This window comes from Rhinichthys klamathensis, unplaced genomic scaffold (genome assembly GCF_029890125.1).
Source record: "Rhinichthys klamathensis goyatoka isolate OS25496 unplaced genomic scaffold, OSU_Roscu_1.1 h1tg000781l_1, whole genome shotgun sequence".
Lineage (NCBI taxonomy): Eukaryota > Metazoa > Chordata > Actinopteri > Cypriniformes > Leuciscidae > Rhinichthys > Rhinichthys klamathensis.
In genome coordinates, this window is record NW_026607178.1 from 301,411 (window position 1) to 423,306 (window position 121,896).

General features: G+C 38.2%; 3 protein-coding genes across 4 annotated transcripts; 1 reads left to right on the forward strand and 2 right to left on the reverse strand.

The window, feature by feature from the left end:
• Positions 1-57,820: 57,820 nt before the first annotated feature.
• Positions 57,821-81,992, reverse strand: snx19b (sorting nexin 19b). Its single transcript, XM_056243133.1, has 12 exons — positions 81,846-81,992; positions 79,398-80,997; positions 78,647-78,785; positions 78,462-78,562; positions 78,223-78,342; positions 78,027-78,148; positions 77,850-77,943; positions 77,500-77,686; positions 76,490-76,619; positions 65,254-65,438; positions 59,486-59,573; positions 57,821-58,701 (listed from the first exon to the last, which is right to left on the reverse strand). The coding sequence occupies exons 2-12, from the start codon at positions 80,976-80,978 to the stop codon at positions 58,578-58,580; spliced, it is 2,871 nt and encodes a 956-aa protein (XP_056099108.1). The 5' UTR covers positions 80,979-80,997; positions 81,846-81,992; the 3' UTR covers positions 57,821-58,577.
• A 5,479-nt stretch (positions 81,993-87,471) lies between these two features.
• rps6kb1b (ribosomal protein S6 kinase b, polypeptide 1b) lies at positions 87,472-104,527 on the reverse strand. Its single transcript, XM_056243137.1, has 15 exons — positions 104,336-104,527; positions 103,590-103,636; positions 103,300-103,420; positions 101,271-101,339; positions 101,044-101,191; positions 100,662-100,719; positions 100,407-100,507; positions 100,220-100,310; positions 99,980-100,070; positions 94,673-94,780; positions 94,527-94,589; positions 89,153-89,230; positions 88,953-89,060; positions 88,419-88,531; positions 87,472-88,339 (listed from the first exon to the last, which is right to left on the reverse strand). Exons 1-15 carry the CDS (start codon positions 104,402-104,404, stop codon positions 88,093-88,095), a joined length of 1,512 nt encoding a protein of 503 aa, XP_056099112.1. The 5' UTR covers positions 104,405-104,527; the 3' UTR covers positions 87,472-88,092.
• Positions 104,528-106,459: 1,932 nt separating this feature from the next.
• Positions 106,460-120,717, forward strand: tubd1 (tubulin, delta 1). Of its 2 annotated transcripts, none has more exons than XM_056243196.1 (8): positions 106,460-106,697; positions 106,781-106,928; positions 107,019-107,145; positions 109,342-109,573; positions 109,663-109,827; positions 109,954-110,082; positions 120,129-120,312; positions 120,409-120,717. In XM_056243196.1, exons 1-8 carry the CDS (start codon positions 106,547-106,549, stop codon positions 120,512-120,514), a joined length of 1,242 nt encoding a protein of 413 aa, XP_056099171.1. In that variant the 5' UTR covers positions 106,460-106,546; the 3' UTR covers positions 120,515-120,717. The 2 variants fall into 2 exon arrangements, with proteins under 2 accessions (XP_056099171.1, XP_056099169.1); XM_056243194.1 differs by having other exon boundaries at positions 106,463-106,697; positions 107,019-107,235.
• Positions 120,718-121,896: the final 1,179 nt, after the last annotated feature.

Genomic DNA, 121,896 nt, shown 5'->3' on the forward strand with positions numbered 1-121,896 from the left:
ACTTATGCTGGGAAACTAGCCTGGTCCAGGGCAGGCTAACTGTCAGGCTAAGCCTCAGTTGTTACACAGATCCTCAACACTGACCGACAAGAACACAATGATATTACCACTGACAGTCTCTAATACCATTATTGGACTTTATAAATACACAGTATACAGAAAATCAACTTAAATAAGGCTACAATATAGACAATATAGACACATATATAAGGCGTTTTAAAGTTTAGGACATGTCATTTTTGTAATAAAGACATTTTAATTAAGGAGTGCCTCGGTTATCAGAGAATTCTTTCTCTACGCTGTCTAGATATAAAATGTATATATATAAAATGTACTTTATTATGTCTTTCAATTCAAACACATTTAACAAAATTATACAAATGGACAGTTCCTTTAAAGACATCATATTTTCCCCCAATAAATATTCCTTATTTTTCCTTCTACTTTTTTTTTCTTTTGTGATAATACCAACATATATACATATATATATATATATATATATATATATATATATATATATATATATATATATATATATATATATATATAAATAAAACAATAAATAAATATTAATAAAAATATAACATTCACATATATCAAACTCTTATAATGAATGACACATAATTCCCAATAGTTATTCAAGTAATATTATTTAAATATCAAATATTCAATATTAAATAAGTAAAGAAATAACAAATAACTAGAAATAAAAGGGAAGGTTACATAAAAATGTAGTTAATGTAGGCCAATATATAGGCTATTCCTTTATTTTATGGAATATTCTTTGATTTTAGAGTTGCACATATCTTTTCAAAATGTATACATTTGTTCTTAATTTAATGTTATCCTCTCCATAATGTACTTTAGAAACTAAATCTAAACCACTAAACTTAAAACTGGGGATTCTTGCTTTCTCAAAAAAATTATTGCATAAAAAGCTGTAATTCTCAGCATTCTAAATAAGTAGGCTATATATATCATCTTTATAAAGTAGCATAGGTCCTATACCCAAAACTATATTTTGTATCTTTATATATTTAGTTTCTTTAAAAAAATCTTCCCTGAATTAGGCTACTTCTGTTCAATTTCTTTTTTTTTTATTAGAAGTATAAAATATATGAGTGTAATGAGCTAGAAGTTCACTGCAACTTATCCAACATCCTAAAGAGAAATTATTATAATTAGAAGATATTTCTAGTGTTATAAAGTATCGCATATTAATTTTCCAAGCAAAATGTATATTTTAGTCAGAATTATTGCGCTCCTATTTGGCGCGCATGCGCGCAGCAGCGCTCGTTCAATATGAAGATTAGCAGCAAAATGGATACATTTGCACTACTTTCTAACATTTACAGATGGAGAATATAACTGTAAAATGTCATTTTTGCACTGAGGAAAAAAAAAACATGTCACAAACGCATAAAACAGCACAAAATATACGCTGTTTGGTGGTGGATCGATTTGATCCACGATCGACCTCTAGGGCTGCTTCAGAAACGCGTGCACACGCAATTATCTAGACTAGATAAACCTGGATCAAATTACTGAGATTGCGTGAACTTCAATTACCTTTTATGGAACCACTTTAGCCCCAACTTATTTGTTAGGCTCATTCAAGTCCGGTTTTGGAGTTTAATCCCCGCTTTTCTAAGCTTCATTTATGGAACAGCCCCCTGGTCTTCGCTTCTGGGTTTCCTACAACGCGTCAACGCCCTTGAAGCTAAACAGATGTTTATGCCTGGTTGCAAGCCATTAAACCAGGTAGGCTCCGCCCACAAAACATGTCATCTGTTTGCAAACACCCAAATGGTCTATAAATAACTTCTTTGCCTGCATGCTTTTAAGTTTTTGAGAATATTTCCTTCTACCACTGATAAAGTTGAAAGCTAAAGTGATTGTAACTTTCATTATCTAAACTTTCAGGTTAAATCCTATGTTTTCCTTCAGTTCTAAGAACGACTTTTACTTTTAAAGAATAAGAGGTTAAAGAAAACAACAACTTTATTGGTGTCTGAATTATAAATAACTGAATTATGCACGTCATCCTTCAGCTTTTTTTTGTTCCGATTATTAGTTCAAAATAGCAGCATAGTCTTCCAGCCTTACAATGAAATGATATTCTTTATATTATAATAATATATATATATATATATATATATATATATATATATATATATATATATATATATATATATATATATATATATATATATTAGTGCTGGGCCGTTATCGGCGTTAACGTGCTGCGTTAACGTGAGACTCTTATCGGGCGATAAAAAAAATATCGCCGTTAATCAAAGTTGGGTTGGGATCATAAATAGCTTTTTCGAAATTTAGTTATATTTTCGCGCAATTCTAATGTGTAGTATGACGCCGCGCCTACTGTCACAGATCGCGCAGTAGGGTATTTTCCTGTCAGGGACACAAGGTGTACTTTTACTTTGTTACGTTGGGCGACGTTCCTCTCGTTAGGCTACTTTATTTTAATGCAATACGTTGTTAAATGAGTTTATTCCAAGCGCGCTGTGTCCTTTATGGGGATGAGCGATGCTCATTTACAAATGAATCACTCTTTTGAGTCGATTCTGTTCAAAGACTTCATCAAACAAGTTGTTTCTCAAAACCAAGAATGCAAAGAACGGACTTGTGTTCTTGGGGAGAACGCTCTTGCTAGTTGTTCTTGGAAGAATGAACTCACAAGGTGACGAGCACACAGAACGCTGCTGACAGTTTGAGACGATGTGTTCTTGCTGGTATTGCGCAATAATTCCCCCGCACAGACACCGTCTGCAGTGCCCAAACATAACGAGAATTGTTGACGATAACAGCCAGGCTGCAATGGTCTCTTGACTGTGGGGAAAAACGAGTCTGTGAGCAAACTGGCCGGTTGGCTCGATAGCTAACGTTACACCCGCAGGCGCTTATGGAGATTCTCACTTCCGAAAACGTTTGAGCACATTTTCGATTAGCCATACATTTTCGTAAAATGCCAATATTTGAAATCTACACAGTTGATTTCTCGCATCAAATGTTCTCAGAAGTGAATTTAGTGATGAAATAGTGTACGTAATTGTAGAAAAACGAAATACTGTATTGACCTGCCTCTCCTTCCTCGAATGCCGAATTGAATGCTGGGATATTTCTGCCGTCAAGTTCACACAAGTTACCAGCATACCAGCCGATGCATCCTCGGTAAAATGGGCGTGTCAAGAACACATCCGGGATTTTTAACTGTTCTTGCCAAAATGCAAACTTGTGTATTGGGACAGTACTTGGGCCACAAAAGATGACGTTTCACAAGAACACAAGGACACAAGTACAGACAAGAACACAGATTAAGAAAGGCCCGATCTGTCTAAATAGGTTCGCGAATCAGTTGATCTGTTCAGTTCCTCGCGCACTGAATCGTCTGAAGCGCTTTCAATTCACACTCGGAGTCGAAACAGGAAGATTTAAGAGCATCAAGACCGTTGGATGAAGTGGCCGATCTACAGTCTAGTCTAGTGAATGCAAATCTGCAAATGCATCATATTTTTGCCAGCGATGAAGATCTTTATTAGTTGAACATGTGAATGAATGATTCCACAGGACGATACATTAGATTTCATTTCATTCAGGTAAATACATTGTGTGTGTATTGCGCAGTGGCATAATCACACGAATAGTTTACATTGATTGAAACTAATTTGTTTAAAAATGAGGCTATTGCAGTAACAAGGCAGGTTCACATAAAATTCTTATGACATATGATGACATTATTTTTTGATCTACCATCTACGAGCATTGGCGATGCAAAAACGGACTGTCGTGCGTATTGTTTTTTTTCTTCTTCCAATTAGCCTACTTACTATGTTAAAAAAAGGACGAAAACATGTTACTTGTTCAATTAATAAACAGTTTGTTTGATGACAAATCGCTAAAGATGAAATTGGCCTCCCTTTCTGTCATTGCGTTTTTTTTTTTTTTTTTTTTTTTACGATATTCGACTTTTGCTCCTCGATTGTCGAATGGCATTTTTGGCAGAAATGCACATCCCTACGCGAGGCAAACTATTCTCAAAGACTTACTTTTAGTCATTATTTGGGTAGCACACATATTCTGAATGCCTTCGGGAGAATTCAAATGAGCCATTTTAATCTAGATTAATCTAGATTAATTTCAATATTAATCTAGATTAATCTAGATTAAAAAAATTAATCTATGCCCACCTCTAATATATATATATATATATATATATATATATAATTTACATTATACATTAAAATATAATCTTGTTCATTTACTTGTTTATAATCAAAACAAGTAAATGTATGCTTTAAAATAAAAATATTCTAAAACTTTTTCAAAAGTGATTATTTCAGCCTGAATAAATTTGGAAATGATGGGAATCTGGTGTCATTAGTGAAAACAAAGTATATTTCCACTGACGAAAAAAGCAGCATTTTTACAGCTGAAGAAAGCAACATTTTTACAGCTGAAGATATTGGCTGCAAGGGAGCAAATGGTTTTCCATGTGGTCATATGAACTACTAATAAATATTATTCTTACTTCATGATGCACACACACACACACACACACACACACACACACACACACACACACACACACACAACACACACACACACACACACACACACACACACACACACACACACACACACACACACACACACCATAGCTGCAATAAAAAGAGTATATGGCTATGAAACTAACAGCTTCACATTTCAGGTCTAATGTATAATGAGGATTACGTTCAACACCTGGAGAAAGAAAATAGTCAATGTTTTTCAGCAGTACAGACAATCCATTTAATAATCATGTGCATGATGTCAGAAGATTTAAAGCATTTATTTAGTATTTAATTCAGAAAGCACTTTTTTTTTTTGGAAAAAATTAATGCATTAAAATAAACTTCAAGAATTTTATCCATGTTTGACTGACTTGGCTAAAAATGGTCACTCTCCTATCCAAACAGTGCACACAGTTTGTCCAACTCCACGATATTAAAACTTTCAGCTGCTTTGGATCTATTGTTCCACGGGATTGACCTCGACTGCTCTTGAACCTTGAGAACACCCATGAAAATCTATATGATCAGCGTTGCTGAAGTTAATGCTTCAAGATGGCACAGGGAAATTTGGACCCATTTTAAAGTCAAATAAGTGATGATGTGGCAAATAAATGAATGGCTTTTTGTCAAACGAGTCTGTATCTGTTGTGCATTCAATCTATCCTTGAATTGAAAATGTATTAGTGATTTTAAAATGAACTCACTATCACACATTCAGTGAATGTTGGTGGATGACATATCCTTATTGTAAGCTTTTAACCTATTGTTACCCATTAATTCTTTGTTCGGACCACCATACAAATCAAAAGCCAAGCGTGAAGGCGGCCAGCAATAGTTAAGCAGGAGAAAAAATGCTCTGTGAACCAAGAGGCCATTTCTTTCTTTGGCTTCACTTGCCTGTTTCAGAGAGCTGCTTTAAGTCCACGTCATTCGAGACACGGCTTTTGCGAGGTCATTTGAGAGTTCAAGCTCAGAAAATGAACAGGACCTTCTGTTACGGGGGTCTCACAAAATGAGCTGTTGGACTGTAAAAAATTGCAAAGAAACCTCTAAGCGTTTAAAATGATCCAAAGCTCAAATGCTAATTCTAGAGAAGACTATGATACTGCCAATGAAGCTGTGTGAGGGAAGCCACAAAATTTGTTTCATATAAGCTAATTTATTTGAAGTCTCTTTTTTCTTTTGTCTTTTAAGTTTACCTTAAAATTTTCATATATGTAAATAAATGAATCTTAAAGGGACAGTACCCCAAAAAATATTCTGTCTTCATTTACTCAGTATAAAGTTGCTCTAAACCTGTATGAATTATTTTCCTCTGTGGAACATAAAAGAAGATATTTTGAAGAGAAAAAAAAAAAAAAACCAGGTTTAAATTTTGACATTATAATTTTTTTTGGTGTAAGCTGTCTCTTTAAGCATTTTACTTTCAGGTCAGATAATCACTATAAAAAATACCTAGCAAAATCTGAATTTCAAAATGCCTGTCATAATGTGCAAATAGGGTATTCTACAAAATTCCATCACAAGGAATTGCAAATACTTATTTGGAAAGTGATAAATTGCAAAAACACCACATCGACCTCACCCTCTGCATTGGTTAGTGGGCATAATTAGGGGTTTTCCAGGGTTACTGCAGATTTAAGTTGCTATGGTGAAAAGGTATAACGCACATCAAAATAAGGGTTGTGCCTAATGTGTGTGAAACCTTAGAGACACCAGAGCAAGGTACAGAGAACAGCAACTGGTGAGATCACAGGCACTCCCTGATCAACAACACAGAAATACCCTCAAATTGTGACGTTGTGCAGCAATCATCATTTGCCCAGGCTGAATTTGAAGCAAATGGCACTTGTTGTTGACAACTAAATTTACTGTTGCGATGGAGAAGGAAGTAATAGTTGATATATTGAATGTGTAAGTGGAAATAGTGAGGCAGTCTATAGCTGGAAATCTAAACTAAAAGAATAAAAAAATGACTGTTTCTCCATGTTTTATGGGCTCCTATGTGAAAAAAAAGTGTGCTTAATTGTTTTCAATATGCACTTGAAGTACTTCAAATAAAAACAAATAAAATAAAAAATAGCCTATATTTTAAAAAAAACTACTTGCAGAGAATATATTGTAATATTAAAGAAATAAAAGGCCACTTAAGGGTATTTTTCATACTATTTCTTTACACACTTTTAAAAAGTGCACTTCGTTATAATGTCAAATTAAAAGTTTTAATTATCTTTTGTCATACTTTAAATTAGCACACTTATTTTTCAAACTATAATCCTTCTTCATTTAATTATAATTAACATGCAATAAAGTTAAGTAAGTTTTAAAACACAACACTCTTTTAAAGGGGACATGTATTATGCTCCTTTTTACAAGATGTAATATATGTCTCAGGTGTCCCCAGAATGTGTCTGTAAAGTTGAAGCTCAAAATACCCCACAGATTTATTACACCATGTTGTAAATGCCCATTTTTGAGTGGAAGGAAAAATGCTGCTTTCGTGCACGTATCTTTAAATGCAAATGAGCGGCTGCTCTCCACCAGAAGAGGGCGGAGCCTTTACAACTCATGCCTCCTATACTCTGCCAAAAACTGAAACATCTGTTTGGTTTTGATTATTATCTCTCTATATATCGCTCACGTGACATTGCATTTTTTCATAATCATGAAAGTTTATTATCTGCATTCGTTTTAAAGCCATATCTATGGAAGCTTGTTTCCGCCACTGAATAAAAAAAAAAAAAAAAATTATTGCGACTTTTTATCTTACAATTGCGAGATATGAAGTCAGAATTGTGAGAAATAAAGTCGCAATTGCGAGATATAAAGTCGCAATTCTGAGAAATAAAGTAGCAATTGCGAGATATAAAGTCGCAATTCTGAGAAATAAAGTCACAATTGCGAGAAAAAAAGAGAATTTAGACATTATCTCACAATTCTGACTTTTTTTCTCACAATTGCGAGTTTACATCTCGCAATTCTGACTTTATATCACATAATTGTGAGTTTATATCTCGAAATTCTGACATCTTTTCTCAGAATTGTGAGATATAAACTCACAATTGTGAGTTATCAGGCCAATTCTAAGAAAAAAAAGACTATTTTTCCCCTCAGAATAGTTTATATCTCACAATTCTGACTTTACAACACGCAATTTCAACTTTATATCAATCAATTCTGACTTGATATCTCGCAATTCTGACTTTATAACACGCAATTGCAACTTTATTTCACGCAATTCTGACTTTACAACACGCAATTGCGACTTTATATCACGCAATTCTGACTTTATAACCTGCAATTGCGACTTTATATCAATCAATTCTGACTTTGTACCTCGCAATTCTGACTTTATAACATGCAATTGCGACTTTATATCACGCAATTCTGACTTTATATCTCGCAATTCTGCGAAATAAAGTCAGAATTGCGAGATGTAAACTCGCAATTGTGAGAAAAAAATTCAGAATTGTGAGATAAAAAGTCGCAAGTATCTTTTTTATTTTTCATTCTGTGGCGGAAACAAGCTTATCAGTAAACTTCTGATATATGGTTTTCTGAGCGCACACATCAAAACGAAGAGCTGGATGTCAGACAGCGGGTAAAACTAAGTTCTCTTTCAAGTCTTAATGCGCTTAAACTGTCAAATACACACAAGGTTATGTCAAAAACACACAGCTCACATAAACAAAGTTGGTTGTCTGTGAATGTAAACAGCAAGTAAAGAAATCACATTAGATCTGTGTATTAGCCAGCGTAATATACTACTGCTAAATAATGAATCAAACAACAAAAGAAAAACAGAAAATCACTCACTGCTCTTGATTGAATAACTTTAGTAGTTTTAATAAGAGTCCATTTCTAACTTGAATGCTGCTGTTAAATGCTGTGGCGAGGAGATAAACATGGTGGACTGTGTACAGCTCAATGAGGGCGGGGTCTATGCTAATAAGGCAGAGTAATAAGGCGGGGCGTTGAAGTATAATATTTCCTTAGTAAGTACTCTTTTTAAAGAATGCTAAAGTGTACAAGGGCTGCTCCAAAAACTAAAATATTTAGAAGCTTTAGACTAAGAGGTTGGACATTGCAAGACATCATAAAAATTCTCGAAAACCTCTGTACAGTATAACAGACTTTTACTTTTCTTTTTTATTTCAAAATGTTTAGTGAGCAAGAAATACAATATTTTGATTAGGCTGAACTGAGGGAGCTTTCAGATATATTTTGAAATGTCAGGAGGGATCATCCGCAGTAGATCCTGTGCTTCTCTTCCAGCAATGAGCTGAAGATGTGAACCATGGCTGCTTCTCTGGCCAGCCGCTCTTCCTTGCCCTTACACAACAAAACTGCCTTTTGTTATCTTAAGAAGATGGAACCAGTGGATGCCAGGAATCCACAATCAATGCCAAAGCTTTGATCCCTTGGACTGTCTCCACTGATGCTTGGCCTTTTTCAAGCTGACAGCAGTAGTTCTTCATCAAAATAAGATATTAACTCACATGTGCATTAAATTATACACAAAATTACACAATGAATGGCCAGTAGTAGCTAATCAGGGGAACAATTGCATCGAAAAAAAGGCACAGCTCCTTAATGGACAGGCCTGCTTGTTTCTGTGAGCTTGAATTAATCACACAGGAGAGAACAGCAAGGGTTAAATCTTAATTTGTTGTGTGTGCATGGCAAGATGACAAGTGGCCGATTACCCTCTCTCCTCACACGCTGTGCAGACACAGGGTCTAATAAGAGTGCAGTGTAAGGAGAGGTAGTGAACCAAGATCTGTGTTGGCGGAAGAGGCAATTTAGCAGACACTTGCTCTGCCATGACTGGATGGGAGTAATGAAATCATGTGGCTTTCACCCTTCAGCTGATTTTAACAATATGGTTGAGAGACGCCTTATTAAGAAGGAATCCAGAGAACTGATCTCTCCTGCTGTTTGATAACACTCCCTTCCCATAGTGCCCTTGTTCTGTGAATGAAGCCAGATGGCTCCGCAGAGTATGGGAAAATATACTAATTAGAGATGTGTTGAATCATAAATCTTACAAATAATGAGTGCGTTATCTTTTTTTCTGTTCTTGTTTGCTTTTTTATTATTAATAATAACAATATACAACATACCATTCATTAGATTTATAAAATGATGCTATTCCTTCTTGCATATCTGTCTGGTGTAATGTTTCCCAAAGCAGATAAGAAAAGTAAAGTCTCATATTCCAAAAAACGACTATAACGCCAATGCGACAAAGAAATTGCACAATGGATTTCAAATCAAATTGTGTCCATATGGGGTTCTGCATATCAGGTATTAATACATAACATTAATTAATACATAACATTTACAGGTATTAATATGTAACATTTACAGGTACTTACTTGAGGCGGCATTTTTTATATTTTTAACAAATGCAGGATTTTATGTTTACGGTCGCTGCTGAGAATGGAGATTGCTGAATAAAGGCTTGAATTTGGGTCTGTTCCTTACAATCAAATGGATTCTAAAGATGTGGATTACAGCACACAAATAAAATGTATTACTTTTATGAATTAACGTTGCGTTTTGGTGTATTTTTATGATTCTATAGTCAGTCACAAGACTATAAATGCTGGAATAACAATTGAATACAATAGAATTCAAATATTTATGCAACGATTTTAATATTTAAAAATAAGGATTCATACACATTGGTAAGGTTGGTGAAGTCTGTAAGGCTGTTCCTACGTAAATATTTTACGCTTTAGTCCAATTTCAGTGTCTATGGATATGTAAGTAAATGAACCACACTTCACTAATAGCGATTAATCGCATATAACATAAAGGTGTTTGTTTATATAATATATGTGTATATAAATTATATATATATATATAAATACACACACACCCATTTATGTATGCATATATATGTGTGTGTATATGTATATTTATTCCTTCACAGACACGTGCACACACATACGTGTATATATATAATATATACACTCACCGGCCACTTTATTAGGTACACCTGTCCAACTGCTCGTTAACACTTAATTTCTAAGCAGCCAATCACATGGTGGCAACTCAGTGCATTTAGGCATGTAGACATGGTCAAGACAATCTCCTGCAGTTCAAACCGAGCATCAGTATGGGGAAGAAAGGTGATTTGAGTGACTTTGAACGTGGCATGATTGTTGGTGCCAGAAGGGCTGGTCTGAGTATTTCAGAAACTGCTAATCTACTGGGATTTTCACGCACAACCATCTCTAGGGTTTACAGAGAATGGTCCGAAAAAGAAAAAACATCCAGTGAGCGGCAGTTCTGTGGGCGGAAATGCCTTGTTGATGCCAGAGGTCAGAGGAGAATGGCCAGACTGGTTCGAGCTGATAGAAGGGCAACAGTGACTGAAATAACCACTCGTTACAACCGAGGTATGCAGCAAAGCATTTGTGAAGCCACAACACGCACAACCTTGAGGTGGATGGGCTACAACAGCAGAAGACTCCACCGGGTACCACTCATCTCCACTACAAATAGGAAAAAGAGGCTACAATTTGCAAGAGCTCACCAAAATTGAACAGTTCAAGACTGGAAAAATGTTGCCTGGTCTGATGAGTCTCGATTTCTGTTGAGACATTCAGATGTTAGAGTCAGAATTTGGCGTAAACAGAATGAGAACATGGAACCATCATGCCTTGTTACCACTGTGCAGGCTGGTGGTGGTGGTGTAATGGTGTGGGGGATGTTTTCCTGGCACACTTTAGGCCCCTTAGTGCCAATTGGGCATCGTTTAAATGCCACGGCCTACCTGAGCATGGTTTCTGACCATGTCCATCCCTTTATGGCCACCATGTACCCATCCTCTGATGGCTACTTCCACCATGTCACAAAGCTCTAATCATTTCAAATTGGTTTCTTGAACATGACAATGAGTTCACTGTACTAAAATGGCCTCCACAGTCACCAGATCTCAACCCAATAGAGCATCTTTGGGATGTGGTGGAACGGGAGATTCATGGATGTGCAGCCGACAAATCTGCGGCAACTGTGTGATGCCATCATGTCAATATGGACCAAACTCCCTGAGGAATGCTTCCAGCACCTTGTTGAATCTATGCCACGAAGAATTGAGGCAGTTCTGAAGGCAAAAGGGGGTCCAACCCGTTACTAGCATGGGGTACCTAATAAAGTGGCCGGTGAGTGTATGTGAATATAATTTATAAACAAAAACATTTATGTTAGATGGAATAAATCGCGATTAATCGATTTGACAGCACTAAAAATAATACAAATACTAATGAGATCATGTTGATTAATTACATATTTAAAATGCATGGCTAAGTTTTCTGCATGCAACAATGAACACAGCACAATATGTAATGTTTGTTTCGCAAACAAATGACTCTTATGAACCGGTTCTTTTTAATGAGTCAATCACAAAGATTTATAAAACAGTCTCGATCTTGCTCGTGATTTAGTGGTTCGAAACACTCAGTTAGTGAACTATTCAGAATCGTTACTGAGTTTGCAACAGACTCCCTCACCGATCCGCAAATCAATATTTGGTTATTTAGGAATGGTTACTTATAATTAAAGATATATATTCACAACAGAGTTTTATTATTGTATCCTGAAATAAATATTTAACAAAAAAATATATATATATACATATATATAAACTTATCTGCAGTTGAAGGTTACAAATCATGCACCTGGGTCAGGTACGCCTTGTCAAAGCTCTCAGTGTTTTGTCAGTGTTCTCAATCAATGGTCTGTCACTGCATGAGGTAATGCTAGTCCTGAGGCCTTGAGACGGTTTCCTGCTCAAATCATAGCTCTTGCACAACAGCTTTACTTCATAAGCTCCACAGACTTGTATTTGTCTTTGCTGCAGCAGGTTTCTCTGATGGAGGCGACCTGTATTATTCAGTACCCTGCGGGAGTAGTAAAATTTAAGAGGCCATCCACACCAAAGAAACCAATATTGCATGTGTTTAAGTAGTGTGTGTGGTTTCAGGGAAGACTTCATCAAGGCAATGTTTTGAGCTATACATCAATGACAACAAGTCTTCATATAGCTTTTCAAAGCATTCTTAATCAAAAAAACTTAAGCAATATCTAATATACATTAAGATTTAGTTCTAACTTCAACGCTTTTAGTTTGGTAGAAATGAACATTTGTTTCAAATTTCTTTCATTGACATAAGAGTGTACTCCCACCACATTCCCAGCACATTTATGGTACAGTTCATGTACGCCCAAGTACATTACTACAATCCCTGTGAGTTGAGTCCCGGCATGAATCCAGTACGCACCTATAACATTCCCACAACACTTCCCAGCAATCTTTTGTAATGCTGACCTTCAAAACTTGAAAACGATGTGGTTTCCATTTACAAACAACAATGAAGTTAATTTAGTTTGAATTAATCCCTTGTCTTTGCATGACTCATTGACATTAAAGACATCACCTGTTTTTTTGTTTGTTTGTTTTTTTGCTTTGGCAAAATGGTACCCAAACCAGTCAAGTAATGTTTACTAGGTTTTTCTGAGTAACGAAGGCATAGCATGCAAACAGTACAGATTACTAAGAAATTTTAAGTAGGTTCAACAAATTATTAGACATTAAAGCTCCAGTCCGTAGTTTTTCCTCTTTGTCGCCATCTGTCTGTTCGAAATCTGTAACTGCAGTGATTCGCGGAATTATCATCTTTACGTGGGTTGTAAATCGGCATGAAACAGCGCGGATGAACACAGTGTTTTGAGGCGAGTGCTGCTGTCAGTCACCGCGCTGTGTGGATAGCCTACTGTCATACAGAATCACAGATTCATTTTTTGAAAGTTTGACCAACATAAGAATTTTCATAAGAAAATGTCTTCTGAACAAGTAAGTAACATCCATTTTTGTTCTGACCAACTAAGGGGGGAAAAGCATTCGACATGATAAGCTTCGTTAGATTTAATCAACGCGATTTACAGCAACCGTGCAAATTATAGCCTACTTTTGTTCTCAAATTGTTCATGTTAACAACATCACATCAGCATTGCGTGACTAATGTTAAATTTAATGTGTTTTATGGTTACCTGTGTAGTTCAGAATTCATATTCTCCATAATAGCAAAACGAGAAAGGCACAACAAAGGAAACTCCATAACTGTGTGAATTAAGAAAACATACTGTTACACGATTGAACTATTGAAATGTCTTACTTGTTCAGCAGAAAAAAGCCGTCTTCCGTTTTGAACCCCTTCAAACCACGGAGTTCACGCACTTTTCAAAAGCCCCGCCGATGTTTAAATCCTTGTGTTCGCATGAGACGGTTTCTTTCTCTTTCTCTAGCCACCTTAAATCCGAAGTACGAAGTCTTTTGGGTTTTATAACTGCTGAATCTCCAGTTGACACTGATGATTGTTGTTTGGATCTTTCTGGATGCCATAAGTTTAATTATGTAAAGTGCTGCGAGAAAAGCCTATACATCTAAACATCTCGTCACGCGCAGTATAGCCGAAGGAGCCGAAACTCCTTCTTTATGTGTACGGGTGTGACGTCATGACGCAAAGACATGCTCGAATTTCCCGCGGAAACCCACCAGTACCACTGGAATTAAAATCATTATTACAAGCTAACCGTTTTGAATCTAGCTATGGCAAGCAGATAGTTTTGACCACTGGCAGAATAAGTTTTTTTTAATATAATTATTTTGGATTATTTTTAACTAAAAAAAGTTACGGACTGGAGCTTTAAGTAAAGTTAACTTAAAAATTCTTAGTAAGAACAATGTTAGATTTTGCAGTGTACAGGCTTTCATTGACAACCTATAGGAAGTCGGGGAAGGTCTCGTTTTTTCAAAAAATTTGTTACAAGCTGTAAACACGTTGGCATTAAAATAAGCGAATAATCCATGAAAATTCGAATATATAGCCCCTTTTTACAATATTTTATTATCTGCAAGTACAGTTTTTTTAAATATACTTTTAAAATTTGTACTTTTAAAAGTACACTACAATACAATTAAACACACTCAATTTTTCACGAGGGCTGACATTCTCAGATAAGTCACAACTTCTCCCACAGATCAGCTAATATAACGTAAACACTTTATATTTTGTCATTATAATGGCAGTTAAAGGATTATGCAGTGCTAAACAAAACAAAAAAAGGCATTTAGATCAAACCATGCTACAGTTCAGAGAAGTCACTCCATCAGTTCTTTAATTTCCTGCATGTATTGGTAATACAGAAGTAAAGAACACTCTTGAGACCTGGATTGTTGTGCTTCGTAATAGGATAATTAGTCACCAGTGGTCCATATCATTCATTCATGAGCCCCTTTAACACTAAACATGAAAGCCACAGCTATACCCTTTATTTTCAGCTGTATGGATGTGTTTTCAACACCACCAGGTCGAGCCAATAACTTCTCGTCTCTTTTGAAGCCAAGAGGATTTTTAATGTCTAAATGATGGATTCTTGTTTTCCAGCATTTGCACTGTCTAAAATCCCATATTCTCCATTTACGGATTACAGCCAAGGGAAATCAGCATCTAACATCACACTCATCTCAGCTGTCTCAACTCATCAGTCCGAAGCACTCATGGGCCAAGTATTTGAGGGAACATTTAGCAAACACTGTCTGTTTTAATAGACAAACACGGTATAAACTTCTATTGTCATGTTTGTGGAAAACAGATGGAGAAAATTTCTATTTTGATGGCCTTCTAATATAATAAAATATATAAAATAATATAGATATAAAATAAAGACTTCATTTCAGCCTTTTCAACTATTTTGATACTTCAGAAGACCAGTGGCCAGATTTCCAGCGCAAACCCTCTTTTGGCATAGCCTAGGCCTACATGTTTAAATTAATCATGCGACGTGATTTACTTAGGTTTGCGGTAGTCCATTTGCACCATTATTTACCGCCCAAAAAAATGATTAATGTCTTAACCAATTTTGCGCCTGACATGACATGGAATTTGTGCATTGTCAATAGATCACTCACAGAACTTTCCACTCCCATTGGTGCTTTCATTAGATTGTGGCTGTTTAGTAAATCCGGCCCTAAATGGACGACTTTTATGATCATTTTATAGTGCTTTTGAGTCCTTTTTGAAGCTTGACAGCTTCAAGACCGGACTCATGAAACATTTTTAAGAATAAAATTCTTCTATTTTCTTCTTATTTTCTTACTTATAAGAGTAAAAGTTACGAATATTTTGTATTCCCAAAAATACTTCTTAAAAAGAATACAAATTCTTAAAAAGAATCTTCTTAAACAATCATCGTAAATACTAGGGCTGGGTAAAAAATATCGATTTCTTGATATTAATCGATTCTCATTTTTACGAACATTTACATTTTTAAATCGAATCGATTAGTCAACCTGTTTTCATTTGATGAATGAATGGAACATTGTAGCGCTCATCCCATTCAATAAATCGCAATAATCTTTGTGCTTTGTTACTATTGATACTAAATAAAGTCTCAAATTTCAAAATTTCAAGCTCAGCTGAAAGAGAAGCAGCAGCGCGGAGCGCACATGATCTCCTCTTCTGCCTTAATAATACCAGTTACAGCGCGAAATAAACATGAATGAACGTCTGAAAGTGTGTTAAAAGATAGAGTACAACTTATCGAAATCCGTATCATGTCACGGAATCGCTCAATCAGTGTTTCAACCGTGGAAAGACGTCAGTAAAACAACTTGTAAACAATGTCATGTAACGTCACATTTACCTCAGAAAAACCATATGTGACCATAAACTCGTTAGTCAGCTAGAAAAATTAACTCTAAAGAGGAACATTTTGCTAAATATATGCACCATATTACATATTCATTATAATTTTTAATGTTCTTCGATATTTAATGCATGTTTGAATAAATCTGGCAAGTTTTTATGACAGCCACCATTTAAATGTTTATATTTCATATAACTTTATTATTATAAAAATAAATAAGTGTAATTTAAGTGTTGTAGCTACAAATCAGTTAATTTTTACCTTCAATATTATAGTAGGCTAATGAAGCCTAGTAGGCTACAACTGACTCGCATAGTTTACAGCATTAGTTAAGAGATTTGTTTTCCTTGAGAAAATTTGCCATGTATTGTAGGCCTACCTGATATTCAAAATAATCAATATTGAATCGAATCGAAATCGGAATCGAATCGAATTGCAAGCTTGTGAATCGAAATCGAATCGAATTGTGAAATTTGTGTCAATACCCAGCCCTAGTAAATATAGGGTTGCGGTACATATCGATTACCCTGCCCAAAAGGGGGGGGGGGGGGAACGGGGGGGGGGGGTGGGTTGGGCAAAGACCAAAAATGAACGGTTGAACACCAAAATTTGAATTTGAACTGTAGGCCTATACACCAAATGCTGCGCAAAAATATAGCCTATATTCGCGTATTTTCAGATTTTAGTTTGACTTTTTGCCCCTTTATTAAACATTTAAAATATTCACAAATTATATGGACAAAATGGTTTTCTAAGGCCAAACACTATATTTCTAAGGCTATAGATGATTTATAGGCTATTATAAATGTTTCTGAAAGAGTAACGAGGCATTTTAATTGTTTATTAATAAACTAGCATTTTCTAAATCGGCTGGAAATATCTCCATCTCCGCTGTAAAGCGGATGCGCCTTTAGATAAGAAATTACATAATCATCAGACTGTATTTTCTTTCGATTCGAATTTGTTCGTTTAAAAGTGGACATTTCAAGCTTTAGCCAATGGGCGAGCGCGACTGATTGTTTTATTTTATTTTACAAAAGCACAATGTTTTCTTGTTATTGTGAGTTTACAAAAATAAAAGTAGTTGCGAATGATGTATTGTTGCGAATGATGTTTATTTTCTATGACCAGAAATGATAGAGTAGGCCTATTTTAAGTTGTTTCCACTGTTGATAGAAAAACGGAAGTGCTCGCGCCCACGCCTCGTGCAGCAAGCGCGCTCCACACTTCGATTACATGCGCTTCTTTATGCGCTTCTTGAGGCACAGGCTCGAGGCACACTAGCCTCTAGACACATGCAAGGTCTCTCGCTCTCTCCCTCTCTGCCGTTGCGCGCGCTACACAGTTTGAACATACATATTCACGTAGCCTTTAGAAAACCGGGACATTCAGTGTCCCGGGAGAGTGCATAAATTTCCCGGGACAGGTTATTAAAAAGAAGGACAATCCCGGTAAAACCGGGACAGGTGGCAACCCTAAGTAAATACCCTCTTTAAGTTAGGATAACCTCCAACTTGCCTTAAATCCCCAAAGGTGAGATGTATTGGGTTGTTTCAAATTAATTGTTGTAATTAATCATTACAACATACCACTAAGCTTCATATAATACATTTAATACTCTTAATAGGGGACATAACTAAACTATCAGCACATGAGTGTGGCCATACACAGGTCGCATTCGCTCTTGAGAGCGCAAATCTGAATGTATTAAACAGCTACATCTTGAGACAGGTCTATTTAAAAATAACTATTTAAGTCAATCCGGCCCGAGTTCACATTGATTATAAATGCATGGAGAAGTGCAGCCAACACGTTCTTCAAAGCTTCTCTTTTTTAAAGTCATACAGATTTGGAAGGGCATGAGTTTGAATTTTTCTTTTTGGGTGAACTGTCCCTTTATGGTTTTGTAATGTCCTTCTGACCCTCCATTTAATATTTCTTTTCATACCGCAGTATCTATGACAAGACAAACAACTTCACATATAGTTAATTCTAAATGTATGTGTTTCACTGTAAGCACTGAAATAACAGTTACACAACCTCAGTATAAACACTTTTTGAGACAGATTGAGGTAAATGGCTCAGTGTACATCTCACTGTGTCAATTTGACTGCAGCCTGCAAACCTTCAGCTTACATTACCATTATGAAACTACAGAGTTCAGCTGCTCCTAATGCATCAACAGGGATAAAAGGCTAATCGCTTCAAGAGAAACACAATTCTGTCTGTGGGATATCCATCTGTGCTCCTTACCGCACTTTTCATTTTCAGTCAGGTGCTCGGAGGAAACACACGGACCAGGATGGCATTCTGCTGACATTCCTCTGGATTTGGCCTGATGTATGTTTTGGAGGAAAGAGTTTAATGTAAACACAGCCAACACCATGAACAAACTGTAAAGGAGTCCAATACAAAAGACAAACTAATGCAAGCAAGTGCATTTTTATACAATTATGAGTCAATAAAAGTTCAAATATGATCCCATAAAGGTCTCAATTTGGCATTTGGCATTATTAAAACTTTATTGTTTGAACTAAGATACCCGAGTTGTCACATGGACTTTATGTGGAAACTTGGCTCAGTTTTTTGAGATTGTAAGATAATTTGAGAATCAGATTTTCCGAGAACACTAATTTCTGCAGAAAAGGCAAGAAAGACTTTTTGGAAACCAGAGAAACAATTAGGTAAAAGCTGCATATCAAAGTATATTTTGTTACTGATACTGTACATTTGTGTACTTTCAAAACTGGCTAAATACTTGTTTAGATGTACGCACTTTAATAAAAATAGCATCTCAGTACTACCTAATGCCGAGTTCAGACTGCACGATTTTAGCCCCGATTTTGGCTCGCCGACAGGTTTTGAGAAATCGCCGACAAATGCCCGAAATTACAGGCAAATCGGTGCTCGTTCACGCGAGTGACAATCACGCAGTGTGAATGAGCAAAGACGCGATCTGAGAGAATCGCCGACGAGTCGCCGACGCCCGTGAGATATTTGGCATGCTAAATATCTGGACCTGTCGGCGATTCACAATCCTGCTGTGTGAATGTGTTCTGACTGAAAACTACATCGGCGATGACCGACAGCCAACGAGAGAGCAAGATACAGGGAGGAGGAGGAGGAGTTATAGACCAGAATATCAGTATTTTAATAGATAGCCCTATATTTACAATTATATCAAACAGAAACAAAGCACAAACATTTGCGTGACCAGCAGCAACAGCAGGACGTCATTTGCAAAATTATTTATTTACCCCCAACTCTCTTTGCAAAACACTCCTTGCTCCCCTCGTCTTCCCAACCATTTCCTGCATAAACTGTTTATTTTATGTTTTTTCATTTTTGCTACAAATCAGTGCATAGACAATTTGGATCACAATCTTCTTGTAGGCTATCATTTTTAATAACAAATTCAGTGTCGCGCGAGAACTCCGGTCTCACGCACGCGTGATCTTATCCGTTATCACTTGCGTTTGTTTGGTTGTGAAACGAATCGGTTACCTAACGTAACCTCGGTTCTCTCTAGAAGAGGGAACGAGTATTGCGTAAGCTAGCTTACGCTGCGGGAAAGATTCATCTTTGCTGAGAGTTTGAAGCCAAAAAATGATTTCATAATTTGTATCCATTGACAACGCAGTTCCTCTGCGGCAGACCTAGAGCAGGCTAGCTAGCAGCTCATTGGTTCGCTCAGAGAGAACTGCTTAAGCCTATGGGAGAGCGGGGCTGAACCCGCTGCCAATGAGAAGCGCCCGCACGCTCATTGCATCATGGCCCGCCAGAATGGGCGTGGCTATGGTGTATATAACAGTCTCTCCCAGGCTTATATGTTGATTTATTTCAGCGTGAAGCGAAACGCTAGTAGCGCAAGCACGGCCGGGAACGCAATACTCGTTCCCTCTTCTAGAGAGAACCGAGGTTACGTTAGGTAACCGATTCGTTCTCTTACGAGAGGTTCTCTCGTATTGCGTAAGCTAGCTTACGCTGCGGGAACACCTGGTCAACGCCGTGCGCGCTATGAATCCACTCATGAATCCCAGGGTGATACCGGGGGATTTTTAACGTGGAGTGAATGTAATATGAGGCCGGCAGAGCGGGCACATGAAGTATATACATAAGCATCTAAGGAGAGCACAAGGGGCGAACCGGTTGTGTGAGGGACTCCCAGTAATGCAGCTTCTTAGGGAGCTGGTCGTTAGACAGCTAGTAATTTTGCCTGCAAGGCGGGAACTTCCAAGTTGTAAAATCTGACAAAAGTGGACGGGGAGGCCCATCCCGCGGCCACACAAATATCATGAATGGAAATTCCACAGGACCATGCCCACGATGAGGCCATGCCTCTAGTGGAGTGCGCCCTGATGCCCAGAGGGCAGGGCAGGCATTTAGATGCGTAAGCAGAGGCGATAGCGTCTACTATCCATCTAGACAGTGTCTGTTTAGAGGCGGCCAGACCTTTGGTGCGCCCCCCAAACGACACGAAAAGCTGCTCAGCGCGTCTGAACGCGGCAGCGCGCGTAGTGTACAATCTCAGAGCCCGCACCGGGCAGAGGAGATTGGCGTCGCGCTCACTATCGGATGAAGGCAGAGCCGATAGGGAAATAATCTGAGCCCTGAACGGGGTACCAATCGCCTTCGGGACATAGCCATGCCTAGGTTTGAGAATGACAACAGAATCATTCGGTCCAAACTCAAGACACGCGGCGCTGGATGAGAGCGCGTGAAGATCCCCCACGCGTTTTACTGAGGACAGAGCCGTCAGAAAAACGGTTTTGAGCGAGAGGTATTTTAGGTTCACAGACTCGAGCGGTTCGAACAGGGGTGCTTTCATAGCTTCGAGAACTATAGAAAGATCCCAGATAGGAACCGAAGGGGGGCGCGGAGGGTTCATCCTCTTAGCTCCCCTGAGGAAGCGGATGACTAACTCGTCTTTGCCCAGGGACTGAGCGCGTCGGGGTTCAGAGAACGCCGCGACGGCTGCCACGTAAACCTTGAGAGTGGAGGGGGACCTGCCCTTGTCCAGCATCTCTTGAAGGAAAACAAGCAAAGACGGCACCTCGCATGACCGTGGGTCCAGATGTTTGTCGGTGCACCATTTTGAGAACACAGACCATTTAGACGCATAGAGCCTTCTCGTGGAAGGTGCTCTAGCCTGTATGATAGTGTTTCTTACTCCCTCTGGCAAATCGACGAATAGTCGTTGATCACCCATGCATGTAGCGCCCAGCGCCGTGGATGGGGGTGCCAGATCGTGCCGCGAGCTTGAGAGAGGAGATCTGCTCTGACTGGGATGGGCCACGGGGCTGTCTGTGACAGCTGAGTGAGCTCCGGAACCCAATTCTGACTCTCCCAACGCGGGGCTATGAGGAGCACCGAGTGGCGTGTGTCCCTGATCCTCTGAATTACCTGTGGTAGCAGAGCGATCGGAGGGAATGCATAGAGCGGGCGGCGAGGCCATTCCTGGGCTAGCGCGTCCTCGCTCCTTGAAAAAAATATTGGGCAGTGAGCGTTCTCTTCTGACGCGAAGAGGTCCACTTCTGCTCTGCCGAATAGCCGCCACAGTATTTGGACCGTTTGTGTGTTCAGGGACCATTCTCCTGAGGAGATGAGGTTCCTGGACAGTATGTCTGGACCGTCGTTCAGATGGCCCGGCACATGCGTCGCTCTGAGCGAGAGCAGGCGGCTCTGAGACCAAACTAAAATGCGGTGTGTCAGTAGGAAGAGATTCCTGGATCTGACACCGCCCTGACGGTTGAGATAGGAGACCACAGCCATGTTGTCCGAACGGATCAGGACGTGGTGTCCCCGAATGAGCGGGAGGAAGCGCGAGAGCGCGTTCTCGACCGCAAGCATTTCCAGACAGTTTATGTGTAAGGGGCTTTCCTGTGTCGACCAATGGCCGAAGGCCGGTGAGCCCTCGCAGACTGCACCCCAACCCGTGTTGGATGCATCTGTCGAGATGACTTTTCGGCGGGAAAAGGTCCCCATCGTGACGCCCTGCCGAAACCATTCTGCTACTGTCCATGGCTGCAGCGCCGTGAGACATGTCTGCGTAACTCTGATCAGCTGGCGGCCCGTGTTCCACGTGCGGTGGGGTACACGGCTGTTTAACCAAAGCTGAAGCGGGCGCATGTGCAGAAGGCCCAGCTGAAGCACAGCGGAGGCTGAGGCCATGTAACCCAGCATCCTCTGAAAAGTTTTCAGAGGTGTGCGGGTGCCCATCTGAAACGAGGCGGCCAGTCGCTGAACACTGCGCGCGCGCTGTGTGGACAGGCGAGCCGTCATCGTGACCGAGTTCAAATCTATTCCTAGAAAGGAAATCGATTGACTGGGTTGAAGGGAGCTCTTTGTCCAGTTGACAGAGAGGCCCAGCGTTTTCAGATGGTCGAGGAGAACTGCGCGGTGCGACAGAAGCTCCGTCTGTGATTGGGCCAAAATCAGCCAGTCGTCCAGATAATTCAATATGCGCAGCCCCTGTTTCCGCAGGGGGGCGAGCGCCGTATCCATGCACTTCGTGAATGTACGGGGCGCCAGGGATAAGCCGAACGGGAGAACGGCGTATTGATAAACATGACCCTCGAAGGCGAAACGTAAGAATGGCCTGTGACGGGGATTTATCTGGATCTGAAAATAGGCGTCTTTCAGGTCTAGAGAGACGAACCAGTCCCCCTGGCGCACCTGCGCGAGGAGTTTCCTGGTAGTGAGCATCTTGATGTTCAAAACATCAAGAAAGAGCATGAGCACTTTGTTCAAAAACCTGAGATCTAAAATCGGTCTGAGGCCGCCGTCTTTCTTGGGAACCAGAAAATAACGGCCGTAAAACCCCGACTCGGTCATAGATGGTGGGACTCTCTCTATGGCGCCCTTTTGCAACAGCGTTGCAATTTCTGAGCGGAGCGTGCCGGCGGCCAGCGGGCTGACAGTAGATTCGAGCCGAGCGGGCGCACGAGGCGGGCGGCGGCGAAACTGTAGCAGATAGCCGTTCTTTATAATGCTTAGCACCCACGGGGAAATGCCTGGAATGGCTTCCCACGCTTTGGAGCATGCGGCTAGTGGCCGAATGGCTATATCGCCCTGATTGCTGCACATAGCGGGCTGGACACAGTGTGTGGGCGCGCTTTGAATGTGTGTGGCAACGGGATTTGCACTCAGAGAGGAGTCTATGGGCCGTGAAACAGAGCGAGCAGAGAGGGGACACGCGCATGAGCTCGTGGGCGTGTTTATGTTCTCTGATATTAGAGCGGGCTGTGCCCGTTTCATGTGATGGGGCTCTGAGAGAGACACGGGATATGTTATGCTTGTGTGTATGGGTGAACACATGATTGTGGGCACATTTTCTACACAACTGGCATATTTTCTCTTTTTGAGATTTCTCTGGGTAGCCGTGAAAACGGCTTTTTGTCGCTCGCAAGCGGGCTGGGACACCGGCTTGTTTGTGGCGGTCAACACTACAGCAGCTTCAGCGTGATCTTGGGTCGCGGGCCCCGTGGGGGCGGCGGTCTGCGGCGGCTGTCAGAGCGAGAGCGAGGGCGGCCGCCCTGTCTGCGCTGGGCTGTTTGAGTCTGCGGAGGAGGGCGCTGTGGTGGAGCTCTGGCAGGAGGCTCGCGAGAGCGGCCTGCGGAAGAGCTAGCGCGGCGGGGCAGAAACAAATTCATGGCCTGAGTGGCTTTCTGGACCTCGGAAAAGCGATCGACGATTCCCGTGACAGCAGATCCAAAAAGGCCCGTCGGGGAGAGGGGCGCGTTAAGAAACGCGGCGCGCTCAGAATCTCCCATGTCGGCGAGCGTGAGCCATAAGTGTCTGTCGGATACACAAAGGCTGGCCATGCATCTCCCCAGAGCTTGTGCGGCGGCTTTAGTGGCGCGAAGGGCGAGGTCCGTAGCACTTCTCAGATCCGTGACAGCGGGGGAGGGGTTTCTACCGCTCTCGGCCCACTCACGGAGAATATCGCTCTGTAACACTTGGAGGACAGACATAGAATGCAGCGCTGCGGCGGCCTGACCGGCGGCGGCGTAGGCGCGAGCATGAAAGCTCGAGGTCGCTCTGCAAGCTTTCGAAGGAAGCGTGGGGGAAGAGCGCCATCTAGCAGAGGGCGGGCAGAGGTGTGCGGCGACCAAGTCCTCAACGGGCGGCATGGCTGAATAACCTTTTTCGGCGGCTCCGTTCACCGAGCGCAGCGAGGCGGATATATCGGAGCGGTTTCTAGCCGAGAGCGGGGCATTCCAGGACTTCGTCAGCTCTGTGTGAAGTTCAGGCAGGAATGGGGCGGCCCGGTTGCACGTGGGGGTCGAGCGCCGATGAAAAAAGCTGCCGTCCATCCGGTTCGGGGCCTGCTCGGGTGGAGGAGACCACTCGAGACCGAGGCGTTCGACGGCCTGTGAGAGGAGGCGCATTAGTTCCTCCTCTATCCCGGCGCGGATCCCCGCCGACTCTCTCGTGGATCCGAGAGATGACCATTCCTCACTGTCTGACGCGAGCAGTGAACAGGAATCCTTCTCCTCCGCGGCGTCATCGGAAGCGACAGAGCGGCCACTCGGCGGCAACTGTATGTCCGGCTGGGGCGGGGAGGGAGAGCGGGAAGCGGGAAGCGGCGGCGGCCCGCATGGTTCCTCAGGGGGCTCCGGCGGCCTCTGGGAGCGGCGTTTCTTTTTACGCGGCGAAGAGAGAGGCGGCGCGGGAGCGGATTTTGCCGCCAGAAGTCGTGCCCGCAGGGACGACAACGGCAGGCTCTCACAGAAGTCGCATCCTCCATCCGCGAGGGCGAGTTCTGCGTGCTCGAGTCCCAGGCAGAGAGCGCAAATGACATGGCGGTCTCCGTCCTCGAGAGGAGCGCGGCAAGAGCCGCAGGAAAAACGAGACATCTTTAAAAAGACGCTCGGCTCTTTTAGATATAGAGAAAAGAAGGATACAGTCGTCGGATGGCGCTAGCTTGCAGGGCGGCTGAAGGTGGCGAAGACGGCCGGCTTCTTCAGGGTCCGGGAGCTCGCTAGAGTGATGCCTTCTCGACGGCGACGGCTTTTCTCAGGACAGCAGAAGCGTGTAGCTTGCTGAAGATGAAATGAATCAACATATAAGCCTGGGAGAGACTGTTATATACACCATAGCCACGCCCATTCTGGCGGGCCATGATGCAATGAGCGCGCGGGCGCTTCTCATTGGCAGCGGGTTCAGCCCCGCTCTCCCATAGGCTTAAGCAGTTCTCTCTGAGCGAACCAATGAGCTGCTAGCTAGCCTGCTCTAGGTCTGCCGCAGAGGAACTGCGTTGTCAATGGATACAAATTATGAAATAATTTTTTGGCTTCAAACTCTCAGCAAAGATGAATCTTTCCCGCAGCGTAAGCTAGCTTACGCAATACGAGAGAACCTCTCGTAAGAGAACGTAGTTTGCGGACCAGGCAAAAGTTGTCGGCGATTCTTTCTTTTGTAAAGTCATGCAGTGTGAAACCTCCAGTCGCCGATCCATCGTGCAGTGTGAACACAGCAGCAACTGAATGTTACCCCAGATAGTCATGCAGTGTGAAAACAACTGTGACCCGATTATTTTGAAAATCGTGCAGTCTGAACTCGGCATTAATTGTGAAGTCCAGCAAGCACTCTAACTGTAATTCTGAGCATGTCATTTCCTGTTCACTGTCTGTTTTGTTTATTCTGATTCTTGCGTGGTTTATTCTACTTAAGGATTTTGTTTAGTTTATTGTAAATAAATCTCTGTTTGTGAGATTGAAGACTTTTCCCAAAAACGGATCAAGCAACAGTTCAAAGAAAACACTGCAATTGTCTCAGAGCAATGTCTTCTAGAAACAGTCAATAAAAAAAGCAGTCAACCATTCCAAGGTATGTTTTAAACTGAAGCATAAATTTGATCTTTTATAGTTGGACTAATATCTGGACCTATGAACAGGGGCAACAATAAAAGGTCTCAGATCTGTTGAATTATGTCATCTCTCCCAATCAGAAAGAGATATGAGACAATGGTTCTTGTAGCCTACTCAACTTGATTAAAAATTGTAATTACCTAAAAATGTTAGTCAGACTGGTCTTCATACATTTAAACATCATCCTTCAAGCAATTTACTTGGAAACTGTGGTATGTGTCCTGACTCTATTCCAAAGAAAACCCTTTGGTGAGTAATCCTTCCTACATTAACTCACAAAACTAATCGGCAGCAGTTAAGATTTACGATTTAAGTATCACAAAAGTGTACCACTGCAGCACTGAGAAACTCAAGAGCAGCCACTGACACTGACCAGGTTTCAACAACTTCACATTTCAACAACTTCTTTGCTTCAGCCTGCATGTGTCACAGCTGTGGATGGTAATCCTATTTATTCCAGAGCCATTCAACAATCTACTACGACTTCTAAACCCAGAGGAAGACCCAGGAGATACATGAGTTCAGCGCCAGGAACCACTCATAGAGGGGAACACGTCACATTCAAAACCTGACAGATGCTGGATGTAAAGTGGTCATTAAGGTTGTCAACTATCTGTTAGCACTGCTGGGTCTTACCTGGCCACTACATGCCTAAGATAAACTGGAATCACTCATTTCAACCACCCAAGAAACTGTTTCTACTTGCTAAAGTCTGTTTAGAACTCTAGTTATTTCCAAAAGTCAGCTTTTGTAATCAATCATGCACCAGAACTTGATAAATTGCTTGGAACGAGTGATGTTGTCTGTGCCTGATTCTGTATAGACTTGCTGTATCCATATGCTTTATAGGCCTTATGGATAGAAAGATAAATACAACCACAAAACCACAGATAGACCGATAACAACTATAAAACCATTTTTTATGTTTTATAGTTGTATTTATGTACAATTTTAAAACCATATAGAATGATAAATACAACTATAAAACCATAGATAGAATGATACATACAACTGATAGATAGATGATAGATATAAGATAGATAGATAGATAGATAGATAGATAGATAGATAGATAGATAGATAGATAGATAGATAGATAGATAGATAGATAGATAGATAGATAGATAGATAGATAGATAGATAGATAGATAGATAGATAGATAGATAGATAGATTGATAGATAGATTGATAGATACAGGATAGAGGTAGGTATAGAGCATGGATAATCTGCAACCGACCAGTAATATAATGCAAGATATGTCATACAATCCATTTAGCGCTGAGCTGCAAAACACACCTGCTCAGAGCCAAAACAATAAGCCCCTTTTCCTAGTCTGTAACCATAGTGCTTTCACAGAGTTATTGTAAAGACTGATTCTGGGTTGTCTTCTCTTTTCAATCACTGTGTGTGTCGACTTCAGAGGTTTGGTTACGCTTCAGTGTGAAGAGTGACACGCCGGAGACCCTCAGTGCACATCAACTCCTAAACAAAAGAGACCAAAAACAAAGCGCTCATTGTGGAAATAATATCAACATGACCTCATCTTAGTATCTTGCTTGTAATGGGAGAAGCTGTACCTGTGTTTTGTTTATTGTGAAATGAGGCCGTGTTCTATTCTTAACATTATGTAGAATTTCACCAGCTTAATTTCTTTTAATAATAATGCAGTTGGCAACAATGCAACTAAATATTAAATTTATTTTTATGTATACATATATATATATATATATATATACATATACATATATATATATTTTTTTCATTCATATACAATAGAATGAAAGTTAGCAAATAGATATGCATCATATTTTTATATATTATTATTATTTATATATTTTTTCTCTAAAATATTTATTTACATTCACTAAGAGGGTTCAATGCTCATCCCTCATCATAAGTGCACATTTCACATTTACTCTCTTGCATACGTTACACATGATGACCATTACATCAGACCAGAACAGAAACGTGTGCATTTGTATTTGGGTTGAATCCAACATAGCACATATCCATAACAGCACATGGAGCTGATTACACTGTGAAAGCCAAAGCATTGATCCTCAATTACCTCACTACCAAATACTGGCTGTTAAGATCATGACCCGCATGGGAGAGACAAAGTATTAGCTTTTATGGTTAACAGCTGCCATTTACAAACTACACTAACCTGCAGAATGCAACTCTGATTGTGACAACTTTACTGTTCATTTGAGGTAATTTTATGGTAGGCCTACAACCACTATTCTTCATTTCACCAAACTGAGCCTCATTCATGACTAACTTCTACACAGCAGCTTTGTGCAGTTAAGCGAGAATTACTTTGCTAAACTAGTATATTATATCAACCTGCTGGACTTTGTTCCTAAAGTTAGTGATGTCTAGTTTAACATCTAGTTTAACAGTGTTCATCCCAGCAAACACAGAACGTTCCCCTATCATCCATGTATGGTTCTGAACGTTCTGAGGATCTGAAAACTTGTTGCCGGCTACACTGAATCTGCCATTTTCTGATAATATTTATAGGTAAGGAAAAGGAGAAAGCATTTTTTGGCGCTCAAGTAATTCCAAACAGTCATTGAGCTGCAGACTCCAGGAATGAGAGATGGATTCTTCTGCCAGCTCATGCTCAGAATACCTCTGTGTTCAGTAAACATAAAGGTCCCTGAACTCAACTCAAACAAGGCCCAACAGGCTGAGAAGGCCAAACTTTGAAAAACAGCTGAACTCTGAAAGCCTGAGAGAGTGAAAGTGTTCTGATCTGTCCGCCATGAGACCTGAGGATGGCTTGCCTCTATGAATGACATCCATTTCAGACCATAATCCTTTAAGACTCAGGAAATATTTACTAAGGTATTATCTGCCCTCAGGTACAGTATGCATATTTGTATGGTTTCTATGTATATGGGAGGGGGGGAGGGGAGTGATTATGACAGCCACGGACCACAAACCCCCTCGTGGAAGAAAAACACTGCCGTGTTTACAACTGTGACAATGAGCGCTTACCAGGATCAACTAAACGCAGGATTTTCGAAAGTATGTGAAGTTTGCAGCTCCATTGTTTTAGTAAACTTGCACAACGTTCTTGAATGAATCATTGATGAGATGCACGCCTGTCTGTTACAGAGGGTATGCACGCGACGTCACCGTCCGAAGTGAAGGCGTTATGCCCACTGAGTGGCAAAAAGACGGCAGCATTGGTTTTCAGTGTGAATGCCGCGACAAACACACAAAACACATCTGAAACGGGAAAGAAATAGATTTGTCAAGAAATCTGAGGTATAATTTTACAGACAGCCGAAAGCTACAGAAAAGAGAAGGAAATGGATCACTACAATTCATAGAAACAACTAGACGCCAGACAGCGAAAGGTGGATTTGCAGTTATCATTTTGAGTCAATATACTGAATTTTGGGGTAAAATCATACCCTATACAATACATTGTATTGTTATACATTGTATTGACAACTCATCAATTCAATTTTTACCATCGATTCTGCATAATTGGATGTTTTTAAATAAAAACTGACAAAAAACTATAGGCCTACAAGACGATATGATGATATATATATAACATTGATATAAGTGATCACCTGGATTAAGTCCTACCTATATTGTATTTATATAAAGTGTTCACAGGCAAATTTGCTTTATGAATTTCATCAAAATCAGGCACATATAAATGTCGGGAAACATGATTCTTGGCTGCATATCAATCTCCATGGATCACTGGATCTTTGGTAAGTTGTAATGCCCCTAAACATGATGCGGAACAAAACGAACTGTGATTGTTTGCGTTACATGTCATGTATAATTTATTCCTGTAATGCTGAATTTTAACATGGTCCTTCAGAAATCATTCGAATATGCTGATCTGGTGCTCAAGAATCATTTCTTATTATTATCAATGTTGAAAACAGTTGAGCTGCTTAATATTTTTGTGACAACCCTGATATACAAAGTTCAGTCATGAAACTCTAGATGGTTCAGGCTGATAGGTCCTTAACTCAATCTGCTTGCAATCATATTATTCTCTATTGGGCACAGCTGATTGGTTCCTGCTGTATCAGTAGCCAATGAGCTTGTTGCTCAACATCCAAATACCTGGTCAGTGTTTGCTTTAGCAGTTTGCAGTGCGTTTTCAGAAACCCTCAAACTTCCCCAGCTCCACCTGTATAGATCTGCTTCAGGTAATTCATATGCTATTGTGTACAGCAGCAGCATGTCTTACAGCAGTGTGTTGTGTATGTACTGGCCGTAGCAAGTCTCGTATTTGCTCTGTAGCAGCAGTAGCAGATCTATTCTGCCAAGACCAAACATTAGCTGCATTTACATGGACCCTAATAATCCGATTGTAATCAGACTGGCACAGTCGGAATATAAAAGTCACATGTAACCATGTCAATCGTAATGAATTGGCCAAATTTCAGTTGGATTGTACTGGGTGGTTTAAGCCTTTTCTAATACAATCGAGAGAACATGTAAACACTTGAACAGATTGAAAAATGAATCTGGAAAGTAATACGCATGTCCAATGACGGAGAAATGGCATAATGACGTAAGACACATGGAACGAGCTGTCGTTATTGTTAAATAAAGTGTCATGAATGACTGTCGTGACTCGTGTCATTAAAACTCTCCTTTCACTCATTGTCTGTTAAGTGGTAGAGGACAACGTCTCACCAATCCTTGCTTTAGACTTTCATCCACAGATGCCTTGTTTTAGGTGCAGGAAGGTGTGTTTTTACTATCACTTTATTTAACGTTTATATAAACACTACATTCGGATTGTTCAATCAGTGTCCATGTAAACGTAGCTATTGTCCTTTTAATTACCATGCCAAAAACAGATTTTTTTTTCCAGGCTTATTTGATGACACCAAACATTTGGAATGTCAAATGCACAGTATGCTGCATTTACATCATAATTGCAGAGTTAATGATGATTGTATGGCACTCACATTGGCTATTTAGTAGGGCATAAAGTCGATGTCACATCAGTCTAAGGGGGAGAAGCTGGAGCTTTTGTAAAACTCTGACTTTCCAAATTCTAATTCTGAGTCAAAAAAGAGCTAGTCAGAAACAATGAATTCTAATATGACATGAATGCAGCATGAGTTAAAGCAATTAGCTATGGCTTTACCTCTCTCAAGATGAAAATCTATTAGGCTAAATAACAATGAATCATTCTTTATAATTACATGTTCACTATTAAAACTGGATTTAAAAATAATCAATTGCTCATATCTGCTGATATTTTTTTTATGTATAAACCATTCTCTTGAAGGTATTAAATGTGTAAAATTTACATTTATCTTCTTAAATAAAAAGGGATGTTCATTCACAAAACATTAGTCTAACGTTTATGGGAAAAATGCAATGAAATGACTCAAATTGATTCAGTTCTGCACCAACAAATGACTGTTACTGGTTAGGCTTGGTTGCCATTTAAGCTGCATTGCCAAAACGTTCCTTTGATTTCTGTTTGATCTGATTTTCACTGGCTTATGGAAATCCCAGTTCTCTGACCGTATGATTTTCACAAATCCTGGAATGAAACATCATACATGACATATTCTCGCATGACTGCTTGTAATCCATCTTGGTGACACACATTCCTGAAGACTGTAGCAGCATGATGTGAGACAACGCAAATTGGGTTGTTAAGCAGAAACAAAATCATATAGCATTACATAAGACGAGTTCTCTTTTACACTACTTTTACTCAGCTGTCTTATTAGATGATTTGCAAGGTCGCATGCCCATTCCATCTCTTTTCCTTGGTCTATAAGGACATAGTACTACTTTTGCACATGTATTCATCTTGTGTTGGCTCAAGCTCAGTGAAGGCAGCGGGGGACGTGCGGTTAGATTTTACAGCAGTGGTTCAGGCGCTCTATATGAGTTTCATTTTGAACAGAGATCAAGCCAATTTTCAAGTGCTCCAACAATGATGTTATCACAAATGTGTTTTCCACTTACAATTTGTTCAGGTAAAGTGGTCTGTTTAAGTCTTTGTAGCCGGATGTTGGGTTTTTTTTTAGCTTTTGACATTGTTAAATTCACCTCACATATGCACATTGATAATTATGCATCTAAAACAAGGTTATTGAAATGAACTCTTACTCCCATATGTTTTAATTGCAGTAGATAATAAGTTACATAATGAAATTTAAAGGTTACAGAGCTGAGGAGCAGAATAAAATATTTAATTACAGCCACAAAAAGCAGTGTGTTATAGAATTATAGACCTGTAATCGTGACTATATGGGAAAGGAGAATAAAGAAATTCTTATGAATATTTTCTACTGGGCTGAAATGGGGATTTCCATTCCAGAAATCATGAATGCATAGGACTGCCAACAGAATGAGTCAATGGAACATCCATTGCATAATCGGCCTGTGAAAGTGAATCACATTTCATGCTGTATGTGAATTAAATCACAGTCATTCTGTCATTTCTCCCTATGTGCATCATCAGGCCACAGATATTGAGAAGTGACAACCATAAATGTTACCAAAGTTCTGCACAGATTGAAATAATTTATATAATTTATGCATATTTCTCAAAAATCGCTTGCTGCACATTTAATGCATTTCAATTACTTGCTGAATAAAAATAATAGTGTCTTTAAGAAAACATAAATATATAACACCACTTTGAGAATCATGTTCACTGCAGTGAATTAAAGAATTAAGGAAGATTAAATTGTAATAATTTGTGGTCTTGCTGTTCAAACTAAAGCATGTCTCATTTAATACATAAACATCAACTTAATGGGACAGTTAGAAAATGCAGTCATCATTTACTCACCCTCGTGTCGTTCCAAACCTGGGGTGCTTTCTTACTTGTAAAGCACAAAATAACATATTTTGAGGAAAGTTTTTTCATGCAATGAAAGTCAATGGTGCCCAAAACAACACTACATCCCTTACTTTCATTGTAAGAAAAAAACAGACATTTTTCTTTCTAAGGTATGGAATGACATGATGGCAGGATTTTCATTTTTAGTGAAGTCATGAGAGCGTTGACGCCCATCATGAAGAATAATCGTGCATTAGACTGTCATCGTTGCCTTCTATATAATGTCAAATTGCACAACATTAGTGAAGTGGAACCAAACTTCAAACTTCAAAATCTGTCAACTCCACGCAGAGCAACATATCACTGACATCGGTTTTCTACCTTGGACCTGTTCAGGCACGTTTGAACATTAACACAATAAACACTAGTAACTAAAGTTATCATCCTCTTGCATAAAAGGATTCCAAACTAATGCATTATTTAGTTCCTTGCAGTAATGCCGTATCCATATGCAACTGTATGTATTTGTTTTATGTGCAAAGTCTTCCAATAACAACCACAGGGAGGAAAAGTTTAACCCCCTAACCACCTACACACACATTATGTTTTATTAGAATAACTAATAAACAATTACTATTATAGAACTTCCGCACCAGCTGGCTGCAGTTGGAAATGTGCTCAGGTGTTTCCCACTGATTCCTGGGAGACCTCGGATCACTGTTTTTCACATACACGTATATTGAAGTGGTATTTCAAAACCTTTCGCTACATGACAGGACTGAGTCATTAATCAAGAGCCGAACTACACTGAAGTTCCTATAAGAGCCTTTAAGACCACTGACATTCCAATCTGTGCTATGCTGAAAATAATAGGCTTGCTGTTTTCATTTAGCTCTTTCATCCATCATATTCTAATTGGCCGCTCAAGGGAGTGATTCTGCAAGATCCTTAAACTGTGTTTCGGAGTAGAGCACATATTCATTCACTGCTCACATGTCCTTTCAGACTTGACATAATGAAGTGTTGTTAGGGCATTCATGGCATTTCGGTACTACACTTCTTTGCTGCATTCAGCAGAATTTAACATGTAGCTTTTTAGGAACTGCCTGAGAAAAGGTCTTCTTTGAAGACTATTTTCCAGAGCAACTGTGTATATGGTCATCTTTTGATTTTCCCATAGGATAAAATCACTTGGGATCAGCTCAGGTTTCTTAAAAAAAACACATCAAAACTATATGTGTGGAGGGGTCAGATAGAAAGTAGCCTAAGCCTCCGCATAATATGCTATACTTGTAAAGATGCATTTCTGTTGACTGATTTTAAATTGTAATTTTGGCCGCCCCTGAAATGGAAAACACTTGTTAAAAGTGAAATGATTTCTGTAAATCCAGTGCTCAAATGCTGTGAGGGTTTCAGTTTTCAGTGATAGGCACATGACTGGTGGCTGGTCTGTGTGTGCAATTCCACGGTCACCGTGATTTTGCCAAGTAAGACATGGTCCTGGATCAACATATTTTGTTGATCCTGGATCAACATTCCTGTCCCAAAATGTAGTCCTTACCCAATCCCTACCCCTAAACCTAACCCTACCCGTAACTTTCCCCTAAAATTAATGAAAGGTGAATAACACTGATGTGTAAGTACTTCACCCTGGTTCTAAGCCTAAACTTGACATAGACTGTAAACTTGTCCCTCAAATCTGATTGGTTGATTGTAAAGTTGATCCAGGATCAACAAAGATGTTGATCCAGGAACATGTGGTACTTGGTGAAATCACATTCACCCAATTCCACAAACCTGGAAGACCTTCTGAACATATATAAGCAGTAGGCTTTCTTAGAAAGTAAAAGATAAGAAGTAGGGAGAATCAATGAATTATGATCAATTTATTGCCATTGTGAGAATAACATGTAATCATAAAAAAAAGTAACTCTGATTATGAGTATTTTAAAACGTAATAGGGTTTTGCACAGACTAGTCGACTTTAATGCTCTGCCATGACACTTTAAGCTTGACATCGACTAGTCGCTGGTCATGGCCTATAGAGGGCGCAACAGGATAAGAAATCGTTGAAGTCCACTTTTACGCTCCATTTCCAATGGCAAAAAAATAAATAAAAATGACAAATAAATGCATACTCAGAGCGATCCACAAGATAAGTTTGATTATACCATCTGGATGCAAAAAATTGATCGGGTGAATGCACGTTTTGTAGACGTAAGTTAATGCCATTCTAAACTAATGCGCTGCTGCATTGTAACACTCACATACAGACAGTAGCGCGCACATCACGTGCAGATCGTGCACACAGAAACATTCAGTAGCGCAGAAATGTATTGTCAACACTTCTTCGGTGATTTATCAAATAGCTTAGAAACTAAACAGTAGGCCTATATTAGTAACAATACCCACAGCTTCACTATTAGTAGAGAGACGCTGCCAGGTAGAATTAATTCACACACAATTGCTTTCTCACTGATGTATTTATATAAATATAATATTTACTGTGCTACTTTATCTGTATCTGATTTAGAACGAGAGAAAATCTGTGAATAATGTAACGACCCAAAGACGAAAGCATTGTGTCATATGCAATAGCTGCACAAAGCGACCCGCGTTCGAGTCTCAGGCTTATTTGTTCATTAATAACGTCATCAGCAACTAGTCGATGTCAACTTGGAAAATCTGAAATCATTCAAACCGTAATATAATCTAATTAGTACTTATTTTTTTTAATCTGATACATAATCTTTTACATAATCCAGATTACATGTAATCAGTTACTACCCAGCACTGCTCATCATGCAAAGATTTGTTATAAATCGTCCGATATAAATAAATATATTAACTAATGCAATTCAAATTTCATCACAAGAAAAAACATGAGCCAAAAAGAGAATTTGTTCTATTTAGTTAGTTTATTTGTACTTGTTTAAATGCATGATATTCTAGGGTAATTCATCCATGATGGAAGTATTGTAGCCTATGATCACTGTAATTAACTCTTTCGCCACCATTTACAAGTGTGTGTATCTGCAGGTTGGAGTAATGAAAGGATGGGGCGTGTTGAAATGTAAAGACATGAAGGAAGTTCTTTATCATTAATCGCGAAAGCTGTCTGGCTGCATCCGAAATCGCATACTTCCCTAGTCAAGTCACCTTTATTTATAGCGCTTTTTACAATACAGATTGTTTCAAAGCAGCTTTAAAGTGATAACAGGAAAATAATGCAACAAAGATTGTTTCGGCTGTACAGCAGATCTAGAAGAAAATTGCGTCATAGTCAAGCTGAAGTAAGTTCAGTGATGGTTCATTTCTGTTGTAAAAAAAAGTTAAAGTAACACTATGTCGTTTTTCAACCTTCATAATATATTTCCAAGACCCTTGTGATGGTACATCGACTTACAATATAGGTTAAATGACACGTCTGCCATAGCCTGACGTGGTCTGTATCGCTTTTACTTGCACTATGTAACTTCGGGTTTCGGGTAGTAACCCGAGCACAAAAAGAACTACAAAATTCGACTGCTTTACGGCATACGTCATTTCCTCCACCACTTCCTCAAATTATCTGTGGCCATTGTTGATTCCAAAGCCGGTGCTGGATAAACAGCGAGCGTGCGTGTGCGACAGTAGGCTGCGGTAGGCTAAATTATTTACGACAGCGGTAATGGACAATTCCGCTTCCAACCTGTAGGGCGACCGCAGAGGAAAAGTTCCTTGGTGTTGCTTTAACTATTATATAATAGTAGGTGAAAAACAGAATGTGACAAAAGAAGTAGGCTATGCCCAAATTCACAGTACTCATAAAAGAGTACAGCTTTCCTGTAGGTCAAACAGTAGAGCATTGGCGCTTTCAACGTTCCAAGGTCATGGGTTCGATTCCCAGGGAAAGCAAGGACTCATAAGAATGTATGAGAATGAGAATGTGTACCCTGAAATGCAATGTAAGTCGCTTTGGATAAAAGCGTCTGCCAAATGCATAAATGTAAATGTAAGAGTAGGCAAAAAGTATCCGGATGACATCCAGTGAGATTCTGAAGTGCATATTGGACACTTTACTATCCCATGAGGTCACGGGAGAGGATTTATGAATGGCAGTGAAGCGACGTAACAAACGCTGCTGATAGGTCACATGATAATGAAAGCTTGGTGAATGTAGTACATCCTGTGGTGAAGTAATTACTTATTAAAAACTCAAGAGAGTATGCGATTTCGGACGTAGCCACTGTCAGGGTGTGGTGTAGGGTTAGGGGTTAGTTTCTGTTGCAGTTTTTTTTTCTTTTTCTTTGTTTGTACTGCACTGCTCTTTCTTTTGATATATTGCATGTTCAGATATTCATACAACAAAATGAAGGTCCATGAAAGTTTTATGAAAATGCTGTTGTTGTATCAAAAATGCTGACGCTGGCTGGCAACTAAAAAAAAAAAAAAAAAAAAAAAACACAGGCATGGAAAGAGCTAATGAATCATTAACATGTCAATATGGTTGCACATTAAAATGAACACAATAGTTAGCATGAACTATAGTTCAAATGTGTTCTTTCACTGCTCTGCGATACTAAATCATTAAGGCAACAACAAAAAAAGTTTACAAAATTGAAATCTGTTTTAATAAAAATGACCCCCTGGAACATAGAAGTGCCTGAAGAAAAACCCCAGAGTATTAATATACAGTTAAATTACGTTAGTCTTTGATGTTCAACCAGTATTAGTGCTCAACTTCAAAGAATAACATAATTTGCCTGTTCAATTGTGAAGTTCTCATAAATAGTAATTGTTTTAATACACACAAGCAACTCAAAGACGATCATATCTCCTCAACATCTGTAAGAGGTTTAGCAAGGGTACAAAGTGAATTTCCTTTTCTAAAATGTAAGCATGGCTCACACGCGGGAAAAAAAAGCTTCGGCCACATGTTTTAAAAGCTGTCAAAACAGCTATGCTAATACAACCATGTGCCTCCCCGAGGTCACTAATTATATAAAGCCTTTAGATGGTGGAACAGCAACATTCTCAAAGGTGACAACATGCAGATCCGCTCGCAGTTTTCCCTTGACCTTTCTCTAACATGTCACCAGCATTTCTCATTTAAATGTCAACACCTCGATTTAGACGGGCTAATTCACTGAAAGACGTGAAGACGCATGCATTACAGCCTCAACATTTCAATGGCTAGAGTGGAAGAAGCATTTTATACAGAATGTAATGTCGTTCATAGAGAGCCACTGTTCTGGATCATTCATAAAGGACATTAGCTTTGCATGAGAACATGTGTTTAGGGAAAAAATACATGTTCTGCCCTTGAAAAAAATTAAAACAGATTCACATAAATGCAGACGTGTAATGGCTGAATACCTGCAATACGTTGTTCTGTACAATAAAGGCCACAGCTTAAACTCATAAAGGCTTAGTACTTCATATTTATTGAAATAGAATTGTCTTTTGATGCGGAATATGCATCATATCAGCCTTTGAGGGCATAGGCTATACTTCAGGACATATTAATAAATGTTCTGTCAAAAAACACAATATCAAATTTGTTTCAGAGCCTTTGAAAATGAAAGATTGCATACAAAGAGCGAGATATCTAACCAAACACATAGCAAAGCTATAGTGTTCTTGACAGTTATACCAAAAAAAATGAACAGCCGAGAGGAATTGCTTTGCTTAGTGAACCAGACAGAAATGTTTATGATTGAGTGTGAGATGATCACACAAGACAAAGTCTTCCTAAATAAAACTGTAAAAAAAAAAAGATTGACGTTGTAAATAAAAGAGATCTTCCGAGTACGTTTTTTCAAGAAAATACTATTTCAAAAAGTCCTGTCTAATTCAAAGTTTTAGTTGTTTCTGTGTAATTATTTGTAAAATTTACAAGCAATTTTGCAGCGTACAGCAAAATGAGTAAATGTAGACTGACGGCCTCTCGCAGCAATGATGTGTTATAGCCAAACATTATTTTGAGGTTTTAGACCACCTTATCAATATAAACAAAAGCACTGCACCCAACAAAAATTTGTTAATTGTACAATTAAAATTATTTTACTCAGTGACTTGTGCATTCGCTTTGGAAAGAAATGCACAGTCATGCAACAGTCATGAAGTATACTCAGTGAGTAAACACAAAAAAGCTTGATTTATCATCATGTGCACTGGTTAATGTCTGTTGCTGTGGATCCTACAATAGGCCTTCACGTGACTTACATGCCTCTTGTGAACAACTCAAGAATAATTGACTTTAAAATATATGACAATGTGCTTCAACTATTTGTTTTTGGCTCCAAACACTAGCTTAAAAGTAACAATTTGGCATTTTTGCCTCTACTCAATCCACTTCACTTTGAGGGAACATAAATAAGCTTGAGCACTCAGTTCTTGTTTTGATCATGTAAGCTGATAAGACCGTTTAAAAGCCATTGTTAAACATGCAAGGCCTTTGGGAATGAGAGAGGTCATATGGGCCATTAGTGTCACTCAATTATGCTAAGAACCCTTAAGGTAAAACCAAACATCACTGCTAATGGCATAACAAATGAGTGTTTATTGTAAACATTTAAACTGATAAATCTAACTATGTATTTTTCTAAATCAACATATTTCTATTTCTTCATCATTTACAATGATGACTGCAAATTGAATCAGACCACTTTTTTTTTCGTCTCATTTACACTTTAAACTGTAAAACTCAACTTAAACTCAAAAACCTAACATGCACTTTATGTGGTATTAACAGATTTATTGAAGTCAAAAAGGATTATTTAATACGACTGAATAATCCTATATATATATAGCACTAATATTCACTGCCCGGCCAAAGAAAAAAAGTTCTTCATGCTCCCTCCCAATCGTTCTTTCACTTTTTGAGCCTGATGAATCTTGACATTTTCATCCTGGCCATGATGTGTCTTCCTACATGGTTGTTTAAGAAATGAAAAGACTACACACTCCATAGGGTTAGAAGAACTGTTGCCAAACATATAACATACTAGAAACATAATAATAACTGCAATAATGATCCAAACATAGAGTGTGTGTGTGTGTGTAGTGTTTAAATTTCTAGGGAAATACACCAAAAAATGTACTCATCCTGCTCAAAAACGATTTTTGTTCTATCAAATGTTCTCTATATTAAAAAACATGACTGCTTTCAATAGTCACATCAAGTAATAATAGACCCTTAAGGTAACAACTAAACATAGTTCTTTTTTAACAGAGTATCTTCTTATGATGTACTGAGATAAGCACTCATGTGACAGATCTGATTGATTTACAGATGACTAATACATTCGGATTCTCTGAGCATTTCTGAGACATGACTCACCCCTAATATCATTCACCCACAATGCACAGCAGAGCTCCGCCAGCTCTCCTCCATTAGATGATCTAACTCACTGGCTCTTCTTTGACCATGTCATAAAAAGCAAGAGCACATGAGGAATGCAGGGAGAAAGAGGCCAGTAATCTCTGAGCTGGAAGGTGGGACTCGTGCCTGAACAGGGCTGGCCTGTTTCCCCAACGCTCCGGGAAAAAGCCATGGCAACCCAGTGTTTCAGCACTCAGACTGGGTGGAGAGGGAGTTTATATAGCAGAAGAGAGCGATGTCTGGCAGATGTATGCTGGAGGTCAACTGAACACCTGTCTCTCTCACAACGCAGCCAAACTTCTCACTCATTGCTCGCCACATCAGTTACGCGTGTTTACCAAAAAAAGGTATATCAAGTGTTGTTTTAGTTCTCCACCGGTTATGCTCCCAATTATGTCATTGGGAAGTTTAAACAGACAGATGATTTCATATGTAATACTGCACCATCATTTACAGTCGTTATTAAACAAATACAGCGATTAAGCATCTAGCGCTCGTATTTCACATGTATGTTTTTAATTATGTCAAAGGAAGGCCCACCTAACATGATCTGCGTTACGTCATTCACGCGGAATGTCCAGGTTCCTGCCTGTGATTCTATGTAAACGAAAAGGGACAAGCTGCCACATATGACATGCCAGTGCAGTTTGGTAATACAAATCTTTCCAGCAGTTTTGCAGAGTTTAGGTACTCTGTGTGCTCTGGCAACACTCATGAAGAAACATACAACCAAACCAACATCACACCTGCACTGTATTCAAACCACATTCTGATTCTATATTCAATTCGCTTAAGTTTGGAGGATCACATTACTTTATCCAAGGCTAAACATTTAGGGTTTAAATGATAATTCTGTTTTAAATTGCGCACCATTGTGTCATTCGAATGTCATTTCTGTCTTTACAAAAGACAGATTTTGTGTGGTTGTTGTTGGTTTTGGCAGAATCTTCAAGCTGCTTTTTACCATAAAGTATAAAAAGAGTGTAATAAAAGTATAGCCCATCCTACTGTGTGCTATATTCTGCATGCATTATAACTTTAGGAAATTATAGGAATCTGAAATGTGTTTTTAATAAAAACAACAAAACTGGAAAAAAAAAAAAAAAATTTTGGACTTTTGTACTTTGAGACTTTTTTTATGCCCCTATTATGCTATTTACAAGCTTCCTAATTTTTTATTTTTTTTGGAGGTCTCCAATTCGTTTACATGCATCCAAGGTAAACACTTTAATTTACTCATAATACACATTGCAGCATCGTCTGTTTTCTGTAAATTAAGGACTCGATAAAGTACTTTGTCTCTCTAAACCCTTCCTCTCCGAGAGCCTGCTCTGCTGTGATTGGTCAGAAGGTCCAGTTTGTTGTGTTTGATCTACCGCTTACAGCGAGTGTAGAAACGCCAATTATGTGAATTTCAGCTCCAGAGGCTTCCTCAGTCCTTGATACACAGTGATAGGAACAGCAATCATGGCGTTGGTTTCATCGTATCTAATAGAAAGTGCGAGTCCTCATCCTTTAGAAGTGCGTGCAAAGTGGATTCACAGTACAGAAACAGTGTCTTCTCGACATGTCGACAACACGACATGTTGCTATACAACATGTTGCTTCTCAGCTACAACTACAGTGACACAGACAACTACATAGACAACTTTATTTGTTGTGCACTTTGATCTTTAAAACTTTGCAGACCTTTTACATTCACAAATAGCTATATTACACACTACATGAAAGGTAATATTCATAAAAGCTATAGGCCCATTTAGTAAAATATAATATTTTGTGTGGCGTATAGGTGATTGTGGAACTTGAGACCACTATCCTTTAGAAGTATTTTGCTAGGCAGCAGTGTGATGAAAAAAATGGTCTTTTTTTCACATGATGAATTCATTTCAATTTCAGTTCTATTAAACTACTTACTCTCAGAATCGTAGACACTCAGGCTTCGGGATGGACTAATTCAGTGCCTGAATAAGAAGGACCAATGACAGCTCCAAAGACTGAAATAAAAGTAACCTTCTTGACACAACCATACTGACCTAGATCATGATGTGAGCTAAGATCACAACAACCTTTCCTCTGAGACGCATTATCAATCTCAGCTATGGATTCTCAGCCTCTCTAGCAGAAATGCTTATTATGGTCATTTGCGGTTCAGAAGAACTAAACGAGCATCTAGGGAGAAGGTGTGGTGGACGATAATGAAATCTGAGAGTCCTTTATCGCCTGTCCTTTAAGCTCATATTTGAGAATATGAGAATGCTAATGCTTTCATCATACGGTTATGGAGATTAGCAATGAAAACAATATCTCATTTAATTTACTTGGCGGGATAAAATTGACCTTATCTCACGAGAGTTCCCATCAGAATGAATTTTTAATGCACTCATTTACGCATGAAAATTGAAAGCATGTGCAGAGATTACATATAATGCTCAGTTCAGCAAGTGCTTTGAGGATTTGGTGGTCTTATGGTAATTACACAAGCAGAGGTGGTCTAGTGGACCGGGTGGGCTGGAGCTCAAGTCCAGTGGTTCTCCAAAAAAAATGTTTTACTTTTTTGTTTTCTTTTGTCCTTTAGAATTTTGTTGGTAGTGTTAATGTGACCACTTAATGTCCAATTGTAAAAGTTTAGAGTACTGCTCTTTTCTTTCTTTTGCTGTTTCCTTATTGTGTGACAGTTGTGCAAAGCACATTTCCCTTCAGCCTCTCCCATGATGTCATGAGAGATGAGGTCACTGTTGTCATTATGTGTCCAGAAGGAGCAGGGATCCTGCCTGTCTCTCTGTATGAGCACAGGTGCAGAAGTCTGGCAGAAACTATACTCTCTGCTACAGAACAGCGGCTCAATGAAAACACGACTGTCAAGAGCAAAACATGCCTGCTCCGCTCACACCACAGAGAGCATGGAAAGAATATGCATATTATTGCACATACAAACACCTCAACCTTATGCAGTTGAAAAAAGACACAAAATAATTAAGTACAATTACAGTTATAATGCATAGATTTTTTTTATTTTCTAAAGTAAACGTAAATGTAATTGCCATTTGCCCATGCAAAAACTCCCCACCATGATGCCCAAATCTTTTGTTAAAATTGTTCACAAAGTAAAAACTGTTAGTCAAGTCCGGCTGTTTAGATAAATAATAGCATGATTTGATATTACCCAAGTGTGTAGCACATACAGTAACAGTTAGATAAAAAAGTATGAGCAAAAAGTTATACATACATACAGAGGTTAAACATACATATTGTTGTATGGTGCTTGTATCTGAGATCCACTGAAATGGGAATAATTTATGGAAAATTCCATGAAAGGTGAGTCATAACGCAATCATTTTTCATGTGTGATAATTATATCTTGCATGTTTCCTGTTGACTGAGGAGGAGAGACGGCTCCCATCTTATTTCATTCAGGATTCAAGAAACTTATCATTAAACTGGCAGTACAGGACACTTCATTTCCAGCCAGTCTCCCACGGCAAAATCACGCATAGATGCTGTCAAGATTCAAAGCACATGGTGGGAAGTTTGATTGAGTCCGGGTATAATCGCACCATTCAGCTGAAACCTGAGACACACCGGAGGATACGTGCCTATGAGTCACATCAACACCCAGCATCCCTCAGTCTATAAAGTCAGGTCAGGAGGGCACTGATGTTGTGCAAGACCACATTACCTCATTAACCAAGCATGTGAGACCACGACAGATACTGTATTTCTATTTCACGAACTGATCTGTGACATGAAGCCAAGAACATTTCAAATAATTAAGAGCGATACACATCAACACTCGCATTAGGAAATACTGTCACTTAATTGTTTATAAATGCTTCTTAGGTCTTTGCCACAAAACCTGGTCTCACTCAGACAAAATGTTCAGTGTAATCACGCTGTCAGGACATTTTCGTGACCCTTAAAATGCTAAGGTAACAGAATTCATCATGTAAATATTTCCTAGGAGCCTTCTGTGATTACAACAACCAAGCAAAATTTGGCTCTCATGAAAGTCTACAGCAGTTACCAGAGACTCTCCCAGAGGAGGATGACAAAGTATAAAAGCGTTTTCCCACCGAAGAGCTGAGGAGGAGGAACAGGTGCGGTTGACACATAAATTGATTGAAGGAAAAACTTGACTTTCTCCTACTAAGATCAGGTTTTATATTGTCCTAATGGTGTTTGCTAATGACTTGAGCAATAGTCAGATGAGTATCATTAATCATTCTTCATCAAAGTGGAAGATAGTTCATATAAGTAGTATGTCGCAAATGTAGGCTATGTTTGTAATGGAATACAAGCCTATTTATTAAAGTAACACTATGTAGTTTTTCAACCTTCATAATATATTTCCAAGACCCTTGTGATGGTACATCGACTTAAAATAAGTTAAATAACACGTCTGCCATAGCCTGACGTGGTCTGTATCGCTTTTACTGGCACTATGTAACTTCGGGTTTCGGGTAGGAACCCGTGCACAAAAGACTACAAAATTCGACTGCTTTACGGCATACGTCACTTCCCCCACCACTTCCTCAAATTGTCTGTGGCCATTGCAGACATCCCAAGTCTCCCGGGAGTCTCCCGCATATTGATAGCGTCTCCCTGATGCCCGAAAATTAGTTCAAATCTGCCGGAATCTAGAGCGCGCATGCGAGACAGAACATACTGCGTGCATAACATACATAGCGCGAGCACGGCAGAGAGGGAGAGAGCGAGAGGCCTTGCGAGTGTGCCTCACAAAAGCTAGTCACAAGTTACTTGGTGTTCCTTTAAATAACAAACAATGTACACAGTATCAGACTGCAATTTCGAAAAAGTAAATAAAACAGAAGGGTGTTATTTCATTTAAATATATAAATATGTTTCTTGTTTAAATCAGTGAGTGTGTCCAATTAACTTCTTGACTAATTAAATTAAAACAATTTAAAAAAAATTTTTTTTTTTTTTTTTTTACCAAATTCAGTGTTGACAGACGTATAGAAACATTCAGGTATTCACTCTTTCTCCTCACATCACAGTCATTCCTGACAGATGCACACTGACATAATCAAGATATATTTTAACAGCCTCCTTACATCTTTAATACCAATGAATCACACCTTATTAGAATATGCATGCTCAGTTGCTACTTAAAGGGATAGTTCACCCAAAAATGAAACTTCTGTCATCATTTACTCACCCTCATGTTGTTCTAAACCAATTAGACTTTCATTAAAATGGAGCCCCTAAAGGGACATGATGATGGAAAAAATATGAAATGGGAGGGGGGAAAATAGACATATTTCAATTCGTTCTCTCGCAAAAGTTTTACGTTTCCCCCCAAGAAACTTTGTGTGTACTTGCAAAGAACTCAAAAGGTTTGCGAGAGAATGCAAAAGCACTGGCATAAGTTTTTCCTCCCATCTCATCTTTTTTCCATCACCATGTGCCTTTAGGGGCTCCATCTGTATTAATCTTTGAAAAGCAAATGAAGATATTTTTAATGAAACTTAAAGAGATTTCTGTCCCTCCATTGAAAGTCTTTCCACTAAAACTTAGACAACACAAAATGTCCGTAAATAGATCATAAAGAAATCCTTAAGAATTGAGCGGTTTAATCCAAATCGTCTGAAGAGACACGATCACTTTATATGATGAACATATTTAATTTAGGCTTTTATTCACATATGACGAAATGTAGATTTCATTAATATAGCAGCAGGACCACATGGCCTCGACTGCGTTCTAGATGTTTTTAAACTGGTCGTATAATTAAATGTGATCGAGAATTAGCCCAATTACAACATACTCTGCTCAAAACCACAAGAACATAAATAATTAAATGCAAATTTAATGTTTATTTTCAGACATCGGTAGAGAAATTGTAATTTGGATTTTTGTTTTGGAGGTTAATAAGTCTCAGAGAAACCAGCCCTGACCAAGACATGCCAAAACAATGTCTTATATAAACAGCTGACAAATCCAGCAAACGAATCACACAACAAAACAATAATCTACAACAGACACCAAATACATACTGCAAATAACTTTTTTTGTTAAAGGGAGAGTTCAGCCAAAAATGAAAATTCTGTCATCATTTACTCTTTAATATTCACACATTTTGTGTTCCACAGAAGAAAGAGTCATACAGGTTTGGAACGAAATGAGGGTGAGTAAATGATGACAGAATTTTCATTTTTGGCTGAACTAACCCTTTAACACTAAATGACAGCATCGGTTAATTATACACCTTTGGCTTTGGTCAGCAGTGTGTCATTCCCTGTTCTGCCTGTTGGATAAAATGAGTTCGGTGCCGAATTTTCCTCATCACCTCATCTGGTCACAGCGCCAGATGATCCAGGGCGCCTACTCACCGACACAGACTCCAGGAGCGCAAAAGTACTTCTCCAAGGGACAAGTCTTAAAGGGACAGTTTGGGGATCTGCAAGCGGTTCATGACTTGATGAAAAACTAAATAAATTGAATGTAACATTAATATAAACAAATGGGGCTGCACAATTAATCCAAATAAAACTAAAATAGCAATATGTCTTATCAAATCAAACATTGCAATTTAATAAAGTATATACTTAGTGCCGTGCTTTACTATGAAATACACAGTGCAACAGTTCATCTACACGTTTTCAGAGCAGCTTGGAGATGTGGCTTCTCACAAACTCTATCTCTCCAACTCTATCACTTTGTTTATTCACATTGGAATCATTTTCAACATTTTCATGGACAGTTTACAGAATTTCACAAATATTTAGTAAAATTTTTTTACTTTAAGTAAAGAATTTTAAGACAAATATTTTGTTTTGTAACTTTTAGTATAGTTGGTGCTTGTAAAGATTAAACTTAGGTGTTAACACCCTTAAAAGTAACTATTTCCATTAGCAGTAGAGTATTTGTCTTGTTCATTTGTGTCTGGATGTCTCAGCAGTATAGCAATATGAGACATTTTCATATGGCATTTCATACTATATGTTCAAAATGCAATTGCAAGATATGGCAAAATAATCACAATACATTTTTTTTGGCCAAATCGTGCAGGCCTATATATCATGGTAACAATTATTGGCATCCCTGGTAAATATCATCAAAGATGGCTGTGAAAATAAATGTGCATCGTTTATCCTTTTGATCTTTTATTCAAAACAATTCGCAAAAATCTAACCTTTCATTGAAGTAAAATAATTGAAAGTGGGGTAAATATAAAATATCTCAGAATTTTTTTCCCATTCATATTTATATTTTTTAGCACACCAGGGTGACTTGGAACATGAAATTATCCAGTCATGACTTCCTGTTTCACATGAGTATTAATATGAGGAAACACAAAGACCAAATCCCCTTAATCTTGAGTAAAACCAAAGAATATAGTTCTGATGTGCAGCAAAAGATTGTTTAGCTTTTAAAACTAGAAAGTGGTTGTAAGAAAATAGCTAAAACGTTAATAATTAAAAAGATCCAATCAACTGGAGAGGTTATGAATCTGCCTGGAAGAGGACAATTGTCTTGTGTGGCCAAAGACTCTCCAAGGATCCCAGTTGGAGAATTGCAGAAATTAGTTGAGTCTTGGGGTCAGAAAGCCTTAAGAAAATATCAACATCTCCACGTATTGTTTGGGAGAGTTTCAAGAAAAAAATCCCCTGCTCTCATCCAAAAACAAACTCCAGCATATTCAGTTGTCAGACACTCCTGGAACTTCAAACGGGACCTGGTTCTGTGGTCAGAGGAAACACCAGATGGGTTTGGTGCAAACAGCGATAAAAAGCACCCCATGCCCACAGTTAAAAATACCGCTGGATCTTTATTGTTGTGGGCCTATTTTTTTGCTGAAGGTCCTGGACATCTTGTTCATTGATTCTATCAAATATAAAAAATCAAAACCTGACAACATCATTGAAAAAACATCAAAATCTACACAAAAATGGGTCGCTGAGCATGAAAGCCCAGTCTCCTGACCTGAACCCAATAGAAACTGAAGAGGAGAGTGTATCAACATGGATCTGGGAATGTGGAGAGATTCTGTAAGGATGAATTGTCTCTGATCTCTTGTCAGGTGTTCTGCAAACTCATCAGGCATTATGGGAGAAAACTCAGGGCTGTTATCTTGGGGGGAAAGGAGGTTGCACAAAGTATTGAATAAAAGCCATTAATTGTGGCTGATGTGTATTGGAGAAAAATGTATTTCATAAAGAGATTTCCCCCACATTTTCAATCCTTTTGATTAACAATAGTGTTGATCAAAAGGATTAACAATACAGATTTATATTTACAAGCTTCTTTGTTCATATCTACCAAGGGTACCAATAATTCTGACCATGACTGTATGTATAAAACACAAAAAAACATAATTATCTATTAATATTTTGGGTTGTTAAATTATTGAAATTTTAACATCAAGTACATATTTTATGTCTAAGGGGTTTAGCTAAGTTGGTTTAGTTCAACCAAATGTTTTTAATTTACTCACACTTACGGTTTTCAAAATCTGTATGACTTACTTTCTTTGTGGAATTTTTATGTGACATTTAGATATGGAAAAAAAGGGTTTTTTTTGTCTTGTCCAAATACAATAAAAGTCAGTGGTGTCCAATGTTGTTTGTATTCCAACATTCTTCAAATATTTTCTTTTGTCTTTGTTTTTTTTTTAAATGTATTTAATTTATTTCTGTGTAAAATTGTAAATCTCCTTTAAGCCTTTCAAAGCTCCAATAATTACCGGGACAATAATACAACAACAGTATATTGTAAATATGCAGAACTGATTAGTGCAATACAAGACCAAACAAAAAATAAAAAAAAATAAAACAGAGCACAAGTAATTACTTCTTTTCTCGTCCTCTCAGGGCATCTCAAACCCCCTGCCCTTAAACTGATGAGTGAATTGACGCTCTGAAACCTGGCTGTGAGGGATCTTGTCTTTCATTGCCTCACTGCACAGCAATGTAACGTGCTGGAGCGCTGCATCTGTATGTGTGTGTGTGTGTGTGTGTGTGTGTGTGTGTGTGTGTGTGTGTGTGTGTGTGTGTGTGTGTTCCTTTCTCAGGAGCTCTGCTTCTCGCTCTCCAGTAATCAGAGTAACAACATCTCCATTGCGCTCTCACGCATCTAAAAAACAGCACATCCATGCAAAAGTGATGCAAAGGCACCAAAGTTCCCCTGCACATGTGCCAGGGATGGATCGCTAATCACTGAAACATCTGACAGACTTTGTTTCCTTCCCGAAAAGAGCATGATGTCACTGCGAATGTTGTAACATACTGTAGCGTTAGAACTTTCTGCCGTGAACCGTTATTAAGCGTTCTCATGTTCCTTGTAATAGCAAAGTGCCATAACAATACATTCAGTGAAATCTGACATCCATTATTCACTGTGACGGTATGAAACTATTACATGAAAATTACAGGAAATTATTATAAATACAGTTTTGTTGTAGCAACTACACTCTTGAGAACCTCCTCATTTTCCTGAATAAATATAAGCATTTGACTGGTTCATATTGTTTTAATATCCTGAATTTGTACTGGAAACCTATTAAATACGCCTCGGCTTACTTAGGGGGGGCTTTTAACTGAGAAGTACTAATGGAAGAAGGTCACTAGTTTTTAATCCGACGGCAAACCATACAATTCCTGTTTCACGCTCTAGCGAGGAGGGAAAGAAACAAGGCTTGGTGGTTTTGTGTGGACACCAAAGATTTATAGCTGAATTAAGATGTTCTAGGACACTATTTCACATTCTGTTGCGAAATACACTAGCTGAACTAACTACATGTATTTTCTAAAAAAAAAAAAGAAAGAAAAGAAAAGTACTGCAGACTGCTCTTGGATTGGGTTTTTTTTGTTTGTGTATGAATGAGCAACAAAAGTGAGATACTGAACGAAAAAATGATTGAACCAAACAGCAGCTGCAGCTGAAAGTTTGCTATTAATTGGGAATTTAATAAACACATTCCATCAGATTCCTGAGAAACTTTCCTCTCAAACAGATGGTATTGTCAATTGCTTTTTCCGCAGCTGACCAGCTGTCTTCCGGAAATGAAAGTCCTCTCCTGAATGGTAGACTAGATATACAGACTATGCCTTTCAAAAAACACTGCAAGTCTACAAGCATGCTTATGTTATCATGCCAACACACTGTCACTTGACTATTCATAAGTATTTTATGATTGTGTATGAAGTTGTACAGTCTCATTCATACTTTTTTATGATCTGCGCATTGAGGGTTAGCTTTAGCTAGGGGCGTTCAAATTGAATGAGTCAGATTGCAACAATTCATACGAAATCACCAACTAGTACAGTACAAATTTCATGTTGTATCTTGCTAATACAATGACTGTTCCAAAAAAAATCTTAATGATTAAACTAGTACAGGGACAAAAAAAAGATAAAATAATGCTAGTAAAACTGTTTATGGACTATAAATATGGAAACCGGATAGCCAAAATGTAACTGAAATGTTTATTACTCACTATTAAATTCTTGTTAGAACTATATAGAATTGTTCTATGAAAGCAATACCACATTTGCAGTAATGCTGATGTTCAGAAACAGCTTAAATGTGCAAAACCATCAAATTGATAATTAGATTGCTTTAGATCAGTGGTTCTCAACTGGTTTAGCCATGGGACCCTCATTTTCACAAGGTCATTAAGCTGCGACCCATTTTTTAGGAATTTTTAAACAAGCAAATTTATCTCAAAAATGGTTGACACAAACAAGTACCACCACACGTTACTTACCATACACATAAATTGTGGGAATATCACTATCAAAACTTTTATCCTACCTCCATTTCTTTTTTCAAAAAGCAATGAAGTTAGTTGGCATGACCCACCACAGTCATCAAAAATATATATTTTTAAATAGCACAAGTGAAAATAAAGTGGTATTTTGTGGTATGTATAGTGATGGAAAATACAGTTACCATGGTAAATACACAATACTAACATGAACTGTAAATAAAACATATGGACACTGATCCTGATAAATAGACTGAACATCGTACCTGCCTGCAAATCCTTCCCAGATAAAACACGACGTACCAGTTACATACATAACTGCTACTTTATGGTAATATCATGACTGAGCTACTAATTGACAAGTTAAGTAACTGAAGGGAAAGTTCGTTTTCAGAGGTACGAGAGACTCTATTTCATAACAAGTTACGAAAATAACGTTAGAATAATGACAGACATAGCTTAGCTGGACAACATCTCATCTGACAGCAGATACTGAATCAGCACTGTAACGCGTTTCTCTCTGACAGAACACAAGAGTCAACAGCGCTCATGCACGTCTTTCAGAATAAAAGTCTCGAATCAGAAAAACATTTAGAATGACGTTTTGTTGTTGTTTCCTTGACTCTGCGATCCACCAGTTGAGAAACAATGCTTCAGATGACATTCAGCTTTAAGACTAACATAAATTTGTCTTGAATTAGCATTGCTTAGCATGTCAATGTGACCTTGTGTTTTTGAAAATAACTCAAACATGCATCTATTGCAGCGCAAAACTAGAGCATATGAATTGGGCTGGCTAATAAATAAACCACCACAACGGATAACTTTAATGTGGCAATAAATCATCCACGATTTGTCCATCATGTTATTGTCTGTATTTCCACTGATAACATCTGTATGGTTTGCTGTAATGGAAGAACGCTCTTTTGTTATTACACAAAGACCACCAAAGGCTCTGCTGGAATTCAAAGCAGGAAGAGCAGCACAGAACACACAGTGTCCGTATCCTGGAACGGCCCCTACAAGCCCCTCAGCAGATAATGGCTAATTCTGCTCTCAATCTGCTTGTAAATGCTGCTATGTAAATGTCCCCTGAAACATGGAAGGTCAAAACAGGTTCAGCCTTTGATCACGCGCCAATGTAAAGCACAGTACAGACAGGGGCGGTCCGAAAAATCTATCCGAGCATGATCACGACCTCTTTAAACTGTGTTAAACGGAGACATATTGACCTGAAGAGCGCAGTCAGTTAGGGACACGCAGTCCAAGACATGTCATGAGGTACTTGGATACCTCCCTATTCTCATAACACTCCTCTACTATTAGACGCCTTCGTATTTCTTAACCAGCGTGAGTTCAGTGTGGTTCTGGTTAAAAATGAATGCATCATCATGAAAGCTGAGCTTTCATTTAGGTGTGGGGTGAGATGTTGAAGAAAGAAAAGAAAGGTCAAATTGACCCCGGGACAGCAAAAAGGAGAAAAACAACAGAGATTTATATTAACTGCAAGGATAGCAGAGATTATGATTTAATGTAGTTTTCTGTATTCCCTAAAGCTGACTTCAAGCAAGCACATACAAGTCCGTGTTTGCGGGACCGTTGTGAGGATCTGGACGCTTTGTGTTTCCTGCACTCAAAACAAGTCATTCATCTAAGAGTAACGCAATCAGTTGGGATTCAAAGCTACTCTCAATGTTGTTTACATCATGTGGAAGAGTGGGAGAGTTAACTGATGCTAATGAAATGAATCAATGGCACCTTGTGCATATAACTACAGCTGAAGGTTTGGAGATAAATAGAGATTCTGAAAGATCGTCAGGTCAGGCCAGTGAAAATACAGCTGGTGATAATATGAAATATACAAGCAGAGACCACAAAAAGTATTTGGAAACTTAAGCCACACTTTAAAAGTGTCTTAGTAATATATATAACAAAATATCACATTTTGAAAAGTGATAGCACAAACACACTTCATAACTTGTTTCACGTTTTAAATTATAATACATACACACACACACACACACACACACACACTACAATCCACTCCCTTTTGGGGTAAGTACCTTTTTTAAATAATAATATATAATACTTTTATTAATCAAGGATGCTTTAAATTGATAAAAGTGAAAGGAAAAAAAATATCACAGTTTCCACAACAACATTAAGGAGCAACAACTGTTTTAACATGGTTAACATTGATAATAAGAATAAAATTAACACTGATAACAATAAGATTTTTTTAGCACGAAATCAGCATATTAGAATGATTTCTGAAGGATCATGTGACACTGAAAAAAAAATCAGCTTTGCATCACAAGAATAAATAATATTTTAAAATACATTCAAATAGAAAACAGTTATTTTAACTGTAATATTATTTCACAACATTTCAATGTTTTCACTGTCATTTTTTGATCAAATAAATGCTTATTTCTTTTCAGAAAAACTTTTAAAAATTATACTAATCTCAAATTTGTGAATGGTAGTGCATATATTATATTATTAGTATTTGGACACTCCGTGGTTGTCAAATATTGGGAAAAAAATATAATAATAATCACCTTGATGTCAGTTTAAAAGTTTAAATGTAAAAGCAAAATTGCTCAAACAAAGTCAATAATTCTGAGAAAAGCTCTAGCATCATTTGCTTTCACTTGGTTTGATATTTTGTTATCTAAAGAATGACATTAGTCCTTTAAGTGTGGTATAAGTGTCCAAAAGTGTTGTGGGGGGTCTTTTTTTTACCTCAACTAAACTTTTAGTCTTTGCCTATACTGACACCTTGTGGTTGAAAACCAAACTATCCTAAAAATCCCAGCAGCTCTAGAGCTCCTTCTTTTGGCAGAACTAGAACAAAAGCTCTATTCTGGTATAGTATGAACTCTGTAAATGCAAGTAAACACTAATTATACACTGAATAAACAACTGCGAGTTGAAAGATAATTGCTTCATATTTTCACATGCTGACTATATATAAACATGAGCGAATACTGAATATAAGAACTGGATGATCACCAGGAGGCATTGTGAGAGAGAACTACATCACAAAAATTCTTCCCTAATACAAGACAGTACAATATGCTGTCCGGCATAATTACAAATATAAAAACACACTATTTAAAAGCACCTGACATGATGTGTTAAACACGTCTTGTTGGCCACGACTAAAACCGCGGGATAACACAAACCAGAGACCAAATGAAACTTTTCGTTGGCTCAACACAAGTGTCTTAATTGAACGCATGCTTGCTTGTATTTTTTGTTGCATAAGATAGGGGGAGGGGGGAAAAGAAATATAGAAAAATATGCATCTCATTTTTGCCAAAACTAAAGAACGTCAAACGGTCCTAGAGAATAAACGTTCAGCAAATGATTGCATATCTTCAGTGAAGCCATGTGTTTTCCACATAGATGTGGATGGGTTTGAAGTTCATGTTAATCTTTAATTATTCAACAAGTTTACAAAGAGAAAAAAAACTGAGGCCTGTGGCCTATGCAAGAAATATGCGCAGGGCCAAAATGTTCAACATGGCCAAAGATACAAAAAGGCAGGATCAATTTATCAGTGTCCTTTTGTCATGAAGTACAGCTGATGATTTATTGGTTTAAATTACTAAAGTGCTCACGCGCCTCATGAATGAAGTGAACGCTACTGCTTGCCAGCTTGAGCAGGATGTAACGTAATATGTAGTCAAACGAAAATATTTAGAAATGACTCAAAAATATCGAAATCCTGAGCCAGAAATAATCAAATACATACCATCAGGTTTCTCTTCATCTTTAACTACTCTAAGGTGTTGACATTTTCATCTGGTCTTGCATTGAAACGGAGCGTAAACCGTATGACTTTCTTTCTTCTATGGAACACAAAAGGAGATATTTAACAGATTGTCCAAGCTGCTTTTCCATTCAATGAAAGTGGATGGTGACCAATAGCTGTCAAGCTCCAAAATGCACATAATAAGTACTTAATAAGTACATTGACTTTCATTGCATGGAAAAGAACAGCTACAACTTGCTTGGTTTGAACCATCAATCATTAAGTTACCAGCCCAAATCTTTAACCACTGGGCCATATCACTCCACAATATATTACTAAGAAACTAGTGCAAAACATTAAATATAAAATCTGTTTTATTTGTCAAGCGTGCTGTGCACGTTGGTTATTGACAGGGTCCTCATAACAGGCCTGCTTCTTTCATTGAGCTATAGATGTTCTGTTGAGTGTTTCCTAATATTTGTAGGAACTGCTTGTGGGATGTACTGGCATATAAACATTTCACATACTGCACATGTCAAAAGAACATGGTTTACATGTTGTTGTTGGCTAATTAAATTACTAATATAATATAACATACTAAAATAATTACTAATATAATTTATTACAAATTAAATTGTTAGTTTGTAATTATGTCACATGTGATTACTTCAAATACTTTAAATAGACACATTAAAAACTACTAATATAAAAACAAGCCTGCCGGATTGCTCATTTAATTTGCTCGTATTTGAGCATTAGGTGTCCTTTCATTTGTTTTTTCTAGTTTCCATGAGCACATCACTAGTTCCTGAATAAAACACAGAATGATTTAAGGATCATTAATCCTTTATCACCTTTTTCTGAGATGAGGTTATTGAAGTTATTTTCAGGTTAGTGCCAAAGTCCTTTAAAGAGCACTTAACCTGTTTGTTTTTTGCCAGCTTGCCTTTATGCGATCCAGTGGCAGTCATTTAACAACATTTTGGATACTCATGCAAGTTTAAGAAAGGGCTACTTAATGCATAATTATATTTGGTGCTTGTACACCAAATTATGTCATACATGTTGAAAGCTTAAAGGGTTTCCTTTTGATATCGTGTAATAAAGTAGAAGTCTGCATTCAAAAAAAAGATGACAGACAAGACAGACAGACGGTATTTGTTTGTTGTGACTGAAATCAGTGAAGGTAAAGGGTCATGATGACTACACACTCTGAAGACTCGCCAACTTGCCAGACTCATTGTGTCGACCCCAGAATTAGTCCCAGATACTAGATCTGATTTCAATAATCCAACGTCTCTTTGTTAATCCATTTCTGTTGATTTTGGAGATAGACCTATTTTTCCAAGGGCAAAAACTTTGAACAAAGGTTGAGAGATGTTTTCCACCAAATTCTAGGAAAATCTGGATGTTTAGCTCCAAGATGTCTGTGCTTGTGTAATCTCACATCATAGAAACAGCAGTGCAGTGTTATTTAGCATGAGGAGGATTTACTGTAGCAAGTGATGTGTTTTGGCAAATGCTTCCCCTTGTTCTTTTCGACCGACCACGTGTATTAGCATGATGACACAATGTTACATTTCAATAATGGAAACAAATGTATTAAGTAGATGGAATAAAAGCACTGACGGGTCCATTAAAGTGACAGCGTGTCCATAAAGAATTAGCAGTAGGGTAAGTGCTACCAAATTCTGTTCATTAAAAATACTGCCAATAGAATTACATAATTTTTAGTCGAGAAGTGCTGTTTAAAATCACAGTTCACTCAACTTCAGTTATTCACAACACAACATGTTAATTTATATCATGTGAAGCTCATGAATTACTGACAACCATAGATCATATTGTCGAAATATTTAATAAAACAAGTCAATAGTTTTATATTACATTGTGGTTGATGTCATTTAATCATTCATTTTTTGTTAGGTTCCATTCCATCCCAACTAAACGTTACCCGTGACGAGTCTGTGTGACCTAAAGAAGCGGAAACAATTTCTGTTCACTTTTTTTTGGTAGATTTGTGTGCATCATTTAATATATAAATCCCCAGTATGTTTTTGGTACCAGCTGTTTTCCTGTTTTAAATGTAAAATGTAAATGTAAACTGAATCACAATTATGTTTGGGTAAGTTGTTTCAAACAAGTGTAACATGCTAACCGAAATTGAAAGCACTTTGTAAATAAGTGACAACTGAATTCAATGACAATATCGACTGCTTTTTATACCATTATTTCAATATACAATAAAACAACATAAGGCCTACAATATATACGCACCAGATCACTTACAAAATTACAAATAGTGCAACATTCAGTGCATTACGCAGGAGTACAGTGTAACAAAGCCATCAAGCCATTGTAATGCACACTTGGGCAACAGGGCTTACAGTGCAAAGCTTGAATCTAAATCAGCATGCATTGGGACACAGCTCACATGATCACGTAAGGAAAGTACAGGATCGTTTTACACAAATACTGGGTAGTTTGTGCAAGCAGAATGGTGACAAGATGACGCAATGATGCTAATAAAACATGAAAACTGACAGTAAGAATCACACCTGCATCCATTTGTTACTGATTTTTAACTGAATTAGATTATTTACACACATTAAGGCAATAAAGCCAATACACCATGTAATTCTCTATTATTTGTTGTTCAAACTCAATTTGCCTTTTTATAATGTACATACAAGGAAATTAACATTTAAATAAATTAAACATTTAAAGGGATAGATCCCCCAAAAATTAACATTGTCATTATTTACCCTCATGTTGTTCCAAACTGGTATGATTTCTTTTCTTTTTTTTCATCTGTGCAAAACAAAGGCATTTTTAGGAATGTTGGTAACCCAATAGTTTTGATGTTAATTGACTTTCATTATATGGACAAAAAAAGTCCTGACATTTATCAAAACCTCTTTTACATGTTCCACAGGTAGTACAGGTTTGGAATGACATGAGTAAATAAAGACAGAATTTTCAAGTTTTGGGTGAATTAACACTTTAGGATAACTTACATACTTCAATAAAGCGGTAAATAAATATTAAGACAAATGTTCTGAAAACTGGCCGTTTTTGATGAATCAACATGATCTTTTCTTTAGAGGCATTCTTGTCAGCATCTAACCACTTAATTAGAAGTTGTGAACAGTGACATTGTTTAAAGGCTTCATAAATTGGCTGAAAACACACAAAGCACGTACAACTTTACCGTGACACCAGAAGCAGATGTGACAAAATTTCATACTCAAAGAGGAATCTCAAGGAAAAAAATTGGCTTTCCTCCAATGGAAGGCTAAAGAGATCAAACTGGGACAGCGTCTGAGGAATCATTGGGAGGGAATGTGTGTAAACTCAAGGTATAACAAGACTGAAAGGCCATAAACAAGTAATAGGACGGTGTGGAAATGATCTGTGCAGTCCATTTGTAAGAGCATTGCCCAAAGTGGATAAAAGTTGGAGAACTTGCGACTAATTCAGATCCGGTATGTAGGGCTTTTTGGAGATAGGACTTGTGGTTTGATAAAACACAAAACAGGTGTCCATTAATCAATGCTTGCCCGGATGTGCGTAGTGTGTCCCAGAAACAGGGAGACCAAATTGGTGCCAGACACAGGCTAAAGTGAATAAAATCCACACTTTCTTGATCGCATATTCCTGCCTGTATTTCCACCTAACACTGCAACGGACCTCACACGTTTGTATGTGATACGCATGTATGTATGTATGTATGCAAGCGGTTTTATGTCTCCACACACCTATGGTGGAAGCTTCTCAGCATTTTTGGACAGGCTGTGCAGAAGTGTTTTCAGAAAGTCCTCGTCAGACAGCTCAGGGACAAGAAATTCGATTAGCAGATCCCAGATGCAGTACACAAGATGCCTGCAAAAAAAAAAAAAAAAAAAAAAAACAGTCACAGGAGTTCACGAGCACTGCTACAGACAGTACATCCTGAACACAGATCCAACAACACTGTATCATCAAAAACCTGAAGATCCTAAACAGGATGTCACGCAGACACTGGATTGGGACATGCCTTGTTGCCTTCCCACCTCTTTATACAGCACAAACAGCTCATAAAGCAAAGGATACTAAGTCAATGTATAACTGATTGTAACAGCATCTGCTTCATCTGGACATCTACAGAAGACTACAGCGTGTTCTAGTAAATCAAAACTTTCAAAACCCAAGCTGGTGAGAATAAATCATGCATCCCCACTGTGGTAACAGTCTACAAAGATGTCACGAGGTGCCCTGATAACACAACACAGCGATGTATCTATTGAAAGCACATTTTTGCATTCTTTTATCGGCATTGCTTACTTAGTGTGCCATAAAAAGAATGATAGTAAAGTAGTAAATAGTAAAGTAAATTACAACCTGACCATTTTAACCATTAAAACCATATGTTCACTAGACCATATCTGCTCGCCTCATGAAATATTTATGCTATTTTTGCAGCTACAAACAGTTCAAAATGTTGAACAGTGGTGACAAGATGTTACAATATATTTCTGGCTATATTTTCATGTACGTCCTGACATTTCCACGGAATTTGGAATTTACAATCAACGTTATTAATCTCATAAATATGCATACAGGAACATTGCATAAATGGCTGCGGTGCTGATTTTTATCTTCATCTGTGTTCAGTGCTCAAACACACCTGTTTATGGTGGGGTCCTGAAAAGAATCCACAACCGTCTGCCAAGATATCTTGTACTTCTCAGAGCCCAGCATATCACAAATCAGATCTGTAAAAACACAATAAACTCAGTCAAGGAACAGAGATGAAGATCTGCTAGACTACACTACACTCAACTTCTGTTGAGGTGGTTTCCTCTGACCTTCCCTTATGTTTTGATTCAGCTTCTGAACAATGGTTTTTTGTCTCAAATCACCCAATTATTTGTAAACCATATTTTTCAAAGGTCAAATTTTACCTGTTCCATCCAAAACACATTATTAAATGCTAAAAAAATATAAAATCGAAAATGTTCTCTCAAAAGTTACAAATCAATCAATAAAAATATTAAAGCGTTATCCAGCTCGCTTTTTTTCTTTCAAAAGAGACTCAAAATACTCTGTTAATTTTGATCTTAATATAAGTGTTATAAATCATTCAAAACTGTTAAAGCAACACCAAGGAACTTTTCCTCTGCGGTCGCCCTACAGTTTGGAAGCGGAATTGTCCATTACCGCTGTCGTAAATAATTTAGCCTACCGCAGCCTACTGTCGCACACGCACGCTCGCTGTTTATCCAGCACCGGCTTTGGAATCAACAATGGCAGACATCTTTACCAGCAAGAAGTCATTTCAGGGAGGTATATCTTGAGCCCCTTTCACACAGAGATTCCGGAAAATACACGGATAAAGTGACCCGGGATTTGACCCGGGTTCGTTTGATTTTGCTTCATTCACACTGCCAGTGATTTGCCGGAATCAGAGAGCGTGTTCACAAACAACCCGTGTATGTTCCGGAAAGACGCGTGACGTTGGATGTGACCATAGACAGTAAAAGAAATGGACACAGCGACCCCATAGACTTCAACGGAGAAAAGTGAAGTCAATTAGAAGCACTCACTTCCTGATTGTCAAGCGAACTGCGCAGGCTCAAACTGAGCTGGACGACGTGGATGTGACGTGAGCAACCTGTCTGACAGTTGTACGTCTTCTAGTAGCGGTGCCAAGAGGAATCTGAATTATTCCCTTCCGAATCTTGCAGAGCCGGAGATCGTGAGTATTAGCTGTCCATGAGCTCGTAGCAGGATCAACTTTACAACTCTCTATGGGCTTCTCCCTTGACTTTATGCCTCCACGTCTCCCCGATTGTGCATGAGCTTCTACTTCTGTCTATACGGTAATTTCTGTACTGTGCGACAGAGAGTCGCGTGTTATGACGCAATCGTTAGCCTATTTTTACAAAAACTGCTTCTACGGGGCCATAACGTAAGATACAAGGTAATGGAGCCTTTTATACATTGTCGTGTTTCTTTAGAAATAAACAATGGACAAATGGAGTCTTTAAACGCCTCAGATGTAAAGTTATTCGCTGTCAAAGTGATACCAAAATGAATGGGAGTCAATGGGATGCTAACAGCAGGTGAAGGCTTGTTAGCCAATGGCGGCTCCCGGGTAGACTTCAGTTTCCGACTGATGGATTACCCCCTTCGATGTGACGGGTCTCTACTTCAGTCCAGTTTGCAGACATTTTCGTTCTTTCTTGTATCGATGACGAACACAAACTTTCTTCTAGAGTAACTGAGTCGCACGATAACTACGTCATTGCAAAGGCTCGTGAATCCTCACTACGACACACCCCTTATACGGCATTGGTTCTGGCTTTTGTTCACACAGCGCGCGTTCCGGGTCTGAACACGGCAATGTTACTAGGTCCCCAACCCGGCATCGATCCCGGCATCAATCCCGGGTCGTGTTTGCGTTCACACAGAAGGCACTCTGGCAATTTGCCGGGTTCAAAGCGCTGTGTGAAAGGGGCTTTGGTGACTGGATTGTTGACGGGGGGTGGCGGGTTGACTAGCTTTCGTGAGGCACACTCGCAAGGCCTCTCGCTCTCTCCCTCTCTGCCGTGCTCGCGCTATGTATGTTATGCGCGCAGTATGTTCTGTCTCGCATGCGCGCTCTAGATTCCGGCAGATTTGAACTAATTTGCGGGCATCAGGGAGACGCTATAGACTTGGGATGTCTGCAATGGCCACAGACAATTTGAGGAAGTGGTGGGGGAAGTGACGTATGCCGTAAAGCAGTCGAGTTTTGTAGTCTTTTGTGCTCAGGTTACTACCCGAAACCCGAAGTTACATAGTGCGAGTAAAAGCGATACAGACCACGTCAGGCTATGGCAGACGTGTCATTTAACCTACTGTAAGTCGATGTACCATCACAAGGGTCTTGGACATATATTATGAAGGTTGAAAAGTTCCATAGTGTTGCTTTAAATGTCATCTTTTATTTGTGCACACATAATAAAAACAAAATGTTGTGTTTTTCGTAAAATAAAGAAAATAAACATGATGCGCGCTCTGCCGTCTCTCTCAATGTGAAGTTAATTCTGAAACGCTGTAACTCAGAGAATGTTTGTCACACAGACTTGAGACGCATGTCTTTACAAAGTTTGGAGTCTCTATTTTTAAATGATGTAAATGATATAAAAAACAAATATTCTCTGTTTAAGTAATCCGTATGAAAGCAACGACATGTACAGTTTCTCAAACGCTCCTCATTAACTCTAATGTGACCACACAGTGATTGACATGCAAATAGTCCACGTGAAGGAACAGGCCTGTAAACGCCCATCACCTCAAAAACAAAGAATCAGAGACTCCAGTAACGTACTCCTCTGCTTTTCTTTGAGTTTGGAAGACTGTGTTTGTGCTGTGCCGTTTACCTTGGATTTACCTCAGAAGAATGAGAAGAACGTGATTTGATTTGCTTGTTATTGTTGTATAAACTTTACATTGTATAGCTACTAGTTAAACTGGTGCCAGACTAGAATGTATGTTATGAAATGAGATTGGAGTAAAAACATGAAGCCTAATGTCGTACATGTATATGTATCTATATATAGACAGAAACATGTTGAAATGTGAACTAGAAAGGTAGGCAACCTGCAATGCTAAATTTATATACATGTACGACACGAGGATGTTTTTCGATAATATAAAACAGCATGATAAAAGTAGGCTAGTATGAGTTTTTACTCTAATATGGTGAATATTATAATGTTTAGACCCGTGTTTACTGTTAAATACTGTGTTTGTGGATATCTGCTCAAACGTAGATATGTATAATATGGTAACAATAATGTTTCGTAGTTTGGAGCGGCTCGATCGCTTCAGTAAATGTTCTCTGCACGCGCTGTGAGTTTGAGTCACTCGCGCTGTGCGTTTGAAAAGCAAAATGCGCCAAACATCAGGCTTCATGTTTTTACTCCAATCTCATTTCATAACGTCATAACGAATGGAAACATTTGAAGTAACATATGATAATCCATATATTTTTCTCAAGTGTAGTGTTACTGAAGTGTTCCTTTTTAACGATTTATAGGCCGCCTGCTATAGGCTATTGTTATTATTATTTTATGCAGCACTACACGTAGCCATAAATAATGAACACAAACCTGGTGTTCATTATATATATATATATATATATATATATATATATATATATATATATATATATATATATATATATATATATATATATATATATATATATATTAGGGCTGTCAAAATAACGCGTTAATTTCGATTAATTAATCTGAGAAGAAATAACGTGTTAAAAAAATAACGCAGATTAATCCATTCCGTTTTGACCTTTGCGGAGCCGTTTTAGCCGTAGCCACCATTCGTGTAAAAAGGAGGGAGACAAGAACGCGCTGCTTGATTGTTTGGAACATTTACTTATAACAAACGGAGTTCGTCAACTCTAAAGTACCACATCAATGCAAAGCATCCAGGAGTGTGTGCGTGAGTCGGTGAGTGTGTCTGAGAGAAAGCGCGCTTGTGTGTGTGTGTGTGTGTGTTGTAACTTTTCACGCGCTCTCACGTCACACAACCATTTTCTCACGTACAGAAAAATCGCGCACCAAAGAGAGGACACGGAAACAGACAAGACAGAGCACGTTACTTATGATATTAAAAAAATCTCAGCTCTCAGATTCTGTAAATTTTATTACGAAAATCAAACAATAAATACCGTTGGCGCTTGTAAATGTGACATGACAGATCCATAGCGGCACGTGAACCGATCATCTCTAGCTAATAGTAGCCTAAATAAACACGAATGAACAATGTTGAAAGATACAGTAGGGCAGCCTAAAACTTACCGAAATGTATATTCCTCGATCAATCAGTGTTTTTCAACCGCGAAAAGAGGTCAATAAAACAGCTGGAGAACAATTATGTCACATAACATTTAGCCTAAGTTACCTCAGGAAAGTCATATAGCATATAGCACGTTATAGTTGGCTATAAAAAAGAGCTATAGAGAGTGTTTTTCTAAATTTATGTAGCCTACTACTATATTACATATGTATTATATTTTTACTTATCAAAGTTGTTATTTGTAATAAACACGCATTATATTTAATTTGAGCTATTTTTAACCTTAAAGACTTCCAGCTGATATGGCTCTCTGTATTTTTACAGCATTGGGTGAGTTTTTTTTTTCTTGAGAAAAATGAATGCCTATCTTGTGTACCTAATATTTATCCAAATGAGTCAATATTGCATCAAATCACAAAAATTGAATTAAATTGAAATCGTGAAATTTGTGTTAAGCAATAATAATAAAAACGTAGCTTACCAGAAATTGTACCATGTAAACATTGTAAGATTGTGTATGCGATTAATTTAGATTAAATAATTACAGAGTATGTAATTAATTAGATTAAAAATTTTAATCGATTGACAGCCCTAATATATATATATATATATATATATGTGTGTGTGTTTGTGTGTGTGTGTATTTTGTAAATTTTAAATCGCAATTTTAGCCAGAAAAATCAAAAATGTACTTCCAAAATCGTGCAGCCCTATAGTTTCTCTTGATATCAGCATGTTCACAGCTGTTTTTAGAGGGGCCAGGTGCCACTGATAAGTCCTGCTGACTTTACCATGTTCATGTACAGAGACTCATGTGAATGAAAAATCAAACACATTGGAAATGACAGGTATGTACTATGTTTCAGGAATGGCACAAAGGTGTGTGACTTTTCAAGTCTGTATGTCTTTAGATCAGTGTGTTCAATAATGTGCATTTTTTGTCATTTGTTGTGTATCTTTGGTTTATGTTGTGTTGTAAATAAATCCAAACAATCAAATAGCCATTCTTTTTTAAATCTCTCCTCATTCTTTGTGCAAGGTTCCTCATAATGATAGGGCCTGATAGCACCTGATATGGCCATTATGGGAGGGTCTTTGTCTTTCTCAGGTGTGAAACACATCAATATTCATGATGATTCACGCCCTTCTCGCATAGAGCTTTCATACACAAAACATGTCTTACAAATTTTAAATCGATATATTGTTTTATCTGAATGAGTATGCAGGATGATTTTCGCATAGTTTTGAAGCAAATATTCTAGGCTACGTGATACAATTTTCAAAAGTCTTGTGAAGAAACAATCAGTATGGGTTTTATGACCTTATTTCAGTAACATTTTTTCCCCACAAACCACGGATAAATGTCATTATCTCAAAACTACAAACTTTTACATACATGCTGCTGACATTATTGTCGCAGAGTTTGTGCTGAATACAGTGTAATCAGACTTTAGTCATGAAAATGTCACAAGTAACAGAAATAAGCACAAATGTCAGCGCATGTCAGAAGACCTCCAGGGCCCAGAAAACACCTCAGACCCCAGAGGGTTAAAACGGTAGTGTATGTGTGAATATTATGAGGCGTCTCACCTGGCAGTAGTTTCATAAGGCACTGCAGAGCCTGTTTTCTGCTCTCCTGTTTCTGCTGCGGGCTGCGTTGGGGTCGGGGTTGAGCCGGCAGACTTCCTCCAGGCCAGATGGCCTCCTGCAGTACCCGCAGATAAATCACCCAATACTGCGTACAGGTCAGGTTAACCACACCCACCTCTAGCCACCTATAGACCAATCACAGCAACACAAATAATTTAATATTATGCTACAAGAACAAAAATTCAGGATTGCTGATGAAATCCACTTTGGGTACGTTTACACGGCAACGAACATGCATGCCAGGCCAATAGTTGGCAATGTCATGCACCTATGCACAAACACATTCTTCAATGTATGTAAATAATGCATCTTCCCAGGTCGTAGTAGTGGTGCAGTAAATCTACACTTTGCGGGAGAAGCATTCATAAATCAGTATCTTGTGGAGCACAAACATGATCCTGTAGTTCGCCATTGTTGTATTTGTTGTAAAGTACTCGCACATGCCTGAACAGGCAATTCGCATAACATACGTCACTGTTTTTTTACAAATTCGTGTTTTTGTAGTTTACATGGAGACGATAACGGCATCATTTTCAAAAACTTGCACTTTGAAACCAGTTTTCAAAAGTTCAGGCCCCCAAAATGTCATTGTCTTGTAAATGAACTGCCAAAACGCATGAAAAGTTTTCCGTTTTTAGCTAAAAATGGTGTCGTGTAAATGCCCCCTTGCAAATTGATGTGCTGCTTGCAAACAGCAAAAAACACGCTACAAACCATGTGTGATCAAAATATATAAAAAATTTCAAAAAGTCAAAAAGCACATCATGTGTTTGGACTCCATCTTTCACGAATGTCCTTCAGCAAAGTCGCAGTTCACATGTCCTACTGCAATGTTCTTTGTCTATTCCGATTAAAATCTGTGACGGGCCACATATGGATATAGTTTATCCTTTATAAATAGCATCTCATTTCAAAGAATCAATTCTGCAAAATTACTTTTGGCCACTTTATGCTGAAGAAATTGCGGATAACTGAGGGATTGCATAACATTACTGTGGATGAGACTGTTTAATCTTTTAATAATCACTACCATTTTGGCAGACAGTCAGCATAACAAAAAGAACTGAGAAAAATATGTGGAAAAAAGTATTATAAGACATTACATTTTTATGAGAGAGGCTGATAGGATAAAAAAACAAAACAGAAAACCAATAGGCTGGAAAAGAATAATGTCTATTTTACTAGGATTGCAATTTGATTAATTTAAATTAAAAAAATAATAATTACATGATATGACGATCTATCCTGTTATTTTAGTATCACTGATATTCTATCATAATTTTATTAACATTTTGAATTCGATTTTTTTTTAATTTAGTTAAAGTTTTAGTTATTTTGTCCTTTTTATTATTTTGTGTTTTTTTATGTATGTATGTATATATATAGTTTAATATTTAATTTTTGTTATTTATGTACTTCAAATTTACCTAAATGAAAATTAGAAATGCTGCCTTGGCAACTAGCTGAAATAAAATAAGTTTTTTTAAACTAAATATAATATATATTCAGTATGTATTTCAGTTCAGTTAATGTTTTTTGTGGCGTTAGTCTCAGTTATAGTTAATGATAACCATGGATCAATCAAATTAATTGCAATTATTTGCATATCAATATTTTCAGGGGAAAAAAATCCCCCAAATGAACAATTCAAAGACATGACATAATTCTGGCAGATGAGCACATCACTGAATAGGGGGGCTCAAGTCCCCTTCATTTACATTCTTTCTGTTAAGTAGAACGACAATCACACAAAAATAAAGCAAGGTCTAAAGACGCGTTTAAAAAAAAAGTTGAACTACTTTTAATTTGACCATGTGTTTTTAGAATCCTGTGTGATGCGTAACAAGCTGCAAAAGATATGAGTACAACAGTCAAACATGACTATCTAGTGCCTGTTTTGTTTAACAATTATTCTTATAAATGAAGTGTTCTATGTCTTATAAGCAGGTGATTTAATGCAGCAGAAAAACAACTGAGCAACTTCAGTCAACAGTTATGTTGGAAACAAGAGACAAATAGTCGGAAAATCTATAATGCTATAATTATATAACCCAATCAGGGCTCAAATCACATAACCAACTGGGAAAACATGTGCCCTCACCTGAGGGTTTACTCCTCTCATGAATACTATGAAGTGGACCCAGGAATTTCCTGTGTCATTGATTTAAATCTGTCCTGCTCTTCGATTACATAGCTGGTTTATTTTGGTCCTGACTCTTTGAAATGCCACAGATGCTACTTGGTGACAGAGCCAGAGATCCAGAGAACCTCTTATGGTCATGCTTAATCAATGCCAAAAAACAAATCGGTTTCCTAAGTATCTGAGCTGTCCCCGGTGGGGGTTTCAGTCCAAAATGCATGTATCTTATGTTTATGTCAGAGGGAATTAACACGGTGTGTGTGGAAGACATATAGATGCCAAAGTCTGCTCTACTTCAAGGCTACTACAGTGTCTAGCAGTTCCCTTTAGACTCTCAAACAGAATGATGGATTTCCCAGTGGCCATTAACCTACAATTCTGGTCAAATTTCAATGACCCATGCAGTAACAACATGACAAGTTTCATTTGCATTGCCTGTCTGAGGAATATATAGGGATATTTACCTACTACAGCAGAGATTTTTTATGGACTGCATGTTTGTACACATTGATGAAAGTCTCAATAGTACAGAAACATCAATATGCAGTGTTTGCACACAGGAGTGCTATTCTGTTCCATGACAAAATGCTATTTTTAGAGCCTGCAGTAGGTTTAAATAGTAGATTTTACATCAGCTAAGTACATTTTAAAATAAGTCGAACAGGTTTTATTTCCTGGAACTATATTCAAGGCTCACTTCTAAAAATGTTTCAGGTAAAATTCTAGCTTGTTGCCCAAAACAAGAGTACTAAGTACTAAATCTAATAGAGCTTCTGAAAGGACTTGCTGACTGAGAACATATGTAATTCTCGAGAAGCTCTGATGTAAGGTGATGGAACAAAAACCAGCTGTTCCAAAACAACAAGTGGAGTATTTTATTCCATTAATGGCATTTCTGCCATTATAAAGGGCAGTTAATGTGGACTGGCATGGCCTTTGATGGAGACGTGCAGCATTAGTAGAGGAAGACATTTCTCAAGCCAACAGGAGTGGAAAACAAGGGTACATGGAGCTCACTGGAGCCAATTAAGTTTAAATTACCCTTTTCAGATTTTATTGTGAGCCTTCATTTCTTCTGACACTCCAAAAATATAAACATGATAAGTATATTCCATTCACAGCCTTGCCTGATCTGCATCTCAAATAAACTTGGAAAAACTGATGTGCTGGAAGACTCGGTAGGAACTGAATTTACATGGAGCATTAATTATGATCTAATAAACTGACTGTTACCCGAGACAGATGTAAAAAGTAAAAAACAAAAAACAAAACAACAATTGCAGCCCTACAAAGACAATGAATGAAGAGGTCCAATTGCAGTTTGGCAGCACTTTCATTCTACAGAATACAATACATTTGTCAGCAGATCAAGAGAGACCATAATTATAACCTTGAGGATATCCCAAAAATGTTAATAAACTAACACTGCCTTGCCTTGACAAACTCCTGCAGTTAAAAAAAAAAGACCAACAGAACGACCGACAGAATGATATACAGAACGATAGAACGACTGACTGATAGACAGCCAGAGTCTGTGTAGATGTGTCTCTGCTTTGCACATCTGGCAACTGTCTCAGTCAGATTGCATGGAGATTGTCAGCGGACAGCCATAAATTTTCAATTGGATTGAGAACTGGATTCAGACTTGGCCACTCCAAGACATTAACATTGTTTTGAAGCCATGGCTTTATGATTGTGGGCACTATCTCGATGGAAAACAAATCTCCCAAATCACAGGTGTCCAGCAGACTCCATCACCCATCCCATTTTCCTCCATGATTTCCCTGTTTATTTTACTCTCATATTCCTTCTAGGGCCTGCTGAAAAGTAGCATCCACACAGCATGAGGCTGCCACCACCATGCTTCACAGTCAGGATGATGTGTTTTTGATGTTCAGCACCAGACATGCCATTTAGTCAGATGGCCAAAAGATAAATTTTGGTCTCACCACAGAATCTTCATCCAGCTGGCTTCAGAGTCTCCCACATGCCTTCTTGCAAACTGTAGCCGAGATGTCATATGACATTTTTCAACAGTGGCTTTCTCTTCGCCACTCACTCATTAGGCTGTGACTAAGGAGTAGTTTTAAGTGGTTTCTATATAAAGCCAGTCATTGGTGGCCTCCCTGAGCAGTCTCCTTCTTACTTGCCATTTCTTAATTACGGACTTAACTTGGCTCCAATGGATATTCAATCAATGACTTGTATTCATGCCCTGTACTTTTCAATTTTTTCACTGATTTGTTTTAATAATTTTTCACAGTTTAAGTTATGCCGCAATACTGCCTGACCAGTCACTGGAGCTTCCAGATACAGGTGCATTTATATTACAATCAACAGAAAACATTGTGATTCTCAAACCAGTTGGTTACACTAGTAATTTAGGCATATCATTTCAAAAGGGGTGAATACTTTTTATACTCAGGAGATTCACAATTATTTTAGATCACCTAGTAAAAATATTTCAGTTAGTAGCTCATTGAGAGTTTTACAGCTGATAGTTACTTATTTTACATAAGTTAGTTTATAGTTGTTAGTTACACTCTGTCAACTACGCAATTATTAACCAAGTAACCACCAACTATCAACTTAGATTATAGTTGCTTTGTTCCTAGAGGGTTAGTTGATAGATACATAGACTATCAACTATGTAACTTTCAACTTTTACATATAAACTGTCCATGACTAACTAAAACATATTTAAAAAGGTAAATATAACAAACAGACAGATAGGAATACATATGTAAATATTAAAAATTGCATTTTATTTTTTGTTTTCTAAGCTAAATCTATTCTTTAAAAAGTGTAAGATCATGAAATAGCAGAGAGAGAAACTGATTCTAGTGCAGGTGTCTGTAACAGGTGTCTGTGCAGACTGATTATTCAGAGGTTCTTGTCCAAATAGAGGTAACAAGGAGACCAATTCAGCTCCTTCTTTCTTACCAAATGGAACATAATGACATTTATGAGCAGCCAAGAGCTGAAATTGCATCAATTTGCGCTGTGAAATAATCAAATGCTCTAGGTTGAGTGCCAGCTTTTTAAACAAGCCATTACAAGTTAGCAGGCTGTTTCAAAACCCAGAGGAATGTTGGACCAAAACAAATTGTCTTTCTCAAGTCCACATTAACTGGTTTATCTCAGACTAATCCATCTCCATGCACAACTTTTGCAAAACAAGCAAATACTTTCACCTCGGAGGCCAGAAGCTAGAAATAGTTTCTTGGCACGGATAGCAATCTTGTACGGGTTTGTAAGGAATCATCTCTAATGCAATTTACCAAAGAAAAAAAAATGACAAACATAAACTGAGAAGAGATGAGATGTGAGATGAGATCAAAGTGTCATCACTGAGATTTTCCATAGGGACACGATAACAAGGCTGTGTGGTCTTTTTTCCACATGGGCCTACTGATAGGCCCATTAAAAATGTTGGCGTTATGTCTTCAGCAAGAATCTTAAAGTGATGTCATACCAATATTTATAATCTTTCATACTGTAAGTGATCTGCACATCCATCTATACCATGCCGTGTGCATCTTGTAACGATGGAGAATGCTGGCTTTTCTAATCAATACACCTCATCCTGTAAGAATGCAGTGAAGATGTTCAGTTTTTTCAGCACTGACTGAACTTGCATATCTCCAATCAGATATTTTTGAGTGTCTGGTTATGTGGTTGCATGAACACAAAGAGTACAATACCAACACTGTTTTCTTCCTTACAGTGTTGTTATGGAAGACCTGAATGGAAAAAATTCCTTTGTTGCAGACATGTTCTCACTATACCTACTATAGATGATTTTAGAAAGAATATTTCATCTAAAACAATACATCACAAATCGGAAAATTATGAAGATCTTGCCATTTGGGAAAAATAACAAATATGAGGAACCATGACTGTAATAAAATTTGTGAAAAGTTTATATCTGTAGTGTGCTGTAGGAAATAAATCAGATCGGAAGCTTGAGTGACTGTTTAAAAAACAGGAACAATTGACAGACTGTGTTTTCGTGTCTTGCCTGTTTAATATGGATATAACCAAGCATAACCCAAGGATGGACTGCGGGTAGTTTACAGTACAGTAGTGTGCAGTACAACCAGCCAAAATTAAAAAGTCTGCAGAATGATGGATCAGAGGAAGAGAAAGAAACAGCAAGAGACAAATGTTTTGCTGTGCAATAAAACCATGGTTGGCAGCCTTTCTTAACTCAAGCCTTTTCCAAACTTCCTGTTTATGAAATAAATATAGGCAGGCACAGCAGAACAATCTATCATAGCATCTTTAGCACCATCATAAGCAAGCCTTTTTCTCACACCTTTTCACAACACTAAAAAAGCCCCATAAAAGTAGTTTATACAACAGAAGAAGGCAAGTCAAACAGGTTTAAAATCGGCGAAATTTTTTTTTTGAGTGAACTATTTATTTAAGGGTACACTATGAAAGAGAGATTTAAAGGGATAGTTCGCTCAAAATTGAAAAGGCCTGCATGTGTCATTACAAACTTGTATGACTTTCTTTCTTCTGCCGAATGCTAATAAAGAATTTTTTTAATAATGTTTTTGTCCATATAATGGAAATCCAAAACAACACTGACTTTTCCTGAATTTATCATTTCTTTCAGTCATGCCGGTTTGAGACGAAAATAAAGGGTAGTACACTACTGTTCAGTAAAATGTATTGCTTTTATAGTTTTATATATATATATATATATATATAAATGTCTTTACAGTCACTTTTGATAAACTGAATGTGTCCTTGCTGAATAAAAGTATTAATTAAAAAAGAATTATCAACCCCAAACTTTTGAACAGTTATGTAAATAATGACAGTATTTTCATTTTGGGGTAAACTATTCCTTGGAAAACTTATGGAAAACCTCCATGTAATACGATTATAAAAAATAGCAACTGAACTCATCTATCATGAACATGTCCTGTAAAACAATCACAACATATGACATTTATGTTGTGAAAAGAACATTTGAGAAAAGCCAATCCAAACATAATTTCTACAACCGTTTCTTGACATCTTCAATCAGCATTTGACAGTATATACTGCCACCAAGTGGTTTTATTACACACATGATCACTAATCTAAACCAGAGGGTGCTCGATTCCTCTTGTGAACATCAACCTTCATGCAAAGTTTAGATCTAACTCTAATCAAACACACCTTAGGCGGATAATCAAGGTCTTAAAGTCTGCTCGAAAATTACAGACAGGTGTGTTAGTGCTGGAGCAGGAATCCATTATATAAGAACAGACAGTTCACATGTTTGTCTCAGGAGTTACTTTAAGTCAAAGCCGGTGCGGGTTTCTGCAGTCATTTCCGAGCAGCCGTCTAAAATAAGGGATCAATATTCTCGATCATAGTTAGCATTCCACTGCTGTTATCAAGGGCACAGGCATATGTTTAAAAATAATTCTCATGAGGCAACTGAATGATATAACCACAACCATATTGTGACTGTACTGAAACGATACTGCTATTGCTAATAAAAGCAACAATGTTTCATCCAGGTCCTTTTGCTTTCATTCTGGGTCACTTTGTAAAAATGTATATCAGCTGCCTTCATCACCCGAGGTTTGTGTGGCAGAATGTGTAAATTTCCAGATGGAAATGGCTTGCCTCTGGATAATTAGTCAGACAAAGACATCCGGTTCGGTGCTAGAAGACCCGCAGATGCCGGATAAGTAAACTAATTCTTACCCTCAAATGATGTCCGATGTGGTGTTTTCACCGAGGCACGAGCAGCAGCTGGCCCCCTCGTGTCTCCCTCGTATCCACACAATCACACGCTGACATTTCAACAGGACCTGTCAGGCATGTAGTGTGTCACTGCACACAATCTGTGGGCCAATTCACGTGGCAGGGGTGAAATTTTAATCGACTGATTTTAGCAAAATTGTCTGATAGACTACCCAGTATACCTGAATATTTTATGGGACTGCTTTTTTCAGAAGTACAGTACCTTTCAGGACATTTTTGTATTGCTGAAACAAATAGCTGAGGCTAAGAAACTTACATCAGGGGTGTTCAATCCTATTCCTGGAGAGCCACTAACCAGCAGAGTTTAGCTTCAATCCCAATTAAACACAGCTGAACCAGCTAACCGAGGTCTTCAGGATTACTAGAAACTTCCAGGCAAGTGTGTTGGAACTAAGTGGGAGCTAAACTGCAGGACATTGGCCCTGCTAAGGGTTGGACACCCCTGACTTACATTAAGTAATTCTTTTCCCAGGCAAATGTCACAAGGAGGTCCTTAACCTTCAGAAAATGATGCTTGTCTACCTCATGAAGTCGAGCTATTTTCTTCTTTTTTTTCTACTTTTATTTGAATATATCTTATATGAGATTTGCATTTTTGTACCCTGTTACCAAAATGAGGGACATGCCTCAATATGGTATAAACATACAAATACCAGTTTGCAATTTCAAGCAGCATAACAGACTATTTTTGTACAGCTAAAAGAACTGGAAGCAGAAGACAATGGAAGCATCGCATATCAAGTTACAAATAAGGTGGAAACTAAGATTAGGGCTTAGTACTCGTTTCGGCGTTACGTAGGAATTCAGCACGGTAACGCTTCCTTTTACAGTCCTGTTAACCATGTACTTACTATGTACTTATTATAGTAATTATAATTACTGGGTAATAACTAGGTACTAACCCTGAACCTACCCCTAACCCATGTACTTACCTTATATTAGCCAGTACTTTCTAGGTAAGTACACTGTAAGTGCACGTAAGTACTGTACTGTAAAAGGAAGCGTTACCGATTGACATGACCAATGCAATCTTTCGAATCGGCTTGGGGGCAGTATTGTGCTAAACTGGTTTAAGAGAAGGAACCACACAAACTTCCACAAAACTTTGCAACTGAATTAGACACGTGATTCACCACAGTGTCCTTGTCCTCAAAAAAGGCTGAAGAAACCCTGGTTTAAAGCAGAATGAAGATTAAATGTGTGGATAAAAAAGAAAACTCTGTACATATCTGGATTAAATGGCACCATTGTGAACATTTATTTCAAACAGAGAACAAATAACCACTATACTGATCAGCTTGAAAAGGCACACCTTTGAGACACTGGGTCTATCCAACTGTTTAGGAAAGACACTGGTCTCACTCCAGCTTTCCCGTCTGATGGCTGTTGGCCATCAGCTAGAACATTGCAGGAAGCCAGTCTGCTAGCAGGTGTTTAATACACCGCCGCACAAACGAGTCATTTGAAATGGCTAGACATCACACCACGAGGATCTGCAAAACAGATGCGTATGGAGCTGAGGGATTGCGTGTGTGATTTAATGTGAGGCCTGACCTTTCAGCTTGAATCCTCAAGGATGGACGGGATGGTTTCAAAGAAACTAAGAAAAAAATGTTTCTTTTTTAGCACAAGGTTTCAGTAACCTCTCTGCATTAGAAAGGCATTACTGTGCCACGGGATAAATCTGCACATCGCAGACATGCGGTCATCGCTAAACAGAGTAGCAAAAACTCCAAGTGCTTTAATTAAAGGAAAGAAGAAAGCTCCAACCGCGAGCTGAAACCAAAGGTGGCTCTGTGGGATGTCCAATGATTGTTATTTACTCCAAGAGAAGTGGAGCAGAGGATGGGGGAAAGCCACCTGTTGACAGCTTTAAAACACACAGTTCTCACTTCCTACATCAAGTTGTCATCGGTCCGCACAACACAACTTGTTTAATAAAGTATTTATATTCATGTTTAAAAATAAGAATGATCACACAATTGTACAGCAGTTCGGGGACGGAATGAGTGATGCCTTCAGGTGACACCTCATTAAGTCAATCCATCTGTCGGTCGTGTCTGTCTTTAGGCCCTGTTGAGTGTCGTGGCTATCTTTAGAAAAACAAACCATCATACTACATGCAGCAGTGTATAGTATGCGCACAGTATGTATACATTAAATATGCATAAAATATAAGGATGACCTGTACTATATTTACCAAAATGAGCAGTATCTGAAATATGAAATCTCTTCCTTGACTAATTATTTGATCGGACTGCCAACCGTGAAGACATTTTTATACTAAATTGGATGCTTATAATTTAGCATAATACAGATTTACACAATTATTAATCATTATAGAATAATGCCTTATGTTTCCCAAAATTATTTTTTAAATAGTAGTCCAGTTTGGGGTCGGTAAGATTTTCGTAATGTTTTTGTAAGAAGTCTCTTATGATCATCCAGGCTGCATTTATTTGATTTTTTTTTTTTTTTTTAAACAGTTAAAAAAAATTAAAAACAGTAATACTGTTAAATATATATATATATATATATATAAAAATTTGTAATTATAAATTATACAAAAAACGACATCCAAAAGTATTAATCTTACTGACCCCAAACTTGGAAACGGTAATATATAATACGTAAATAATAAGCCATTTATTAATTTCAAACATTAATGAACTGATGTCATAGTCACACTAGACTTAAGCATGTCAAATTTCTTCGGACAATGCAACGAATGCTCTCAAGTGTGTTTTTTAGAACATAAATAAACATATAACAATAAATTTGAAACTAAAAATATACAATCTACTCCACTTTCCTGCAACTTTAAAGTTTGTTCTTTGAATTCAAGCGGTCAAACTTCCACCAACTTTGAACGGAGCAGAATGCAAAACTTCTTTGAGTGAGCCAGTGTTTCCAGTCTATAGAGTTAGAGGTTTACTGAAAGGTTCGCCTCGAGCCAATCATGGCCTAAAATCCTGGTCCAGTTTTGATACAAATGTTGCAGTAGGACACAATCTATAAAGTAGACAAGCTTTCAGCCATTATATGGACTAGCTGGCAAACAAAAGTTCAGGAAATGTGCGACTTTTCACTTCACGCAATTAAGCATCTTGAATGTATATATGGTCCAGATTTATGACATTCAAGTTGAAAACACACACTTCTGTCTGTCCACATCGTAGATGAGAGATGTGTTGGACAACCTCTCCAAAAAAAGAAAGATTGACCAAAGATTAATTACACAGAGAATTATTGGGGATGACCCACCTTTCTATGAAGGTCCCAAATAGCAGTCTGATGGTCCTCTGGATGTTCTCTGTGCAGAGCCAGCTCCACTGATCCTTCAAGAGCACGCACAGGATATTCAGGGCCTGGTCAGACAGAGCCGTCTCACTAACTGTACACAAACACACAGGTACACGACACGTAATAGAAATTAATTAGTCACAGCTGGAAATGACTATGAGAAACTTCGGTTAGAATCTTTGAAAATGTATTTGTAAAATTATTTCCAGAATGAATGAATGAAAAAGAGCACAGCATGTTCCACGAGTAAACTAAAATACAAAATATGGACAGATCCAATCACTAACAGGATTCTATAAAATGGAACATGAAATGACTGTTTATTTTTCCCTGAACAGAACTATGAAAGCTTTGTGTCAGGTTTTTGTCAATGCAAGGGACACACATGAAAGTACAATGCTGCCCTCTAGAGTTGCTGTCCATACTGTTATATCACAGATCAGTTCTACTTATCCAATGTCCTTAAAGCAGTGATTCTCCACCTCCACAAACTACCAAGGGGGGTGTAGTATTTAAATGAATACATTATTATTAGTATATTAAAATAATCTAACCCTAATCTAATTTAAAATGCTAAAAAACACAATGGAAATATAAAATTAAATAATATCTCTTTTTCTCATCTCAATATTTTTTATTGTAAACATACAGTTCGGGGGTGGGTGGGGGGTTCTTTGAAAACAGGGGTTCTTTGAGATAAACGTTGAGATCCACTGGCTTAAAGGAAAAGTCAACCATTTAGTAACCCCTCATGACATTCCAAATATTTAATTTAATTTATTCTTTCAAATAGAAAAGGAGAATAACATTTTTTTTAAAGCAAAAATATCATATAAATGGTATTTGTTTGAGAAAATTTCCACTCAAGTAAGCCGCTAACACAAGAACAGCTGTGATTGCATCAATACATCGAGTTGACCTCAAGTATTATTATAATAATCATAATTTTTTTTTTATACAAGAGTCCTTACCAGAGTCACAGAAGGCAGGTTCAATCTGTAACTGTGCTTTGGTACATGTGCAGGTTTTCATATCCCATCTGGGTCCCAGGGCTCCGCTTCTTTCTGCATCACCATCAAACCCTGGTGCGTTAACCTCGAATCGCTCCTTCTCAGAGATGAAGCTCTCCAATCCATTCAACGAGAAACCATTGAAAATCTTCAAAAACAACAGCAAATCAATGCATATTCCCTGTTGTTGCACTTGCACAGTGACTATTGCAGATCAGAGTGGAATTGAAGAAAAGCAAATTTCCATTTCTTGTTCGCTTTCTGCTCTTAAAGGCGTTGGAAAAGAACAATTAATAATGAATGCTACTTACAGTGCTGCTTTCATCACAGCAGTAAAGCACTTTGGGTTTCATGTCAGATACGTTGAGAGCAGGGGAAATTTTACTAGAGAACCTCATTCTAGACCTGGAAATGAAGAGAGAATCGTGTTTTGTTATTTACAGCTAAACATTCAGAAAGACAGTAAACAAGCAGCTCTCTTGCCATACTTGGATTTCTTGTCAGTGGACAATTTCCCATCAGGCTCTGCATCCATGTCATCAGTAGGACTCTGTGGTTCCGAGCGAGGGAAGGCCGTCTTCAGGGTGTCCACTATAGCATTCACCACAATCTGCCAAGTGACGTATTGAACACAAATCGTAAAAGGTTTCAGTCAAAGCATGCAATGTGTATTTTGAAAAGTACCTTGTCAATGCGTGAAACAATGAAAGGTTTCTTCACAAAGGCAATTCTTGCATCAGTGTTTAGAGCGAGAAATTCTTGCATTTCCTCACTGTTGGCCGTTTCAGGAATGCCACAAAGTTGCTATAATAAAAGAAGACAGAAATTGAACACTTAAAAGAATTTGTGTGGAATGGAATACTACTTAAATATTGTCAGGTTTACGTCACTTATATTCAAATAAAGAAATTCAAAGAACGTACTCTAAGGAATGTCTCCAATAGACCTTTCCTGGCCTCAACTTTGTCACTGTCCATGTTTCCAAATGGAAGCTCAGGAAAGATTTTCTTTGGTCCTTTCACATCTACATTTTGGCAAAACAAGACAACTAATCAAAACACTGTATTGGAAAACTTTGCCACCGAAAGGACTATACTGCTCTCCTCACTTTTAATAATTTTGCGTAATTCTGGTTTCTCCTCCAAACGGGTCTGAAGGTTGAGGAATTCACTGTATCGTCGGTTGACAGTGTGATAGGCAAAGGGCTGCAAAGATTCTGGATTCTCCGAGTCCACGGCTGTCTCATACTGCAAGACAAACACATCATCATTATCAAGTAAACATTATAATGACTTTTTGCTAAGCTCCGTCCCCTAAGCTTTACAGAACTGGAGATTTTCATGATTTTCATAGTATGATTTCCCCTAAAATGTGCTCAAAGTGGTAAAAATGTATTGGATACCTTGTCCTATCTGTCATCTGCAGAGACTGGAGTAATTATTTTCATGTTATGGCCGATAAAGATGAACTTTGAGTGAGCGTTAGATGACAGCATTAGGGAATATATATAAAATTAGGAGAAATGAGCATAATTTAATTTAATTTATTTCTTTATTTGATCAGGGACAATGCACAAAAAAACATTAGTCTAAAGAAGAAGAGATGTCATGTGCCAGGTTATAGCAAAAAATGCTAATTTCCACCCGCTGTCCCTGGACAGATTGATGTTATACTTACAAAAATTCATAAAATATATACAGAATAACACATGGAGGCATTACTTCATAAAAGCACTCTCCACTTCAGGAAACTATCACTCACTCACAGTTTACATCATATATATCACAGTCAATTTAATAAACAATTAAACAATTAAATATCTAATACCAGCCAAAGGAGTAAAGCTAGCGCTAATTCACCTTTACAGTGTAGAGGGTGTAGGGATGTGAGCCAGTGCCTCTGTGCTCCTTGGCAGTGATGGTGCCAGTGATGCGGAGGTTCTGGATAATGACAGGACCCTCTGGGCTGCCGAGGGGCTCGAAGTTGAAAGGTGCCAGGGACGCCATCCCAGCTGGTGAAGAGACCTGGGTGGGCGCAGTCAAAGCCAGCTCACTGGGGTTCACCAGGCCAGGCTGGTCTACGCTCGAGTTACTTTTCTCCAATGGTTGAAGAGTGCAAAAGAGTCCAGATGACTCTTCCACGGGCACACCGGCAGAATGTACCGATAGCTCCTTCTCCATTGAATTAGTGTAAGTTGGAAGTTCATCCTCGAGATCTAACAGAGTGTCGACTGGAGTGGTGCAATCGATGAGTCTTTCCGAAAGGGTCTCCTCTGTGCCAATCAGAACCAGCGATTCCAGAGAGCTCCGCTTGAAGTCCGTCAGAGGGGATTCCAAATCAGAGTCTGTTTCTTGATAGAACGGATTGGGCTTGCCGAGTCGCAAATAATCTCTGGGGCTAAAACCCAACGGAAATGGCTTTGTCAGCCGTGGTTCGTCTTCCTCCAGGTTGTGTGGGGAATAAAGTTCAGTGGAATCGATGACATCATAAGCTGCTAGTTCTGGCGTTGGGGCCTCCGTTACTGTGGGCATCTCTGGGATGACTTTTAGGGTCAGAACGCAAGGAACCTTAAGTTCTTGTGGTGCGTTTTCTTGAGTATATACAACCTGGGATGGAGCCTGAACTTCTACTGGCTTTGGTTCTGGGGTTGGTTCGCTGGATTTAGTGAAGACGCTTACAATCAACAAGTTTAGCCAGTCTGGGTCGGACAGTTTTGTAATTAAAGGCAGAAGAACGTTGCACGTGATAAGTTCGCCCACCACAAATCGACCTGTTCGGGTTTCTAAATGTGGAGGAGGTACAAGAGCATGTAGAAGGAGATCTACAATGGCCCGTACGTAATTCACCTCGACAGCAGAGCTCTGAAGAGCAAGATGAGGTGGGCAGAGTTTGCTGTACGCCTTCCAGAGATCTCCATCTTTATCCACCTTTTGTCCTTCCTTGGCACTCAAGTAGCACTGAAGGTGGCATCCAGATAGATCGAACACCCTCTGGGATAAGGCTTTCCTGTCGACCCTTGCCGCTCTACCCTTGAGCTCCAACGCCATGGAGATCATGGCATTGTGCACCTCATCCTCAAACTCCTGTTCTCTGGAAACTGTGGCGTACCATGAGGTGACAAAGTCACGTATGATCTTGCCAACTGTCTTTTGGATTTCATCTTCCAGTTGTTGCTCGCTCTCTGCACTATGTGGGATCTCCTCCAGCTTAAAAAAACGCTCCAGATGAAAAACGCTGTCCGAGTCCAGGACAGCCTTGGAACCCAGCCAACCGCCTAAGACCACTAAGAGGCTTGTGAAGACACAGAGGAGCCAAACATTGACCAGGAGGTGGAACAAGAGCATCCAGGCCAGCAGTGCCCCAAAACCAAGAAGCCTCTTCTGGACCAAAAACTCAGACAAGCCCCAGGGGCTCGGGTTGGGAAGCTCAGGCTGAGACATTGCAGAGATTTACATGCTCCTGTGAGGAAAAATGGACTTTGTAAATAAAAAATTTTTTTTTACAAAAGTATAGCCATAGTATTATACAATTACTGTCAAGTGTGTAGTCAAATACCCCTTACTTGGGGGGACCAAATGTAAATGTTTAAAGGGACAGTTCAACCAAAAATAAAAATTCTGTCATCATTTACTCACCCTCATGTTGTTCCAAACCTGTATATTTTGAAGTGTTGGTTACTCCTGACTTCCAATATGTGAACAAAAAACAGAGAGCTTTTTACAATATCTCCTCCTTCCACAAAAGATAGTCATTTGTATTTGAAACAACATAAGGGTGAGTAAATTATGACAAAAATGTCCTTTTTAGGGGAAAATTGTCTCTTTAAGAAACGGTTCATGAAAAAGCATAATTGATGGACAGGTATTCTTAACATTGGGAGTCACACGTCTCTATACTACAATAAAACTGAAGTACTTGGCAGTTGCCACCACTGTCATCTTTAAATATTAATTTATAATATAATAGTTATATTAATGTAATATTAAATAATTTATCATGGTTTTACAGCAGGTAACCTTTAACTATGGTTACCATGACAGTTGTTTTTAAGGGGCGTCTAATGATCAGCGATTTGATACAAAAAAAAATGTAAATAGTAGATATATAGTTGAAATTATTAAAAAAAAACTAAACAGAAAAGACTAGTTTAACTAATCTAGTTATCATGACTTCATTTTTATATAATGTCGTTGCTGTAGCCTATGTTTTGATGGGTAAGTTAGCCTATCAAGCTGGCGTTTCGTAACGTTACTTAAGATATGCAATATATGGTTCAATGAAACATTATTGAATTAAAATTAACTTACCTCAACAACATAGGCGGTAGATGTAAGGTGCAAATTTTGAGCCTGACCACTTCATGTTAAAACGCCGACTCGTACGGCCTTGCAGTGTTTTGACAGCTTCTTCCTCGTCATCTCCGCCTCAGATGCTGTACTGCGTTCAGCGTTTTGTCGCCCTCTAGAGGTCATCCCGATCCCTGCAGCGCCCTGCGACAACTTACTTACTTTAAACTTTATTGTCCTCAAAGGCAATTCTTTGTGTAGACAGCAGTATACACATGCACATATAACAACACATATAACAACACAACACACAAATTACAATCAATCATTTAAAAACCTAATTACAGCAGGTAACGTATAAAGGAATTCCTGTATCTATCAACGACAAAACAGCAGCGACGACAACCTCGGTCACCATTCACTTTCTCTGCATTTTTCCACCACACGACAGTGAATAGAAGACGGTTATTCTGGCTAACAGTAAGTATGTATATTGTAAAAACAATAATATTGTGAAATATATTACAATTTAAAATTAATATATCTTAAAATGTAAATATTCTTGTGATGGCAAAGCAGCCATTACTCCAGTCTCCAGTGTCACATGATCCTTCAGAAGTCCTTCTAATATGTTGCTGCTCAAGAAACATTTATTTTTATTTTGTTAAACTGTTTTGTAGCTTCATATTTTAGTGGAAACCATGATGCACTACAATCATTATACTGTATATATATAGTACAGGTCAAGAATACTTTAGCCTCTTATGCTAATCAAGCCTGCACTTATTTGATCAAAAATACAGAAACAAAACAGTAATATTGTGAAATATAATTACAATTTAAAATAATGGTTTTCTATTTTAATATACTTTAAAATATAATTTATTTCTTTGATGCAAAGCTGAATTTTCAGCATCATTACTCCAGTTGTCGGTGTCACATGATCCTCCAGAAATCATTCTATGCTTATTTGATATTGTTTTGATATTGATTATCATCAATGTTGGAAACAGTTGTGCTGCTTAATATTTTTTTTGGAACCTGTGATACTTTTTTTAAGATTCATTGATAAATAGTTCAAAAGAACAGCATTTATTCAAAATATAAATCTTTTCTAATATAAATCTTTACAATCACTTTTTATCAATTTAACACATCCTTGCTGAATAAAAGTATTAATTTCTTTCAAAAAAAAGAAAGTTGAATGGTAACTACACAAACTTTTGAATGGTAGTGTATATTGTTACAAACGATTTCTATTTTCTATTATATATATGTTCTTTTTTAACTTTTTATTTAACCTTGAGCTGAAGTCCCACGTCATAAATCGGAAAACAGCCACAGCTGCCTATTTGAACATGGATGAATCATCCAGTGCTGTTAAAGCTGTTAGTCCTTCTACAACTGATGTTCCTCAGAAACAGACAGTTATTTCCGTTATGCTGTAAATTTAGGGAATCCCCCGAAAAAGCAGATGAGATAACCATATTGTTTGTCATATGCAAATATCATTATTGTTCTCCCCAGATTGCACTTCCTCTAATCGACTGTGAAAACAACAGACAAGATTTAAATACACATTTTGCGTATGCAACTAAGAATTATCCTCTACACCCATCACATGATTCTTACAGTAAGCGTTTAAAGCAACGGCGCAGCTGTTATGATAAATAGGGTGAATTCGGGTAAACAGGGCCACTTTCTTTCAGAACTCATTGATCCAGCCAGTCCTGCAATGCTATTTGAATCCTGTCCAGCTGGACAGTGACCTATAATGCAGATTATTCTGATTGGCTCAGACTAAAAAGAGCACAGAAGTGATGTACATGTACCCATTCCTCAATACACCCCTCCAAACACACAGAGATGGCAATTCGAGACTAATGTTTCCACCAGGTAAAATATTTTGAAGTGTGTCCTCTGTTGAAACAAAAGAGTTTTTCCAAGCATTATATTGCACTATAAAAGAAGTATTCCAAGTTCTCCCTTATGGACAATTCATAGATATATTGCGCAAGAGCTGAATCCTGAGGGAATTTTATTTAAGCATATAGCTCCATCTGGATGAGTGTTTATGATTTACACCAACTAAATGTCATTATGATCAGTCATTGCTCTTTTGTATTCGTAAAGGTAGAACCAGGTTGTATAAAAGGTTCCATAAAAGGTTCTTTATAGAGAAAAAATGTTTTTAGGATTTGAAAAATTATCTGCACATTAAAACACAGTAAGAACAAATGGTTCTTTTAAAGGGATAGTTCACTTTGAAATTCATTTTTAGTATGTTTTAGCTTACCTCAAGGGCATCCAAGATGTAGGTGTCTTTGTTTCCGCAGAAGTTTCAATTTTGATATTTTTAGGTCAAACCGTTCTTGTCTGTCAGTCATATAATGCAGGTCTATGGTCACCACCTCAAAGAGCATGCACAGAGAAGTCCGAATTAAACACGATTTAATGACTCGTAAATGTAAGTACACATTGATGGCCTAAGACACGAAACGAGCAGTTTGTGTGAGAAAACGAACAGTATTTATATCGTTTTTACCTCTTGTAACCACAGCCACGTCCAAGTGATCTGAGGGCGCGGGCGCTTCGGTCTGTGCGTTACAAGAGGTAAAAATGATATAAACACTGTTTGTTTTCTCACACAAACCGCTCGTTTCGTGTCTTAGGCCATCAATGTGTACTTACATTTACGAGTCATTAAATCATGTTTAATTCGGACTTCTCTGTGCATGCTCTTTGAGGTGGTGACCATAGACCTGCATTATATGACTGACAGACAAGAACGGTTTGACCTAAAAATATCAAAATTGAAACTACTGCGGAAACAAAGACACCTATCTTGGATGCCCTTGAGGTAAGCTAAAAAATACCAAAAATGTATTTCAAAGTGAACTATCCCTTTAAGAACTGTTCACTGAAAGGTTTTTTTTGGGAAACAAAAATGGTTCGTCTATGCCATCGCTGAGAAAATCCCCTTTAAGTGAAGAATCAAGATGACAAAACTATTTCAAATAAGACAAAACAGGCATTAAAACAACCCAAAACAACTAAAAATAAAGAGATTTCATATTTTAATTCACCCCTTTAAGTATTTTCTTTCAAGAAACAAGATTACTAAGGTCTTGGATATACCTGGATATACGAGAAAGCCTTATTTTAAAAGTGAGATTTGTAGACATGGAAAAGTCACGTAAATTAATAATCTCCCAGGGAATTTTATATTAAACGTTAAAATAAAATTAGTTTTGCCAAGCTCTAAAATATTTTATTATGGTACAAATAATCTGTAAAGTATTTTTTAAAAATGCTTATCAAATTAATCATGAAAAACTGGAAAAGTCATGAGGATGAAAATTGTTATGGATGGTAAATGGACTGCATTTATACAGCGCCTTCACAGACCCAATGGCCACCAAAGCGCTTTACATTTGCCTCACATTCACCCATTCACACACTCATTCATACACCGACGGGCGACGGCAGCCATGCAAGGCGCCATCCAGCTCGTCGGGAGCAGCCGGATAATGGGAGCCTTGAAGTAAAAAAGGTTAAGAACCACTGATGTACAAAACCTTATATAAACTTCTGTAACACTGTACAATAAACTCATTAGGCATCATGAACTAAACATTTAAAATTTTACATGAATCTAGGTTAATGTTTATTTATAAAAAAAAATATTATTGTTCATGTTTGTTCATAATGCATTTAACTGCTATATTATATAAACATGTATTAAAATAATTTATTAATCTAAGTTAAAGCATTTGCATTGTTAGTTCATTTTTCACTTTTTCTATTTCTGTATCTCTTTTATTTGGACCACAAGGAATGTTTAGTTGTAATTTGTTTAGTTGAACGTTTTTGTAATTTGTTCAAATGTATAAAAATAAAGTTCCCCAAAAAAAAGGGGCTGGTATAATGCCGCTTTGTGTATGTGAAGTTTTAGCTCAAAATACCCCACAGATATTTTTTTTACAGCATGAGAGTCAGTAAAAACACATTTGCTGCGTCCCAATTCGCATACTATCCGTCCTAAATAGTATTCGAAAATAGAATTAGTATGTCCCAAATCGTAGTATGTTTAAACGAGTGTCCCAAAGAGACCCGGATGGTCTACTATATCCGGTCAGAATCTGAAGTGCAGATCGATGCGCACTCTAACGGCTGATATTGCCCACAACCCATCGCGCGTTGGACGAGGATTCGGTTAGAACTACAAACACGAATGAAAAGTGTTCAAAAACTACAGACATGGAGGACGCGCAGAGAGGTTTAGATAAAGGGGTTTGAGTGATTAATTATCAGTATCTAACCTGACGAAAATGTATTTATTCAATGTTGTCCACATTATATTGCATCTGCAGCAGCATTGTGAACTTTTGCAAAGATACATTTAGCCATTAACTTTTAAATGCATTATTATATTCAAATTCCAAACACATGAGGAGAGTCTCCGCATGAAAGACCCATGAAAGGCAGATGAACGTGCGACAACAATTCTCTCCGAAATGGTAAGAAGTTATATTAGATTGAATGGAGGATTTTAACTGTGACGAGATGATTGACAGGGCAGTTTACGGTGACAGGATGCACGCGACAGATCTGTCCGTTAAAGATGATGAAGTAGTATGTCCCAAAGCTTGCCTACTCTTTTGCTACACACTCAAAAGTATGTACTTTTTCTTCACAAAAAGAGTACATACTTTTAGGGCGTAGTATAAGTAGGCGAATTGGGACGCAGCAATTGTTTCGCGTGTGACCCTCTAAATGCAAATGAGCTGCTATTCCCGGCACGCGATATTTTTTTTCACAGGATGGTAGGGGAAGACTCATGAATATTCATTAGGGAACTCATCCCTGATTGGTCTGATGACCTACCCCCTAACCCCGCCCCTAAACCTACCCGTCGCTGGGGGTCTGATGACCTACCCCTAACCCCGCCCCTAAACCTTCCAGTCACTGGGGTTAAGACCAATCAGGGATGAGTTCCCTAATGAATATTCATGAGTCTTCCCCTACCATCCTGTGAAAAAAAATATCGCTCCCGGCGCAGATTCAACAGCTCGCGTGTGCGTGTGTGTGGCTCCAATCATAGACAGTATAAGAAGGCTCCAATAGGCTAGTTGCACTTGGCCGCCATTTTGGATTTTTGATCAGCGAGTGTGCGGTTAGAGACTTCCGGTTTCGCTTTACGCCCGGTGCAGGGAGCCGGAGAAAGCCGAAAATGATCTCTTATAGTTGTTTATAGAATCAATTATATCATTTAAAATACTACTAAGATATATTTTACTATCACATGAGCAAATGGCAATTAAATGCACGGATGCAAAGTCAGATTAATGAATGAAATACAACTGTTCATGCACGAACAGAAGATTGTCTTGGTCTCATGCTGCATTCGCAATGAGAATTATGCCTTCTATATTATTATACACAATATTACAGTTTTTACTGTATAAATAAATGCAGCCTTGCTGAGCATAAGAAAAAAAACCTTATCGCCCAACATTCTGAAGGTGTATGAATGCACGATCTTGTAATGCACATCATTCATTACCACTGTTGGCGGCTGCAGAGATCTTACAAACTCTCCAATTCAACTAATTTGACAACTCAGCATGTAATAAAGTTACAAAAGTCAATGTATTTGTTTTTATTGAGGCTCGTGTATTAATCCATCTATAAAGCACTGTGGGATACACTCATTTAAAAATGTATAAGACTTCAGTCAGGTTGCGAACCTTTTGAAACTCCCACAAATGCATCTCATTTTGCAATCCACAATGATTTGTACAATTCATTAACAGCTGGAAAGCAATTCAACTTTCCTTGGAAATACTGTAAAAACTTAAAGCATCCCATTGGAAGCAATTCCTCAACATCACTTGATCATCTTGACGGGACCATCTACTTATCTGCACATTTGCAAATAGTGTCTTTTTTTGTGTGTGTGTTCCTTTTATGGTAAAATCATGTAAAAAAAAAAAAAAAGAAAGAAAAAAAAGTCATTAATCCAAAAGAAGGCCCAATCCTGATAATCCATTTGATATGTAATGCCAGGTGTCATCTAAGAATGAGTTCTTTGTTTTTGGGATGCGAGGAACTGTAGCAGTTTCTCAAACTCAGTGAAAGACATGCTCATCAGATGTGAAGGACAGTACATAGCAGATGGAAGTGATGGTGGGGACCTTTCTTCTCCCCAAGTGTCCATATAAAAGAAATAGAGAAGGCAAAGGAAAACTCTAAGTTGGACTAATGGTCATAGGTTCATACGTAGATGCTCTGGCCTTTTGGAGATGACTGGGTAGGCCTGCTGCTTAAACTGGCCCGCGTTGGAACCAGCGGGTTGCCTGATGGGAAGAGGGGCGGTGGCCTCGGCACTAGCCTGGACATCCATCTGATCCATAGTGGACACCTCCATAGCGAGCTCTGTTGGGGACTGGAGGGAGGAGGGTTCGGGCAAGGTGGGACCTCGTGGCCAACAATCTCCTGAGAACTTAATAGGGCTGAAAGACAGCGAGGTTAAAAATTTTATTTTATTTTTTAAAAATGTGTTACATTTGTAAGCCAAAAAAGTCTGATTACCTGAGAGGCGTTCGAGGGCTTCCCAAAAAACGGCGAGGTGAACGAATTTTTGGCTCAAAAGAGAACTTTTCCTTTAAATTTTCCAACACAGATGGAGCTACATAGGTAAAACCCTGTAAGATTTAAAAGCAGGTAAGAAAAGCACAGAATCTTTTCAAAAACAGACAAGGAAGACTAAGGAAGCTTCCACCACTGAATAAAAGCAAAAGGTAATTGCGACTTTTTCCATCTCACAATTTTCGCAATTCTGAGAAGAAAAAAAACTCTGAATTGACAGCTATAAACTCAGAATTTCCTTAAATCAGAGATTTACAAATGCAAACTTACCAATTGCAAGATAAAAAGTCACAACCATTTTATTGCGTGGCAGAAACATTGCGAACTCCCAAATACAGTTTATAACTTATAAAGAATATAAATGCAATTGTGGGGAAAAAAAGTCAGAATTGTGATAAAGTCGCAATTACCCTTTATCATTCCGTGGCAGAAACAAGCTTCCATACAGGACAATAAAATCATGATTATCTGCCTTACCAAAAAGACCTGATTTGCACTTTCACTCAGTGTGGAATCATCAGGACTGTCAACGGGAGTCTGGCTGGTGAACTTTGAATCAAACTGGCTCACATCCTCAGCAGATTGCTGTCGAAATGAGTCAACAGATTATGTAATTCATATATACCCAATTAACCCTTAAGATGGTAGAACGCACCACAAAAAGTGGCAATAGTTACCAAGAAAGGCTTGAATGGTGGTTCTACTTTACGCGCGAGAAGGTCGTCCCAATTAACATATCGGAAGAAGGGATGAGTCTAGGAGACAAATTGAAGCAAAATAAAAATCACAGTAAAAAGCACCAAAAACTCAATATTTTGAACCCCCCAAAAAATCCTACTGAATCATATTTGATATGCAAATTTCTGAGGCCTCTAAATTATCAACATGATCAAAACTGTTCTAAATAAAAAAATAGGGATTGGGCATTTTTGTCATTTTTCATTTCGAGTACTGATAGGTCTCAAAAATGAGTACTCTGGTATTAAGGAGGTGGGGCGTGTCCGTCATGGCAATAATACAAATATTTTAATTAAAACACTGTCATGAAAATTAATGCAACTGCACCAGATGGCTGTTTGCACAGTTTGAGCCTCTGAATAAAGTTGAAGCGTTTTCTCCTCAAGTGTGAACCCCATATTCTCCTATATCATACTAAATGAGCGCATGTATAATTTATATACTATATACACATATATATATATATATATATATATACACAGTATCTCACAAAAGTGAGTACACCCCTCACATTTCAGCAACCATTTTAGTTTATCTTCTCAAGGGACAATTTCAAAAGAAATGAAACTTGCATATATTTGAGAGTAGTCAGTGTGCTGCTTGTATGGCAGTATATATTTACTGTCCTCTGAAAATAACTCAACATACAGCCATTATTGTCAAAATAGCTGGCAACAAAAGTGAGTACACCCTAAGTGACCATGTCAAAACTGTGTCTAAAGTGTCAATATTTTGTGTGAGCAACATTTTTATCTAGCACTGCCTTCACCAGAGGACACAGGTTGTTGCTGGGATCCTCTTCCACTCCTCCATAATAACATCAAGGAGCTGCTGGATGTTAGACACATGGCGCTTCTCCACCTTCTACTTGAGGATGACCCACAGGTGCTCAATAGGGTTCAGGTCTGGAGACATACTTGGCCACTCCATCACCTTCAGCTTCCTCAGCAAGGCAGTTGTCATCTTGGCGGTGTGTTTGAGGTCGTTATCATGTCGTTCGGCCCAGTTTCTGAAGGGAGGGCATCATGTTCTACTTCAGAATGTCACAATACATGTTTGGAATCCATGTTTCCCTCAATGAAGCGCAGCTCCCAAGTACCAGCAGCACTCATGCAGCCCCAGACCATGATGCTACCACCACCATGCTCGACTGTAGGCAAGACACAATTTCCTCACCAGGGCATCGCCACACATGCTGGACACCATCTGAGCCACACAAGTTTATCTTAGTCTCATCAGACCACAGGACATGGTTACAGTAATTCATGCTCTTGGACAGGTTGGCTTTAGAAAACTGTTTGCGGGTTTTCTTGTGAGCCAGCTTCAGAAGAGGCTTCCTTCTGGGACGATGGGCATGCAAACCGACTTGTTGCAGTGTGCGGCGTATGGTCTGAGCACTGACACGCTGACCTTCACCTTCTGCAACCTCTAAAGCAATGCTGGCAGCACTCATGCGTCTGTTTTTTGAAGCCAGCTTCTGCACCTGACGCACAGCACGAGGACTCAACTTTTTTGATTGACCCTTGCGAGGCCTGTTCCGAGTGGAACCCGTTTTGGAAAACCTCTGTATGAGCCTGGCCTGTACTGTAACTCAGTTTCAGGGTGTTACCAATCTTCTTATAGCCTAGGACAACTTTGTGGAGAGCAACAATTCTAATTCTCAAATCCTTAGAGTTCTTTACCATGAGGTGCCATGTTGAACATCCAGTGATCAGTATGAGAGAATTGTACTCAAAGCACCAACTTTTAACTGCTCTAATACAAGATACACAAATTTGTATGGTCCTGTCAAGCAGACTAAAACATGAACATGATGAATAGGCAAAGCCACAATTGCTGAAAAGCAGCAGTGCTCTTCACTGATGAAAGCAGGCAGCAGAACGTTCTCCACGGCGTCTCAAGACTCTGACACGTCTGTCACGTGCTTGGAGTGAACCTGCTTTCATCTGTGAAGAGCACAGGGCGCCAGTGGCTAATTTGCCAATCTTGGTGTTCTCTGGCAAATGCCAAACGTCCTGCACAGTGTTGGGCTGTAAGCACAACCCCCACCTGTGGACGTCGGGCCTTCATACCACCCTCATGGAGTCTGTTTCTGACCGTTTGAGCAGACACATGCACATTTGTGGCCTGCTGGAGGTCATTTTGCAGGGCTCTGGCAGTGCTCCTCCTGCTCCTCCTTGCACAAAGGTGGAGGTAGCGGTCCTGCTGCTGGGTTGTAGCCCTCCTACGGCCTCCTACATATCTTCTGATGTACTGGCCTGTCTCCTGGTAGCGCCTCCATGCTCTAGACTCTATGCTGACAGACACAGCAAACCTTCTTGCCACAGCTCGCATTGATGTGGCATCCTGGATGAGCTGCACTACCTGAGCCACTTGTGTGGGTTGTAGACTCCGTCTCATGCTACTACTAGAGTGAAAGCACCGCCAGCATACAAAAGTGACCAAAACATCAGCCAGAAAGCATAGGAATTGAGAAGTGGTCTGGGGTCACAACCTGCAGAACCACTCCTTTATTGGGGGTGTCTTGCTAATTGCCTATAATTTCGACCTGTTGTCTATTCCATTTGCGCAACAGCATGTGAAATTGATTGTCAATCAGTGTTGCTTCCTAAGTGGACAGTTTGATTTCAAAGAAGTGTGATTGACTTGGAGTTACATTGTGTTGTTTAAGTGTTCCCTTTATTTTTTTGAGCAGAATACACTATATATATACACTCATCTAAAGGATTATTAGGAACACCATACTAACACTATGTTTGACCCCCTTTCGCCTTCAGAACGGCCTTAATTCTATGTGGCATTGATTCAACAAGGTGCTGAAAGCATTCTTTAGAAATGTTGGCCCATATTGATAGGATAGCATCTTGCAGTTGATGGAGATTTGTGGGATGCACATCCAGGGCACGAAGCTTCCGTTCCACCACATCCCAAAGATGCTCTATTGGGTTGAGATCTGGTGACTGTGGGGGCCATTTTAGTTCCGTGAACTCATTGTCATGTTCAAGAAACCAATTTGAAATGATTCGAGCTTTGTGACATGGTGCATTATCCTGCTGGAAGTAGCCATCAGAGGATGGGTACATGGTGGCCATAAAGGGATGGACATGGATAGAAACAATGCTCAGGTAGGCCGTGGCATTTAAACAATGCCCAATTGGCACTAAGGGGCCTAAAGTGTGCCAAGAAAACATCCCCCCACACCATTACACCACCACCACCAGCCTGCACAGTGGTAACAAGCCATGATGGATCCATGTTCTCAGTCTGTTTACGCCAAATTCTGACTCTACCATCTGAATGTCTCAACAGAAATCGAGACTCATCAGACCAGGCAACATTTTTCCAGTCTTCAACTGTCCAATTTTGGTGAGCTCTTGCAAATTGTAGCCTCTTTTTCCTATTTGTAGTAGAGATGAGTGGTACCCGGTGGGGTCTTCTGCTGTTGTAGCCCATCCGCCTCAAGGTTGTGCGTGTTGTGGCTTCACAAATCCTTTGCTGCATACCTCGGTTGTAACGAGTGGTTATTTCAGTCAAAGTTGCTCTTCTATCAGCTTGAATCAGTCGGCCCATTCTCCTCTGACCTCTAGCATCAACAAGGCATTTTCGCCCACAGGACTGCCGCATACTGGATGTTTTTCCCTTTTCACACCATTCTTTGTAAACTCTAGAAATGGTTGTGCGTGAAAATCCCAGTAACTGAGCAGATTGTGAAATACTCAGACCGGCCCGTCTGGCACCAACAACCATGCCACGCTCAAAATTGCTTAAATCACCTTTCTTTCCCATTCTGACATTCAGTTTGGAGTTCAGGAGATTGTCTTGACCAGGACCACACCCCTAAATGCATTGAAGCAACTGCAATGTGATTGGTTGATTAGATACTTGCATTAATGAGAAATTGAACAGGTGTTCCTAATAATCCTTTAGGTGAGTGTATATGTGTATATATATATATATATATATATATATATATATTAGTGCTGTCAAACGATTAAAATATTTAATCGCGATTAATCGCATTAATGTCATAGTTAACTCGCGATTAATCGCATTTAATCGCACATTTTAATCTATTCTAAATGTCTCTTGATTTCTTTTTGTCCCATTATTTTTTTCTCATTTTAATGCTCATCAACATGGAAAAGTGGATCGGCTTGCTTTGTGCAAATGTTTTTTATTGAAAACAATATTGGCATATACTGTTCAATTTCACACTAAAACATTATCACTTGGAGCAAATAATCTCTCACACAATATAACACTGTCCATCAATAAAAGGGTGAAATAAATACTGACGAGGTCCTGATATTGACGAGGGGGCGGAGAATTCGCATCAGCTGTGTGTGTGTGTGCGTGCGTGCGTGCGTGCGTGCGTGCGTGTGTGTGTGTGCTGGCCATCATCAAGTGGTATTCAGACTGGACGTGCTGCGATGATGATAGCTCAGTTCACAACGACAAAACACACAGATCACTTTGGTCTTGTCAATGGAACCATTTGGCAACTTTTTAAAAGTAAACTTTCCATTCAGAATCTTATTGGCATCCATTTCGGCGTCTCACGCTCGTCATCCACTCAAAACTGGACGTTTTGAACGTTCCTATAACATTCAGAAATAACGTTTTTATAACTTAATGGGAACGTTATGAAAACATTCTTATAACCTAAAATTGTTAGCTGGGGAAGAGGAGAGATTCGCGATTGCACTGAACACGTTTTAAGTGCAGGCATATTCTCTGAGTGAGTGAGCCCAGAGAAAATTCTTACAAGAGCAGCGTGTATCTGAGAGCGCGCGCGACTCGAGCAGAGAGATTCGTGCTCGGCACATTATATTCCGCGCGCGAGCAGAGAGATTCGCGCTCGCGCATCCGGCTCGCAAGCCCAAACAAGTGTGCGGCGTGCCTGTTGTTTTGTTTCCGGTCTAGCTAGATCCGCTTGCGCTTTCAAAACGTCCTCGCGCGCCGCAAGCCATTGAAATGAATGGGTTTCATAGCGCAGCGGCCCGCATGCCGTCCTGTTGCAAAAGCATGTGAAAAAAAAACTACAAAGTTTGCTAGGCCAAAAAGACCGTTAATCGCGCGATAAAAAAAATTAACGCCGTTAAAATGGGTTTGCGTTAACGCCGTTAATAACGCGTTTAACTGACAGCCCTAATATATATATATATATATATATATATATATATAGTGTTTAGATTTTTTTCCCAGTTGGTGTCAAACATGGTGTACATTATTTCATATGTCAGGCTTTAAAGGGCAAAGATTTCATGTTGAATTTAATATTGATATTGCTAGATATAAGAGCTGTAAACAGACCTGTACTTCTGTTGCATCTCCAGGTCCAGCCCCAAGCCGAGATGAGGCACTTCTTTTCAGTAGCTGAACACAAATTAAACAAATTATTACAAAAATGAAAAAAAAAATTGTTAACTTAAATTCAAATAAGATAAATTTTAGCCTACCCTTTTGAGAAGATCTCTGGCTTCTTGTGTGAGGTAGGGTGGGAGGTTCAGTTTGCATTTAAGAATTTTGTCAATGGTTTTCTTCCGGTTCTCTCCTGTGAAGGGGGGCTAGAAAGGCAAAAAACATCCACATCAAAAGGAAATCCACATCCATTTAGAGTAGGGATGATCAAAAACTTAGACTAGATCTAGGGTTTTCAAACTTTTGAATGCTAAAGGCCCCAAATACAATGATCACTATGTAAGGAACCCCACTGATAAATATAAACATTTTAAACAAAATCATATTTTTGATCTGAACTGAACAGATTTTTTGTAACTGGCTTTTACATTGTCATTTTACTAAAACTGTTAAAATGCTAGATTGAAAATATTTCCTTCGAATTTATTTGTCAGTGTATGTGAAATTAATACTTGTTTCTTTAAAGATTTTAATAACAAAAAATTATCTAAATATTTAGTAAAAGAACAAATTGAAAAGTTAAAATAAAATAAATCAGTAGAGCAGTCTTTAGAAACCAGAATTAAATATAATTACATTTTGTGAATTAATTGTTGACATATTTAATTAATATCTTAAAAGCACATTAACTTTGACAGCCTAAAAATATATTTTGTAAAACAAATATATACCGTATTTTCCGCACTATAAGGCGCACTTAAAAGCCTTTAATTTTCTCAAAAAACGACAGTGCGCCTTATAATCCGGAGCGCCTTATATATGGATGGTGAACACACGTTCACCAAGACGGGCAGACAGCGCCGGGCGACTTACGCCACTATCTGCCAAAGGATCGTGGATGCCTGGGCTGATATATCAGTCTCAACTGTGATCCGAGCTTTCACGAAGGCAGGAATAATCTCTTTATTCAGCCAGCTCACATACCCGTATTTACTTCCTGTTTTCGGTCGAAGTCCACAGTAGTTGATTGTCGAGTTCGCGCGTGCGATCAAACCTCCTTCGTGTGTTGTGTTCAACATCTGATTCGGATGAACTATCCATTTGAGCTGATATTCTCAGAACACCACACAGCACGGTCATCGGCTGACAGCTGACAGTCTGAGTCTCCACTGTTGCTTAGTTACCAATGATCGCGCGCGCGCACTCGACAATCGCCTTCTGTGGACTTCTACCGAAAACAGGAAGAAAATACGGGTATGTGAGCTGGCTGAATAAACATTTTTATTCATATCTTTCACATTTACTGCAGTCAGATTCACCGTGTTCACTGTTCACTCACATGGCTGTGCACTTGTAATGACACATTAACCCTCTGGGGTCCTTCATTTCAGAGTCACACTCAGGACCTTCGGGTCCAAATGGGCCGGAAGGGTGGGATTAATATTTATTAAAAAAAAATCATCTTTTTTTTTTTTACTTGTTTTTTATAATATTTTTTCTTTTCTTTTTTGGTGTTTTGAGATAATTTCAAAAAGAAAAATGATTTATAATTAATATTAATTCAATAATTATGACCCATTTTTTCCCCATTGAATATAATAGAAATTTTAAAAAAAATATTTTTATTTTTATTTTATTTTTTTTAAAGCTGTATTTCATTTTAGAGTCAAGCCTAGGCCTCATGAAAGCAATTTTTGAAATGAGATGGATGCCATCTGGTGGACAAACTGAGCATTTAAAAAATTCAAAACCCATTTGTAATCTGAATTTATTAGTGTGTATGTGTATAAAAGTGTGTTTGTGTGTGTGTGTGTGTGTGTGTGTGTGTGTGTGTGGATGTGTCTGTTTTGCACTTTTGATGTTTTATAGATTCACCCCTTCACTGTTGTGTGCTTTTTTTCTGGATCGTGGCTGATTTGTAGTTTGTACGCACAAAATAACTCTGTATTTTCACATTTTTGCCAATTTCCCATTCATTTCCTATGTGGGTCCATTTGGACCCGAAGGTCCTGAGTGTGACTATTTTTTTTACAACCACTTAGACTATTCAAATCCTGTCCCCAATTTTTTGGGGTGTTCATATGCCAAGTACCAACAAAGTCACCAAATTTCGGACCATTCCGATAAAGCAATGATTTAAAAAAATATATATTTAAATGCTTCGGGTCCATTTGGGCCGAAGGACCAGGGTTGTTAAGAGGCTAAAAGCAGGTTTAAAACTTGCCCCGTTTAAGTCAACAGGGTGCAAATTTTAAAAAGAGGATAACACTGTAGGCAACACCGGTTTTTGTCGTTGTTATCTGTACTGACAGCAATCCAAATTTACAAAAAAATGAGCTCAATGTTAAAATTGACCGGAGTTCTCCTTTAACGTTTGAACAACTATACCATGGGAGTGAACGGAGTTGTCAGAACGCTTAAAGTTTGACTTTATCTGACTGTTTTGTTGACATTCCCTTTAGCACATCTAGTGGATGCATAACGCAAACCCAGTCAAACGTTTGACTGCAGTATCTTATGCGCCTTATAATCCGGTGCGCCCTATATATGAAAAATGTTCTAAAAAAGGTCATTCAATGAAGGTGCGCCTTATAATCCGGTGCGCCGTATAGTGCAGAAAATACGGTAATAATAAAAATAATAATTCACTGATCCCCTAACAACACTTGTGCCCCCCTAGCGGATTCACTGGTGCGTTGCCTATATAACTAGTCAACTAATCACACTTAAAAGGTATAGTTTCTAACTTGTTTTCTCTTCAAATTTGAAATAATGGGTCGATACATCAATCTATCAAACAAAGTTGTTTTTTTTCTTACCCCGATTCACTATGGTAAACCTATTATAAGCGTTTATATTTTAGACCAGACGGGACTTTTTTGTAGGGTTTTCATGGGAAATTGTGTACTTTCGTCACTTGTCTGTTCGTGTCTCGTCATATCCGTAATTAGAGAAAAGTTGCTCCGGCTACTTTGACATGTGTATGCTGTTACTTGGCACAGAGCGAGAAAGGTCGACATAGAGCAGCTAAATCTCGAACTTCCGGGGAATCACACGTTTTAAACAAACCTAGAACAGAGGGGAGTCTGCTGGCAAAAAGAGATTGCGACAAAACTTGTAATAAAACGAGAATCAACATTGGCTTGGCTTTTCGGAAATGGCGAGAACTGAGGAATGCATTTTTATTACTCAACAGGTGAGTAAGGTATTTTCTTGAAAAGATAAATTCTAACAAGAGTTCATTGTAAAGCATTAACTATTGTGAATGCTCATTTCATTATGGTTGCTTTAGCGATGGTGTCTATTAATGGGTAAAGCAACAGTAAAGTCTTCAGTCAGCTCGAGATTCTTTCCATCTAAACTGGTTATATCTCTTAAAGGGGTGGTTCAGAATTTTGGACATCGAGCCTCATTTCCAAGTTAGCCTTTGTGTTATTTATCAGAGGAGACAGGTTTAAAAAAATTTCATCCAGTCGTTCCAGTTGCATAGTTCGCCGGTGCTAGGCTAGTGCGAGTCAACAGTAACTGCTAGCCTGCCATTAAAAACAGTTTTACCCACTCCACAGTACACCAAAAGCAAATAAATTATAACGCCAGACTATCGATGTAAATGTCTGTTGAGAGAATAATGTTAGAAATCAAACTACCCTTTCATTACATTGCAATAGTTATACTTTGTTCCCTGTATTTATTAGCACAGTCTACAGCAGCGGCGGAGTGATATGTAGTTACCTAGGCAACCGAGAGAGGTAGTGAGAGAGAGAGGTAGTGCAGGTAGTCCCGACTGTAGTGCGCTTCGGTTCTGTGTTTACTTTTCGGCGCAGTACTACTAACCGGAGCAAAGTAAAATTCCGCCGCTGCTGAGAAACTAGTTGCTGTAAATGTATTGCGATCATTGAGATGCAAGAGTAGTTTTTTAACATTATTCTCTTAAAGGCACACTATGTAATAATTGTACCTTAATATAACAGCTTCAAAGTCATTTTGGTGGTAAACAAACTCATAGTAGGGCGAATCATCCTGGTAGTAAAGCTTGGGGGGGGACGCCGCTGGAAAAACCAGCAATGCAAGTTTGAGAGGAGCGCCCCCGACAAATCTCGCGAGAATCACGACTTGCTTTACGGCACGACGTCACATACATCAACAATCTATAAAGCAGCCTCTATGGAAGACACTAGCCCGCATTTCATAAGTGAATCATGTCAGGGTCGACGAAGAAAACGCGGTCGAAAGAGTCAAGGAAAAGAAAACGAGAAACTGGCCGCGTGCAGAACCGGACAAAAGTCTCACTCAGTCAGGCTTTCACTCACTGGCGAGAGCTAACAAGCAGCAATGGATGCAACCGCGATGCTAACCTGGCGTTCTTGTTGATGGACTAGTAGACATCTTCGGAGGCTATCTGTGCCTGTTTGATGTCCGACGCTTTGTAACGCGTTGTGTCAGGAGGAAAAATAGGGATAGCTCACAGATGAAGTTATGAAGCTTATCACGGAGGCAATTGGCATCTCACAACTTGCACTTTATTCCCCAATCGAACTCGTGTAACTATCTGTCACACATTCTACTGTCCACAGCGTTACTTGATAAACAAAAATAGGATAAGAATGAGCATCAAACAGAAATAACCCGCATACATGTGGTGTTCGAGGCGCACATACAATACAGACTGCCGACAGTTCAACAGAGCGCGGAGCGCACGCAGCTCTTAAAGGGGCCACACCTCATTTCCACTGGTTACAGCTTCCATCCTACTGAACAGGTACCGTTATACAGGGGGAGGGGATCAGGCCGTGAGTGCAGAGACATCTCTGTGTGAGTGCTATTTACGACAGAAACGTTACATACAGGTACTCCACAGCGACTCTAGGGGTCGCTGTTTGACAAAAACAGAATTTCTGCATAGTATGCCTTTAATAGACATTTACATCGATAGTCTGGCGCTCTAATTTATTTGCTTTTGGTGTACTGTGGAGTGGGTAAAACTGTTTTTAAATGGCAGGCTAACAGTTACCGTTGACTCGCGCTAGCCTAGCACCGCCGAACTATGCAACTGGAACGACTGGATGAAAATTTTTGAAAACTGTCTCCACTGATAAATAACACTAAGGCTAGCTTGGAAATGAGGCCCGATGTCAAAAATCCTAGTAGTGAATATTTTATTAGTAAGATAATCTTTTCTTTTTTAGTCATGTAAAAGAACCACATTCATTTGCACAGTCACAGAACAACCAAAACAATGTTCTTCCGCAAAATTTATGCAGTTTTGTTTTTTAATACTAGAAGGCCAAAAGATACATAGTGTACTCACTAATTGATTGTTGAAATTAATTATGGAACTTAAATTCCAGAATGTAAATATGAAAAACAAGTGCACTAAGACACATTCACAAGAGCCATATACTCACTGCTCCTGTTAACATGTCATACATCAAAGCCCCCAGACTCCACCAGTCAACAGCCCGATTGTGTCCGCTTCTCATGAGGATCTCTGGAGCCCTGAAATAAAGGAATTCTCACGCTACTGTAGAATTCATCTAAATGCATGTCACACAGGCATGTCAGGCAATGAAGAGACATTTGAAAAACAGGAAATTAGCAACTAAGACATTACAAGAATGTTAAGGAATTCTTTAAACGTCTCTCACATGTACTCAATTGTGCCGCAGAAAGTGTGGGTCACTGTGCCGTCATGAATCGACTCCTTACACAGCCCGAAATCAGTCAGTTTTACATGTCCTGTGATAAAACAGAAAACCGATTATTAAAATTAAAAATATTTTACTGCCATTGTCAATTTACTCCTTACTTAATTATAAAATGAAGCGCCCAAACCTTGGTTATTGAGCATGATGTTCTCCGGTTTGAGATCTCTGTAGATGATGCCTTTCTGATGCAGATGTCCAAGAGCCATAGAGATTTCAGCCAAGTAAAAGCTGCATGTAAAAAGCCCTGATCATCATTATGATAATCTTTGTTCATCTCATCATGTTGAATTTAAGGCTTACTGAATGCATGCGTCTGTGTACAGGTGTCCTAGAAAACGGTTTAAAAAATAACAAATCGAACAAACCAATCAGCCTCTCTTACCAGGCTGTGTCCTCCATGAAAATCCCTTCTCGCTCAAGCTGCATAAAAAGCTCCCCACCTGCAAAAGAAAAAAATGTTTTTACCACAAACATCAGTTTTAAGAGCAAACACGGAGATGGACTGATAGTAAAGCTTTACCACATTAGATTTCAAAACAAGATCTTTTAGAGTAAAGTAAAGTTTTACTTTAACATTTCAGCAAACAAATTTAAACAACAAAATTACTCTATGCAAAAAAAAAAAAAAAACTAAAACATTCAAAGAAGGAATGCCACCAATGGCAGAATATATTCTTTAGCAACTCCACAGCAACAGGAGGGGAGTGGAAGGAATGAGAAGTTTTCTATCTCCAAGAGACAAAGGTTGTTCTTGATTCACGAACCACTTAGGTATTCAAGGATGAGGTAAAGCTTGCCGCCCGTCTGAAAGGCATAGATTAGATCAACGATGAAAGGATGCTTGACTTCCTCTAAGATGTTCCGCTCTGCTTTAGTATGCGCTGTGTCCTTGGCATTGCGTACAATCATAGCCTACAAGTGGAATAAGGTGACATTGAGACATTGCGACAAATGTTAACTATTGCATTCAAATTAAAGGAATTTGCTTAACCTTTTTTAAGACTTTCATTGCAAAGATTTTTCCTGATTCTGCACCGGATACTTTCCGAACCTGGAAAACCTATTAAAAAAAACAACAGAAAAAGTAAAAATTAGTGCTGGGCAAGTTAACGCGTTATTGCATTTATTAATTAATGCCGACAATTTTTTTATCGCGCGTTAACGCAGTTTTTATTATTTTTATTATTTTGAAAGTCCGTTGCTCACTGGCTCTGAATACACATAAGCTTACAGTCAAACCATGATCACAGGAGGGGTGGGATGTTGGTCAGCCAGCAAATAACCCACCCAAACAAGCAGTGGAGAGGCTTTGGCAGGTTCTCTCAGGTGAACAGAAAGGGAGACACCGCTCCGCGAGTGAATGACAGGCGCTCTATGGATAGTAACCATGGCAACGGCTTCTGTGCGCTACGCAGCTGTAGCCTTTTTAACTTAAATTAAAATTAAACATAACTTTACCTGATAGGCCTGCATTTAGTTTAGCGGGGATGCTCTGCCATGTGAATTCCCTCCTGTTGATGTCCTGATAACTATTTAGATTCTGGAAACTCACAAACAGCGAGCCGAGGATCAGTCTCTCTTCCAATAATTTGTGCTGCGCGTCGTGTACAAAAAGTTAGGCTTTTCAACTTCGGCAACGCGCGGGCGCGTGCGTGAGGCGAGCATGACTACAACAGTTTCACACGAACGCACCCGCTTGTCGCTACACCTGTGCTCGACCACTTCACCTCACTCTTGTCTTGGCTGATTTATACTTCTGCGTTGAACTCACGCCGTAGCTGTGTAGCGCGCGTACCCTGACGTGCATCTCTCCAAAAATGTAACGTCAATTCTACGCGTACTGCAAGCGCTGTGATTGCTAGAACCGCTCCCCGGGTTTCACACTCTCCCTCTGCATGTGTAATTGCGCATCAACGCGGACAACGACGCAGATATAAATGAAAACCAACGCATAGTCTATAGCGTAGAGGCTCCGGTTTAATGTAATCTTACGTGGGAAACCATGGCATGCCATGACCAAAAAAAAAAAAAAAAAAAAAAAAAAAAGATCATGACCCTTTGACTACATAGACTGTTTCTGCTGCTCCCTGATACAAAATACCTGTTCAGAAGAAAAAAAAGAAAAAAAGAAAAGAAAACTGGACTCGTTTTAACAAGCTAGATAAAAGGTAATGCAGTGGCAAATAGCTTTGTTTAAATATTTGATTTGATTACGTTAATGTTTAAATTGAGATTTACAATAAATATTTTATTGATACTGTGTAAAGGGAATACTGCTGGTATAAAAGCACCTTATTTGTTTAAAGTTTTTGCAAACCACATGTTATTGCACTTTTGTAGCAGTACATTTAAATCAAAAGTGCACAATACACTACTTTAGAATTCATTATTCAATTTTGCGCGTAACAATGCGATTAATCGCCATTAATCGCAAGAAAATCATGCGATTAATCGCGATTAATTTTTTAATCGTTGCCCAGCACTAGTAAAAATGTTATTTTAGTATTATGTATATATTTTTTATTATTTTAAATTTCATTTTATTTTGTTTAATTATTTTTGTACTGTGCTTTGGTCTTTTTATGAGGTTTTCGTTCTTTTTAAATATTAATATTGAGGTTCAATTTATTTTTATTTCAGTTTTAGTTTTTATTTCCAGGTTTTTTTTATTTGCTTCAACAAACTTATATACAGTTTATATAAGTTTGTTATATACCCCTCCCCTCCCCTCCCCTCCCCTCGTAGACTGCAACGTTATTACCACTTTCAAGCCCCAGAAAGGTAGTAAAGACATTGTTAAATAGTCCATGTGACTACAGTGGTTCAACCTTAATTTTATGAAGCGACGTCACAAGAATACTTTTTCAGATCAGATTTCATCAAAAAATATCTCAATTTGTGTTCCAAAGATGAACAAAGGTCTTAAGGGTTTAGAATGACATGAGGGTGAGTAATTAACGACAGAAATTGGTATATAATAACCCTGTTTCATTAACCCCTGATACATTTTTTAAAAATACCTTTCCATAACCACCTTTCCCCAACACACGGAGAAGCTCGAAGCACTCTGGACGGATGTTCTCAGTGCCTTGGTTCACATTATCCTCCGATATCTCAATCTTCTCACAGTCGTCCATGTTACTATAAGAACAAAACAAAAATGACAATGTGCATTATTCCAATCGTCAGCATTAGAATATTGATGTTGAATGTTTTTTTTTTCAAGTGTAATCTTTTTTAGAATCTGTCAATCTGCAACTTTTTAATTGCAAAAAATAATGTTTTAATTGCAACCACTAAATATACTCACAATTCAAAGCCACTGCACTGATCCATTATAAGGTCATTGATCTGAGCCTGCAGAAGAGAAGCATTAAATGCATGATCAATAAAAGCTCAATTCACTGCAATGGTGAACAGCGTTATGTTGGGTGGAGAGATGATCAGTAACGTTACACGGAGAGATAACGTTACGAGGCAACAGTTGGCAGCACTTCTAGTCTGAACATGAAAACGTAAGGGATCGGATTTCGCAATACTATTCCCAGAGATCCCATAAAGGTGACATGCACCATCTATGGCGTTGCAACTCCTAATTGACTGATCCTAGTACATATTACAAGACTTATTAAAGTCAGTAAACGATTTAAAGCGATATGCATGCAAAAATAAATATATCTAAGGTGTGCTGCACTGCAACATCCCATGTGAAAGGCAACACGTCGTACGTCCAGCCCTTTAAATGGCCTTAACTGTACACTGTACTGTCAAGTAGTAAGTTTAAATACAACCCTATTATCTCCAGCTCCTATCTTCGACTAGTACATATAAGACACATTTCGGGTAGTAAAACTCTGACATCTCTGACACATGTGCTGACATGCAGAATATCAAAGTTATTCAGTACACAAAACACACTGTACGTTAATCGTGTTAGCCTGTTAGCATAACATAAAGCAGCCTGACGCGTATTCCTCGGGCCTCAGGCCTGCACACTCTGCTCGGGGTGGAAGACACTCCCGCGTGCCGTTTACTTCAAAACCGGTCGGCCGTTACCTCCTCCAGCTCATCATCGGAGACATTTTCCTCCGGCTGGTCCAGATCGATGTCGAAAACGCCAGCCATCGTTGATTTCGCTGTCTGGTATCACTTCACACCGCGTGAGGAGCTCGCGCTTCCCGCCTCATGGACATGAACGCACAGTCGCCATGACCGGCATGGACGCGCAAACTGACTGACGACACCCCCGCGCGGAGGAATGCGGGAAAATACCATTGACTGTGGAAAATACTCTCGCTCGCCTGCAAACTGTTTTTATGTGTAGGCAGCTGTCAAAAAACACGTCAAATAAATAAGTAAAAACACAATATATATAGTACTGGTCAAAAGATTGGAAACATTAGCCTACTATTTTTATTGTTTTTGAAGTCTCTTATGCTCATCAAGCCTGCATTTATTTATCAAAAAACAGAAAAAACTGTCATATTGTGAAATATTATTACAATTTAATATACTTTAAAATATAGTTTATTTCTATCGTACAAAGCTGAATTTTCAGCATCATTACTCCAGTCTTCGGTGTCACATGATCCTTCAGAAATCATGCTTTTTTTCAGGATTCGTTGATGAATAAAAAGTTCAAAAGAACAGCATTTATTCAAAATAGAAATCTTTTCTAACAATATAAATCTTTGCTATCACATTTTATCAATTTAACACATCCTTGCTGAATAATTCATTTCTTTAACAAAAAGAAGAAGACAGAAATAAACTTCTGATCCCAAACTTCTAAACGATAGTGTATATTGTTGCAAAAAAAGTCTGCTTTAAATAAATACTGTTCTTTTTAAAAAATTGTATTCATCAAAGAATCCAGAAAAAATAAAAAAAAAATATTAAGCAGCATAACTGTTGCCAACACTGATTCCTGAAGGATCAAGTCACACTGAAGACTGAAGTAACTTATGATGCTGAAAATTTAGCGTTGCATCACAGAAATAAATTATATTTTAAAGTATATTCAAATAGAAATCCATTATTTTAAATTGTAATAATATTTCACAATATTACTTTTATACAAGTAATATTACAAGTAAATGCAGGCTTGATGAGCAAAGGAGACTTCTTTCAAAAACATAAAAAATAGTAATGTTTCCCAAACTTTTGACTGGCACTGTATATATTTGTATGTACATTTCAAACCAAGAAAGCTTTTCTTGTCATGTGTGTGTATTTATATTATTATTATAACCCTGAATCAAAAATACAAATTTTCACGTTTCCTCAAATTCACTGTAATACAAATAATTAAATACATTAATTAGAATTAATAAATATTAAAAATATATAAATACACTCTTATTATTGTAATGCAATATACAAAAAAAAAACAAATTCAATTACTTATTACTTACATTGCAATGGTATTATTTTAGAAAAAAAAGTGCTTGTAAAAAATATAAACAAATATTATTATGAAAAAAATATTATTTATCTAATTTTCAGTTTGATTTTGGGGTGAAATATGACCTAAACATGTGCTGCGTGCGTTCACGCCATATATTAATTACCGTAGTGTCATTAGACAACATAAAAATTTTATATCTGGCTTGATATGACAACATGTGACATTCTATTCGGAGCTGATCGAATTTCTATGGCTACACCAGTGGCTACACCATAGATAGACTGTAAAAAAAATAGGGCTACACACAACGATAAATGGTACAGCGGTCACGTGGTACAAAGTAGGAGCTCTCAGAAAAGTATTTTTACAAGTTGAAACCTCGAAATGAGTGATTTCAACATGGCTTAAAACGCAGTGTTTTCGTGACATCTACCATAGTACCCCTAGTACGCAAGTAGAACAAGGATGCCCACAGAAGGTATGTTTTGTGCGCCATCTGATGGTTGTAGAGATGTTTTTCACTGTAGCTCTCACAGTCCCATCATGCATCAGTTCCGACGGGTGCAAAACTGCTCCCGCCTTCAACTGTAGGCACAAATTCTCTTCTTTTACTTTGTAAAAGTTTTTTTGTAAAGTAGTGACTTAATGCTACTTGATATTGTGTATTTCATAGCTTTGTTTCGACTCTCAGTAGAGTAAACTGACATCCAGGCAAGGAATTTGTCACATTGAGTAAAGAGGTAAATGTTACTATAGCTACGCGTTTGGGGAGTTGTGTACTCACATAATGCTATGAGACCGTGTGAGACGTTTGTCGTATCGTTTAATGGGTAATGTGGACAGATAGAGCCCGTTGATAGATGTCGGTTGTAAGCTTACAGTTGGGTCAGTGTGGGAATCAGATCGGACACGAGCTCTTCAGTGTCATAAGCGATGACTCAAATGGACCGAACAGGAAGAAATACAAGCAATGCAGCGATGAGAGATTCTTTTATGAAAGCTCCACTGGAGGTAGGTTCAACACAACTCACTGATGTTTTCTAATACCTCTGTAATATGATATCTATTAAGTTCCCAATGTTTATGTATTACAGAACTTGTGGCACGGTCAGTACTTGTTGATATGGAACCCAAGGTTATCTCTCAAGCAATAGCCAAGGCTTCAAAATCTGGAAGATGGAGGTATGGAGACAAAGCACATTTCTCCCAGAAGCAGGGCTCTGGAAACAACTGGGCAAATGGGTAAGAAGAAAGCTCTTAGTTTGAGCTCTTAATGTTTTTTCATTTGTTTTTTTTTCATGTGTGAGTTCAGTTTACTGTTCTTCTCTGAAGGTTCTGTGTTCATGGACCACGTCATGAAGAGGCAGTAGAGGATATGGTGCGGATGGAGATCGAGCGATGTGATCGTCTTGCAGGGATTTTCACCATGATGAGTGTTGCAGGTGGCACCGGTTCTGGTGTGGGTACCTACATCACTCAACGTTTGAGGGACTTATACCCCCAGTCCTTCATCCTAAATCAAATAACATGGCCCTATGGAGCTGGTGAGGTAGTGAGCTTTTTGTATTTTAATGTATCATTGATGTAGTAGCAGTTGGGTCATTGACATGACAATTGTTTTTGTAGGGATCTATTAATTTGTTCAGAAATGCCTTAAAATGTACGTCATATATTCAATGATTTGAATAGACCTTATATTTTAAACATGTTTTTAATTTATGAATTAGAATTAATTTAGATTTTTATTTTTTTGTCAAAGTCAAAATGTCAGGGTGAAACAACTGTCATGACATCATAATGAAGAAAACAGCTTTGTTAAAAGAATGAAAGTCTTGAAAAGAAAAATTGAAGTATTTTAGCATAGTCAAGGCTCAATGCTAAAGGCCAATTTATACTTCTGCGTCGGGTGCGCGCAGTAGGTACGGCGTAGCATACGCACAGACGCGTACCATACGCCGTACCCTTCGCCGTAACCTGACGCGCACCTCCTCAAAAATGTAACTACACGTCGCGACGACGCGGACCGCAAGATCTGTGATTGGTCGGCTTGGGAGCATCGCGTTTCCTCCTATGTATTTCCGGCGTGTTCTTCTGCACCGCCCGCCATTTTTAAATTCTAAGTACAGCGAAACTGTTAAAAAAACAAAAAAATTACCTTTTCCACCTCGATAAGCTCCAACTCCAACATGATCTGCTCTCTTTCAGTCGACATTGCTTGTAGTAACCTAAACTCAAAACAGCCGCGAGGAATCTTCTTCTTCTTGCCGCGAGGAATCTAAACACAGTGGAACATTAAAACCCTCCGCCGCCAACTAGCGTTTCGGCGCTGTACTGCAGAGCAACGCAGACCTAAACGCAGAAGTATAAATGCTCATGACGGCGTCGCCTACGTCGCCTTTGTACGTAGCTACACTACGGCGTACACTCGACGCAGAAGTATAAATTGGCCTTAAGGCTACTAGGATACTTGCCAAGATGGGCATTTTGATAGCCTGGTTAAAACCAGACCATTCTCAGTTGTAACTGAGTTATGGTCTGGCAAAGCGTCATAGACAAATCATTTCCAGAGGGGCGTCACCAACGGACTTTGCGGATAGACCTAAACCCAATCAGAGCGATGAAGGAGATGACGTATGCAGAGCGGCAGTGTTGTTCTTTGCTCGGTTTTTAACAAAAAGGAAACGTTCAAATCGCCTTAAACAGACGCGATAGCTGATTCGAACGAGTGATGTTCGACGGCGGCATCCATCTTTGTAATGTAGGCTACAAAATCTGCTTCAAAATCCCAGCGCTGTCGTCATCGTGTAAAACGTTTCTGATTGGTGCCTCGATTTCGACGGATTGGAAATGGCCTTGAATGAGCTCTTTGCCAGACTAACTTTCAGAACAATTCTAAATTTTCCGGAAGTTGTCTGGGTTTTCCCAGGCTAGCATTTTGACATAATTTTGTGTGAATTTGTCCATTCAAGCGCAAGAAGATGTGAGAGAGAACTCAGTTCAGCATTCGCACACTGTCTTGAGATTTTCTTCCATGCCTGCTTTCAGACTAATGGAAAGAAAACATCCAAAATAAAATTAAGTGTTGATTTTATTGCACAGTCAAGTACAGTACAGTTATATTTACATACTCCAAACTTTACAGTTTTATTCTTATTTATGTTGTAACTTTTTTTTACACAGTGATTTGTTCATATATCATTCACCTGATTTATATTCCTAAAAACATGGTGAATTTACAGTATTTTCTGATATATGGAGTGATAAAAATAGATCCCAAATCCCCTTCTGTAAGAACCTTTTACTCTAATATGTAAAAAAAAAAAAGATTTTTAAACTTGGCTTCATCCAATGTTCAGATGTCTGTTCTGGAAATGTATGCAAATTAGTGCATATTTAATTACATAATGATGCATTTGCATATTTAAACAACATTTTAGAAAACTTGTCTTAATGTACTGATCAATCAACTGGGGAAGTGTGGTGTCTTGTCTTGCCATGCCATCAAAACTATATTAAACCAACATTAATACAAAGAGTATATTTCTAAGAACTTGGCACACAACTAGATTTTTTCCTTTTCTTTATCATGGACACTCATATTTGGCATTGATCCTTATTCTAATCACTGTTTTTGTGATTCTGTTTTCCTTTCCAGGTGATCGTGCAAAACTACAACTCTGTGCTCACGCTGTCACATCTCTACCAGCTCTCTGATGCTATTCTGGTTCACGAGAATGACACTGTGCACAAAATCTGCAGCCATCTGATGAACATCAAACACATGTCCATCAGCGACATTAATAAGGTGATCGCTCACCAGCTGGGCAGTGTGCTTCAGCCCGCTTATACTGCTGATTCACCCTGCCATTACAACAGAAACCCCATAGGTACAAATACCTCACAGTTCACGTCCAATTTCAGAGAGTCATCAGGCAAAAATGACATTCCTTTACCAGTGTTTATCTGCTGTCTACAGGGGAATTACTGAGTTCTCTGGTGTGTCACCCTGAGTACAAACTGCTCAGCTTGAGTAACATTCCTCAGATGTCCAGCACGTCTCTGGCCTACAGTGTGTTTAACTGGCCTGGTCTACTCAAGCATTTACGTCAAATGCTCATCGCCAGCGCTAGGATGGAAGAAGGTGATGTCACATACTGTATTCATGTAATATTAGGAAGGATGCTTTATGTACGACTCATAACAGAAGAAATGCAAAATATTACTTCATTAATGGTTTTGTGGAACTAAAATGCTTTATTTTTGAAAGGAATCGACTGGACAGTAAACGTCACATCTGGAGGAGAGAGCGTGACAAACAGTAGGCATAAAAGTTTCAATTCGTCACTTGCTAATCTTCTAATACTGCGGGGGAAAGACGTATCTACTGCAGTTACAGGCAAGTAGCCCTTTAATGTACTTCCATCCATTAACAAGCATTTTTAAAGGTACACTGTAACTTTTGGCCCTCTAGCAGTTAAAAAAAAAAAAACTGCTTGCATTTTGCGGAAGAACATTGTTTTGGTTGTGCTTCAGCTCTGCGGGACTGTGTGGATGAACACGGTTATCCTACTGTTCATAAAACATTCACTACTAGGCTTAAGAGATATAACCAGTTTAGATGGAAAGGATCTCAAGCTGACTGAAGAGCTTTACCCATTAATAGACACGGTACTTTCTTGAAAATAAATTTCAGCACTACAACAACCATAATGAAATGAGCATTCACAATAGATAATGCTTTACAATGAACTCTGTTAGAGAGCTACATTTGGCAATTTATCTGTAGGATAAAATACTTTAACTGTTGAGTAATAAAAACGCCATCTCCGTGTCGCTTTTACAACATTTCAAATCCCTCAGTTCATGCCATCTCTGAAAAGCCAAGCCAATGTTGATTCTTGTGTTAATATAAGCTCTGTCGCGTTCTCTTTTTGCCAGCGGACTCTCCTCTGTTCAGAGTTTGTTTTAAACTCGGAGGTTCGAGATTTAGCTGCTCCATGTCGACCTTTAGGCCGTTTATGCCGAGTTCAGACTGCACGATTTTCAAAGTAGTCGGGTCACTGCTGCTGTGTTCACACTGAACAATGGCTCGGCGACAGGAGGTTTCACACTGCATGACTTTACAAAAGAAAGTATCGCCGACAACTTCTGCCTGGTCCACAAACTACGTTTCACAACCTAACACACGCGAGAAGTGATAAGGAAATAACGCAAGATCATGCGTGCGTGAGACTCAAATTGATATTAAAAATGATAGCCTGCAAGAAGCTTGCGATCCCAATTGACCGTTCGCAAAAGCCACGTCCCCTAGTTATTGTTACTATGCCCATCAAACAATTGAGAACCAGACACATACCCATGGCTGGGTTGAGCTCCATACCTATTGGTATAAGTGATTGGTTTTGGAGTAATGCAGCAGACATATCCTCCAGGGCTGCAGAAAGGGATGCAATATGCAGCGGAGGGACATGTCCAAAATGTTAAAATAAGCAAAGACGGGAATATTACAACAATCGAGGCAAAGGTGTACTGGTCTCAGTCCAAGAATGAGAAACCTCACGACCTCTTCTTGCAATGCAACCAGCACAGCCTTGTGGTAACAATGCTAGATGAAACCACAACTGTTAAGTTCAGTTTTACAGATTTTAAAACCTCCAGTGACCGTCAACCTCTTGCTAAATTATCTCCGTCGATAGCAATATGTGCTCGACAGGCTAACAGCTACCTTACAGGCTGCCTGAATTTCCTACGGAATAATAAAGTATCTAATGTTCTAACTTTACTACTTTCGATAATAATGCTATATAGAACCACAACTGTTAACTTAAGTCCAGTTTTACAGATTGTATGTACTTAGCTACTTAAACTACTAATTGATATGCTAACTAAGTTAGCTCGCTAGCTTTACTTAACTTAGAGCAGACATATGTGGGTGATTCTCACGAAAGCTTGGTTTTAAAAATTTCAAACATGAAAATTAAAAAATGCTTGAATTAACAAAAAAACAATTCAGACATTAAAAACAAAGTCTGGAGAATTTGTGAACATTAATTTAAAAATATTTACTTACAATTTAAGACCTTTTTGAGCATAATTTCCAAAACAAGTCCCAAAAAATCTAATTACCGCAACAGTCTGAAAACATCAACACTGTTAGAAAATAAAATAAATTTTCACATTTTTAAAAATGGATTATTAACAGTCATGCACAGTTACTTAAAAATCTGAAATAATATTTATTTTTAAATTAGCATTATTTAAATTTTTTGTTTATTTCTCTCATTACCGCAACACCTTCCACAATTTACAACCTTTTTTTATATATATTTTAATGAAACCTGACACATTTTCAAAATGATGTGACAAACCTGAAAGAACATAATGTGTAGATACTGTACACACATTTAAAAGTAAACTACAAATTTTATATTAATTAAATTAACATTTAATGATCATCTGTTGCGGTAATGAAACATAGGTTTTGGAAATGAGGTTGATTATTTCGGTAATGATAATAAGTTTACTATGTCTAGATTTAATGTAGAAAAATGTATAATATATGCAAAATCATGGATTCAATTTCAAATCTGTTTTATTTTGTAGTGCTTCAATATATAACATTAGCAACAACAACAACAAAAAATACAAAAATAAATAACTTTAATATTCGTAAAACAATAACTTATAACTTTAATATTTGTCAAAGTGTTTCAGAGAGGGAAAAACCTCTTCATTCTTCAACCTCTTCATAAGGTAAATGCCTACTGTTGGAAACATTTGTCAATGTATACACCTGGCTGCACAGAATAGATGATTAGGAGATGAATGAAAGGAAAATATTGCCAAAAAAGAAGATGAGAAAGTATTTACAACATAAAAAGTTAGTTTTTACTGAATCTTTCTTTTTAACGAATGTAGAGGGAATAGTATAGCTGTTCTTAAATACAAATACAAGCATCCACTACATTACATGAGCTTGGCATTTACAATAACTCATTTTGATTTGGTAGGCTAATTGGATAAATAGTCTAATTCTTAGGATAAGGAGAAAAAGAAATGCAAAATCATTGCACAAATGTAATTGTGCCATGTGCACTGTAAAACCTAACAGTAATATGTACTAAATAGAATTGAGTTCACTGCACTCAAATATTACTGAAACTTGAATGACTGAAACAGAACTCAAACTGAATGAGTTATAGAACATTTCTAGATACCAGAATGATAATTGAATAATAATTGTATAATTAAGTGGTGATTGAGCATTAGTGATGAACACCTGCTGTTAACAAGCAGAATCACCGAAGGAAAAGAGAAATACAAAAACTACAACTGACTTTCAGCCACAGCCTTAGATGAAATCAACTGAAGATAAAAGATGTTAAACCTCTGAAGATCTCAACAGAGGAGGATTAAACAACTCCACAAACAGCATTACCAGCTTCACTTATTATTAACCAGTTTGACTTTATTACTGCCATTGGTCTACAGAAGTTCTTATTAGAAATAACAGAGGTTTAGAAGTTGAGGATTTGAGTTTCGTTTAAGGTCACCATGATGGAGATCGGCGTTTGCTTTAGTTGTGCTCTTGTCCCTTGACTTTTGCATACAAGTTTGTCTTTGGCTTCTGTAACAGTGTTTATAAAACAAATATGGCACAAAAGTCAAGGGAAAGTATGAATGGGTGTTGATTGTTAAAGATTCATGATGACAATCATCATTTAGTGACGTGATTCACTGATCTCATTCAGAGACTAATCTCTGATTAAAAGGGCAACATTACATTTGTTTTATTCAAAACTGTGATTCTACAAGTAAGTGAGACTGTTGTGACTAGGGCTGTGCGATATGACGATATATATCGGATGGACGATATAAAAAGCCTATCGTTTCATATTATGCCATATCGTTTATATCGTGGTGTCGCAAAAAAACATTGTTTACGGCAAAAATTTGGATGACTGCAATCTTTCACGCCACCATGGGGATGCAGGCAGAAACGTGAATAACAGCATGAATGAAGGGGTGACAGAACCGGGTGTTTCCGAGCAGGAGAAGAACCAGCCAGAACAAACCGAGGAGCTCGTTCCTAAACGAGGGGCTAGATGGTTTGGTTAACTTTCTATTTGTTGTATTGACCATTTTAGGGTGGTTTGGATAAATAAACGCCAGTCTCAAATAGAGGCCTGGTCTGTTTTTTAGTTTCGGTTTGTATTTAATCTTCTAAAACCCGTCAGATCGTCTGTTTAAACCAGTTCTGTGGTGCAGATTGCGCGCATCTGGGCGGAGTTGTTAGCGCAAGCAGAGTTAGCGGAGGCCGGAGAGAGAAGGAGATCGTTTTAAAGGGTATAGCCTTCATTCTTTCTTGTTGATGTGTTTCGGGCAACAAGTTCATAGGCTCGATGGATATTACCAGTAATGTATTGTTCAGCCCATGGCTGTCACATCGTTTCGTTTTTTTTAATTCTGCCAATAATCTAAAAGCTATGGTTATAGTAAATGTACAATTATCGTTATGTATATACTGACTTCACCCTGTGCTGCAACATACATTTAGTTGTACATTCATTTACAGAAATCAGCTGGTTGAATTCAAATTGATGCTGTTATTATCGGATTTTCAGGTGATATTCCCAATTCATTCAGTTAACGGACGCTCTGAGGTAAAGTGTTCAGACTGCAGACTAAGCAACGATTGTATTTAATTGTACAGTACTATCATAACATAGTACAGACATGATCTTAATTCCATAATGTCCTTAAACATAACAATTTGCTGGCCATAAACTGACAGCGCGTGTCCGGTGTGCGATACCTCGAGTTGCTATAGACACGGCGCGCGCGCTTCTCGTCCGGTGAGCGACCCCCTTTAGACATAATAAAGTAGCCTAGGCTAATTCTTAGATTAACGGATTTGTTAAACACAATTATAAATAAAACGTAATCTTCGTTATCTCAAGGCCTACACTAAATGAAAGGCCTGTCTCATAGACGCCTGCCTCAAATACAAGCCGGTGCAGTTCGGCGATTTGGGAAAATAAAAGCCCGGGCTATTATTTGAAGTTTTACAGTATATCGTGATATATATCGTTATCGGGATATGAGATGACTTCTATCGTGATATGAGATTTTGGTCATATCGCCCAGCCCTAGTTGTGACCATCAGATATTATGCAAGACTTTACAAACAGTTTGTGCAGAAAAAGTTTCACAGAAAATGTATTGAATTACCAAGACTCACACAGACATCAAGAATCCGCATATGAATCTCAACAATGGTGACCATTAAAAAAATGACTCATGCTGCAATGCATGCTGGGTACTAGCATTATACAAAACTTATCCATGGCTCCCAGCATGAATTATTCTTCTAATGGTCACCATTGTTGAGAATCATATGATGATTCTTGATGTATGTGTAAGTCAGCATGATACCATGATTATTGAAATCTGATTGTCACAACAATGGACCTTACAGTAGAATCACAGTTCTATTATAATGTATAATACAAGTAATACATCACCTGTTTATTCAGATATTAGGCTATAAAAAAGATCAGGGAATCAAGTCACTAATTGATGATTTTCATCATCAAAACACAACCATCAACACATGATCATATTTCCTTTTGGCTTTTGTGCTATAACAAATGTGTTTTATAAACACTCAGTTTCAGCAGCCAGAGAAAATCTGGTGTTATAAAGTCAAGGGTCAAGAGCCCAACTAAAGCAAACACTGACCACTATCATGGAGTCTTTAAATGAAACAATACATCATCATCATCATCATCTAAGCCTCTGTTCATTCTCAATTGCAACTTATGTAGATGTCTGACAGAAATAAAGTCAATCTGGTCAGTAATAAGTGAAGCAGGTGATGCTGTTTGTGGAGTTGTTTAATCCTCCTCTGCTGAGATCTTCACAGATGTAATGTCGTCTTTTATCTTCATTTGATTTCCTCTAAGACTGTGTCTGAAGACAGTTGTAGTTCTTGTGTTTCTCTTTCCTTCTGTGATTCTGCTTGTTAACAGCAGGTGTTCATCACTAATGCTCAATAATCACTAAATTAATCACTTAATTCTTGACTGCAATGTATATCTACTTTTAGTGAACTCAACTGAAATAATTTCAGAGTACTCATAACTATTGTTTTCATCAACTTTGAATTGAGGCAATCGGTTTCCTCAAATGAAATGAGTTAGCTTAACTTATTGTATTTTACTTTATGTGTAATATTGTGAGCTACCAGTAACTGCAAGTACTCGGAGTTCATTTAAAGTTTGTCATTTCACTGTTTTTACTCAATATAGTGAAGTTTCAGCTATATAAAGTATTTAAATGCAGTGTAAAGTTTAATTGTGTATTAAGAAATATCATTGTTTTAGTGGACTCGATTAAAATAAGTTCAGAGTACTCATAACTATTGTTTTTATAAACTTAATTGAATTGAGGCAATCGGTTTCCTCAAATGAAATTAGTTAGCTTAACTTGTTGGGTTTTACAGTGAACGGAAGCACAAATAAATACAATAGAATAAAGATACAACTGAAATAAAGAGTGCTTCAAGTTTTTCAGGTAGATCTAACAGAAGTTTTCAGGAACAGGAATACTATCAACTATAATTATTACAATATTATTACACAATTATTAATTAAAACTATTGAAGTTTTTTAAGTGTTTTATTAATATGAATGACGTTTTGCTGCAGATTTATTTATTTATATAGCCCTGTTATAGTAGTGGATAAAAGGCTGTGTGTGTGTGGGTGTACGCTCATGTACATTTCCTAGCCCTGTAGAGTGTTTATTGCTGATTACACCTGCAACATCTCCAAACCTAACCTCTCTCTCTCCTTCTGTACTCCTCGAGCAGTGGTTGCTGTATAATTTTTCCCTGAACTTTGTCAACATGGCTAAAACTTTTTTTTTCTCACTTGCTGACTGCCAACAATGAAACAAATCATGAAGCAAAATATCAACAGTTAGAAAAAATATTTAAATTCATATTAAATCCATAAGGTATATTTAAAAGTAGTACACAATGATTAAATTCTCATTTCCGAAACAGAAGTTCTCTCTACCGCAACTGGCCTTAAATGGTTGCAGTGTATGAGAATGGTGTTTCGGAGGATGAGGTGCCTTGGTATGTTTTGCTAACAATAGAGAATCCATGATGACTTTGCTAATCTTTTACTCAGTGCATATAATTAGACATTAATGAAGTACAATTTTATAAAAAATTGTAAATCTAACAATTTTCTAAACATAGAAAACTACTTGTTTCGGTAATGATAATCAATATGTCGTGTACACATTCTGACAAGTGAATATTTTACATTTAATTGGAGAAATATAAAGAGATCTTCTTACCTAGTAGCCATCTTGAAGGAACTGGCCCATGTGCTTCTTTATTCAAAATCAAACTTTATTTAAATTCTGAATGTGCGTTTTAACAGTCCTCAAAAAATGTTATGGAGGATGAGAACCGCAGTCATGGACACATCATTTTCCTAGTTTTTTACATTATTATTATACATGAATATTCAGTAAATTATTTTTTCTATCATCTGAAATAATCTAGTAGAACATCCATTTATTTTTTTTCTGATTTATTTTTATTTTAATTTGTTTAAATTACATCATAACATACATTCAGTTAAGTTGGACGCATTACGGTAATGATAATTTTCGCAGAAAATACAGTAAAATAGAAAATAAAATTATTCCCATGTTGAAATTACACATTGTGCAAGGTAGAGATCAGTATTGTCTTTATTGTGATGCTTTTTTATATTACTAAATAACATGTTTAATATTTAAAATCATTAGTGCCGTGGTGTTTTAATGGTTTCGTGAGAATCACCCATGTATGCTTATTAATCTTCGAGGCATTTAGCTGTGGGTGAGGTCTCCCACACTGCTTAATCCATTGCAGGGCTCTAGAGTGCGACCAATTTGGTCGCATATGCGACCAAAATTTGTGTGCGACTAAATTTTTTCCTAGGTCGCACCAGTGCACCTAACCTTCTCGCATGATCGCATCCGTTGCCTCTCAACAAACGAGTCTTTTGTTCTCCTTGCACGCATGGTTGGATCATATCGTGGTCTAAACCAATCAGAGATAGAGATTGGGCTGGTCTTTGCCTCTGATTGGCTGTGGTTCAGATATTCCTGTAGGACTAAAATGCTCCGTGCTGTCTGTGTGATTGAAATAAATTGCGACGTGAGCACCAGAGAATCAGTTACGGCAATCAGCAGCATCAGCTAAATAAACGCAAGAAAACAGACGACGAAGAAACTTCGCCTACAAAAAAATGTAGGCTACTTGAACTAGGTAAAAAATATTGATTTCTCGATTTTAATCGATTCTCATTTTACGAACCATTTGGCTATGCTGTTTTCAGTTGATGAATGAATGGAACATTGTAGCGAGCATCCCATCCAATAAATCGCAATAATCTTTGTGCTTTGTTACTATTGATATGAAACAAAGTCTCAGATTTCAAATTAGGTCCATTTTCTTATGAAATTCAAAAACATAAATATAGTGTTTTGACGCTGTTGCGTGAGATCGCTCTGGCTCAGCTCAGCCCCAGAGAAGCAGCAGCGCGGAGTGCACATGATCTTCTCTTCCGCCTTAATAATACCAGTTACAGCGCGAAATAAACATGAACGAGCATCTGAAAGTGTGCTAAAAGATAGAGTACAACTTATCGAAATCCGTATCTTTCACATGGAATCGCTCAATCAGTGTTTCAACCGTGGAAAGACGTCAGTAAAACGCTTGTAAACAATGTCATGTAACGTCACATTTACCTCAGAAAAAACATATCCAGTGCCCATAAACTCGTTAGCTAGCTAGAAAAATTAACTCTAGGGAGGAGCATTTTGCCAAATATATGCACCATATTGCATATTCATTATAAATTTTTAATGTTTTTCAATATTTAATGCATGTTGTTTGAAAAAATCTGGCAAGTTTTTATGCAGCCACCATTTAAATGTTTACATTTCATATAACTTTATTATTATAAAAATAAATAAGTGTAATTTAAGTGTTTGTGTACAAATCAGGTAATTTTTACCTTCAATATTATAGTAGGCTAATGAAGCATAGTGGGCTACAACTGACTCCCAGTTTACAGCATTAGTTAAGAGATTTGTTTTCCTTGAGAAAATTTGCCATGTATTGTACCTGATATCCAAAATAATCAATATTGAATCGAATTGTGAAATTTGTGTCAATACCCTGTCCTAACTTGAACAATGTAAAAACAGCACTTTAAATGTTTTTTTTTTTAAAGATTAACATTTTTATATACAGTATAATTGTGCTTAAAAAAAATGTATTATTATTATTCTTGTTTAAAAGCATTTACATATATATATGAATGTATATGGAGCGTGATAAAAAGGTGACCTTGAAATTGTGGCGTTAAAGGCGACGCGAGACGAGGAAAAATTTTAGTGCACCTAAATTTTGTGCTGGTGCACCTAAATAAAAAAGTTAGGCACACCAGTGCAACCAAGGCAAAAAGTTAGTCTGGAGCCCTGCATTGTCGGCATCTTTCCTCTTGGGCTTTGGAAAGGCGGGGGGGAAAAAACGACCCCTCCCTCTAAACTTTTGGGGTACCTGGAGTCAGACTTGCAGGTGCCATAGGCGCATCGTTTCACCATCTTGCTGAAATCGCAATGTTTGACGGGGGTCCTTCTCCTTAGTTACAGTTGCTGAGCTATGATTGAACGAGGACCATTCGAGGGCGGGGTTTTGCGAACGGTCAATTGTCTGTGCGCTGATTTGCAGTGAAAAGGAGAATTATTGACAGGAATATTTGAAAAAAAAAAAAACAGATTATGCAGGAGGAAATGGTTGGGGAGACGAGAGCAAGGATTATATGTTCTGCAAAGAGAGTTGGGGGGTAAAACAATTTATTTTGAAATGTGCTGCTGGTCAAGCAAATGTATAGGCTACTATATAATTGTAAATATATCTATTAAAATACTGATATTCTGGTCTAACTCCTCCCCGAATAATCCTGCTGTCCTGTATCTTGCTCTCTCATTGGCTATCGGTCATCGCCGATGTAGTTTTCGGTCAGAATTCGGTCACACGGCAGGATTTTGAATCGCCGCCAAAATCGGGGCTAAAATCATGCAGTCTGAACTCGGCTTTAGACAACTAACCAATGCCAGTCCCACAGCATTCACACGTCAAAGTAGCCGGAGCAACTTTTCTCTATTTACAGATATGACGAGACACGCACGGACAAGTGAATGTACGCAATTTCCCATGAAAACAGTCCCGTCAGCCTGCGTCAGGTCTAAAATATTAACACTTATGATAGTCTTACCATAGTGAATCAGGGTAAGACAGTGGTTCTCAAACTTTTTTGGTCACATAAGGTGGATAGGAAACTAACATGAAAAATACTTTAATCAACAGATGGTTTTAAGGATCCTGCGTTATATGTGCCGTGGCTTAAAACAGAAAATTGTTTCAGCACATGGAACTCCCCTGTAGCTTTCAATGGATATGAAAAGTCTGCCACTTTGGTCAGTAACAGCCAGTACCTTTTAAAACCACTGGACAATATAGTCAGGAAGGCTTGGAACATGTTTGCCTCAAGGTGAGACATACAGTAGCATTAATACTGGAAACATTTCTGTAGTGTCTTTTTTTATTTTTTAAATGCTATTTTTTTTCTTCTTTTTTTCCCCTGTAGGGCTTATGTTCATCAGTATACAAAGTTTGGAATCTCTGAGGAGGATTTTCTGGACAGTTTTACTGCACTAGAGCAGATCATCTCCAGCTACACACACCTATCATAGTCGGTTTATCATAAAGATTTGACAATACGGATTCCATATTATATGATTTAACTGGCCTCTGGAGAAATATATTTGTTAAAATAGGGCAGTTAAATTTATCATTTTGTGATATACAAATATTTGTTTATCTAACTTTACCATAGATCATTTATTTGAATAATTTAAATATATTTTAATGAAATAAAAGCAATGTTTAATTGTGATGCTAATTCATTTTTTCAAGCCACTTATGAATAACCATTCTGCACTGTCTGCATAAGAAAGTTGAACTGGAAAAATAAGACTTTCAAAATGTCTTAGTTTGCCCCCCCCCCCCCCTGGGTTTGCTCCATGATTACAGATTGCCTGCATTTCATTAGTATTGCCAATAATTTGTTTTGTTTTTATTTGTCTTTGATTATCTATGATTACTGATTATACAATTAATGATTGTCAGGTTTTTAGTGTTTCTGATTCTAACTTTTTTTGGTATTTCTCTGGAATTGTTTTTGTATATGTAATACAAAATATTGATTACCAATTACAATTGTTTTTTTTAGTATTACCCATTTTTGTTTTTGGTATATTGCTTTTTATACATATTTAATCGTTTGTATATTGCAATTGAATAAGTTATTATATTTTGAGTTATTGGATATTGAATAAATCTCTGAGAGATGTAACATACAACAATAGTAGCCGGAGAGAGGGGAGGGCGGTTGTTGTTTAACCGCCACGCGGTCACGTGGTTTAATAGCTCGGCACCATAGACTGTAAAAAACATAGACATAATATATATTTATTATGTCTATGGTAAAAAAAATAGCTCGGCACAATCAATCTCTTTGAAAAAAAACAATATAGACAGCAGTTTCACAATTTTTCAACGGCTCTGGTAAATACATTCTGCAGCATTATTACGTAACAAGATAATGAACAGTCAAATTGTACAGCAGAGGGTGGAATACTGCGATAGATGGATGGAATCTGCATTATCCTGAATTAATCTGCAAGTGTAGTAGAAAAAGACGATTCATCAATGAGCCGTCACAAACAACAAAAGAGCCCCATTTAAAAAAACAATGACGCTTTTGAATTCGCACTGAAGAAGTGTTCACATATGGCCCCCATCCAACTGTCATGCTTTGTTGCTAATGGTGAAAAAAAATGAGGGGGAAAAACACTAGTAACACTATAAAGTGCTTTTTAGTCAGTGGGGAAAAACTCAAACACGTGTGACAAACACAATGCTTTTTATTGTGATAATGAAATGTAAAATATATAATTGGCCTTGACATCTTTCTCCTAAAGAAATAGCTGAACGCAACAAAAAAATAGAGTGATTGATCTTACACTACATTTATAAAAGCTAAATATTTGTTGTACTTAAATATGTTCGCATA

What these genes read in the sequence shown, in the direction of transcription:
- snx19b (XM_056243133.1), bottom strand. Translation starts at nt 80,978, where the DNA reads ATGTCTCAGCCTGAGCTTCCCAACCCGAGCCCCTGGGGCTTGTCTGAG. An exon ending in TATTGGAGACATTCCTTAGA is followed by an intron (nt 78,343 to 78,461) that starts GTACGTTCTTTG and finishes CTTTTATTATAG; the next exon opens with CAACTTTGTGGCATTCCTGA. An exon ending in TCCACTGACAAGAAATCCAA is followed by an intron (nt 77,944 to 78,026) that starts GTATGGCAAGAG and finishes CTTCATTTCCAG; the next exon opens with GTCTAGAATGAGGTTCTCTA.
- rps6kb1b (XM_056243137.1), bottom strand. Translation starts at nt 104,404, where the DNA reads ATGGCTGGCGTTTTCGACATCGATCTGGACCAGCCGGAGGAAAATGTC. An exon ending in CCAGAGATCTTCTCAAAAGG is followed by an intron (nt 94,590 to 94,672) that starts GTAGGCTAAAAT and finishes ATTTGTGTTCAG; the next exon opens with CTACTGAAAAGAAGTGCCTC. An exon ending in AGCCCTCGAACGCCTCTCAG is followed by an intron (nt 88,340 to 88,418) that starts GTAATCAGACTT and finishes GCTGTCTTTCAG; the next exon opens with CCCTATTAAGTTCTCAGGAG.
- tubd1 (XM_056243194.1), top strand. Translation starts at nt 106,547, where the DNA reads ATGTCGGTTGTAAGCTTACAGTTGGGTCAGTGTGGGAATCAGATCGGA. An exon ending in TTATGAAAGCTCCACTGGAG is followed by an intron (nt 106,698 to 106,780) that starts GTAGGTTCAACA and finishes TATGTATTACAG; the next exon opens with AACTTGTGGCACGGTCAGTA. An exon ending in GGCCCTATGGAGCTGGTGAG is followed by an intron (nt 107,236 to 109,341) that starts GTAGTGAGCTTT and finishes TTTCCTTTCCAG; the next exon opens with GTGATCGTGCAAAACTACAA.